The sequence below is a fragment of the Triticum aestivum genome, chromosome 4D, assembly GCF_018294505.1.
Source record: "Triticum aestivum cultivar Chinese Spring chromosome 4D, IWGSC CS RefSeq v2.1, whole genome shotgun sequence".
Taxonomy (NCBI): Eukaryota; Viridiplantae; Streptophyta; class Magnoliopsida; order Poales; family Poaceae; genus Triticum; species Triticum aestivum.
The window spans coordinates 31,183,283-31,327,461 of record NC_057805.1 but is presented as its reverse complement, the minus strand read 5'-3'; the positions used below and the strand labels follow the sequence as shown (position 1 = coordinate 31,327,461).

The following is a 144,179-nucleotide window of genomic DNA, read 5'->3' as shown; positions in this document are numbered from 1 at the left end:
TGCACCAAATTAACACACTAGCATTGCTATCGTTGGCCAGGTCAAATAATAGGAAAGCAACATTGATACAACGAATGTTTGGGCAACCAGACCACACCAGCCTACACCAAATTAACACAATATGACACATCTATCATCAGCCAGGTAAGGTAATATGAAAGCAACATTGACACAATGAATGAATGGGCAACCAGAGCAGCATTACAATTCAGTAATGTGCATGATATGAGTTAGTACACTCATGCAGCTCAGTATGCGAAACTACCAGGTAGTTTTCCTTTCAAAAATCAACATTGTCGCCTTTAACATTTTGCTACAACTGAATTTAGATTAGATAAAGGTTGGATTCACACCGATTAACAAAATACATGCTGATGTAAAAATATAGTGATATACAGCAGGTACTTACATCAGCATTGGAGCACAAAGAATGCTCGCAAGATACTTTCCTCGAATACGATCCCAATGGAGGGAATCTTCTATCGTTTAACCTTATTTTCTAAAAGAGAGATGGGTAAGAAACATGTAGAAAATATGATCAGAATGCTATAAAATTTCATGATGCGAGGATACGCACACGCTTCTTAGAATGGAGTTGACATATTTTTGTTGGACTGGAGCAGACTAGTTCTTTGGCCACTGGAATCTGCTTATTATCAGTGGGAGTTGGGTTTCTCTGTGCTGGAGCAGTATCTATGAAAACTGGAGTTGGTTTATTATCTCCTGGTGTTTGGATCTTTTGCCAAGACCTGGTTTGTAACCCTTCAGATTCTAACATAGCCGTCTTCCCCTTGCATGCCTTATATAGAAGAATGGTGCTTCAATTATAAAACATGCTACAGCAAAGATGGAATAGGTACTGAAGAATGGAAAGGCATGACATATTGACATGTATTCCCTCCATCCGGAAATAAATGGATGGGTCTAGGCATATTTTAGTTCTAGATACATCCAGTTTTATCCATTTCTGCGACATGTAATCCGGACGGAGGGAGTATGATGTAAGAGCTTGGGATACGACAGGACAACAATGTAAAAAAACACTACTTGAATGTAAAACTGTATGCTAGCAGAATACATTATAGAAAACACTAAGGCAACATATGCGTGTATGATTGGGAAACTAAGATGGCATTGCAAGAGACCACTAGAACAACACTTCAATGTAAAAAAGAACATGGTATGGTAGACAGATGAAGTACATACTGATGAATAACAACGCATAAGATATTGAGAAGCATGATGTCCAAACTAAGCAGATGGCACTGCGATAGAGTAGAATGACAGTACTTGAATTTGAAAACATGTTATCATTAATGGAATAGGTACTGAAAAACAGGAAAGCATGCCATATTTACATGCATGATCAGCAGGCGAAGCGCAAGGCATTGCAACAGAGTATATGCACTCCAGGACATTATATGCATGTTGTACCCATATCAAGGGCCAAGTTAGAGCAAGGACCTTATGGGGTGAATAGGATTCATCATCTTTCTGCAAGTCTTGTGAAGAACTGCCTTTACATGTTCCATCATATTGGGTATCATTGACGTCAAGTTTGTTGGCCGTTACATTGCTCCGTGAGGTTCTTGTGGATAAATCAGTGTGTGCAATTATATCTGACATGCATGGAAGACAACTAGTAGTTAGATTTATGTAATGAGTGCCTGTAGGAGACGACATAAATAGTAGGACTGGGGTTAACTAGCAGCAACAGGTCTCAAAAACTAAAGGGAGAACACAGATGAAAGCTACAGAATATGTATCGTTTGTACTCGAGATTAACTAGATGGCACACAAAAGTATTAAGGAACAACATAGGTTATACTAGAAGTGGTATAATACTATAATCACCAGCCTGTGGGATAGCATTGGCTGATGGATGATAACTATGGAACAACGTTACCTAAAGAACAAGTCTCTTAGCTGAACTATGGAACAACGTTAACTCCTGAACAAGACCCGTAAGAGATCAGCATGAATATACAGTGAAATGTGATAATCTATTTTCAATGCTTAGATGAATAACAAAGCCATAAATGTTGCACACAAGTAAGATGAGGGTACAACCTATCTGGCCGCCATCCATAGGAGTGAGCATCATGTGCTGACTTGTCGATGGCCCTGCAGTTGTTGTGGCTGTCCATGTCGGGCACGCGCATTCGATGCAGGGAACTGTTGAGTGGGGACTATAGCTCCCTTCTGGTGCATGCTTCCCTTGTTGGAGCAGCTGAGGTGAGTCGGAAGACGGTGTGGCTGAAGATGCAGAAAACGCATAATGTTAAGAACGACACATCTCTCTGATCTGAAGATATACCCTAAGAGGTCAACAACAAGGTACGAGTGTTTTCACACGTCTGTTGACTGAAGACTAAATTGGGGTCACACGATTTTATTTTATTTTGGTACTGTCCGATCTACGCCGGATGGCTTGATGGCCGTCTTGTGCCTCCCGGCTGACACTGTTCGAAATCTTCCCCGAAGAGCCAGCGACCACAGGCAGAGCAGCCTGCCTCCGCCGTCCGTGGCCCCGACCAAAACCCCGCTCCCCGCCCCACCGCACTGCCGTGGTTGCGCCGCCCCCGGGCCAATCCACAAAGAATCGCTGTCATCCAGATCTGGCGGCGGCAGTACCTTCAACCCACGCAACTCTAAGATAGCCATCTAAGCGCTGCTTCCGCGGCGAACTTGCGCCCACGCACCCTTACGTTAGACACCAGCCAACCGGTAACCTAGGAGCTCCGCCAGCTCGAGGGGTGCTGCTTCCCATTGGGAATCGATTGGCCCAGAATAAAAATTTAGACAACTGACGCCTAAATAAAGTGATTTGAGATGAGGGTGCGACCTATCTGGTGGCCCGGTGAAGTAGGCAGCTCCAGCTGCCTAGTCGGTGATGCCGACGTGGTTGCGGTGGCTACCAGCGGCAGGGAAGTAGAGATGTTGCAATGGTCGATGGCTACGGGGAAGCAGCGCCGGGGCTCTGGACGGGTCCAAATTTGGAGCCGCTCCGACACCGTGAACAACGGCGGGGGTGAATCAGCTCCGGTACGGTTCACGCGGCCATCGTTGAGGCAGCTCCGGCAGCATGGAGTAAGAGGCACACGACCCAGTGCACGACGACAAATGGACAGCATCTCCGGGATTAGAGAGGAGGGCGGCTGTGAATTTGGTGCGGTGAGGGCGCCATGGAGGAGGGGCTGAGGTTTTGCGGCTCGGGAGAAGGGAGCTTCCGGGGAGAAGGTGATTTGACGCCCACGAGGTATTAATGGGGAATTGGGAGGGGGAACCATGTCTTACAGACGCATTTGTCTGAAATGTGGGGGGGAGTTACAGTTCTACCCCTGCCTTTAGGCTTCTCGGCTTGCGTATGTGTACTGAGGGTCGGGGATAGTAGAGTAACTTTACTTCTCCCAAATAGTGGGCGCGAGCGATTTCGGGCGAGGAGGGCGTGTTTTGAAATATACTGGGCGCGAGCGATTTCGGGCGAGGAGGGCGTGTTTTGAAATATAGTGGGCGCGAGTGATTTCGGGCAAGGAGGGCGTGTTTTGAAATATAGTGGGCGCGAGCGATTTCGGGCGAGGAGAGCGTGTTTTGAAATAGTGGGCGCGAGCTATTTCGGGCGAGGAGAGGGTGTTTTGCCGACCATGGTTTATTAATTATTCGGCACATGTCATTTCGGCTGAGGAGAAGGCGCGCTTGGATGAAGTTACGAACCTACCCTCGATGTACAACGGGCCAATTGATGTGTGTCCCACATAGGCCGTTAATTTCGCGTCTCCCATTTATTTGCTCGGGCGAATTCCACCGAGCAGAGGGTGTTTAATGGTTCATTCAAATTTTGGGATAACGAGCATCCACGTCTACCTTACCAAGTCGATTCGAATCAAATTTTGAAATATTAGCTTGCCACTTCTTTTTTAGATGGAGAGGTGATGCTCGGGAGTAATGTGTTTTTACATGCTCGTTGCTAGCGATTTACTATATGACAAATAGTTGACCCACTCAAAAACGGGAATCAAACCCAAAATGAAATATCTCGATTCAATGAAATAGCTCGTTCACCAGGTCAAAATAGTGACCTAAATCCAAAATTGAACACCTCAATCGAGTAGCATATTGTACAGTATTATAGTACTCCATGAACATGTTGAGAGTCAATCTAATGAACTTGTTTGATATACGCATATCTCCGTTCATGTGTGGATTGCAGACAACATGTTCTCCAATTTAAATATTTGAATGCAAGTTTATATCCAAACATGGTTTATATCAGTCTTTGATGCATAAAAGGCGACCTCCCCCTCTCCCGGACTCCTGCTCTCTCTCTCTCTCTCTCTCTCTCTCTCTCTCTCTCTCTCTCTCTCTCTCTCTCTCTCGCCGACAATCTTCAATTCCGTCGCACACATCCAACACACAAACCTTGTTGGTCCCTCTCCCTCTCTCTCCGTCTCTCTCTCTCTCTCTCTCTCTCTCTCTTGTGTGTGTGTGTGGGGGGGGGTCTTTCTAGTTCGCATGCATATATACTCCATCTATAGGTCTCTCTCGCACACTATGTATGATTCTCTAGTCCAAGCTAAATATCTTGGGTGCACTCACCGTACGCACACAAATTCCTTGGCTCGTTGCCCGTAACTCTCTCACGCACCACTCTGTCGTCTCGGAGCTCTTCCCTCTCTCTCTCAAACTTTCCATCTACCTGGGTCACACATACACATGCATATCTCACTCGCACTCGATAGACCCATCTAAAACTTTATCTCTCTCCCTCGTTCTCTCTCCATCTCACACGCAGACACACACAATCTCATGCCTAGCCAAGTATGATGGTCTCTCACTCAAATGTAGGCACACGCAGTCCCCCCTATATGTATATGACTAGCTAATCTTAGTATCTGTCACAAACATGTGTATGGTCTATCTCGATTTCTCTCGGGGCATCTTTCTATCTCGCACGCACCTCCCTCGATCTCCCACCCATATAGTCCCCTCACGATCTCGAGGGGATCTCTCTATCACAAACACACCCTCTCTCCCTCCCCATGCGTCCATGTTCTCCATGTGTCCCTCTCGACCTTTGTTCCTTGTTGGCCAGACCTCTATTGGACATGTGCTATAGGGGTGTCTCTCTCCGTTGCAAACAATCACGCACTAGCTATCTTCGTGTATCTCCTCACCTCGCTTTTCTATCTCGGAGATGCATGCGTGATATGTTTGCATAAGAAACGAAAAAACACACACTCTCTCTAATTTATCGTTTGTTGTCGCTTTCTCTTTCACACACACACTCTTTTTGCACACTCACTCATTCTCCTTCACACGCACTTGATCTCTCTCGACTTAGGCACTCTCTTCGGTCCATAGCATATAGATTTATTGAAAAGTCAAACATCACAAAGTTTGACCATGTACGTGGAGAAAAACATTTACATCTAGAACGGCAAACATATACCATTAGATTCATCATGAGATGTAGTTTCGTATGATGTATCTTTGGTATTGTAGATATAAATAACATTTGCGTAAACCTGATCAAAGTTTCCAAAGTTCGACTTCTAAAAAATTTACATGCACTGCATTATCGAGCGGATGGAATATCTCTTTCCCCCTCTCAGCTATCTGACGCACCACTCAGCCTTATCGGGGCTCCTCTATCTCTCTCAAACTTTATATCTCCCTGGTTCACACATACACATGTCTCGCTCGCGCTACATATAGACCCATCCAACACTCTCCGCCCTTGTTCTCTCTCTATGTGACACGCACCCCCCTAAGTACCATAATCCCTCACTCCATCATAGGCGCACGCACTCCCCCCTAAGTATGATTATCTCTCACTAGCCATCAGGAACACACGTATTGTCTCCTTCCATCCATACGTCTATCTCGATATATCTCGGGGTATCTTCTATCGTGCACACACCTTGTCACTCGATCTCCCACCCATGTAGTCCCATCACGATCTCCAGGGGATCTCTCTATGACAAACATACACTCTCTCCTCCCCATGTCTGCATTTTCTCCGTACGTCTCTCTCGACCTCTCTCCCTTGTTTGTCAGACCCCTCTTGGCCACGTGCTAGGGGTCTTTCTCTCTCGGTTGCAAACAACCACACACTATCTCCTCACCTTGCTTCCGTTGTCGAAGATGCATGTGTGATATGTTTGCATAAGACACACACGCCTTTTCTCTACTTTTATCGTGTGTTGTCCATGTCTCTTTCACACACGCACACACACTTTTTTCACTCACTCTTTCTATTTCACACACTCTCTCTCTCTCTAGTTAGGGACTCTCTCACGTCCATAAGCATATGGATGTTTTGAAAAGTCAAACCTCAGAAAAGTTTGACCAGGTATATGTGGAGAAAAACATTTACATCTGGAACGATCATTAGATTCATCACAACATGTACTTACTTCATACTATCATTTATCTTTGGTATTGTAGATATAAGTAATTTCTTTATAAACTTGGTCAAAGTTTCAAAAGTTTGACTTTAAAAAAATGTTGGCACTACATTATCGAACGGAGGGAGTAGCTCTTTCTCTCTCTCTCTGCTATCTCTCACGGGCCTCCCCTCTCACTCGAACTCTCTATACCGACGGATTATACGCTCACTGTGTCAGCGTATAGCTCCGTATATTGTTTAGTTGACCGGTCAACCAGTCCACATGCTGCCTTGTCAGCTCGTGTTCTCTATCTTCGTGTGCTGGCCCATGTGGCAGTGGGTGAAAATAAGTAAACTAGAGGCCCATCTGACACGCGGTGAAGTAAACAAAGTTGAAACCACTCGGGGTAGCACCCCGCACGCTAGTAAATTGAGGGCGCATTGAGGACACACTTCTTCCGCGTGAAGGACGCACTCGCGCACAATTCACCACTGCGCGGCGGCATGCACAGAAGGACGCACTCGCGCACACCCAGCAGGCCAGCACACAACACAGACCAGCACACGTGTACACCGGCGTCGCCGCCGGTTGAGATGGACGGCGAGGCAGCCAACAAGCGGAGGCGGCTCGAGCCAAAACCGCATCCGGCGAGCCTGGACTTCATCAGCAGCCTCCCCGACGACATGCTGCTTGTCATCATCGGCCTCCTCCCCACCAAATCTGCCGTGCGGACCGCCCTGCTCTCCCGGCGGTGGCGCCCCCTCTGGCGCCGCGTCCCCCTCAACCTCACCGTCGACAGCTGCCTCTGCGACGGGGATTGCAAACGCATGGCCGCAGTCTCCAAGATCCTTTCATCGCACCCTGGGCCAGCCAGACGCCTTGACATCCGCATGTTCAATACCAACTGCAATGTCCAAGCCAAGTTCGACGAGTGGTTATTATCCCCCGCCCTAGATCAGCTCGAGGAGCTCAGCTTTGAAGCTGGACGATGTCGCTCGCTGTCGCCGTCCGCGCTCCGCCTCACACCAACGTTGCGTCGCACCAGCTTCAGCTCCTGCTATCTTCCCCAGATTAATGTCGCGCCCGCCCTTCTTCTCCCTCAACTCAAGCAGCTCGACCTCTTCGACGTTGACATCTCTAAGCAGGCTATGGAGCACCTGCTCCGCAGCTGTATTGCGCTCGAGTACCTTTGTCTTGAGCAGATCCACGAGTTCATTAGCCACCACATCACCTCGACGAATCTCCGACGGATTTTTGTGTCTTGCTGGCCCCGCAACAAGACAACAATTGGGAAGAGATCACTCCAGCTGTTCCACGTTATGGTCATTGAGAATGTGCCTTTCCTTGAGAGATTGCTTGTATCTGGTCTAGAAGGTCCAACAAAAATCAGGGTCATTGACGCGCCGAAATTGACAGCGTTGGTGTACTCGTCTGCCAAATTCTCCGAACTCTTTATTGGATCCGTAATCGTTCAGGTACAACACTCATCTTCTTCTCCGTCTTCTTGAAATTCATATTTTTAAATTTCTTCTTGATGTATTTACGACCGTCTTCCAGAAAATGATTCCCACAAGCTTGACCCAGTCTATGCGCACAGTGAAGATCTTGGCAATAAAATCTATCGGCCCCAATCTGGATCAAGTTGTTGGATTCCTTACATGCTTTCCGTGCACGGAGAAGCTACTCATCGAGGTGAAACTTCTTTCCTATTAGTAAACGGTAATCACAACGTAGCTCAATTTTTTCGTAATTTTCCCAAATTACGATGACAAGTGTAGTGTTCAAAACTGCATCTACGCACTGCACCGAAAGAAATGTTTTTAGTATTTTTTCTCACGTGATCACCTGCATCGTTTTTTGTTGTACTACTATAGTAGCCTAGGCTAGTCATAGTGGAAAGTAACTTAGACTAGTAACTCTATGGTTACCCTAAGAGCAAGTACTACCTCCGTCCTGGTTTACTCTTCCTATTTTGTAGTATCAAAATTTGACCATAGATTTAACTGACAAAATGTTAATGCATGTCACTAAAAATTATATCGTTGGATTCGTATTTGAACATAATTTCAAATGGTATAATTTTTGGTGACATGCATTGGCATTTTCTTAGGTAAATCTATGGTCAAAATTTTACACTAAATACGAGGTAGTACAAAAGTGGGCTATAACGGCCCTCCACTATGTAGGCCAAAACACGTGCCAAATTCACTTGTGATGCATTTGGCATCGATGCCCCTCCATTGCTCACCTGGTGCCCCAATCTGGATCACCTACTTTGCTCCGGTGCCAAATTAACTCACGCAATGAAAAAACACTTGCGTGGGAGAGAGAGAGGACTGAGGCAATAAAAAACACTTGTTTGGGAGAGTGAGAGGCTGGTGTAGTTGGTTTGATTGATTTGTTTATACATGTGGGTCTGTGTGCACAGCGGTGCCAACTCTCTCACATCGCGAGAGCGGTGCCAAAATCTTTTGATTTGACATCGATGCGTATTATGTGGCATACTTTTGAGAAATATGGCATCGGCCACATAGTGGAAGGCAACAAATGCCCAAGCTCTTCACGTGCTCCTAGGTAAATGAGAGGAAAGAGAAAGAGAGAGAGAGAGAGTGAAAAAATATCACTAGCCAGCCAACCCTATCGTATGAGCGAATGATATTGGTACCTCTTGATGACACGGCAATCTTATACAGCCAGCTGCTCTAATATGTTCTCTTCTTTTGCAGATAAAAAAAGACCCGAAAGTGAAAAATGTGCTGCACTATAACAATCTCATCGAATGCCTTGATCTCCATCTTACAGAAATTGATTTGATCGACTACCGAGGCAGCACATCTGAGATTAAATTGGCCAGGTTCTTTGTTCTGGAGGCAAGTGTGCTCAAGGTAATGAGGTTTGGCGTTCTCTGGCGCAACAATGAATGGCGTGCTGATCACCGCAAGCGTCTAAGCCTAAATGACAAAGTCTCCGCAGAAGCTGAATTTGTTTTTGAAACATCAAGTGGCCAGAGACTCGAAAATTTATTTGCCCATTAGTGACTTGTCAGGGCGGTGGATTTTAGTTTGTACGATAATGCTGCATCCACCTAAAGTAACGAAAGTTCTTACGTAAACTTCCTAGATTCCCTCTTCGTAGGTGCAGCATTACTCCTAACATTTGTAATATCAGTTTGAAACTTGTAATATTGCCGTGTCCTATTCCTGCGTTTTCAAAATCCTGCGAATCAAAGAGGTCCTGAGTTGGTGATGATGTTGTGCCTGCCATCTTTCACCAATAGCCGTCGGATCTAGATCTGACGCATACAAACCAAACTTCTCCAGTTTTGCAAAAAGATGCCCGCACTTGTTCCCTATTTACAAACTACTCCTTGTCTCTCACAATCAGCCTTATCTCCTCGCCACCACATCTAGAAGGCCATGGAAAAATCTGGCGCGATGGCCGCTGCCGGCGCCGTCCACCCCCCATCTTGGTGTTCCGTGCAATGCACGGGCATCTACGCACGGGAAATTATGTCGAACACGGCTAGTTGTAAGCAGGCTAGCTCTACAGCCATGATGATAGTGACTGCAGACGGTGAGGCTGACTATGTTATGCCAAACACGGCGCCTATACTCAGGTGTCATCTCCGGCGCAGGGTCTTGTCACTTCACTGCGACGAGCAACACGTAATAATTTGACAAAGGGTAGTACAGTGCTACTACATTGGTAGTACTAACTAGTACTAGCACCACCATCTAGATTTAGTAGTACTACCACGTCCATCTGGATTTAGTATTTGACTAGCCTAGCAATATCTAGTAATGCATGTCACAAAAAACAAAAAATGTACTACTCCCTCTGTAAATAAATACACGGTGTATTGTTTTATTCCTTCCGGTAGATGGCTCAAATCTGAAGTCTCATCAATCAGACTACTATTGTACTCACCGAGCGCTCAGCTTTGTAAGCTACCAACAAAAAATTGCAATCAAAGACTACTATTGTACTCCCTCCGTACTGGTGCATTAGTCACGTTACGAAAACCAAATATTAATCCCAAAACTTTTAGGCACGGTGCATTAACTACCCACCTCGTTCCCTGTTTTTTGCCAAGAAAAAAGAAATCACCCAATACGAGACGTGGGTGCGTATGCATCCAATGACTTGAGACTACTCCCTCCGTCTAGGTGTATGACTAGCCACAATGAAGAGTAACATACACTAGTAACATACACATATCTCTAAACTATGTTACTACCTTTCATAGTGGGTAGTAACATGTAAAGCCTCATTTATTATGTTATAGACTCATATTGCATTGGGACATGTGATGTTACAGTAACTAGCTAAGTTACTCAAACTACCTCTCTCATCATTAACTCATTGCCACATAAGCAAATTTGTTGAGTTGGACTCAATGTTACTGCTAAAGTTACTCCCACTGTGGCTAGTCTAAGTCATCTTAGAGCAAGTGAAAAAGAGGAGTGGGCTCTCATGCAAGAGCCGCTATATATAGATTCCTAGGCCGATATACAATAAATATGAAGAAAGAGAGAGAGAGAGAAGATGAGAAAAAGTAGTACTCTTATAGCTAGCCTTATAGCTAACCTTATTTTATGAGTGGCTACAAGTGATGGCTCTATATGACATGGCAACATCATATTGCCAGCAGCTGGCTATACTATTAACCATGCTCTTTTTGCTAATTAATAGGATTACATGCAATGAACTAACCACTGCATGTCATGTTTGGTAGTCTCAAGTCATTGAAAGCATGCACGGCCCGCATCTCTCATTGGTTGATATGTCACGAAATAAGAAATGAGGAGGGGAGTTAATGTACCGTGCCTAAGTGTTTTGGGACGGAGGGGGACGCAGCTTCATTGACTTACTGCACCTGCGTTTGGGTGAATGACACGTGGGCCCAACAGGTGGCTGGCCCACCTGTCATACAGCCAAAGGCGGGTGCAGTAGAGGGCCGAGGAGTAGATGGCCAACACACACGTGAATGCAACGCAGTCTGCCCATATAAAGGTTCCCCGCCAGTCCAATCTACGAAATCCTACGCACCTACACACCCTAACAAAGGGCAAGAGTGATCACTCCAATCGCAAGATCAGTTGACTAGAAGCTAGACCCATGGAGGCGATGAGCGCGAGCATCAGCCGGCTGTGCCAGATGGTCCACGACGCCGGCCTGCGGCCCGGCACCGAGGAATTGTTGGGGAACGTAGCAGAAATTCAAAATTTTCTATGCATCACCAAGATCAATCTATGGAGTAATCTAGCAACGAGGGGAAGGGGAGTGAATCTACATACCCTTGTAGATCGCGATGCGGAAGCGTTGCAAGAACGCGGATGAGGGAGTCGTACTCGTAGCGATTCAGATCGCGGTTGATTCCGATCTAAGCACCGAAAGTACGGTGCCTCCGCGTTCAACACACGTACAGCCCGGTGACGTCTCCCACGCCTTGATCCAGCAAGGAGAGAGGGAGAGGTTGGGGAAGACTCCATCCAGCAGCAGCACGACGGCGTGGTGGTGATGGAGGAGCGTGGCAATCCCGCAGGGCTTCGCCAAGCACCGCGGGAGAGGAGGAGGAGGGAGAGGGGTAGGGCAGCACCAAAAGGAGACTTTCTCGTGTCTGTATGGCAGCCCAAACCTCAAGTATATATAGGGGGAAGAGGGCTGCGCCCCCCTTAGGGTTTCCACCCCCAAGAGGAGGCGGCCAGCCCTAGATCCCATCAAGGGGGGCGGCCAAGGGGAGGAGAGGGGGAGGCGCCCCACTAGATGGGCCCTAAGGCCCATCTGGACCTAGGGTTTGCCCCCTCCCACTCTCCCATGCGCCTTGGGCCTTGGTGGGGGGGCGCACCAGCCCACCTGGGGCTGGTCCCCTCCCACACTTGGCCCACGCAGCCTTCTGGGGCTGGTGGCCCCACTTGGTGGACCCCCGGGACCCTCCCGGTGGTCCCGGTGCATTACCGATTTCACCCGAAACTTTTCCGGTGACCAAAACAGGACTTCCCATATATAAATCTTTACCTCCGGACCATTCCGGAACTCCTCGTGACGTCCGGGATCTCATCCGGGACTCCGAACAACATTCGGTAACCACGTACATACTTTCCCTATAACCCTAGCGTCATCGAACCTTAAGCGTGTAGACCCTACGGGTTCGGGAACCATGCAGACATGACCGAGACGTTCTCCGGTCAATAACCAACAGCGGGATCTGGATACCCATGTTGGCTCCCACATGTTCCACGATGATCTCATCGGATGAACCACGATGCCGGGGATTCAATCAATCCCGTATTCAATTCCCTTTGTCTAACGGTATGTTACTTGCCCGAGATTCGATCGTCGGTATCCCTATACCTTGTTCAATCTCGTTACCGGCAAGTCTCTTTACTCGTTCCGTAACTCACATCATCCCGTGATCAACTCCTTGGTCACACTGTGCACATTATGATGATGTCCTACCGAGTGGGCCCAGAGATACCTCTCCGTTTACACGGAGTGACAAATCCCAGTCTCGATTCGTGCCAACCCAACAGACACTTTCGGAGATACCCGTAGTGCACCTTTATAGCCACCCAGTTACGTTGTGACGTTTGGTACACCCAAAGCATTCCTACGGTATCCGGGAGTTGCACAATCTCATGGTCTAAGGAAGTGATACTTGACATTAGAAAAGCTCTGAGCAAACGAACTACACGATCTTGTGCTAGGCTTAGGATTGGGTCTTGTCCATCAAATCATTCTCCTAATGATGTGATCCCGTTATCAACGACATCCAATGTCCATGGTCAGGAAACCGTAACCATCTTTTGATCAACGAGCTAGTCTCCTAGAGGCTTACTAGGGACATGGTGTTGTCTATGTATCCACACATGTATCTGAGTTTCCTATCAATACAATTCTAGCATGGATAATAAACGATTATCATGAACAAGGAAATATAATAATAACCTATTTATTATTGCCTCTAGGGCATATTTCCAACAGTCTCCCACTTGCACTAGAGTCAATAATCTAGTTCACATGACCATGTGATTAACACTGACAGGTCACATCACCATGTGACCAAACACCCAAGAGTTTACTAGAGTCAACAATCTAGTTCACATCTCTATGTGATTAACACTCAATGAGTTCTGGTTTGATCATGTTATGCTTGTGAGAGAGGTTATTAGTCAACGGGTCTGAACCTTTCAGATCCGTGTGTGCTTTATGAATATCTATGTCATCTTGTGGATGCTACCACGCGCTATTTGGAGCCATTTCAAATAATTGCTCTACTATACGAATCCGGTTTACTACTCAGAGTCATCCGGATTAGTGTCAAAGTTCGCATCGACGTAACCCTTTACGACGAACTCCTTTCCACCTCCATAATCGAGAAAATTCCTTAATCCACTAGGTACTAAGGATAAGTTCGACCGCTGTCATGAGATCCTTTCCCGGATCACCATTGTACCCTCTTGACCAACTCATGGCAAGGCACACTACATGTGCGGTACACAGCATAGCATACTGTAGAGCCTACGTCTGAAGCATAGGGGACGACCTTCGTCCTTTCTCTTTCTTCTGCTGTGGTCAGGTCTTGAGTCTCACTCAATACTCACACCTTGTAACACAGCCAAGAACTCCTTCTTCGCTGATCTATTTTGAACTCTTTCAAAATCATGTCAAGGTGTGCTGTCTTTTGAAAGTATCATCAGGCGTCTTGATCTATCTCTATGGATCTTGATGCCCAATATGTAAGTAGCTTTATCCAGGTCTTCCTTTGAAAAACTCCTTTCAAACAACCCTTTATGCTTTCCAGAAATTTTACATCATTTCGGATCAACAATATGTCATTCACATATACTTATCAGAAATGTTGTAGCGCTCCCACTCACTTTATTGTAAATACAAGTTTCTAACAAACTTTGTATAAACCCAAAAACTTTGATCACCCCATCAAAGCGTATATTCTGACTCCGAGATGCTTGCTCTAATCCATGGAAGGATCGCTGGAGCTAGCATACCTTTTAGCATCCTTAGGATCGACAAAACCTTTCTGATTGTATCACATACAACCTTTCCTTACGAAAACTGGTAAGGAAACTTGTTTTGACATCCATCTGCCAGATTTCATAAATGTAGCTAATGCTAACATGATTCCGACGGACCTAAGCATTGCTACGGATGAGAAAAACTCATCGTAGTCAACTCCTTGAACTTGTGAAAATACTCTTTGCCACAAGTCGAGCTTCATAGACGGCAACATTACCGTCCATGTCCGTATTCTTCTTAAAGATCCATTTACCTCAACAGCCTTACGACCATCAAGTAGTGCTCTCAAAGTCTATACTTTGTTTTCATACATGGATCCTCTCGGATTTTATGGCTTCTAACCATTTGTCGGAATATGGGCCCACCATCGCTTCTCCATAGCTCGTAGGTTCAGTATTGTCCAACAACATGATATCTCAGACAGGATCACGTACCACTCCGAAGTAGCACGCATCCTCGTCGTCCTACGAGGTTTGGTGGTGACTTGATCTGAAGTTTCATGATCACTATCATAAGCTTCCACTTCAACTGGTGTAGGTGCCACAGGAACAACTTCCTGTGCCCTGCTACACACTAGTTGAAGTGACGGTTGAATAACCTTATCAAGTCTCCACCATCCTCCCACTCAATTCTTTCGAGAGAAACTTTTCCTCGAGAAAGGACTCGTTTCTAGAAGCAATTACTTTTGCTTCCAGATCTGAAATAGGAGGTATACCCAACTGTTTTGGGTTTTCTATGAAGATGCATTTATCCGCTTTGGGTTCGAGCTTATCAGCCTGAAACTTTTTCTCATAAGCATCGCAGCCCCAAACTTTTAAGAAACGACAACTTAGGTGTCTCTAAACGGTGTCGTCTCAACGGAATTGCGTGGTGCCCCTTTTAAAGTGAATGCGGGTGTCTCTAATGCCTAACCCATAAACGATAGTGGTAATTTGATAAGAAACATCACGGTATGCACCATATCCAATAGGGTGCAGTCATGATGTTCGGACACACCATCACACTATGGTGTTCCAGGCGGTATTAATTGTGAAACACTTTCCACAATGTCTTAATTGTGTGCCAAACTCGTAACTCAGATATCTCTATGATCATATCATAGACATTTTATCCTCTTGTCACGACGATCTTCAACTTCACTCTGAAATTACTTGAACCTTCCAATAATTCAGACTTGTGTTTCATCAAGTAAATATTCTCAGCATCTACTCAAATCATCTGTGAAGTAAGAACATAATGATATCCACTGCATGCCTCAGCACTCATTGGACTGCATACATCAAAATGTATTACTTCCAATAAGTTGCTCTCTTGTTCCATCTTACTGAAAACGAGGCTTTTCAGTCATCTTGCCCATGTGGTATGATTTGCATGTCTCAAGTGATTCAAAATCAAGTGAGTCCAAACGATCCATCTGCATGGAGTTTCTTCATGCATATATACCAATAGACATGGTTCGCATGTCTCAATCTTTTCAAAAACGAGCGAGTCCAAAGATCCATCTACATGGAGCTTCTTCATGCGTTTTATACCAATATGACTCAAGTTGCAGTGCCACAAGTATGTGGTACTATCATTACTATTTTACATCTTTTGGCACGAACATGTGTATCACTACAATCGAGATTTATTTTAGGTGCAAGACCATTGAAAGTATTATTCAAATAAGCAGAGTAACCATTATTCTCCTTAAATGAATAACCGTATTGCGATAAACATAATCCAATCATGCTCAACGCAAACACCAAATCTCGATGGTAGAGGGAGCATGCGACGCTTGATCACATCAACCTTGGAAACATTTCCAACACATATCGTCATCTCACCTTTAGCTAGTCTCCATTTATTCCACAGCTTTTATTTCGAGTTACTAACACTTAGCAACCGAACCAGTATCTAATACCCTGGTGCTACTAGGAGTACTAGTAAAGTACACATTCATCTAACGTATATCCAATATACTTCTGTCGACCTTGCCTGCCTTCTCATCTACCAAGTATCTAGGGTAGTACTGCTTCAGTGACCGTTCCTCTTATTACAGAAGCACTTAGTCTCGGGTTTGGGTTCAACCTTGGGATTCTTCACTAGAGCAGCAAACGACTTGTTGTTTCATGAAGTATCCCTTTTTCCCTTGCCCTTCTTAAACTAGTGGTTTTATTAACCATCAACAATTGATGCTCCTTCTTGATTTCTACTTTCGCGGTGTCAAACATCGCGAGTTGCTCAAGGATCATCATCTATCCTTGATATGTTATAGTTCATCACGAAGCTCTAATAGCTTGGTGGCAGTGACTATGGAGAACCATCACTATCTCATCTGGAAGATAAACTCCCACTCGATTCAAGCGATTGTGGCACTCAGACAATCTGAGCACATGCTCAACGATTGAGCTTTTCTCCCTTAGTCTTCAGGCTTAAGAAACTTGTCAGAGGTCTCATACCTCTTGACGTGGGCACTAGTCTGAAATCCCAATTTCAGTCTTCGGAACATCTCATATGTTCTGCGACGTTTCAAAACGTCTTTGGTGCCACAATTCTAAACCGTTAGCATTACGCACTGAACTATCACGTAGTTATCAAAACGTGTATGTCAGATGTTCCGCAACATCTACAGACGACGCTGAGGTTCAGCACACCGAGCGGTGCATTAAGGACATAAGCCTTCTGTGCAGCAATGAGGACAATCCTCAGTTTACGGACCCAGTCCGCATAATTGCTACTACCAACTTTCAACTAAATTTTTCTCTAGGAACATATCTAAACCAGTAGAACTTAAAGCGCAAGCTATGACATAATTTGCAAATACCTTTTTGACTATGTTCATGATAATGAAGTTCATCTGATTATGAACTCCCACTCAGATAGACATCCCTCTAGTCATCTAAGTGAAACATGATCCGAGTTCAACTAGGCCGTGTCCGATCATCACGTGAGACGGACTAGTCAAGATCGGTGAACATCTCCATGTTGATCGTATCTTCTATACGACTCATGCTCGACCTTTCGGTCCTCCGTGTTCCGAGGCCATGTCTGTACATGCTAGGCTCGTCAAGTCAACCTAAGTGTATTGCGTGTGTGCCGAGGCCATGTCTGTACATGCTAGGCTCGTCAACACCCGTTGTATTCGAACGTAAGAATCTATCACACCCGATCATCACGTGGTGCTTCGAAACGACGAACCTTCGCAACGGTGCACAGTTAGGGTGAACACTTTCTTGAAATTATTATAAGGGATCATCCTACTTGCTACCGTCGTTCTAAGCAAATAAGATGCAAAAACATGATAAACATCACATGCAATCAAATAGTGACATGATATGGCCAATATCATTATGCTCCTTTGATCTCCATCTTCGGGGCACCATGATCATCTTTGTCACCGGCATGACACCATGATCTCCATCATTGTGTCTTCTTGAAGTTGTCATGCCAATGGTTACTTCTACTTCTATGGCTAACGCGCTTAGCAATAAAGTAAAGTAACTTACATGGCGTTATTCAATGACACGCAGGTCATACAAAATAATAAAGACAACTCCTATGGCTCCTGCCGGTTGTCATTCTCATCGACATGCAAGTCGTGATTCTTATTACAAGAATATGATCAATCTCATACATCACATATATCATTCATCACATCTTCTGGCCATATCACATCACAAGGCACATGCTGCAAAAACAAGTTAGACGTCCTCTAATTGTTGTTGCAAGTTTTTACGTGGTTTGTAGGTTTCTAGCAAGAACGTTTCTTACCTACGTATGACCACAACGTGATTTGCCAATTTCCATTTACCCTTCATAAGGACCCTTTTCATCGAATCCGTTCCGACTAAAGTGGGAGAGACAGACACCCGCTAGCCACCTTATGCAACTAGTGCATGTCAGTCGGTGGAACCTGTCTCACGTAAGCGTACGTGTAAGGTCGGTCCGGGCCGCTTCATCCCACAATGCCGCCGAAACAAGATAAGACTAGTAGCGGCAAGAAGAATTCACAACATCGACGCCCACAACTACTTTGTGTTCTACTCGTGCATAGAAACTACGCATAGACCTAGCTCATGATGCCACTGTTGGGGAACGTAGCAGAAATTCAAAATTTTCTACGCATCACCAAGATCAATCTATGGAGTAATCTAGCAACGAGGGGAAGGGGAGTGAATCTACATACCCTTGTAGATCACGATGCGGAAGCGTTGCAAGAACGCGGATGAGGGAGTCGTACTCGTAGCGATTCAGATCGCGGTTGATTCCGATCTAAGCACCGAAAGTACGGTGCCTCCGCGTTCAACACACGTACAGCCCGGTGACGTCTCCCACGCCTTGATCCAGCAAGGAGAGAGGGAGAGGTTGGGGAAGACTCCATCCAGCAGCAGCACGACGGCATGGTGGTGATGGAGGAGCGTGGCAATCCCGCAGGGCTTCGCCAAGCACCGCGGGAGAGGAGGAGGAGGGAGAGGGGTAGGGCAGCACCAAAAGGAGACTTTCTCGTGTCTGTATGGCAGCCCAAACCTCAAGTATATATAGGGGGGAAGAGGGCTGCGCCCCCCTTAGGGTTTCCACCCCCAAGAGGAGGCGGCCAGCCCTAGATCCCATCAAGGGGGGCGGCCAAGGGGAGGAGAGGGGGAGGCGCCCCACTAGATGGGCCCTAAGGCCCATCTGGACCTAGGGTTTGCCCCCTCCCACTCTCCCATGCGCCTTGGGCCTTGGTGGGGGGGCGCACCAGCCCACCTGGGGCTGGTCCCCTCCCACACTTGGCCCACGCAGCCTTCTGGGGCTGGTGGCCCCACTTGGTGGACCCCCGGGACCCTCCCGGTGGTCCCGGTGCATTACCGATTTCACCCGAAACTTTTCCGGTGACCAAAACAGGACTTCCCATATATAAATCTTTACCTCCGGACCATTCCGGAACTCCTCGTGACGTCCGGGATCTCATCCGGGACTCCGAACAACATTCGGTAACCACGTACATACTTTCCCTATAACCCTAGCGTCATCGAACCTTAAGCGTGTAGACCCTACGGGTTCGGGAACCATGCAGACATGACCGAGACGTTCTCCGGTCAATAACCAACAGCGGGATCTGGATACCCATGTTGGCTCCCACATGTTCCACGATGATCTCATCGGATGAACCACGATGCCGGGGATTCAATCAATCCCGTATTCAATTCCCTTTGTCTAACGGTATGTTACTTGCCCGAGATTCGATCGTCGGTATCCCTATACCTTGTTCAATCTCGTTACCGGCAAGTCTCTTTACTCGTTCCGTAACTCACATCATCCCGTGATCAACTCCTTGGTCACACTGTGCACATTATGATGATGTCCTACCGAGTGGGCCCAGAGATACCTCTCCGTTTACACGGAGTGACAAATCCCAGTCTCGATTCGTGCCAACCCAACAGACACTTTCGGAGATACCCGTAGTGCACCTTTATAGCCACCCAGTTACGTTGTGACGTTTGGTACACCCAAAGCATTCCTACGGTATCCGGGAGTTGCACAATCTCATGGTCTAAGGAAGTGATACTTGACATTAGAAAAGCTCTGAGCAAACGAACTACACGATCTTGTGCTAGGCTTAGGATTGGGTCTTGTCCATCAAATCATTCTCCTAATGATGTGATCCCGTTATCAACGACATCCAATGTCCATGGTCAGGAAACCATAACCATCTTTTGATCAACGAGCTAGTCTCCTAGAGGCTTACTAGGGACATGGTGTTGTCTATGTATCCACACATGTATCTGAGTTTCCTATCAATACAATTCTAGCATGGATAATAAACGATTATCATGAACAAGGAAATATAATAATAACCTATTTATTATTGCCTCTAGGGCATATTTCCAACAGGAATGTCTCCAGGTCACGCTTGAGGCCGCCAGGGCGAGAGGCCACGTGGACGACAGCTTCGTCTCCTTTTTCGACAAGGTCCTCGTCGGCTTCCTCGACAAGTTCACCGTCGTCAAGAAGCTCGCGAATGACCTTGACGTACGCCTCCAGCCCACGCGCCCAGGCTCTGCGATGCCCGCCACCCTCAACGGCCTCTATGGTGACAACCTCTTTGACACACTGGTGGCCCTGCGACTGCCCGCCGTCGCGCTGGAGAATGTCCACCTCGAGGTCGCGCTCGCCACGCAGTGCCTGGCACAGCAAGACACCGTCGACATAATCACCCACGTCTACGCGCAAATCGTCCACAAGGACTACTACGTGCCAGAGGAGGACGATAGGTCGCTGGCCTTCTTAACCCGTAGGGCAACCTCGGACGGCATTGTTCAGAAGCACGTTGAGCTCGGCGCCAACGCCGCTGCTCCTCACACGTCGGTTTGTGACCCGGCGCACTAGGGCGTGAGGATGTCGTTGATGAATCCGTATGTATCTTTATCTTTTGTCAAATCCATGTAGTAGTATATGGTACTACAAGTAATTATCTTACCTTTTGCATCACCTTCATAATTTTCGTACGTACTCCATGCATGAACCATGCCAGAACCAAACTTCTCATTACTCTAGGGAAAATCGTTATTTCTATCTATCGGTCGCGCCATGGAGCAGAACCAAATTTTACAAGTTACAAGTTCAAAAGGAAAAGCCTGCCGTGTTCGTGTCGCACCCCCACAAGGTTGGTCTAGCACGCCGCTAAGGGGGGGGGTGTGCTGTGTTGCATTTTCACTTACAAGTGGGACCGCAGTTGAGCAAACCGACTATCGGCAAACCGCCACCCCTCCCACTATGCGATGGCTGAGAAAACAGGAGGGAGAAGAGATGGCTGTAGCACGGACTCCAAGAAAGTTGGTGTCGGATGGGACTCGTGTGGGTGGCGTGTGTCGTACTGCTAGACGTGAATGCTAGTTATGGCCCATGCCACCCCACTATATCGAGCCTATATCGAGGTGCTAGTTACGTAGAACAAATTTCCTAGAGTCTGTGCTCAACCCTCCTCTATCTCTCTTCTCAGCCAGCCAGCAGACGCGCGGAGCACATCGTTTGTTTGCTCACATGCGGTCCCACATGTCAGTGAAAACGCAAGAGGACCCACTGAACCTGCACATCTTTCACCTCGACGTGCTGGTGATGAAAAACAAATCCAATAAAGATCTTTGGTGGCCGCTTTTGGAGTTACTCAAGAGTAGTAAGATTCTACTTACAGTTTAACCCAAGATGCACATCACGTGGCTTCAACTACCACTCCATTTTCTTGTATGACACGACCTGGATGCTGGATGTCCCACGTGTGGGCAAAAGGAGGAAGAACTCGACCAAATCTTCTCCACATTTAGACCGGAGGAGTAGGAAACACGGCAAGCCCTGTGCCTACATCATACTACGTACAAGCCCACCTCACGCAGTCACGCTATCACCATATTTCTCGGCCTCCGTGCGACACCTAACTATTGGTTGGCTCTATGTGATGTGGCAACTTCATACTACTACGGATGCTGGCTATACTACTACAACACTAACACTCCAAGAAGTGAGTCGAAAACCATTTATAAATTGAGTTTATGACATGCATACGCAAATGTACCATTCATTACGTACAACAAGTCATACCCACACAACGACAACGAGGATACATGTTGGATTATAGATTAGTTCCAACAAAACATTCTAGTAAATAAAAAAGTTTTCATCACACAACAAATAACAACCAATGAAATGAACTTCAGCTCAACCACTCCTCGGCGTTGGAAACACTTGCTTTGAACCAGAAGAGTTTGTCTCGGAAGGGCCAGCTACTGTCAATCTCGAGACCAACGCAGGACTGATCATCCAGGCTGAAGCGGCCTATTTGATGACCCATATTGTGATAGACACGATAGGGAAGCATAGCAATGTCCGAGGTATAGATACAATTCCTTCTCATAAATGGTAGTAACGTTGTGTCAACAGCAGCTGGACCACCTTTCACCATGATTGGATAGTTTTGTCCAAGGAAGAGCGAGTTTCCTCCAAGAGTATCAATACTAAACCAGGGAGGAGGTGTTGGCGCTAGCACAGTAGTATCCATCCCGAATACCCTGCAACGGATGTTGGAATAGGTCCGGAGAGTGCAACCATGGGCGACAACACCTGCTTCCTTAGTCACATCAGCGGTGCCTGTATACAAACAAGAAGAGGTGATCCATCAGAATAAGTTGCCAGGCGCCACTGAGTATATGGGTCCTCATGCTCGTGATCATCATCGTCATCATCTCCCCCTTGGTTATAAAAAATTTCAAGTATAGGTGGTGGAATGTTCACAGGACCTTGGAAAGACAAGAAGGTTAATTAGTAAAGGGAAACTAGCTAACCCGCATGCATGTGGATGAAACAATTATAATTACAGTGGAAGACAAATGTACCGAAAGCATAAGGATTCCATGCAAAAATATAGCCACGAGTGGTGGTAGCAAACACAAGACCCTCGCATTGAATTGCATCACAATACTCATCCTTGTATAGAAACTGATTTTTGAGCAATATCCATCCAGTCGAACTATGAAGGAAGGCAACAAGCTTGTCGAAGATAGCAACAACTACATATTCCATTAAATCCCAAGAGTGGTCGGGAACTTGACAAATTGCTATCTTCTGTAGACGACAGTCACCATGACCGTAGTTGAAAGTACGGTCATAACCGGTGTGCTCAACCTCTGGGCAGTCTGAGATTTTTGGAAGTGGAACCCGGTGACGAGTGTACACATTCACAAGTCCCCACTCGCAGTTGGACCCAACATAAACAACCCAATCTCCATTTGCGCCTGGCCAAGTTACCCTCAAGCGATGGCATCTTAACATCACACGTATCATTATAAAGCGGCACCAACTTGTACAAGGCGAGGCCTCCGTCGTCCGCGCGCCAGTGAGTAGGGTCACTGTGAAGAAGATATGGGAGATCAAACCACTCATGGACCCTTGGGTTCCTTGTAATGATGTTATTAGTTGTGTCGGGTGGTAGGTGCGACATATGCCAACGGGTGGCTTATCATTGTGGGAGCCAGTAAGACATCGCCGGTGCCTGGAAACGGGATAAGGCGAAGACATGCACACGCCGGCGAATCTTACCCAGGTTTGGGGCTCTCCGTGGAGATAACACCCCTAATCCTACTATGCGGGGTCTTAGCATGATCACTAGATCAACACAAGTGGCTACAAGTGGCTCCTTGAGCTGTTTGGCTAGAGGAAGAAGAAGGGCAAGGCTAGATCTCCTCTTCTCTCTATGTGGTGTCTAAAACTCTAAGAGATCAACCCTTTGCATGGGTGCCCTGGGGGGTTTATATAGGCCTACCCCCAGGGGTACAATGGTAATCCGGCTGGATGCGGGTCCAGGCCGCTAGTGTCTGTATCCGCCGGCTTCTCCGCCGGCCGCTGGGGCTGCCGACTGGTGGGTCCCGCTGGCTGCCGGCCTCTTGGCCGACAGGCCGGCCCCACCGCCTGGGGGTCTTGTTGGCGGCTGGTTACTGTAGCCTCGCCCCTGATGACGAGGGCTTTGCCGAGGTAAGCATGGCTACAGTGCCGCCGCCTGGCGGGCTCTCACTGTAACCTTACATTGTCTTGTCTCCTTAGTGATGCACATACTTCGAGGGAGGGAGGTAGCCGGCTATCGGGAGCCGGCTACGCCCCAGGCCGACTAGGGGAGGCTTGGCCGTCTTCGAGCATCTCTCTGGCTGAAGGGGCCCGCCGCCCGTGGGCCATACTGACAGTCCGTCGTGGGTGGCGTCATGGTCAACATGGCAACAGTGCCGCGCCGGATGGAGGATGGCCGACCCGTACGGCGCACTGCGGCCATGCGTGCTTCGGGATTTGGGGGTGGCAGGTTGTACTGTAGCCACGCCCCGTCTCGTCACAGTTATGTTGGTGCAACCCTTGAGGGTGCAATCTTGGCCGCTTGCCGGGAGCCGGTCTTCTTGCAGCCGGCTTCTGGGAGTCGGTCCTCTTGTGGCCGGCTTCTTGAAGTCAGTCCTCTTGTGGCTCTCTTCAGGGGGGTTTTTAGGGACGGGTCGTCTTCCAATAGTCGGTCCGTGAGATAGCCGGCCAGGGGAAGGTGGCCCTGTGTTTTGGGTGCTTGAAGGCTCGATCGGCCCGATAATTTTCAAAGAGCCAGGGGAGTCGGTTAGGCTACCCGTGGCCATTTACTCCGACAAGTTGAGTCGAGAATGGTCTTGAACGAACCTGCCATGCTAGCCGAGGTGATGACGTCGCACCGATCAATGAGTTCCTCCACCACGTCATCATTCAGATCGGGGCAAGAATAACGGGGTCGTTTCCGGCCTGTTTCCTCCATGGAGAAGACGATCGAAAAATGGCAGAAGGAAGCGTGAAGGCAAATGGAGGAGGGAGGAAGAGCATGCGACAACAGTTCCAAATCGAGAGGGAAAGGCGAAGAGTCGGTGGACGGTTGCCACGGTACACGAAGAGGTGCCCCAGCCTACATAGAAGTCCGTTCGTAAATTGTACAAAAGGACTCGCCGTCGTCTCACTCACATGTGGGAACGGGACCACATGTCAACGAAGAGGGTAGTGGGGAGCGGACGGTTGCCAAAGAGGTCACACACTGACGACAAGGCCGTCCTGTCAGACCTAGCGCCCGCGCGGGATGGCTTCCGTCCCCCACACGAACGAAGCCACTTCGCACCCCAACACGGTTGGTCCGCCACGCCGCTAGGCCAACTCCAGCGCGTGCAGCTCGGATGCGCGCTCGCTCGGCCCCCTTTCCCTCAATGCCCCGGAGCTACCCAACCACGGCTACGTGTTTTGCGCACCCGGCAGCAGGATTTGGAGCGGATCCGGTCGGGCTTGAGCTCGCCGGCTGTGGGAGGCCGCGCCACGCCATGGACTGGCTGGGCACCAGGCCGGATGGCCCCGGCAAGGCTGCAAGGCCGCATGCAGGTACTAACTCCTCCTCTAGCCACTCGGATCTACACCGTCGGCGGTCCGCCGGCTGATACATGAATGGCGGTCGGCCGGGCTCGGTGCTGGCCCAAAAGCTCGTCGGCGCACCGTTGCCACTCATTACGTGCGATGACTGCCCAAAGAAGGTCTTGCGTCGCGTGCCTACAACGCCGGAACATCCCGGATGGGTGTTCATCAAGTGCTCAACTGATGGGTATGTGCTACTTTAGCTTCAGTTGTGCTCTCGGATTAGACTAGTTGTGCTAACTTAAAATTTTATCGTGTAGAATGGATGCAAGTTTTGGTATTGGGAAGAAGAGTACATCGATGAGCGCAATTTAGTAGATGTTCTAGCACTTTTAGCTAGCATAGAGGCTAGAGATGAGACTAGTGCACTTGTTGATAGAATAGAGGCTAGACATGAGACTAGATGTGAGGAAGCAATGTCTACTTCTTTACACTCGAAGAAGAAAGAAGCATGCAAGATCGAGCCTCCGCAGATCAACAATGAATGCATCGAGAAGGCACTAATCCAACTTACAGGAGCAGTTATGGAAGTTGGATATCTTCTAAAATTTATTCTTGTGGTTCTTGTTTTCTTTGGTCTTGCTTTTCTAGTCAAATTTTGGTGATGTATTTCTACGTAATGATGAAAAAAATATGTGTTTGCAAAGAAAAATGTACGCGGTCGGGATGCGTCTGCGCATTGGGCGCATGGCCACCGCATCCGAGAAATGGCCCGGACACGACCCCATTGCCCTACCCAAACGGACAGAATCCGGGCAAAACAGAGGTCCGTTTGGGGTCGTGCGTTGGAGTTGGCCTTACAAGTGGGACCACGGTTGAGGAAACCGACTATCGACAAACCCCCACCTCCCCCGCCGCGCGATGGCTGAGTTAGAAAAACGACGAGGTTGAAGAGACAGCTGTAGCACGGACTCCAAGAAATATGGTGTCAGATGGAAGTCGTGCTGGTGGCGTGTGCCGTACTCCTGGACGTGAATGCTTGTTCTGGCCCATGCCACCCTACTATATATCGAGGATTCGAGGTGCTGGTTACGTACAATGAACACATTAACATATGGCCCACCTCACACTGTGGCCAAATTTCCTGGAGTTTGTGCTAGGTTAAAAAGTGTTCTTTGTGAGGGTGGGTGGCTGGTCTCAAGTCTAAAACTTGTTGTATTACATATACATAGACGTAGAGATAGTGCAGCAGTTTTGAAAGTTTGAACCTAAACATCAGAATGCTATTTCTACTGGACTCATCTGAGGACCTAGGATGATGGGATTCGTAGCTACAGTAAAAACACCCGCCCTACGCGCGAAGCATGTGAAGCTCGTACAAATAGTAGTAGTACTATTGTTGATTGGACTCATCCGATAACCTGTTGCAATGCACGTACAATTATGTATTCGGAAAATATTTTTTTGCCTCGTCGCAGCACCCACTCAGAGAAGCGACTCGAAAGCCATTCATAAATTTAGTAAGTTTATCACAGGCATATCATTTTATTACATACAACTGGTTATGAACCCACAACGACAACGATGATACATTCTAGTAAATACTAAAGTTTTCATCACACAACAAATAACAAGCAATGAAATGAACTTCAGCTCAACCAATCCTCGGTGTTGGAAATGCTTGCTTTGAACCAGAAGTGATTCTCTGGAAAGGGGCAGCTACTGTCAATCTCGAGACCAATGCAGGACTGATCATCCAGGCTGAAGCGGCCTATGTCAGGACGGATATTGTGATAGCCACGGTAGGGAACCATAGCAATGTCCGAGGTATAGATATAGTTGCTTCTCATAAATGGTAGTAACGTGGTGTCAACAGCAGTTGGATTGCCTTTCACCATGATTGGATAGTTTTGTCCAAGGAAGAGCGAGTTTCCTCCAAGAGTATCAATACTAAACCAGGGAGAAGGTGTTGGCGCTAGCATAGTAGTATCCATCCCGAATACCCTGCAACGGATGTTGGAATAGGTCTGGAGAGTGCGGCCATGGGAGACAACACCTGCTTCCTTAGTAACATCAGCAGAGCCCTGTATACAGACAAGAAGAGGTGATCCATCGGAATAAGTTGACAGGCGCCACTGAGTATATGGGTCCCCATGCTCTTGATCATCATCATCGTCATCTCCTCCTTGGTTATAAATTTTTTCAAGTATAGGTGGTGGAATGTTCACAGGACCTTGGAAAGACAAGAAGGTTAATTAGTAAAGGGAAACTAGCTAACCCGCATGCATGTGGATGAAACAATTATAATTACGGTGGAAGACAAACGTATCGAAAGCATAAGGATTCCATGCAAAAACAGTGCCACGAGTGGTGGCAGCAAACACAAGACCCTCGTGTTGAATTGCATCACAGTACTCATCCGTGTATAGAAACTGATTTTTGAGCAATATCCATTGATTCGAACCATGAAGGACGGCAACAAGCTTGTCAAAGATAGTGACAACACAAGCATTCCTATAACCCCAAGAGCGGTCGGGAACTCGGCAAATTGCTATCTTCTATAGACGATAGTCACCATGACCGTAGCTGAATGTACGTAGAATACCGGTGTGCTCAACCTCTGGGCAGTCTGAGATTTTTGGAAGTGGAACCTTGTGACGAGTGTACACATTCACAAGTTCCCACTCGTAGTTGTACCCAATATAAACAACCCAATCTCCATTTGCGCCTGCCCAAGCCTTACCCTCAAGCGATGGCATCTTAACATCACACGTATCATTATCAAGCGGCATCAACTTGCACAAGGTGAGGCCTCCGTCGTCCACGCGCCAGTGAGCAGGGTCATAGCGAAGAAGATAGGGGAGATCAAACCGCTCCTGGACCCTTGGGTTCCTTGTAATGATGTTATTAGTTGAGTCGAGAATGGTCTTGAACGAAACTGCCATGCTAGTCGAGGTGATGACGTCGCATCGGTCAATGAGTTCCTCCACCACGTCATCATTCAGATCGGGGCAAGAATAACGGGGTCGTTTCTGGCCTGTTCCCTCCATGGAGAAGACGATTGAACAATGGTAGAAGGAAGGGTGAAGGGAAATGGAGGAGGGAGGAAGAGCGTGCGACGGCAGTTCCAAATCGAGAGGGAAAGGCGAAGAGTCGGTGGACGATTGCCACGGTACACGAAGAGCCGCCCCGGCCTACATAGACGTCCGTTCGTAAATTGTACAAAAGGACTCGCCATCGTCTCACTGACATGTGGGAATGGGACCACATGTCAATGAAACATGGTGTGTAATTTCTCGTGCTGGCCGCGTTGGCCCGAGGTGCCGCATTAGTTATCGACCTTTATTTTTTTAATGGCGTGCCGTTCAGTTTTGAAGCACGACTAACTGGTACTGTATGCAGAGAAAATATAAACTACTCTACCACTACTCCACCTCTAGTATTAGTAGTATAAAAAAGATATATAGGCCGGAGCTTCAGCGCTTTCTTGCTAAGGACTGCCCACTTGTTTCTCACACTATCACCCTCTCTCCAGATCAAAAAAAGACGACCTCTCTCTCCCTCCTCACCGGTGGTCACAGATCCGCCGGGGAAGAAAAGGACGTGCAGCGTTGACGCACTCGTACGTCATCGGCGAGCGAGGTCACGCACTGACGACAAGGCCGTCCTCTCAGACCTAGAGCCCGGGCGGGATGGCCTTCGTCCCCAAGCTCACTGTCGTAGTGTGTGCGGAGGACGACGACCACGAGCGAAGCCACTTCCCGCCGACCCTCAGGTTTGCTACCTCTTTTCGAACCATACCCTTGTTCTATTGCCCCATCTGCCAGGTCGCTGCATGTGGATCTTTTTCCACTCCACCATCTTCCCAATTTGCCATCCTTTGCTCTGCTGGTCACGCAGACGAAAACCTTAACTTGCACTATTAAAGGAAACCCTACTTCATGTAGACTAATCCATGTCTGGGTTGAATAAGGAAAGGAAGGGAGACTATACTGTCCAAGAGACTAGGCATCGAACCCGCATCTAGGTTGAAAAGGGGGAAATCAGTAGCTAAAGAGAACAAAAATGGGACGTAATCCACATATGCTGCCTGGATATATGTTGCTCTGGGAAACCATACCTCCCTCACCACTCTATGCGTCCGTGGAGGTACATCGTACTGGTTCGCCCACTGTCCGAATGGGCCTCCCATGCCCTTATTGCCACTTTTTTGCTGTTAGTATAACGCCAGCGGTCAAATCAAGCAATGCGACTGCTAAAGTGATGCCACATTTAACTAATGCCGCACTCACTCTAATGCCACTGATAAATTTAAGCAATGTCATTTAATGTCACTGGATTATTTCAGGGTTAGCTGTTGATTGTGGATGTATTAAAGATTTTTTAGCTAAGGCATTCTAATGTTGTTGAACAACCAGTATATCAACGATGAATCTGGTTACTACCTTTAGATTTTTGCGCTGTTAATGCTTATAGATTACATACCTCACTTTCATGAGATAACTCAAATTTTTTTTGTACAGTGTCAAGAGTGGGCACCTCCTCCTCCGGCTGTTCTCTTGATTCGTTCGATCAAGTTTTTATGTTTGATCGATTATCAAGATTGGGATAGCAATTTTTCGGTCTCCTCAAGTTCGAAATCATATTTACCTTTAAGGTACATGATTTGCAATTTTTTATACTATCATTAGTTAATAATGCTAGTTATCTTCAGACATTTGTATTTGGTTTAATGCTCTTGCACAGCTAGTATACCAATGCTGAAACTTGTTACCTTTACATTTTGTATTGTTAATTCTTATAGAAATCTTCTAGTGCAAGAGCTTATGGAAATCTGTTCAGTAAAACCATTGTACTGTGCCCTGTAATAAAATAACTACTCTACTGTTGCACTAGCCACTGGATTAGTGTATATTTGTACTATTCGAATGGTGTTGCATTAGCGTATGGACATATATAAAGTGTGGCAAGCTTTCCCAGATATGTGCTCAAGAAAACTACTACCTATTTTTCTAAATACTAGACGTTTGGGTACTTTAAATTGAACTGCGAAAACGTCTTATATTAAGGAACAGAGGGTGTAGAGTTCACTCAAATTATCCCGGTAAAGCTAGTCACACCTTTGTTAAAATTAATGTTCATTATGTTATCGGAGGAGGTCTGTATGTTTGTCTCTAATGCCTGTCGACTACATACCTGACATCATGATGTAATGTTAAGTCATTTCCTTTTGTACAGTGTCACTGAATTGTCAAGGCGGTGATGGCATTTTATTTTAGTTGAACTGCACAAAATATGCTTAAAAGAAGAGGAAAGGTCAGGAATGGCTCAATTTTTCAGAAAAAACTATGTATGCCTTCCTGACATCAGCCGCTGTTGCCTTATTTATTCCTTCAAACAGGTGGTTAGAAACAGTCTTGCTACCTTTTCCCATTAAGAAATTGGAATGCTTATATTTGTGAGTCTATGCTTCAACTAGTGCCACTTTTATAGTAATCACACTTTCAATATCTATGCAAACAGGGATGCTCGATTTTAGTGGAACTGCACAAAAAGTCCAAATGGTTCAACATTAGGAGCATGTTTTCTTCCAAACCTTTATATCCAATTGGTGGCACTATGAGCTGTTCATTACGAAGGTACATGGTTTGCTACTATCTTGCTACTCTTTTTGTACTGTCATTAGATAGTAATACTAGTGGTTTGCATGTGAATTTATTGGCAGGGTGGACCTACATTGGAGGTGCAGGACATGATTCAATGATTGGATGCTCAATTTCGGTTGTATCGATTTCACCTCTTCCATCACTGCGAACATGGATATCCTTGGTCTGATGAAGAATAGGCGCTATATTTCTGCTCTGAACCAGCAAATCAATTCAGTATGAAATTGTCCAGGGCAAAACATGACTGTATCAAATTGTCCAGTGCAAAACATGACAGATGCTAAGCGGAAGAGACGTGTTTAAACCGAAAATACAAGGTGGGGTATATGTTTACTAGCTGCTTGATATTTGTGCAGACAGAGATGTCTTCCCGTTGCTATTTGGCAAACAAGCAAAGTGACCGCAATTTTGGTTGAACTGCACAAGAGAATAGTATAGTCACTGCATGCAGTGCCATTTGAAAATGGACACAGAAAGATTGGATAGTCACTTCATGGACTGCAGAAAAGTAGTACTGTGCTGTTTATTGGCCAACACTAGGTGCTTCATTGCTTTGGTCTGATTATACAATGGGCATCATTTTGCCTAAGTTAAAGTTTGTATTCCGAAAATAGTCTCGTCGTGTGATCGATAGAAGACCAAATCATATTGCAGTGGATGTTCCTCCATCATGTGTGGTTCATTCTCATGGTTCCAGCTGTTGGTGAAACTAGTTACGTTTGCAAGAGGAATTGTAGACTTCACAAAAAAATTTGTCTTCCACTCTGTACTGAATGTTGGCCAAGAGAAGCATCCATGTTAGTAGGAAGAACAAATGTTTTTTCTAGATCTTTGCTTTTGGAGCTACATATTTGTATATGATCTGTGAATCATTGAGATGCATTAACATGTTGATCTTATGTATGGGAATCGTACTAGTTATTTTTGAATCTACAAATGTGAACATATTACAATGCCAGGCCTGTGAGTCTCGTGTGAACATGTTGAACGGATCGACTCTTACTGTTGTGCATAGCATGATCCTTATTTCTGTGTTCTCAGTGTTTACAAGTTACTAACAGTTCCTTATTTCTGTTTGCTCAGTGTTTACAAGTTATTGATCGATCACTAGCTAGCCTACTAATGCGCTCCTGGCAGTTTTAGTTGCGACGCAAGATTCGAAGTGGCAGTTTTTTGAATAAAAATGCCTACCTCTGAAGAAACTGACAAGCTGCTCTGAAGAAAATGCCATGCAAATATGAAGAAACTGCCAACAAAAACATTCGCAAATGCCCTATCTCCCAGCGAACGTTCATCGGCTAATGCGATCGTACACGTACACCATCCGACCTACTCGATCCTACACGTACACTATCCGACCTACTCGATCCTACACGAATAAATAGCGGATCACGCACGTACTACCTCCTTTCCGGTTTGCAGGGCTCAATTCAAAAAATGACCTACTCAATCATACATGAATAAATAGCAAATCACGCACGTACTACCTCATTTCCAGTTTGCAGGGCTTAATTCAAAAATCTCACCAACCAAGGTAGATGATGAGTGGTGGAATCATTTTTAACAAGGAGGGAGTACCTCATGTGGATGATTCGAGTGCACTTGTTTGACCGTCATGCAGGCGTGCGACCCACCACGGACGGGATGCACCACTGACTGGACGGGACGTCACAGTCATAATTTCAGTTTTTCTAGTTTTCCACTTCAAGCTGGCGCGCTAAGCCATGCCTGGTTACGCATTGAATTCTGATGACCGCGATGACCATTGTGTTTCCCGCGACACGCTGGTTCGCCTACCTTCTGCCTATAATTACAGTTTCCTAGGCTTCTCCGGTGGCACCATCACCCAACTAGCCCTATCCTCATAAGCCCCCACCGGCCCGACGTCGCTCGCCACTTATCCTCGCTCTTGCCACGTCCGCCATGCCCCTGCCCGTCCGCGAAAGGCGACGTCGGAGGTGGTCACCGCCGGAACTAGTCTTCGGTTTTTCACTGGAAGGCAGACGGAGGGAGGAGGCATTCTATCGGTCTTTAGATGGCAATGCGGAGTATGAGGAGTTGTTGGAGCGCGACCGCTTGGCGGAGGAGCAGCCTATCGCCGATTTGTGCCGCCAGCGGGACATGGAGCAGCAGCGCACCGACGCTCTGAGCCGCGAGCAGAGCGCCCGCAACTGGGCCGACTACGTGGAGGCCGGCGCCCGGCAAATAGCCCTGGAGGCTGTCGGGCACGCACGCGTTCGTAATGCCGAATTTTACTACAAGCTCGTCAAGTGGGTTTCCCGCTTAGAAGCCGAAGCTTCGGTGGACTACGCCGGCATGAAAAGGGCCAACGTGCGCGAGCAACGCGCCCTATCGCACCTCTGGCAAGTTCGAGGCGAGGCGGAGGACGCCGGTGCCGGTGTTTAGCGTGTACTGCAGATGGCAGCCGGTATCGTCTAGTTAGCTAAGAGTAAGTTAGTACTTGTACACTACTAGAGTATTAGTGGGAGTAGATAGTTAACTTGGCTATGATGGTTGTCAATGTGGAAGTTCAGTACTCTATATCTGGATCAGACCTGTTACTTTGCTCTGAATGTTGAACTTTCCGTTTGAACGTATGGAATGGGCTGTTATTTTTTTAAATGGGTTGTATTTGTCCGCCACGGGTTTAGAGGCTGACTTGTGGGCCTACCAGGTTGACGCGTACACAATCAGGAGATGATTGTACATGGAGAGGATGACAGCAGGGACCCACCAAGGTCATGGCAGTACGCAAGCAAGCAGGGACCCACCAAGGTCATGGATTTCTGACATCTGTGTCCCATGCCATTGTCAACGTAGTCAATAAACGAGAGAATTGCACAACGAGCGGCTGACACCAGGGGCCCAGTAGCTCGCCCAGTTATTTTTGTTTTGGGTTAATTTGATAAATACCACTCCAAATTTGGTGATTCCGAGAAATGCCACTGCAGTTTCCAAACTTTGAAAAATGCCATTTCATGCCATTTCCTGTGGCATTTTTCGAAGTCTGGAGTGTCGTTTTTCAAAGTTTGCAAAAATTGCAGTGGCGTTTTTCAAAGTTTGCAAAAATTGCAGTGGCATTTTTCAAAGTTTGGAAATTGCAGTGGCATTTTTCAAAGTTTGGAAATTGCAGTGGCATTTTTATGAATCGCCGTAATTGGAGTGGCATTTATCTAATTTGTTTTTGAGATGGAAGCAGGGTGTCAACTGGGCTGTGCGGGGCACTCTCTCTTGTCTAGACAGCCTTTTCTTTTATGTTTACCACAGACCAGCCCAGTAGTTTTTTTCTTTCTTTCTGAAAATGGCTAGCCCAGTTTTTTTGTGATTTGTCAAGTAAGTCGCTTTGTCAGGCCTGTTGGGCTGCAAATCTTTCAAGACGAGGAGAGCTTCATTCGGCTGGCCGAGAAAATGGCCTATCAGCAATGAGAAATGGGTTGTACATTTATAAAACACATCAAACCGGCAATTAGTTTCAAATTTCTTTTTTTTTTCATTTCGATATTTTAAATTGCATTGATTTTTATGCGTGGACAATTTGTTAGATTTTATGTTGATATACATTTATTTTTAAAATATGTTTTAATATGACTCGAAATTTCGAGACTAAAAACAGTTCGGACCGCACCGAAATATGTAAAATTTCGTATAATTTTTTAACCGTGGCCACAATATGGGTTGTAATGCTAACAAATAGAATATGTGCTCAAAAAAACCTTAAGAATTGGCAAATGGGTTGTAAATTACTAGAAATAATGGCAGATGGGTGTATGCTGTTTTCCACAGATTTGAGGCTTTCCTAAAAAAAAGGTTGACGCACAAGCAGTGACTATTGGATGTCCATCCAACGGCCTCGTGTTTCTTCAATCTCTGCTCTTCCTGCTCCAGCCGCTCAAACAAGCGCCGACAGGACTTCCAGCTGACAGCTCGGACCCACCAGCTATATCTTCGCACGCAAGGAAGTGATTCCTTATTACGCACACAAAAATGAATACCCCCTGCTAGCTGGGACCCAGCATAGTGGGAGCCTGACCTGTAGGCCTACTAAGTTGACGGGGACGGAGGGCTTTGTCAAGTTAGTCAATATGAAATATTTTAGCTCCAGTGACCGTACGATGTCCATCCAATGGCCGTAGTGCTTCTTCAACCTCTGGTCTTCTTGCTCCAGCCGCCCAAAGCAGCGTCGGTCGTGCCGCCTGCTCCTGCCTCTCGTGGCCGGCTGTGCTGCCGCGGAGGCCTCACTGCCCCCACTACTCCCACCGTTGGCCAGGCCCTACGGCGACGGCAGCCTCACACCGCAGCCAAACCAGTGATCCCTCATACTCCTCTCCGCATGGGTATCCACTGCGCGTCTTCCCCGGCTCCGCATTGTCCCCTTCCTAGGCCTCGCCGTCGTCCACCGCCTTGGTGCTCTCGGAACGGCGTGGTCAACATGGTCAAGGAACAACATCCATCCGACGTGGGCTGTACGTGGAGAGGCTGACATCTGGGTCCATGGCCGCACACAAGGAAATGCTTCCTTATTACGCGCAAAACAATGATTCCTCCACCTGAGACCAGGGACCCACCGGACGGGACACCGTATTTCACAAAAAAAACGTTTACCCCTGACAGCTGGGACCCACCAGCTACATCTTCGCACGCAAGAAAGTGCGTCCATATTACGAGCAAAAAAATGATTCGCCCCCTGACTGCTAGGACCCACCAGCTATATCTTCACACGCAAGGAAGTGCCTAACAGTAAGGACCCACCTGGTCGAAGTGTACGTAGCGTTGTCATTCTGGTCGCAAATGTGTACGTACATACGATCGGTCTGTGTGCAGGCTGCAGCGATGAACCTTGGTCGTGCAAGGAAGGGCATGTGTCGTAGTAGAGGCGTGCACGTGTCGTAGTAGAGGCGCGCACGTAGCATGTACACGTACGTACAGCGGCCAGGGTGCAAGAAAGAAAATACAGCCACGTACGTACATACGGGCGGGGTCTTGAACGCCTACTCGCGCATACGTACGGCCAGGGCTCGTGTACATGGCTGGGTCAGAACGGAAAAATTGCTTCGTCGTCGTGTTCATGGGGAGGCAACGGAATGCGTCGTGTTCATAGGGAGGCAACAGAACGTGTGCTGTTCATCGGGAGCCAACCAGCTTGGACGGAACAGCCGATGGAAACGAGGGCTGGTGTACCGCAGAATGGAGGAAACGGCCTTGTGTTCGACCGGCCACGGTCGTAACGGGATCCTGTTCATCGAGAGGGGTCTGGCATACCGCAAAACGGTCGAAACAGACTTCTGTTGGACCTCCTACGGTTGAAACGGGGTCCTGTTGACCGGAAGGGGTGTGGCGTACCGCAAAATGGAGGAAACGGACTTGTGTTGGAGCGCTACGGTCGAAACGGGGGTCCTGTTCATCGGGAGGGGTGTGGCGTGCCGCAAAACGGGACTCCACGGGATACTATTCATCTCCACTATCGACCTCCTCCAGCCTCCACGGACTACTGTTCATCCACCTTCGACCTCCTCCAGCCTCCACCTGCGACTGTTCATCCACGGGCTCCTGTTCATCCAGCCTCCACCGCTCCTCCACCAGCTACTGTTCAACCAGCCCTCTCCATGGGGTCCTGTTCAACCACCCCTCCATGGGCTACTGTTCATCCAGCCCTCCACCGGCTACTGTTCAACCAGCTCTCCACGGGGTCCTGTTCATCCAGCCCTCCATGTGGTCCTATTCATCCACCCCCAACCGGCTCGATCGATCGGGGTCCTGTTCTTCCAGCGGCAACACCATGGGGTCCTGTTCATCCAACCCCCCACCGGGAACTGTTCATCCAGACCCCCAACAACGCTCACTGTTCATCCAGAGGCAGCATCGATCGACTTCAGTTAGTAGCAGTAGCGAAGGAATCACTCGGGTTCAGTTAACAGCAAGGGATCGATCGGTCGCTCGGGTTCAGTAACGCATAGCCTGCAGTGCAATCGCTCGGGTTCAGTTAGAGCCCAACGCCTCGCTCGGGTTAAGTTAGAGCCCAACGCCTCGCACACACACGCGTACGTACGAGAGAAACGTGCATCGCTCGGCCCTCGACCACCCACCGTAACTGGGAACTCCCCGATAGTTTCCTTGCCCTCACTTCTACCACGGTTTTTTCCGTCATGGACGACCCAAAGAATGTCATGCAACTGCGCCTCCGGCCCGCCCAGGACGAAAAGCCCATTTACTATCATGATTTTTTGTCATAGAACTAGGACCCCACCAAATCTATGATGATACCGGGTTTTGTCACAATTATCGTCGTAGAAGTGTCATAAGTATGACAGAAAAATTTTCATTCGGCCCAAAATGTCACGGATGTGCCTTTTTTTTTGTAGTGAGAGCAGAAAGTGATTGGTTGAAACGTAGATCTAGATCTGCTCTCTCTTTTCCCTCAAGAACTAGCAAGAATCATTGGAGGGATTGAGAGATAGCAAGCTCGAAGAAGGTCAACAATGGGGAAAGAACACGAGCTCAAGTTATTGGATGCACTGGGAAGAATACCCCCTTTTATAAGAGGGGGAAATCCAACCGTTATGCACTGAGTCTGCGCACAAGTGGTAGTACCGCTCGGGCGATCGGTACTTCCGCTGGCACGGTAGTTTCAGCCGTAATGTGCAACTGAGGAACTCAAGGAGGCGGTAGTGCCACCGGAGTGGTACTACCGCTCCCACCAGCGGTACTACCGATAGGTGTTGCATGTACAGGTGAAACCGCAGTAGTAGAGTAGGGCAGCACGGTACTACTGCACGGAGCGATACTGCCGCCCACTACTGCTGCGCTCTACTTCCGCGCAGAGGTAAGACAAGTCCGGAACCCCAAAAACAAGCGATAGTGCCCGCGTCACTGGAACCGCGGAAGTACTGCAAAAGTGGTACTACCGCTGCCCAGGGCGGTACTACCGCTAGAGAGCATCAAAAAGGCCTAAGCAAAGAAAATGGAAGCAGGAAAACCTGAACTACCATAACTTCTACAAATGAGCTCTGAATTGAGCAACTCAAGCTTGTTGGATAGATGATGACAAATATTATCCAAATAGCGTCGTCTTCCGTTCTAGACTCCGAGAGCACTTTCGTATTTTGGTCGGCATTTCTTCATACGAACTCCGATTTTGACGTTCTTGGGCTTGTTGGAATGCTAGAGAAAAGCCTGATGCGTTTATGGTGTTGTATAGTCAGTTCAGACACTTTAATAAATGTCAAATCATCAAATACTCAATAGGGCCTTCATCTGGTGCCTGGAACTTCTTCAGTTTGACTCCCAACTTGGTTCTTTTCATGTGCCAAGTACATGAATATGCCAATACACCTACAAAGACAACAAAACAAAACTAAACTAAATAAAAATAAACTTTGTGCAACAAACTTGGTAAGATGAGTAAATACCAAAACTATGCATTGGGGACATGTATAAGTGCTAGATGGATATGTTATGGGGGTTTTTTTTGCTCTAGAATATACTCTAACAAGTATGCATAAAATCTACTCATCAATTTCCCCAAGCTTATACCTTGCTCGTTCTCGAGCAAGATGGTTGATAAACCAAAGTTATCCATCTTGCTGATCAATACGATTGCTGCCCGTGGGCGTATCCTTGTCTTCTCTGCAAGCTATAAGCAAGATGGATCATATTTGAACAAGGTAGCACATGCTCAGCTAGGTAACATATATACATTTTGATACAATCCACGAGAGCTTCAATAAAAATTTCTATGCTCCTTGTCAAATTTTAATCTAGCATGAAAACAAATACTTGGATCCTCTTACTTAATAAATTGTTTATTCATGTTTGTTGTTTTTATTTTTAAACAAACTTGAACACAGAGAGTTGTCAAAAAGTCAAGATATTGAGTTTCTCATCACCTCCCACTAACATTCTCAAGTCAAGGCCCTCAGGCACTTACTTCAATCATTGTTTGCTGGAACTTTGTTGCCGGGTGATGAGATCATGCCAAAGAAATGATCATGCACAAGGTTTCGCAGTGGCTGAATTTTGGGTACTATGGACCAATATGTTGTCTTTTTCAAGCTCTTGTGATTAGTACCCTTTGTTTACCACATACACCCCATTTCAAGAGAAAGCTTAATAATATTTGATGTAGTGTTGCCACTACGTAGGGTAACAAACTCATAGCCGAATCCAAGCCGAAACTCTAGTGGATCATTCATTGGCCAGCAAAGTTCTCAGCATTGCATCAAGAAAGGTGACGAAACCACATTTACACACGTACACGTGCATAAAGTAGCAAGGCCATAGCACCAGCGAGAAGCTGAAGCGCCATGTAAAAATGCAAACACAGATTTTTGGCATAATCTCATTCACCTTTCAATCAAGTTCCACTGGACAATTTAATCCATAAGGGCTATTGAGTCTATTATATCAAACACCATGGGGTTAAGCTACTCCATAACTCTTTCTTTTAAAACAATTCTAACAAATGTCAAACTTTTATTCAACCATCATCATTGTCCCTTTTGTAAAGGTAGAGATCATGACAATGTCTTTCATAGGATCACAAGATTGTTCTCAAGCTAAACAAAAACTTGAACAAAGTGCATAAAAACATAAACTTGGCAATATGGGGCCTAACTTGAGCAAGTGATTCCCATATTCAAATACAGAGCAGTCATACTTAAGCAATCATGTCAAACAGCGGGACACATGATTGCATAGTATCTATCAGATGAAGATCAATGCACAAAACTCTACACATGCAAAAATAACTTCCCTAAGCTTAGAAATTTGTAAGAACTATCTCAAGAAAATTATGAAACGAAGAGAGAAAGTGTAGTTTATTAAAGGAGAGTATGGAAAGTGGTTACCTCCCCAAGCTTAGATTTAAGCAAGGGTAATAAAACTTTTACCGTCGAAGTGCAAATGACCTCTCCCTTAATGGGCATGGACCTACACTTCGTCAAACGTTCATTTGATATGGCCCGGTGGAACCGAGCACTTGTAGTTGAATTTTTTGTAGAATTGAAGTGACTGAGTGGCTTGTGTGGGTTTGCATATGGTTGACACCATACCGTACATGTCACCACACTAGGTCCAAACCTCTGCGAAAATAACACACAAGATAAAAAGAACGCGGTTCGGTATACGAACGTGGTTCGTATACCCAACCGGGCAAAAGAAATAAAAGAAACATGATGAAATACAAAGAATCATTGGTTCTGAGGCTTCAAAGGTAAATAATAAACATTGAAGTGCAAACGGGTGGTTAAAATATAACCCACTGACCTCGGCTTGAAGAAATAAATAAATTGGCATTTTCTTGCCTTGGTACGAGCGCACGTATGACCGCTTGCGGTCATATGGTCCGTCGTCTTTCGCTCTATCGTAGTACACAATGTTGACACCCAGACGTACGAGCGCGCGTACGAGCGCTTGCGTTCGTATGAAACACCATCTTGCGCTCTGGATCTCGGGTCGCTTCTGCCCAAGAGTAATACGAGCGCTGATACGAACGCACCCGCTTGTATGGAACACCGTCGTTAGCTCTGTTGCCTCTGGACATTTTTGTTGGCTCCTCCCCCGCTCGATACGACCGCACATACAACTGTGGGCGGTCGTATAAAACACTATCTTTTCCTCTGATTCGTCTGGAACTTCGTTTTCTTCGAAAATTTATGTGGGGTTAGTTTCATCACTTGTACTAGACAAATATTAAGAAGATCCAACAGTGCAACAACACCACATAAAAAATTGAGCAGACGAAAAATTTCACCTAATGAAGACTTAAACCAAACCAACTTTAATACCAATTCATGCATAGTGCCAATGCAAAAATATGAATGTAAACTAAACTCAAAAGACACAAAACTAATAAAAGACTTCTACTTACATCCGGATTGCCTCCCGACGGCGTTTTCTTTACGGCCATATAGCTAGGCTTTGATGCTCCATTTATTTTCTTCAACCAAGTGTGAGAGCACCTCATAGCAAATTTGGTCGAAGATGTACCCGCTTGCGGTGCATCAGCATTATGTAAATGAACAAGTCTTCGCTCTCGAGCCAAAGTTGATGTACCGTATGGGATAAGCATCTATCCTTGATTTTCTGTAGCAAGAGGGTTAGAGGATTATATTTAGGGATTTTTACATCTGTGCCCCTAGTTCCTTAGCCATACTCATTCATCCCCATGCTCTTAGCTTTTGCTCACTTTTCCCCGCTCCCTTGTTTGAAACCCTCATAAATGGTCACAACGGAGGATGCCGTCGGGTCAAATCATTGACCTTTAACTCTGACGAGTGGGGCTGCACTGGACTCTGTCGCTCGTTGGACCTGACGAGTAGGGTCGTATTGAGACACGTCAGATGAGCTTGTCTGAGGGATCCCCTCGTCTGAACCTCGAGCACTACAGCACCACGCCGCTCTACCCCCTATGTCGCCGTCGTGCAGCCTCCGCCGCCGTTGTGCCCTCCAACCACTAACCCCATTTCGCATCCGCCTCCATCATGCCCTCCACCAGATCTACCCCCACATCCCCCTCGGGATTAAGCAGCGATGTCGGGGGAGCATGTTCTCAAGCCCATCGGCCGTGGAGAGGATTGGCTCAAATCGGCGGCGTATATTCATAGATTACACCCGGGTAAGCATCATTCCCCCTCTAACTGATTTGCTGATTCATAAATTCGGCTCTATTTGATAGCTAGTCGCGTGAATCGATCAAATTTTGCTGAATTGTTCCCGGCCTAACTGTAACTTTTCCTTATTTGAATCGAATAGGATTGATCATGTGCTTGCTTTCCGGCTGTTGGTTAGGATGGAAGTTGGTGTGTTGCGCGATAGAAAACCGCATATGATTACTGGATTTTTCTATCCAAAGGTGGTAGAAACAAGTATGTCATTCAAAGATTTGTTCGCGGCGCTCCAAAATTCTTCATATGGGTGGAGCCCTGCCGATGCTGTTGAACTAAAAAAATTTAGCAGTACCGAGCAAAAATTTCTCCCACTAACTTGCGATGAGCATCTTGGATTGCTCTTTACTTTCAATGTTGAAAGACGCTTCGGTAAAATCCTTACTTAGGTTCTTTAGCCATGCAATGAACGTCACAAGGGGAAGGTTGTTTAGAAATCTTATGTCTGTGCTAATAGCGAGCGCCCCGGCACTCCTTGTAGGTCAAAACCAAGCAAAGCTAGTGGTTCTGAAAGTTACAATATGTCTGTTGCCGCTTCTTGTGCCGCTTCTCCTGTCGCTGCTACAGCCGATGTAGAGCAAGATGCAGAGCCAGACGAAGATGTGCCTCGAAATGATGATGAGGATGAGAATATGTTCCCTGATCTTGTAGATACTGTAAGTAAACAAGCAATGGAAGATGAATATCAGGAGGAACCTATCAGCCGTGCTAGATTTGATGACACTGACGATGAAGAGAGGCAGGAGAATATCGACAGCCTAGTTTTAGATGAATATGATGGTGAGGACATGCCAAAAATTGAGTGGAACAGGGAAGATCCTCAGTTAGCTTTCGTCACCATATTCCAGTCGATGGTGGACCATCGTAATGCAGTGACTACATATTGCATTCTCAGTGAAAATACATATGTGATTGATAGGAGTGAGCCAACAAGGTTCACTGTTCATTGCCCATATGATAGGTGTAGATGGAGAAAGTTCATTCAAGTTTGTGTATTTGAGTTTATACTGATTCATTTTATTTTCATATCATTGTGTAATGTTTTCTAACAATATCCCTATTTTGTTTGGGTCCCATTTTGTTTCAGATAAAAAAGAACCCACACCAGCACACTTGTCCACCTGGAGGGGGAGGAGGGAAGGCTAAAACAAAGCTAGCAAAGACTAGGTGGGTGGCAGATGCAATTTTGGATTGGTTGAGAGAAACACCAACACTTGGTCCAATAGCAGTCCATGGGAAGCTATTTGAGAAGTATAAGATTGATATACCTTACATGAGGGTTTTCTATGCTAAGGAAATGGCTCTTTATAGGATTAATGGTCCTTGGAATGAGAGCTTTCAATTGCGCTACACATTTAAATCTGAAGTGGAAGCTGCTAGTCCAGGGAGTGTTGTAGAGATTAATAAGCATACAGTTACATACAAAATAAAAGGGAAGTTGTTTCAGAAGGAGTGCTTTAGGAGGGCTTTTGTTTGTTTCAAGGCTTGTTGGCAGGGGTTTCTTGATGGTTGCAGGCCCTATTTGGCTGTTGATGCAACTGCTTTGAATGGAAGGTGGAGAGGACAACTAGTGGCAGCTTCTGCAGTTGATGGACACAACTGGCTATTCCCAGTTGCATTTGGTGTGGTGGAGGCAGAGTCTGACGAAAGATGGGTCTGGTTTCTGCAGCAGTTGCGCAACCTTATATGTACACCCCCAGGTTTAGCTATACACACAGATGCTTGCAAGGGTTTGGAGAGTGTAGTGGAAATTGTATTCCCTAGAGTGGAGCATAGGGAATGTATGCAACACCTAGCGCAAAATTTCAAAAACAAATTCAAAGGTAAAGTTTATGATGAGAAGTTATGACCAGCATCATACACATGCAGTGCGAGGAAGCATGAGCATCATTTGAGATTATTGTATGCTCACAATCCTCTGGTGAAGGAGTACCTAGATGCACATCAAGGAAAGTTGTGGCCAAGAAGAAAATTCAATGAAATCTGCAAAGTAGACTATATGACCAGTAACCTGGCAGAGTGTTTCAATGCAAAGATCAAGTCATTGAAAGGGCTTCTGATATGGCAAATATTTGATAATATTCGGCAGAAGATCATGATAAAGATGGATCTTCGCAAAAGAATTGTAGAAACAGAATATGTTGGCCATCTTATGCTCCCATCTCTTATTACGTCATTGCATGCCAAGGCAAGAGGACTGAACATGAAATGCATTTGAGCGACGACACACGAGGCTGAGGTAACATATACTGACAGTAAAAACAGGGAATGGAGATATCCGGTTAACCTAGCAACTAGGAAATGCAGTTGTAGGCAATGGCAGCTCCGTGGGAAGCCATGCATACATGCCCTACATCGGATGACTGTTATAGGTGGTGAAGATGGTGAAGTTGATCAATACATCTCTGACTATTTTTCTGTTGCCAAATTCAGGGCTGCTTATGCTTCTAATGCGCCTACACTCTTTAGAAAACACCAATGGAACATAGTAGATCTAGGGTTCAAACTACATTCTCCTGTACTGACCAAACCACCAGGACAAGGAAGAACAGGATCAGAAGAGGTGAAGAGGGTCGTGTAAAAAGACAGCGTAAGTGCAAAAAATGTGGAACCCTAGGGCACATTGCTAGGCTATGTACCAATACAGTGGATGCTTCATTTGGAGAAGAGGAACAATGGGCAACAACAAATGCAGAGGAGAATGCAGCATTAGAGCAGATTGAAGCTAATACAGAGGAGAATGAAGCAGCAAAGCAGATTGCAGCTAATTTAGAGGAGAATGAAGTCACTGAATTAGCACTGCCATCAGCTTGGTATCTGTGCAACAACCTTCCCCCTTTTGTGCATTTATTCTATTTTTATCGATGGCTTATAATCTTTTTTCAGTTTGACCCAGCTCTCGGAAAATTAGAGGAACAGGAGAGAAAAGGCCAAGAGAGAAAGAATTAGAATATGAAGCCATGGCTTACGAAGGTTTTGAACCCCGTCAACTGGCCAGTGCAAGTTCTGCGTCAGCACCTCGACAGCCACCACCCGAAGTGAAGATCAGAAGGAAGAAGACAAAGGTGGATATCCCACCTAGGGAAACCAGGAGCAAGGCTGTGAAGCCATCTCGGAACAAAAGGAGTAAGGCAAAGATGTGAACTTCGAACGTTGAATGCAAGTTGTAAACTTTGAACTTTAAGGATTTGTACAACTGTGAAAACTTGTAAGGTTTAATAAAGCTATTCGTACTTTGATGTGAAATTTGTGGCAGAATTTGAATTTTAGGAAAAATTTCAATTTGAACTAACACTTGAACTCTGATCTGTGGTGTGATGTTGCAATGTTTGTTCAACTACGGTAAACGTTAGGTGATCAATCTGATCTCCTTTGCGTGGTAAAACTTATAGTCATGGGAAATATGCTCCAAATGTGCTCCGAAGCTAGGGTAAACTGCCCCATTTGTAATCAAGTATTTTTTGGACCTACTCTAAATGAGCCAAATATTTTTTATTAACACCTATTCAATCTATATAGTGTAGTATTTATTGGATTAATCTTCATATTTTTACAGTTTTTGAAAATAATGTGATTTAATAGACGAAAAAGGAAAACTAAGTTCAGATCCTTCTTATTCACTTTGAAATGAAGCTTTGGTGATTTTTTTAATTTTTCAAAAAACCTACCTCCTTTCCTTGAACTCTTTGTAACGTTGTACGTGATATCTCATATTTGTGAAGGTTTCTTCATGAAAATGTCCATAGAACAAGTTTATGAATTTTTTGGTAACATGTCACATAAGAAAACATTGTGCACAGGTTTTATGTTTCTTCAATTTTTTTTAAATTAATGGTGCTCATTTAACCACGATCGCGCCAACTAGGTTTTTTTAAATGGACGTAGACCAAGTTTAGTATTTTTCCTCGTTAGTGTGTCTTATAAAACGACGATTCGCGAAGGTTCCATATTTTTTGGATTTTTTTAAATTAGTTATGCATAGTTGAATATTGGTCAAACACTAGATAACCCCGTTGACCAACTCAAAACCCCTCTAAACCCTGCGGGGTTTCGCCTAACCCTAGCTCCGAACGTCAGTCGTCCGATCATTCCCTAGCGCCAAGCGACAGCCCTCAGATATGGTCTTCTAGAAGGAATTCTGAGGCCAGGCTGCATGCAGGCTTGGCGCCGTTGGATCACAAGGATGGCTCCGCATGTTGGATCGTTGGGCGATCCGCGAGAGGCGATCCATGAGACATTGGTTTTGCTCGCCCACCATCGCCTCCCCTGTCTTCTTCTTCTTCTACGATGACCAGAGGAGCCACTCATCTGCTTCTTCTTCTCCCGCGACTAGATATGTCGAGCTCCACTTCAGCCTCCTGCCCCTCGTGGCCCCAGTATGATCCAGTGCCCATGGAGTGATGCCCTGACTGCCCACGCACCGCGCCACTGAAAAGGTTGACTTCAAGGGAGGACAAGAATGGCAAATTTGGGCGCGAGTTCGTGAAATGCGAGAGCAAGCCAGAGGGGCAGGTTAGATCTCATGATTTTTCTTTGACCCTTTCTTTTTCTCTTTGCTTCTAATTCTTTTTCATTGGATGTGAGATTTAGGGTTCATGATTTTGTTTCAGATCGTGAAGAAATGCACACATTTTGAATGGATGGATGACTACATTCAGAGGCTTCAAGGGGAGGGCTTGCTTCAATTCAATGGGGCCACAACCCGGGAGGTCAATCTGCCGTCAGCCACTCAGAATTTGGTCTCTGAAAGTGTTGCTCCGACAATTGAGGACGAGGATCTGAAGAGGGAATTAAAGAAGATGAACAAGAACTTGAGGCAGATGATTCAGTTGAACAAGCACGCGAATCTTATAGCTTTAGGATTTTATTTTTGTATAGTTGCTGTAGGATTTGCTTACTTGCTGGTCATCACTCGTTAGAGATGTTATTTGTGTCGTGTCATGTGCTCTACGATTTGCTTTAGGGTTTGTGGATCATGTGCTCTCTGTGTTGCTTAATTTGTGGATCATGTGCTCTCTGTGTTGCTTAAACTATGTCTCTATCTCCATCTCTAAATCTCTATAGGTGTTAGTTTTTGACACTTTCAGTTTCGTCAGACAACACCGAGGGCAAGAGAAACACTTTCAGATTCGTCAAAACAACCCGAGGGCAAGAGAAAAAAACGTAGTTATTGGTCCCAAAATGAAACCAAGCTTTGGTTGGGCCGTCGCATTGGGTTGACTGTCGAAGGCCCACAAAGATTTAAGAGGCCTAGAAAAATAGTGCATGCGTTGGCTCTGTTTTTCCTCTGTTTTTTTGCTTGATTGTTTCGATTGCATCTACAGAGATTGAGTGCATGTTGGTTACATTACAAGAATAGGTTACATCATTTGAAATTACACAACAATAGATATTGCCACCAAGAAGTCAACAATTAGCGTTTTGTTTCATGCAATATGGCCACCAACAAGTAAACAATGGGCAACCCTTCAAAAATTATATTCATCCTGCCAAATGGCCACAAACTATTCAAAAATTAGCGTCCTTTTGTTCATACAATATAGGTATCCTACAATATATATGGGCACCAACAATTAAAAAAATTCAGCTTCTTTTTCTTCTTTTCAACATCAACATGGCTCATCTTTCCAGCTTTAATTTCCTTTTTGACACCTCAACTAGTCCATTGTCCGCCCGTGCCTAAACTTGGAACCAATAAAACCTATAATATAAGGGCCAAAATTAATTTCATCATACCAAATGGCCACAAACTATTCAAAAATTAGCTTGTTTTCGTTCATACAATATACGGAATCGGGCCACCAACAATTCAAAAAAATAGCTTTTCTCCTTCTTCTTTTCAACATCAACATGGCTCATTTTTCTAGCTTTAATTTCCTTTTTGACACTTCAACTAGTCCATTAGCTGCGCGTGCCAAAACTTGACCCTAAAATATAAGGGCCAAAATACAAATATTACACAACATGAATATAACAAGACGAATGAGCTACCCTCCAACCATTTTTACAAGGCTAACCCCAAAACTTGTTGGGTTTTTATTGAGGGATACCCTTTCATTGATTGATTTAGCAGAAGGGATCGGCTACGGCACCATATCCATCTAGCGATATCTCACGTCAAATAAGGGTACAACCAACGACATATAAAAGTAGCAAGCACAACACAGATAACCAATGACATATCAAATAAGGATAGCAAGCATAACATAGTTCTTAGGGTTCCCAACATGATATAACACGACAGAGATAAAAAGTTCACGATACAACCAACGACATAATTAAGATAGAAATATATAAAAGATACAAATCCCTAAAACTGTGACGCCCGGATAACTAACTTACAGTAACCCTCTACTAATGATGCCACGTCACCTCGATTACTGTTGCTAATCTCGCGTTAGTTCGAAACCGATTCAAATTCAAATCCAAAATCAAGCTAATAATAAAAGTTTTCAAATATTAAAACTAAAATGTTCAAAGTGTAGCAAGTAAATCATAGATGGTTATGGTAGTGAATCCAAATTTTTATAAAATGTTTAGGTGCACTAAATAATAGAAACATTAGCTGAAACAATAATTTAAACGTCTCTTAAATGGTTAAATTATTGAAAACTACTTTTTATAACTATAAGAATAATTGTGGCAGTGATATAATTACTAGTGCTAATTAGGTGCTAACTATATGTTTTACATAACAAGAACAACTTAAAGGATTAAACAAACAGAAAAGGAAATTGAAAATTAAAGAAAAGACAAAACAGTAAACAAAAACTAATAATTGAAAGTGCCAAAACCCACCCTCTCCCTGGGCCTCTCGGCCCACCTGGGAGCCAGCCGGCCCACCCCAATGCCCCTAGCCTATATGGCCTATTTCCCCTGCACCCGACCGAAACCCTAAGCCACTACCTCCACGCACTCCCCCCCACCACTCGCTCTCTCCCCCCACTCCCCCGATCTAGATCGGGATCGGGCCGACCACGCCCTGCGCCCCATCCCGTTCACCTGCCGCGCCGAAGCCCCACCACCGTCGCCGCGCCCGTGCCCGGGGATCCGCCGCCTATCGTCGTCCTCGCGCCACCGCCCACAGAAGCTCCTGCCATGGCCGCACCTGCCTGGTCCTCCGCATCCGTGCCGCGCCAAGCCGCCTCTTTGCTGGAGAAGGACGGATCCCGGAGGCCCCGTCGCGGATCCGGCCTCCCTCGCCTCGCTCACCTTGCCGGAGTCGCCTCGTCTTCCTCTTCGCCGTCGACTGCGTCCCCGTCACCCACCTCGAGCACCGCTGCCCCGTGCCCGGCAACCCCCCTCCCGTGAGCGCCTCATCCATCCATCCCCGTCTCCTTGCTCATGCTCCCCTACGCTCCGGCCACCCTTGCATGGACCTCGCCCCGTAAGCGCGCGCGCAGCCTAGCCGCGTCCCCGCCTCGCTTGGCGCCCGGCAACATGCGCCCGCGGCCGCAACCGGCTGCGCCGCCGCGGTCGCCTTGCCGCTGACCTCGTGTCGCCGCTACTTCCGCCCGGCCACCCTGCCGCCCCCCGCTCCGGCCCACTTCGCAGCGCCCAACGCGTTGGCCCCCTATCGCGCTCGGCGCGGCCCCCCTCCCCGCGCGCGACCCTCGGCCTCTGCCGGCCGCACCCCGGTGGCCTCGCCCCATCGGGCACGCGCCCGTTCGGGCTGGCGCCCGCACGCCCCACGCCCGCTATGGCCCCTAGGGCCAATGACATGTGGGGCCCAGCCCCCAGAACGTTTTTAATAAAAAAGAATTTAGAAAACAAATAACAATTAATTAATTGGTTAAATAATTAATTAACTTAATTATATCTCTTAGCTTAACCTAATCACCTAATTAAAATAGCTATTTCTGTTTAGTTAAACTAAGTCAATGACAGACGGGACCCGCATGTCAGTTTGACCCAGTCAACGCCTTGTTGACTGCTGACATCATGCCGACATCATGAGGACGTCAGCATACACTATTCTGGATAATGTTGATTTAAAATAATTAAATAAATCCTAAAAATGATTTAAATCTTTAAAAATTAATATAAAATAATCCGTAGCTCGGATGAAAATACTTTGTACATGAAAGTTGCTCAGAACGACGAGACGAATCCAGATACGCAACCCGTTCGTCCGCCACACATCCCTAGCATAGCGAACACATAACTTTCCCCCTCCGGTTCATCTGTCCGAAAACGCGAAACACAGGGAATACTTTCCCGGATGTTTCCCCCCTTTGCTGGTATCACCTCCTACCGCGTTAGGGCACACCTAGCACTGCGCATTGTCATGTCATGCACCGCCATGCTTATGTTTGCATTGTATTCATTGTTTCTTCCCCCTCTTCTCTCCGGTAGACTACGAGATTGACGCCGCTGCTGGTGCCCTGATCGACTACGGTGTTGACGACCCCTCCTTGCCAAAGCAACCCGGCAAGCCCCCCTGATAACCAGATATCACCTATTCCTTCTCTCTTCTGCTTGCATTAGAGTAGTGTAGCATGTTACTGCTTTCGGTTAATCCTATTCTGCTGCATAGCCTGTCATTGTTGCTATAGTTGTTACCCATACCTGCAATCCTAAATGCTTAGTATAGGATGTTAGCATTCCATCAGTGGCCCTACACTCTTGTCCGTCTGCCATGCTATACTACTGGGCCGTGATCACTTCGGGAGGTGATCACGGGCATATGCTATATACTTTATACTGTTACATTACTTATGATACTGTTCGGAGATGGGGGCTGAAGGGGCAGGTGCCTCCATCCCGATAGAGGTGGGCCTGGGTTCCCGACGGCCCCCGACTGTTACTTTGTGGTGGAGCGACAGGGCAGGTTGAGACCACCTAGGAGAGAGGTGGGCCTGGCCCTGGTCGGCGTCCGCGGTTACTTCAAAACAACATGCTTAATGAGATCTTGGTATTTGATCTGAGTTGGGTCGTTGACCTTATACGCACTAACCGCCACGTGGTACAAGATATGGGCAACCGGCGTCATGGTATCAGCCGAAGCTCTTTTTGACGTCAGCGACTGAGCGGTGCACGCTGGATTGGACCGTAAGTCTGCGCTTGTATTAAGGGGGCTAGGTCTGCTTCCGGCCGCGTTTGCAAGGTGCAGGTGTGCAATGGGCGATGGGCCCAGACCCCTGTGCGCTTAGGATTTAGATCGGCATGCTGACCTCTCTGTTGAGCCTAGGTGGGGCTGCGACGTGTTGATCTCCCGAGGCCAGACGTGACACAGGAAAGTGTGCCCGGCCAAAGGGATCGAGCGTGTCGGGTAATGTGGTGCACCCCTGCAGGGAAGTTGATCTATTCGAATAGCCGTGTCCACGATAACAGGCGACCCGGAGTTGTACCTTGACCTTATGACAACTAGAACCGGATACTTAATAAAACACACCCTTCCAAGTGCCAGATATAACTCGGTGATTGCTCTCTCATAGGTCGACGAGGAGAGGATCATTGGGTTAGGATTATGCTATGCGATGATACTTGGTGAACTTACCATCTACTCTCTTCTACATGCTGCAAGATGGAGGCTGCCAGAAGCTTAGTCTTCGACAGGACTAGCTATCCCCCTCTTATTCTGGCATTCTGCAGTTCAGTCCACCGATATTGCCCATTTACATAGATACCCATGCATATGTAGTGTAGATCCTTGCATGTGAGTACTTTGGATGAGTACTCACGGTTGCTTTCTCCCCATTTCCCCCCTTTCCTTTCTTCTCGGTTGTCGCAACCAGATGTCCAGGAGCCAGACGCCACCGTCGACAACGACTTCTACTACACCGCGGGTGCCTACTACTACGCGTAGGATGCCGACGACGCCTAGGAGTAGTTTAGGAGGATCCTAGGCAGGAGGCCTGCGCCTCTTTCGATCGGTATCCCAGTTTGTGCTAGCCTTCTTAAGGCAAACTTGTTTAACTTATGTCTGTACTCAGATATTGTTGCTTCCGCTGACTCATCTATGATCGAGCACTTGTATTCGAGCCCTCGAGGCCCCTGGCTTGTATTATGATGCTTGTATGACTTATTTTATTTTAGAGTTGTTTTGTGATATCTTCCCGTGAGTTCCTGATCTTGATCGTACACGTTTGCGTGTATGATTAGTATACGATTGAATCGGGGGCGTCACAAGTTGGTATCAGAGCCGACTGCCTGTAGGAATCCCCCTTCCACACTCCTTGGCCGAAGTCGAGTCTAGACATTGCAAAACTTTTACTAACATGGTTGTGCGGCTTACGGCCCCACGTCGCCATCGGGTGGTATTAGGATCTTTTACTCCTCGTCGATACTCTGGGATTCTGATCTCTCTACAATTCGGGGTAACTGATTTTCTAAAATCTAACTTTAGGTTCTCGAAAACACTTTCCCCCGGAGAGCCCCTTTAGTCCAGATGATCGCCGGCTGCCCCAGAAGATTTCGAAGTTACTCTCCGATACTCTTTCGAGACTTTGTGCCCGTCGTTTTTGCAATTTCCTGCCACCGATATATCCCTATGGATAAACACATGCACTCGTCGTCCATACCTTCATTCCAAGATGCTCTTGATATCACTAGATACCACGGAATATTTTCCAATATCTCGAGAATCCTTTGTGCTATTGTTAGCTCTTTTCAGTGTGAATACCCCTGCAAATAATTCTTCACACTTATCGAGGATTCGTTCATCCACAGTTGATCATGTGTTTCACAAAATTCTTTGAAATGTTATCCGATCTTTTGAGAATCCTCTGCAGCCTATGGCTCTTGAAATTCTTGTCTGCCTGCATTATGGTTAATTCCAAATGCCTAGCATTATTTATTGACATCCTTTGTCATCATTTTGAGACCGTCGATTCAATATGATGCAGATGCTCGCAATCATCAGTCGCAATTGGAATTCCCCCTTCCGACTCAGACGTCATTTTTGAACATGAGCTGGTTCTCGACCAATCAATTGCCGTCGGTTGTACCCATAAGTCTATTCAGCTTATCCATCCTTAATAAGAGTGTTGGCTTCTGATCCCTTGATTTGAAAATCATAATTCCTTTGCAGATGAGCTCTGAATTAGTCAGTTGTTTCTATAATCCAATGCCTTCGCATTGTTTCTTCTTCTAGTTGAGTACCGATGCTCACATCAGATCTCTTGTGGACCATCAACTCCTTTATTGGATTTTATCCGACAACGTCCTTCATATTCAATAACTTTGTGAGTCCTTCCCCTTATACATAATGCCTTTGGCAAATTGTATCCTCTGCTTTGTCGACCATGCTCTACATCCGAGCTTGAGTTATTTACCCCTGAAGATGATGGTATACGTTCCTAAGATGCCTTGATGGGTTGAGCCTATGCCTTCCCTAATCAGTGTGAACCCGAAAGTTTCCAAGGTTCATACTCCTCTGGTAATTCACCAGGTAGATCTTCGCACTCAAATCATTTTAGTAGAGCAGTGAATGGAAGGTTATGCATTGAGGAACTGGGAGTCGACCTTGAACCTTTGTGTTCATGCCCATGGACACGATGTAGATCCTATCATGGAAGCTTCTTGTAATAATAACTATTTCCTTGATATAATATCATTTGGTATCTGTGAATTGATCCTTTGCAAACGTGGTTCCGACCATATTTTCTCCTTGATTCCATTTCTTGGACAAGTTAAATCACTTGTCTTCTACAGGTCAATACGCCTGCCCAACCTCTATTATGATCTACCTTTGAGTATTACCCCTGGTATCTCGAGGATATCTTGCCATTGCACTACATCTTATAAACTTTGATGAAGTACTACCTTACCTTGTCTTTGTCACTTCATGGGTTCTGGGTTGTTTGTCGACCGAGAACACCGATAAGTGAATCGATTCCGCACTCCGATTCAATAACTCTTAAGTAATGTTCGTTGCTTACGAGTTTAATAATCCTTCAAGTCATTCCTAGCCTGACCGGCTATACCATTATCGTGCCAAATTTTAACTGTGCTACCTGGTCCTTCTTCCCAGAGCACAAATTTTCGACGATGAGCTAAGCTTACGTCGATCTTCCTTGTCATATCAGATCGCCTTGAACAACAAGCCTGATTTCAAGTTTGTGTCCTACCCATGGTTCCAATAACCTTCTGCTTCATCATTCCTTTGACTTGATGTCATCGCTGATTGATTACATCTTCATGAAATCTCTCGACAAATGTGTCGTGATCATCATCAACCTTATGAGCTCTTCCAGGATATCAATTGAGTTCATGATGAGAAATACCATTCTTGCCCTCGATGATCTGTGTTATCATCGACCACTTTATTGCCTTCCCACCAACACAAGCTTGTTCGTGTTTCGTGTTATACCTTGAGTTCCTTGCTATCCAGCAATTGTTCTTCTTTACCTTGGAACATTAACATCTCTTTTGTCCTCAATGTTGTGAGAATTTCACCACCTCTTAAGAATTCTTGGTATGGTGATACTTCTCACCATCGCCATTCTTTCTTGGGTCCTTGTGTTGATTCCAACCGGTATAGCAACAAGTGAGCGGTGCTGTTTGGATTCTGCCCGTCTAGCAACCCTATTGCTTTGAAGTTAATGGTCGGCCGTTCATTCTTAGACTATTGATTATTGAATCACCATTCCGACGTTGGTCGTGCAACCCAGGCCATATTTCGGGCGCACCTTTCAACCAATGTTTAATTGTGTATGTTTTCGTCGAGCATACATCATTATACCATTTGATCTGACAAATGTTATCTCCTTGTTCACATAGTTGTGGAAATCCATATTTTGTTAATCTCGATGAATTGTCGCTGATTCCATCATCCACTTCCTCATCCTCTCGTTGGTTTACTGATGAACTCTTGTTTCGGAACTCGCTTCCATAGTTCATTTCCCGAGAATCTTACAATGTCATCTCGTCAAATTGTGCCGCACCTTTTCTTCTTAGGCATCCTAAGTTTGAGGTATCGTGACACGAATCAGATCTGAATCTCGGTCAGATATGATGGTTGGAACATATTTCCAAGAGTTATAATCTTGGTCTTTATATGACTCGGTAAGGTTATGTCATGCCTAGCACACCTGGTTGGAGGACCTATTGTAAGACTTATTCTACAAGTTGTTCCTGATGGATCCTTCATGTATCCTAAGTCTGACTTTTGCTTGAAGACCATGTCAATGCTGTCTCGAAGCATGTACGTGGTACTCCTATCATCAATAAGGACATTTGAGGCTCAGTGCTAATTTTTCTTTATAATTTATTCAAACACTGTTGTATGGGTAATGTCAAGAAATTCCTCTCCCTTTACCTAAAGGGTTTTCTACTTCTATCTTGTCATGGATATCATGATCTGTTTGTCCTTGGGGAAGGATATACCCCTGAATTATGTGTTTAAATACATTTTCCTTTCCATTGTTCTGTTTCATTTGATAATCATATTATCCTTTCCATTGTTTGGTTTAACCTTTCTTGAGGTCTATATGATCTAAGCAGTAATATTCTCCTGCTTATGTAAACACCTCGGTGTAAAATTCTGTCAGTAAGACCCTGTTACTTTTGTTGATGACATTCCGGTAACCACCGATGGACGAGAACTTTGCCTACTGGTCCGCCTCATTTCAACGAGTAGGAAAATGGTTCTCTTCGTCCCTTGCCCTTGGTACCAACGATGCTGCCAACATAACTGACCGGTTATTCTCTGACATGCCTTGCTTACATGATCGTGCAAGACGTCACCCCTCTTCCTACTTTTTACCCACATGGTGGGCCCATAACCCATAGTTCCACAGGATCGAAACCTGACTCTTCTGTACACCCCCTGTTCGCAAGGTTGTTCCTCGCGCATGGCCTCGTATGTAATTCATGGACCACCTTCCCAGTGATCTATTCTGGTATCAGACACAATACTTATTCTCGTTGCTCTGTACCCCTTTCATACTCTGTTTCAGGCAACGAATGATTGCCTGCCCGCTCGAAACTTCCCAGGATACCTCCTTACTTTGCTCTCGATATTTCCTTAAGTTTCAATTCGAGAGTTACTTTTCGCCACCTTCCTCGATGTTGTCGACCATATAGTCAACCTTGCATAGGTCCGTTCTCCCGGAATACGCACCCTTTTTCTCTCATAAGTACGATGGAGTTCTCGAAGAAAGGATGCCGACTTCATCATGATGAACTGAAGCATAGAAATGAAGACATCATTGTAACGGATCGACCTCTTCAAGAAGAGCAGCTAAGACCGACAACACTCGCTAGAATTTCGTAGCCAGAACGTCCCCACCTTACGCCTCTTAAATCTTGGTACGAGATTTCTTGTAGTGGAGGAGAATTGTGAAGCCCGGATAACTAAGCTACAGTAACCCTCTACTAATGATGCCACGTCACCTCGATTACTGTTGCTAATCTCGCGTTAGTTCGAAACCGATTCAAATTCAAATCCAAAATCAAGCTAATAATAAAAGTTTTCAAATATTAAAACTAAAATGTTCAAAGTGTAGCAAGTAAATCATAGATGGTTGTGGTGGTGAATCCAAATTTTTATAAAATGTTTAGGTGCACTAATTAATAGAAACATTAGCTGAAATAATTATTTAAATGTCTCTCAAATGGTTAAATTATTGAAAACTACTTTTTTATAACTACAAGAATAATTGTGGCAGTGGTATAATTACTAGTACTAATTAGGTGCTAACTATATGTTTTACAGAACAAGAACAACTTAAAGGATTAAACAAACAGAAAAGGAAATTGAAAATTAAAGAAAAGACAAAACAGTAAACAAAAACTAATAACTGAAAGTGCCAAAACCCACCCTCTCCCTGGGCCTCTCGGCCCACCTGGCAGCCAGCCGGCCCACCCCAATGCCCCTGGCCTATATGGCCTATTTCCCCCGCACCCGACCGAAACCCTAACCCACTACCACCACGCACCCCCACTCGCTCTCCCCCCCACTCCCCTGATCCAGATCGGGATCGGGGCGACCACGCCCTGCGCCCCATCCCGTTCACCTGCCGCGCCGAAGCCCCACCACCGCCGCTGTGCCCGCACCCGGGGATCCGCCACCTGTCGTCGTCCTCGCGGCACCACCCGCAGAAGCTCCTGCCATGGCCGCACCTGCCTGGTCCTCCGCGTCCGTGCCGCGCCAAGCCGCCTCTTCGCCAGAGAAGGACGGATCCCGGAGGCCCCGTCGCGGATCCGGCCTCCCTCGCCTCGCTCCCATCGCCGGAGTCGCCTCGTCTTCCTCTTCGTCGTCGACCGCGTCCCCGTCACCCACCTCGAGCATCGCTGCCCCGTGCCCTACAGCCCCCCCCCCCGTGGGCGCCCCATCCATCCCGTCCCCTTGCTCGTGCTCCCCTGTGCTCCGGCCGCCCTTGCATGGACCTCGCCCCGTAAGCGCACACGCAGCCTAGCCGCGTCCCCGCCTCGCTCGGTGCCCGGCAACATGCGCCCGCGGCCGCGCCCGGCTGCGCCCCCGCGCTCGCCTTGCCGCTGACCTCGTGTCGCCGCTGCTCCGCCCGGCCACCGCGCCCCCTGCTCCGCAGCGCCCAACGCGTCGGCCCCCTGTCGCACTCGCCGCGGCCCCCCTCCCCGCGCCGCGCCGCACCGGGGCCTCGCCCCGGCTCCGCGCAGCTTCTGCTGCGCCGCCAAGACGCGCCCGCGCACGAAGAACGTTGCCCCGCCGCGCGCGACCCGCGTCCTCTGCCGGCCGCCCCGCTGCATCCTGCAGCCTGCGCCTGCTACCGCACCCTGGTGGCCTCGCCCCATCGGGCACCCGCCCGTTCGGGTTGGCGCCCGCACGCCCCACGCCCGCTATGGCCCCTAGAGCCAATGACATGTGGGGCCCAGCCCCCAGAACATTTTTAATAAAAAAATAATTTAGAAAACAAATAATAATTAATTAATTATTTGGTTAAATAATTAAATTATTATTTTCAATTTGGTATGTTATACATAGATCATCATTGCATATCATATTTTATTTGCATTTTGATAAAATCCTCAATAAATCCTAAGCAACTCAAGGACCCTCGGAGAGAGTTGGGGATTTTCTCGAATTTTCATATTTGATTTTCATCAAATAATAAGACGAGGATTTTGGTTTTAATTATTTTCTCTCCGGAAAAATATTTCATTAAACAAAATAAATGAGAGGAGAAAATATGACTTCTCCAAAACAATTGAAATACTGGAGGTAAAATGTTAAAATCATTTATTGGAATTTATTTGGATTTTATTTGCAATTTTTATTGCATTAATAATATTGCATATTTTCAAAATATTTATTTTGTGTTAAAAAAATGTTCACCCTATTCTAGATTTTCTAACTAGACGGGGAAATTTTATTTTATATTTTTCGGATTTTTATTTATTTTTCTGTGAATTATTTTCCGCGGAACTTATTAAAAAAAAGGACGCGCGCCCCCGCTGGGCCGAGCCCAGGCCGCTGGCCCACCTGCGCCCTCTCCTCTCCCCGCACGACGCCGCCGTCACCGTGTCCATGGAGGACACGGGAAGCCCCGCCGCCGCACCTTGCCCCCTCCCCCAAGCTGCTGCCCCCTTCCTATTTATACCCCCCTCTCTCTCCTCTCATCAAGTCGCCTCGCCGCCGCCGCCCGCACTCGCCTCGCCGCCGTCGCCGGAAGCCCGAGCCGCCGCCGCCGCGTTCGTCGCCGGAGCCGCCGCCCCTCGCCGCCCCTCGCGCCCCCCCGAGCCCGCACCTCGCCGCCCTCGCCGCCCGGAGCCCCGCCAGGAGCCCTCGCCGGAGCCGCCCGATGAGGTACTGCCTCGCTGCCCCCGTTCGTCGTTGCCGGTTTTTGTTAAAAAAAACCCTTCGTTTAAAAAAAAACCTAGATCGGTTTTTTTCGGTTTTATTATTTTGCGAGCGTTCGTCGGTTTTTCTCTCTTAACGAACGTCTGTTCTTTAACCGTTCATCCGTTTTTCTTTTTCGTCGGATTTTCCGCTATTTTTTTCTCAGATTCGATTTCTGATCGAATCTTCGTTTCTGTTTAACTTCTCGCTCGTTTATCGGAATCAGGCGATTCAAGCGCCTAGAGTTTCGTCTCGAAATTCTCTTTCCGTTTAACTTACTCAAACAAGTTTTTGCTACAGTAAAATTTGACCTAGATCCAGATTAGTAAACGAAGCTATTTTCTTTCGCCGTTTGACTTTCGTTGCTTCTTTCGAGTTGATTCTTTTTGCAAACCGGAGTTCTTAAGTTGAACTTTCTGGTTGGATCTTTCATTCGAGTTTTACCTGTGCATTACATGAGTACTGATTGTATGCTTGTTTGTTTGAGATAGAGTACCCGGAGTGTGCCGCTTGTTACTTCGAATCGCTGGGTTTTGCGGATCATCAGCAAGGCAAGTAACACTTTGATCATATTCCTTCCATACCCAGTTTTTATTGCATTAGATCTGTTTTCCTCTAAAACTTGCATGATTAGGATCTAATTAAATTGTGGGTTTTGGGAAGTAGATGTGGTAGTACCTATTGCCCTGTTTATTATCAAACCCTTGGGAGTTACTTCTACGTTTGCTATTATTATTGCCATGCTATGCTCGTAGACGTGGATTGGGTTTGAGAGATTTTCATGACAGATGTGAGATTGTTAATTAATGGTTTACTTAAGGTGGCAACTAAAACTCACATCTGGGTGGATTGAGGTACCTGGGTATTCCAGGATTGCCTGTTTTTCTTTTGGACCGCCACCCAGGTTCAAAGGGATCATAAGATTTTTCATGCTAGAAACTTCCGTGTGCAGCCGCAAGCTATTATGGGCTCTAGCATAGTTGACTAAGTTGTGTGAACTCTTACAGTGGTAGACTAGCAGATGTAGGGGAAAGTAGGTGTAACTGTCTACCCATACGTAAGGTGCAAACACTTCTGAAAGACTGTGTCTCGGTCATCCGTTTCTCAAACATCATGTAGTGCGAGAATCAAGCGGAGGCGATCGAGTCTTGTGGGGAAAAGTGCACAAACCTCTGCAGAGTGTACAAACTAATCATGGTTAGTCGTGTCCCCGGTTATGGACAACTTGAGTATCTAGTACTTGGATTATCATGTGAATCTCACCACTATGTTACTTCTAATTAATTTTGTTGGGTTATTGATGACATTTAATTGGGATTGAGATGCTGTCAACCATCTCAATGTTTCACATCATCCATGATAGTTAAATAAAATTTATTCCTTTGAAGTAGGATAAAATTGGCTTTTCGCAAAACTGTAACCATAGAGCTTTCCACCAGCCATATATGCATGTAGTATAGCATTGTCATTGTTCATTACTCTCTATGTGTTACATTGCCAGCATATCCTATGTGCTGACCCGTTTTTGGGCTGCAACGTTTCATGTTGCAGACTTTTCAGACGACGAGTAAGGTGCCTTAGGTCGTGGTCTTATACTCAGTGATGCTGCTGGAGTTGATGGACTCACTTATCTTCCAAGTCTTCCGCTGTTATCGTTATTAGATGGCCTTAAGCCATGTTTATCATACTTACTCTCTTTGGAGATATTCGATGTAATAAGTGTGTGATTGCTACTCTGTTATAAATCCTCCATTTGTACTGTGCGTGTCAGCATTACTGATCCAGGGATGACACTGGTGCACAGCAGCACAGACCATTTGAGGTCTGGTCGCTACAAATTAATTAATTATTTGTTTAAATAATTAATTAACTTAATTAGATATGTTAGCTTAACCTAATCACCTAATTAAACAAGCTAATTCTGTTTAGTTCAAGTAAGTCAATGACAGACGGGACCCGCACGTCAGTTTCACCCAGTCAACGCCTTGTTGACTGCGGACGTCATGCCAACATCATGATGACGTCAGCATACACTATTCTGGATAATGTTGATTTAAAATAATTAAATAAATCCTAAATTGATTTAAATCTTTAAAAATTAATATAAAAGAATTCGTAGCTCGGATGAAAATACTTTGTACATGAAAGTTGCTCAGAACGATGAGATGAATCCGGATACGCAGCCCGTTCGTTCGCCACACATCCCTAGCATAGCAAACACGCAACTTTCCCCCTCCGGTTCATCTGTCCGAAAACGCGGAACACCGGGAATACTTTCCCGGATGTTTCTCCCCTTTGCCGGTATCACCTCCTACCGCGTTAGGGCACACCTAGCACCGCGCATTGTAATGTCATGCACCGCCATGCTTATGTTTGCATTGTATTCATTGTTTCTTCCCCCTCTTCTCTCCGGTAGACTACGAGATTGACGCCACTGCTGGTGCCCTGATCGACTACGGTGTTGACGACCCCTCCTTGCCAAAGCAACCAGGCAAGCCCCCCTTGATCACCAGATATCGCCTATTCCTTCTCCCTACTGCTTGCATTAGAGTAGTGTAGCATGTTACTGCTTTCGGTTAATCCTATTCTGCTGCATAGCCTGTCATTGTTGCTACAGTTGTTACCCTTACCTGCAATCCTAAATGCTTAGTATAGGATGTTAGTATTCCATCAGTGGCCCTACACTCTTGTCCGTCTGCCATGCTATACTACTGGGCCGTGATCACTTCGGGAGGTGATCACGGGCATATGCTATATACTTTATACTGTTACATTACTTATGATACTGTTCGGAGATGGGGGCTGAAGGGGCAGGTGGCTCCATCCCGGTAGAGGTGGGCCTGGGTTCCCGACGGCCCCCGACTGTTACTTTGTGGCTGAGCGACAGGGCAGGTTGCGACCATCTAGGAGAGAGGTGGGCCTGGCCCTGGTCAGCGTCCACGCTTAACAAGATCTTGGCATTTGATCTGAGTTGGGTCGTTGACCTTATATGCACTAACTGCCACGTGGGACAAGATATGGGCAACCGGCGTCGTGGTATCAGCCCAAGCTCTTTTTGACGTCAGCGACTGAGTGGCGCACGCCGGATTGGACCATAAGCCTGCGCTTGTACTAAGGGGCTAGGTCTGCTTCCGGCCGCGTTCGCAACGTGCAGGTGTGCAATGGGCGATGGGCCCAGACCCCTACACACTTAGGATTTAGACCGGCGTGCTGACCTCTCTGTTGAGCCTAGGTGGGGCTGCGACGTGTTGATCTCCCGAGGCCAGACATGACCCAGGAAAGTGTGCCCGGCCAGAGGGATCGAGCGTGTCGGGTAATGTGGTGCACCCCTGCAGGGAAGTTGATCTATTCGAATAGTCGTGTCCACGATAATAGGCGACCCGGAGTTGTACCTTGACCTTATGACAACTAGAACCGGATACTTAATAAAACACACCCTTCCAAGTGCCAGATATAACCCGGTGATTGCTCTCTCACAGGTCGATGAGGAGAGGATCGTTGGGTTAGGATTATGCTATGCGATGATACTTGGTGAACTTACCATCTACTCTCTTCTACATGCTGCAAGATGGAGGCTGCCAGAAGCGTAGTCTTCGACAGGACTAGCTATCCCCCTCTTATTCTGGCATTCTGCAGTTTAGTCCACCGATATTGCCCATTTACACAGATACCCATGCATATGTAGTGTAGATCCTTGCTTGCAAGTACTTTGGATGAGTACTCACGGTTGCTTTCTCCCCCTTTTCCCCCTTTCCTTTCTTCCCGGTTGTTGCAACCAGATGCTGGACCCCAGGAGCCAGACGGCACCGTCGACAACGACTTGTACTACACCGCGGGTGCCTACTACTACGTGCAGGCTGGCGATGACGCCTAGGAGTAGTTTAGGAGGATCCCAGGCAGGAGGCATGCGCCTCTTTCGATCGGTATCCCAGTTTGTGCTAGCCTTCTTAAGGCAAACTTGTTTAACTTAGGTCTGTACTCAGATATTGTTGCTTCCGCTGACTCGTCTATGATCGAGCACTTGTATTCGAGCCCTCGAGGCCCCTGGCTTGTATTATGATGCTTGTATGACTTATTTTATTTTAGAGTTGTTTTGTGATATCTTCCCGTGAGTTCCTGATCTTGATCGTACACGTTTGCGTGTATGATTAGTGTATGATTGAATCGGGGGCGTCACAAAAACCCTAGGGCAAGACAAGTGTCACGAGACCGGGCTTTCACCACCATCTTCAGTGCGCCTCCTCTTCACTGCTCCTCCTCCATGCCGTCCTCGCCGAGGTAGTAGGGGAGGCTGTGCATACCGTTGCGGGTGGGGAAGATGTTGTTGAAGTCGGTGAAGATGTTGTAGGTGGTGAATGTGATGAACTCGCACCCACACCAAAACACCTTGCCGAGGAGGTAGTACACATCAAATCTGATGGTGAAGTTGACGATGAGCCCTATCGGCGGAGTGCTGGAACTTGGACGCACTTCCTCTAGTTGGAACATCATCGGCGAGCCCGCCGGGAGGTGGGCGAAGCCCGCACAGAGGAACCACTGGGCAAACTCCTTTGCACCCCTCCAGCGTGAGAACGCCCACACGCGGAGCGCCGTCTCCATGACGACACCGGCGGGATACCGCCTCTCCGGCACGGTCGGTGGGAGCTCGAAGGTTGTAATGCATCCTTGCCTTGCTTTGAGAATGCTCTGGGTTTGGGTGAAGAATAGAAGGGGCGGCGCAAATGGATGTGTGGAGAATAGGTGGAGGGGTGGGTGGTTTAAATAGGGAAAGGGGAAATGAAGGGGAGTGGCACCGGCCGCGCTTTGGATTTGCTACGTTCGGACGAGCCGCGTCGATCGATATGCCACTTTAATTGCCAATAGGTTTTAATTGCCACGTTGAATAGATGCGAGTGGATCGAAAAGTCTGAAACAATGCTCTACATCGAGGAGACAAGTGTGCGAGATGAGATGAACCAGCGGCAGCGACCGTCCCCCATGGCGGCTCGCGTGCGGAAAGAGGTGGGTCGGCGCATAGTGGCGGCGGGCATCGGCGCATGTAGGCAGGCTAGCTACGTGCGTGCATAGCAAGCTAGCTGAACATATCGTGCATGCATAGCAGGCTTCTATCGTTGCGGCGCGCGCAGGGCCCAATAGTCTAACCACGGCCCAACGGGCGAACAGCGGCACCGTCCGACGCGGCCCCAATTGTCAGGTCCAACGGGCGACACACTCCAGCGCTGCCCCACTCGTCAGAGTTAACGGTCAAAGCACTAACCCGACGGCATCCACCGTTTGTGACCATTTCTGAGGGTTTCAGACAAGAGAGTGGGGAAAAGTGAGCAAATGTTAAGGGCGTGGGGATGATTGAGTATGGCTAAGGAACCAGGGGCACAGATGTCAAAATCCCTTATATTTAAACTTCAAAATTTTACCTTGGGTATTGTTGTGGGAAAACACTTCATAAAAAATAAGGAACAACCACAAAAGAAAAGAAAATGAATAGGGAGAGATGGGTGCAAGAGCAACTAATTGAGGGGAACCCCTTGCGAGAGCTTCTCAAGGGTCACTTTTGGTGGGTTGACAGCGCACCACTTGGCGCGCTCTCAGCTGTCGCCATGTTCGCGTTTTGGGCCCTTCCTCAGGTTTTTATTTTTCTGTAAGCGTTTTCGGGATTCAGATTTTTTTAGCTTTTCGGTTTTTGCATGATTTTCTCAAGATTTTGTAGAAAACAATTTGAAAACATGCGTGAAAAAATGTCTGTTTTTCTTCTACGAGAGGGACATATTTGCTTCTCGTGAAGGCGCAGATTTGAGTCGCGAGAGACATACTTGTGCCTCTAGGAAAAGGAAAATATGCATGTTTTTCTTCCACGAGAGGCAAATGTTTGCTTCTTACCGAGGCACGGATTTGCTTCCGCGCGAGGCACAACTGTGCCTCTCAAAGAAGGAAATAATGCATTTTTTTCCTTTCACGAGAGGCACAAATTTTCTTCTTGTGGAGGTGCCTCTTAGAAAGGGAAAAACATGTTATCATTATTTTTACTTCGACGAGAGGCACAAATTTTCTTTTCGTGGAGGTGCCTCTCAAAAAGGAAAAAACGCGTTATATTTTTTTTTTGCTTCCACGAGAGGCATAAGTTTGCTTCTTGTGAAGGCACACTTCCGCGAGAACACTAAATAGAGAAAAAAAACGCGTTTCCACGAGAGGCATAAATTTGCTTCTGTGAGAAGCACTGCTCCTCTCGGAAAGGGGAGAAAATTAAAAAAAATTGGCTATGATATTTTCTGTCATTTTTTTGAAAACAAGTTTGTCAAATTTCTCAAATATATTAAGATAGGATCTATTTCGAAGATCTCAAGATGAGAAATCCAGCAGTGAAAAAGGTTCGGAATTTGAACACACGGTTTAAGAGATGAAACATTTAAAAAATAGAATCTACAAAAAAATGGAGAACTCCCAGGCTGCCACTTCTCAGCCCCTGCGAGAGTGGGAGTGTCCTTTCCAAGGGGTACCCCTTAACTAGTGATTTCAGATGGGCACCTACTCAAGTGGGGACCTCCTATTTGGCGACCTGCGCACCACAGAGAGGAAACGCGCACCCCCTCCTCTTGCCGCACGTGTCTTTTGGGCCGGCCCATGTCCGGGGCTGGACACCACAGTTTTCTCATTTCGTTTTTTTCTTTTCAATAATTTGGAATTTGAAAACAAATCTAAAATTGAAAAAGAACTGTTTGAAAAACCATAAAATCTCCGTGAACTTTTAAATTATTCATGATTTTCAAAAATGTTCGAGAAAACATAAAAAGTTCACAAATTCAAAAAATGGTAGTGATTTTTAAACACATGTTAACATATTCAAAACATGTTCATGATTTCGAAAATATATTCAAAAATAAAAAATGTATATTAAATCATTTTTGGGAAAATAAAAAATATTCACGAATTAAAACAATGTTCATGGATTTTAGAAAACAGGAAAATCCTACAAATGTTCACGAATTTCAGGAATTATTCCAAAATTTCAAAAGAAGTTCTTTGATTGAAAATGTTTGCAGATTCAAAATATGGTCATGAATTTCGAAAAATGATTTTACTAAATATTTTTTTGAACTTCCACAAAAAATTCATAAATATCAATATAAAAAGATTGAAATAATTGAAATACTTTTGAGAAATTGAAAAATATTAATCGGTTCAAAAAATAACCCCTATTTCAAAGAAATGTTCAGGATCACAAAAAAATGTTCATGATTTCAAAACAAGTTAACGATTTCAACAAATGCGCACGACTTTGAAAAATGTTCGCAAATTGAAAAACAAAAATAGAAAAAATAAAGGAAAACGAAGAAGAAGAAGAAGAATCAAACATGAAAAAACAAAAAGAAAATGAAAGACTAAAAATGTAAAATAAAAATTAAAACAAAAAACAAAAAAGGGATAAAGATAAAGGATTTAAAAACGAGAAAAAAATCCCTGCTCAAAGAAGGTTCTAGAAACTTTCCAAAACACAAGGAAAAAACATACCGGCCTGGCCCATATGCTTTGGACATGGCTATTCGGTGCTACGCCCGAGCGAGATGTAGATGCTGGGCCGAGCGGCTCCGACCCGGATGAACAGTATATATTTAATAAGATACGAGATTTTTTTGAGGCGAATAATATACGAGAAATTGAATATAGTATTTTTAATATAACATTTAAATTCAAACAGTTCTGAAAAGATTCACATAAAACCAAAATAATATTTAGAGCTTAGATAAGGCATTTTCAAACCAAATATGAAGTAAAATACATATAAAACCAAAATAATTTTTGCTTTATATTTAGCGTGCTAAAAATACCAAAAATGTTTTTGAATTCCAAATAATATTCAAATCATTTACCAATTGTTTTGAATCAAAGAAGTTATATTATCTTCCCTCATTTGTTCTATTTGAAATTGGATATTATTTGAATATTTCAAAATTCAATTAAATTTAAATGCATCCAATATACAAATGGGATTTCGGGAAAGTCATTTTATTCCCTCTTTGTTAATATTAAACTAAACATTCAAACATTTTCAAATTATACTCAAAATCAAATAAGATCATAACAAAACAATCAAAATAATTTAATTATTTAATATTCCAGAACTTATTTTGAATGTTACCTCTGTGTTCAAACTTAATGTCCAGATGGGGCAGAGGGATTCTATGGACGAGCTAGCTATAAGATGCAGTGGGTATCTCGATCTAATAATATTATGGGCATACTGCCTATGTAGAATTAACACATTCATATGTTTGGCATGAGCATGATGTATTTCATTATGTACCTTTGCACATATTATGTTACTTACCACACTTTTATGCTTTGGAGAGTTACACTGGTGAATCTATGAACCCCCAGTCCAATTTTAGCATAAGAATCACATTTCAACAATTGTACATGTTATTTTATATCCAAATTTGTTTTATATAAACTAAAAGAGGGACACAATGAAAATACTTCCTGAGTTCTTCGCGATGCTTAAGGCCACGGAGGTATAAATCAAGAAGGAACATCAAGTTTTGATGGTTAAAAAGACCACTAGTTTCAAGAAAGGCAAGGGAAAGAAAGTGAACTTCAAGAAGAATGGTAAAGCAGTTACCTCTCCCGTGAAGAAACCCAAGGCTGGACCCAAACCTGAGACTGAGTGCTTGTACTGCAAAGGGAATGGTCACTGGAAGCGGAAATGCCCCAAGTACTTGGTAGATAAGAAGGCTGGCAACGTCAACAAAGGTATATTTGATATACATGTTATTAATGTGTATCTTACTAGTGCTCGTAGTAGCGCCTGGGTATTTGATACTAATTCGGTTGCTCATATTTGTAACTCGAAACAGGAGCTGCGGAATAAACGAAGACTGACTAAGGACGAGGTAATGATGCGCGTCAGAAATGGTTCAAAGGTTGATGTGATCGCCTTCGGCACGCTACCTCTACATCTACCTTCGGGATTAGTTTTAAACCAAAATAATAATTATTTGGTGACTGCGTTGAGCATGAACACTATATCTGGATCTTGTTTATTGCGAGACGGTTATTCATTTAAGTCAGAAAATAATGGTTGTTCTATTTATATGAGTAATAACTTTTATGGTCATGCACCCCTTGTGAATGGTTTATTCTTGTTGAGTTTCGATCGTAGTGATACACATATTCATAATATTAATGCCAAAAGAAGCAAAATTAATAATCATGGTACCACATATTTGTGGCACTGCCGCTTAGATCATATTGATGTAAAGCGCAAGAAGAAACTCCATGCTGATGGACTTTTCGAATCTCTTGATTATGAATCATTTGAGACATGTGAACCATGCCTCATGGGCACGATGACTAAAACTCTGTTCTCTTGTACAATGGAGTGAGCTAGTGACTTATTGGAAATAATACATACTGATGTATGCGGTCTGATGAGTGTTGAAGCACGCGGTGGATATCATTATTTTCTTACCTTCACAGATGATTTGAGTAGATATGGGTATATTTACTTAATGAAACACAAGTCTAAAACATTTGAAAAGTTCAAGGAATTTCAGAGTGAATTGGAAAATCATCGTAACAAGAAAATAAAGTTTCTACGATCTGATCGTGGAGGTGAATATTTGAGTTACGAGTTTGGTATGCATTTAAGACAATATGGAATTGTTTCACAGCTCACGCCACCTGGAACACCACAGCGTAATGGTGTGTCCGAATGTCTTAATCGTACTCTATTGGATATGGTGCATTCTATGATGTCTCTTACCAATTTTCCACTTTCATTTTGGGTTTATGCATTAGAGACAGCCGCGTTCACTTTAAATAGGGCACCGTCTAAATCCGTTGAGACGACAACGTATGAGTTGTGGTTTGGCAAGAAACCTAAGCTGTCGTTTCTTAAAGTTTGGGGATGCGACGCTTATGTCAAGATGTTTCAGCCTGATAAGCTCGAACCCAAAGCGGAGAAGTGCGTATTCATAGGATACCCTAAAGAAACCATTGGGTATACCTTCCACCACAGATCCGAGGGCAAGATCTTTGTTGCCAAGAACGGGTCCTTTCTAGAGAAGGAGTTTCTCTCGAAAGAAGTGAGTGGGAGGAAAGTAGAACTTGATGAGGTAATCGTACTTTCTCTCGAATTAAGCACATCACAGAAAGAAGTTCCCATGATGCCTACACCAAATGAAGAGGAAGCTAATGATGAGACTACAAAAAAAAGACACATCCGTGACATTTTGGGCCGAACGAAAAAATTATCTGTCATACATATGACACTTCTATGACGATAATTGTGACAAAACCCGGTATCATCATAGATGTGGTGGGCTCCTACTTCTATGACAAAAAATCATGACAGAAAATGGGCTTTTCGTCCTGGGCGGGCCGGAGACGCAGCTGCATGACATTCTTTGGGCCGTCCATGACGAAAAAAACCGTGGTAGAAGCGAGGGCGAGGAAAATTTCGGGGAGTTCCCGGTTACGGTGGGAGGTCGGGGGCCGAGTCATGCGCGTTTCTCTCGTACACGTACGCGCGTGTGTGCGAGGCGTTGGATCTAACTGAACCCGAGCGAGGCGTTGGGCTCTAACTGAACCCGAGCGATTGCACTGCAGGCTACGCGTTACTGAACCCGAGCGATTGATCGAGGGCTGTTAACTGAACCCGATCGAGCGATTCCTTCGCTACTGCTGCTAACTGAAGCTAATCGATGCTGCCTCTGGGATGAACAATGAGCATTGCGGGGGGGTTTGGATGAACAGTGAGCGGTGGCGTTGCCTCTGGATGAACAGGACCCCGTGGTGTGGTGGAGGGCTGGATGAACAGTAGACGGTGGAGGGGTGCCCGTGGAGGGGTGGTTGAACAGGACCCCGTGGTGTGGAGGGCTGGATGAAAAGTAGACGGTGGAGGGGTGCCCGTGGAGGGGTGGTTGAACAGGACCCCGTGGTGTGGAGGGCTGGATGAACAGTAGACGGTGGAGGGGTGCCCGTGGAGGGGTGGTTGAACAGTAGCCCGTGGAGTAGCGCGCGGTGGAGGCTGGATGAACAGGAGCCCGTGGAGGCTGGAGGAGGTCGACGGTAGCCCCTGGAGGCTGGAGGAGGTCAACGGTGGAGATGAACAGTATCCCGTGGAGTCCCGTTTTGCGGTACGCCACACCCCTCCCGATGAACAGGACCCCCGTTTCGACCGTAGGAGGTCCGTTTCGTCCGTTTTGCGGTACACCACACCCCTCCCGATCAACAGGACCCTCGTTTCGACCGTAGGACGTCCGTTTCCTCCATTTTGCGGTATGCCACACCCCTCCCGATCAACAGGACCCCCGTTTCGACCGTAGGAGGTTCGTTTCCTCCGTTTTGCGGTACGCCACACCCCTCCCGATCAACAGGACCCCGTTCCGAACGTAGGAGGTCCGTTTCCTCCGTTGTGCGGTACGCCAGGCCTCGTTTCCATCGTCTGTTCCGTCCAAGCCCTCCCGATGAACACGACCACGCATTCCGTTCCGACCCAGCCGGTTGGCTCCCACGCGTTCCGTTGCCTCCCCATGAACACGACACATTCCGTTGCCTCCCCATGAACACGATGACGACGCTATTTCTCCGTTCCGACCCAGCCATGTCAACGAGCCCTCGCCGTACGTATGCGCGAGTAGGCGTTCGAGACCCCGCCCGTATGTACACATACGTGGCCGTATTTTCTTTCTTGCACCCTGGCCGCTGTACGTACGTGTACATGCTACGTGCGCGCCTCTACTATGACACGTGTGCGCCTCTACATCCACCAGTATATATGTACGTACACGTTCGCGACCAGAATGACAACGCTACGTACGCTTCGACCAGGTGGGTCCCGACTATCAGGCACTTCCTTGCGTGCGAAGATGTAGCTGGTGGGTCCCAGCAGTCAGGGGGGCAAATCATTTTGTTTTTTTTTTGCCCAAACGCACTTCCTTGCGTGCGAAGGTGTAGCTGGTGGGTCCCAGCAGTCAGGGGGAAACGTTTTTTTCGCGAAATACGGTGGCCCGTCTGGTGGGTCCCTGCTGTCAGGTGGAGGAATAATTATTTTGCGCATAATAAGGAGGCACTTCCTTGCTGCGGCCCTGGACCCAGCTCTCAGCGTCTCCACGCACAGTACTCTTCTGATGGAAGTCGGTCGTTGACCACATTGACCACGCGCGCCGAGAGCACCACGGCGGTGGACGACGGCGAGGCCTAGGAAGGGGACGACACGGAGGCAGGGAAGACTCGGCAGTTGTTTCCCACGCGGAGGGGGGTACGACTGTACGAGGGTTTACTGGTTCGTCTGCCGTCGCCGGAGAATAACAGTAGGTGTGGGTGAGTAGAGGGATGGCTAGGCCAGCGATGGGAGTACGGTGGGGCGGTGAGGCCTGCGCGGCAACACAGCCGGCCGCGGGGAGGAGGGAGCATGCAGTCCCGCCGGTGCTTGTTTGAGCGGCTGGAGCAGGAAGAGCAGAGATTGAAGAAGCACGACGGCCGTTGGATGGACATCCAACAGTCAGTGCTTGTGCGTCAACCTTTTTTTAGGAAAGCCTCAAATCTGTGGAAAACAACATAGAACCCATCTGCCATTATTTCTAATAATTTACAGCCCATTTGCTAATTCTTAAGGTTTTTTTGGAGCCCATATTCTTTTTGTTAGCATACAGCCCATATTGTGGCCACGGTTAAAAAATTATACGAAATTTTGCATATTTCGGTGCGGTCCGAACTGTTTTTAATACCAAAATTTCGAGTCACATTCAAACTGATTTTAAAAATAAATGTATATCAATATAAAATCCAAGAAATTCTCCACGCATAAAAATTAATGTAATTTAAAATCTTGAAATGAAAAAAAAGATATTTGAAACTAATTGCCGGTTTGATGTGTTTTAAAAATGTACAGCCCATTTCTCATTACTGATGGGCCATTTTCTCAGCCAGCCGAATGAAAGCTCTCCTCGTCTTGAAAGATTTGCAGCCCAACAGGCCTGATAAAGCGACTTACTTGGCAAATCACAAAAAAACCGGGCTGTGGCCATGGACCCAGCTGTCAGCCTCTCCACGTATAGTACTCTTCCGATGGAAGTCCTTCCTTGACCACGTTGACCACGCCACGCGGAGAGCACCACGGTGGTGGACGACGGCGAGGCCTAGGAAGGGGACGACGCGGAGCCGGGGAAGACGCGGCAGTGGAAGCCCGCGCGCAGAGGAGTACGAGGGTTCACTGGTTCGGCTGCGGTGTGAGGCTGCCGTCGCCGCAGGGCCTGGCCAGCGGTGGGAATAGTAGGGGGCGGTGAGGCCTCTACGGCAGCACCGCCGGCCACGGGAGACAGGAGCATGCGGCACGACCGGCGCTGCTTTGGGCGGCTGGAGCAAGAAGACCAGAGGTTGAAGAAGCACTACGGCCGTTGGATGGACATCATACGGTCACTGGAGCTAGAATCGTTCATATTGACTAAGTTGACAAAGCCCTTCGTCCCCGTCAACTTAGTAGGCCCACAAGTCAGCCTCCCACCAAGGTGGGTCCCAGCTAGCCGGGGGAGTATTCATTTTTTTGTGCGTAATAAGGAGGCACTTCCGGTGGGTCCAAGCTGACAGCGGGGCGAAGGTTTTTTTCACGAAATACGGTGGCCCGTCCGGTGGGTCCCACCAGTCAGGGGGAAACGATTTTTTCACAACATACTGGTGGCCCGTCCGGTGGGTCCCCGCTGTCAGGTGGAGGAATAATTATTTTGCGCGTAATAAGGAGGCACTTCCTTGCGGCCGCCGTGGACCCAGCTGTCAGCCTCTCCACGTACTGTACTCTTCCGATGGAAGTCGATCGTTGACCACGTTGACCACGCCGCGCCGAGAGCACCAGGGCGGTGGACGACGGCGAGGCCTAGGAAGGGGACAGCGCGGAGCCGGGGAAGACGCAGCAGTGGAAGCCCGCGCAGAGAGGAGTACGAGGGTTCACTGGTTCGGGTGCAGTGTGAGGCTGCCGTCGCCGCAGAATAAGAGGGGGTGTCGGTGAGTGGAGGGATGGCCTGACCAGCGGTGGGAGTAGTATGGGGGCGGTGAGGCCTCCGCGGCAGCACAGCCGGCCACGGGAGGCCGGAGCAGGCGGCACGACCGGCGCTGCTTTGGGCGGCTGGACCAAGAAGACTAGAGGTTGAAGAAGCACTACAGACGTTGGATGGACATCGTACGGTCACTGAAGCTAGAATCGTTTATATTGACTAAGTTGAGAAAGCCCTTGGTACGCTCCAACTTAGTAGGCCCACAGGCCAGCCTCTGAAATGGTGCGCCCCAGATGTCAGGGGGAGGAATCATTTTTTGGGCGGCCGAAGCTAAGAATATCCGAGATTGAAGAAGAAGCACGACATCCGTTGGATAGACATCCAACGGCCACTGCTGCTAGAACCGTGAGTTGACTACAATAAGTTGACAAAGCCTTGCATACGCGTCAACTTATTTTTTTTAGGGGACGCGTCACTTAGTAGGCCCACAAGTGTGTGGCAGAGAACTTATAGCCCATTCGCGTTTTGTAAGAATGTACATTCCATTTTTGAATTCTAATGGAATTTACAAGAGCGCATTTATAGTTTGTTAAAAGTACATCCCATTTTCTAGCTAGGACAACGATTAATAATTTCAACCAATCGTTGAAGACAGAATTCAATAAAATTTCCCACATTTTGATGGGATCCGAAATATTTTTATCCCGAAATTTCTAGTCAGATTAAATATAAATTTGTATTACGTAAAAATCCAACGAAACATTGCGCGTGCAACAATGAAAATTTAAGATTTTCAAAATCCATAAATAATATTTTATAAACTAATTTCGTGTTTGGTGCATTTTTTTATAGTTACTGCCCAGTTTTTATAATTACATCCCATTTATTATTTTTTAAAGCCCATTTTCCTGTTAAGCCTAATGCATCCCTCCTAGGAAAGATTTGCAGCCCAGCGGGGCGGAGAATAACAAGTTGACCTTGCCTGGGTATTCCTCAAAAATACGTATAGCTGGGCTAGCCATTTTCATCTTGAAAAAATTAGTATCTGGGCTGGATATCTGGCCTGGGCTAGACGGGCCACAGCCCGCCCAGTTAATACCCTGCTCTCCTCTGAACAACAACGAAATCATCGCCAAGAAAAACTCTGCAGTGCTCACGCCTCAAAAACACAAATTCTACTCGAGCTGCTTGGTCCCAGCTGTCGGCCGCACCTTGTGCAATTCTCTCGTTTATATTGACTACATAGGTTGACAATGGTGTGGGACCGTGATGTCAGGAAACCAGGAGAAAGCAAAAAAAATATAGTTGTACATAATAAGGAGGCACTTGCGTACGTATGGCTATGGCCCTAGTGGGTCCCTAGTGTCATCCAGTCAAAATAAAGTCATCTCCTGAATCCTCATGTTCGTTGACGATGTTAAGAATGTCGGCGCCACGGCGAGCGCAACAACTCGAAGGACAACGGAGAGGGTCTCGCGGGCCCTACGGATGGTCTGATACAGCGCCCGCTGCTCATTTAGGAAGCCAGGATCATTGGACACCTATGAGCACCTTCGAGAAACTGAGACGGCATGAAACGGTAAGGCCGCGTTTGGGAGCTCTGGTTTTTTTCAAAGCTGTATTAACATACAAGTGTAATTTACTCATCATCGGAAACAACGCGTAAAATACAGGCGTAATGAAACCGAGGGCCCGAGGTCCGTAAGTAAAACCAGCGGGTTACGCGTGTAATTTGAGAGACCAGTGTATATTTTACGAGCACTGCTATGTGGACGACATTACCAGACGATACATGCAGGACGTGCGTATCATGCCATCCATGGGCAAGGCTGAAACAACAGCTAACGGCTGGATTAGCAATCGTCCGAGTGTCGTTCAGCGTTTTTATCGTGTGTGAAGCACTTCCGATATTTTACTAGTCGAAATCGACCAACCAAGCGCCTTCGCCCGAGACCATCTGCTTTAATTTACAAGCGTCAGTTTTACAAGCGGTTTTGGTTGGAAAACGGCGATCCAATCACGACCTAATATCATGAGTTGGTCGGAAGATCATATGGTTTCACGTCTAACCTACCCGACTTGTCGTATAGGCTATGAATGAAACATCAGACGATGAACTTCTTAAGCACGGAAACAACAGAAGAGGATGATCTTCTTAACAAGCAAATCACTGGCATTAGATCGACATGCAAAACAATACGAAGCATTATTCTCAGGAGGCACGGTGAACAGCTCGTGATGCCGCATGCCACAACATTCCAAGCTCAACTTTGCAATCAAACACAAGGCCTGGCATTACATAGACAATATTCAGAACAAACTCTTAACACAAGAATATCTCAGCAGAGTAACTATTTACTTCTAAACTGAACACATGAATAGGAAAAAACACTCGACGCTGCTCACAGCAAGGGCATCCCACTCAAAAATATCAAATGCATGTTTTTTAGCCAACATCAATGAGCAAATTTTGACAAGGTTTTCCAATTCCAATATATTAAACTAACATCTTCTTGCTAACATCAATGATTAAACTTTGACAAGCCTTTCCCATTCAAAATATGTAATGCCTATGATCGTGGAGTCCTGTCATAGCTTCTTGTACTTGTTTGGGCACTTTTTGCCCAGGGCACTCCACGTGTTGTTAAATTGCCAATGGTCTCTGCAGACTAGTCATGTCACCGGTGTCTAATAATACTCTGTAAAGCTGCTCGGTCATTCCTTCTGTAATGTAGCGCAAACAGTGACTGCTTCTTTCTGCAAAGTGGAACGACCAACTGGACCCAGTAATGCAGCAGTTTGCCTTGGACACATTGGCTCCTTTTGTGCAGTTCAACTAAAATCGAAGTCGGAATGAAACCGAGCTTTAATTTTGATATCCCTGTAAGCAACAATAGGTATAAGGGAAACAATTACTGAGAAATAACGGTTGATGACTTGTACTCCCAGAAGAAAAGCATCAACTGATCTACTTTATCTTAATGGGAAACAAAGCAGGAGAGTAGCAATTCTCCATCAGTGTGATTCATTCATATTGACTGAGACATTATCTTAACAATGCCTTGTTTCAATATGTATAAAGAACGACAAAGCCGAAAAGTACCATTCCTAAAACAATGCAACTGATTCATTTTAACAGAGACATTATCTTAACAATACCTTGGTTAAACATGTAGAAAGAACTACAAAGCAGGATAGTACCATTCCTAACAAGTGTTGCAGTTTTGAACTAAGATTCAGTAGTTAATTAATTCTGAGAGTGGCATTGCTTAATTTTACCAGCGGCATTAGATTAACGAAAAGCATAAATAGTTCCAGGGGAGAGTGGGCGCAACAACAGTATGTGCTTCCATCTACTTATAAAGGGGGTGATGCAGAGTTTGTTGTACCAAAGCAACAAGCATCATGTCTGGGTTGGTCCCATTTTTGTTCACTACTTAATGGGAAAAGACAGCAATACAATAGCTTCAATTCAACATTTATTTAAAACAGTACCAATACAAGTAGCACAACATCTCAAAGCACACTGCACAATCATGTGGATGAAGGCCTGTACTGACCTTTCATGAGACCGACAAAGGTAAAATACGAACCTCGATCTCCTTTTGTGCAGTTCCACCAAAATTAAGCAAAGTCACCGGTGTGACATTCAAGTTGAACTGCACAAAACACTCTTAAAACATAAGTGTTTCGAGTAGCGAAGCAAAATGTCGCAATAGCAACAAGTTGAATCGATAGCCCTGTTTTAACAGAGGCAAAAAAGGAAAAAATTACTTGCCGATAAAGGAGGATGAAACAAACGGTGACAGAAAGAAGCATCTAACTTATCTTGGATGGAAAACAAAGTAGGACAGTAGCATTTCTAAAACGGTTGCATTGATTCATATTAACAGCGACTTCTCTTGAAACAACATTCGTTAAAAATGTAATTTACTTTTAACAGTGGCATTGCTTCAATTTTCCGGCGGCATTCTTAGATTAACAACAGCAAAATAGCTGTATGGGACATGCCAGCACCATGTGCGTCCACACGTATAAATGGGTGATGCAGAGTATGTATCCAAGCAGCATATATGCGCTGGTCCCATATTTGTTCTCTTTGAACCTTCTTCCTATGTGAGGGTAGCAAATCTAGTCCTCCACAAACTACCCGACCCCCCAGTTTATTTCCCTTTTCAACAAAGAGATCGGTTCCTTACAGATGTGTGTACTGGGTTACCCCCCTTTTCCCTTTTCGACCTACAAAGCGGCTGGATAGCCAGTCTATACTACTTTCCACCCCTGCTTTCCTCATTGAACCATGTCCTAGATTCTTGCTCCAGCCCACCGCACCCTTCTTTCCTCTTTGAACCAAGACCTAGATTCGACTATAGATCGAAAAAGATCCACATGCAGCTAGAGCAACGACGGTTTCAAAGAAACTTATACCTTAGGGTCGTCGGGATGTGGCAAGGCGTGCGGCGGGAGGCCGGATCTGCCCACACTACGTACGGCAGTGAGGAAGAAGGGGTCGGTGGCCCTCCCGCACAGGCGCTGGGTGAAAGAGTGAACGCTGCACCTCCTCCCCTTCCCGGTGCGACGGGATACGGACGCCTCCTTCACCAGCTGTGAGGGGGGAGAGAGAGACAAGAGGCCAACGCGGTCTTGTTTAAGATCTGGTGAAGAGAGGGTGAGAGACTGTGAATATAGCAAACCCTAGCAAATGAACGCTAAGCCTCCAGCGTGTAACATATATGTAGTGCGGCGAGCATCTGGAGAGTGCAAACCCTAGCGAACAAGCGCTGAGGCTCCCACTTATATATATACTACTGTAGTACGGACTGAGCTCCGGTGCCTTCACTGCACCTGCTTTTGGCTGTATGATAGGTGAGCCAGCCACATTTTGGGCCCACCTGTCATAAATCCAAAGGCAGGTGCACTAAGTCAATGAAGCTGCGTCCATATAGTACTCTCGTGTATATGACTAATATATAGTGGAGTGGTTTTCTTATTCTCTCCATAACAATCGTTTTAAATTGTGTAAGTACGAAACGAAACTCTTTATTTATAGTACAGTGAAGAAAACTAGTACAGTGAAGAAAACTAGTACTACTTCCGATGAACTAATAATCCACGCCCACGCGTCCTGGTCGCACTTCCTGTCCTTCACGTGTGGTACACTACCCTCCCTTAAGTGAACAACCACACATGCGCCAAATTATCATAAACGTGTGAGAGTGTGTACAAATAAAGAATTTTAATTTCAATTATCGGAAAGGTTTGAGAGTATTACAAAGTTTGACTTCAGTCAAATCTAATATGTGGAGTAAATAAAAATTGAGGGCTACTACGTCCATCCGGGTTTTTAGTCCACACCATTTTTTAAATCAAAGTTAATAGCTGGACAAATAAAATTACAGGGGAGCTGGAGACAAAGTTGTGAGAAGGCTTAGAAATCAATACAAAACTTATGCTCTTAGTACCAACGCCGATCCTTCTTCGAGGAAACATTTGGTTCATAGCCAATTGTGTGATAAAATTGCACCAACGTGAAAGACGACTGCGTCTCCAACGCAAGCAAGGTGAACTGACGAAGGATATCATCTTTGTGCGTAACAAGCAAAGAGCACTGATGGAAGACAGGTTGTTTTTCATTGAAAATCGATCAGCTTCACCAGCCGACGCAACCATGAGGCGCAACCATGAGCATCGATAGGTCATCGTGGTGATGCATCATCCATTTGGCATCAAGTTTGGGTGAGGCACCTATGAAGTTCGACAAATCCTCACTGTGGTCTGTTCCTTCTCAGTAATCAAGCTCGAGGAAGGAAGAACCACGTGGCAGAGGACAGTGAGGCGGAACAACAATGGCCATCCAATTTTGTGCAGTTCCACTAAAATTGAGGAGGACATGCCCCGGTATGGAGACACGCATCGCTGTTTCCAAAAATATAAAAAAGGGTTAGCAACGACATCTCAATTGTCAATAAGAATTAATGAAAAGTACACCAACAAACAGAAGCATCATAATTATCTTGATGGGAACTAAACCAGGATACCCGAGAAAAAAGCATTTCTTCATTTAACCAGTGATAGTACTACCACCATATCGACAATGACCGCGCAACCACCATGTACTTTTTGTCGAAACAACATGTATACCTCCACCGAGGCATAAATCAGGACAACTTTTCGAGTGGCATTTACTCTATAATAGTACTAGTAGGTGATGTTGCCAGCCGACGAACCCTAGATACTATGCATGGGGAGCTGGGGAGTAGTCCCATAGAAGAAAACCCGCACGCAGCGACCTGGGGAGCTGGACTGTACAAGAAGTTATACCTCAGGTGGGCGAGATGACGTTTAGGCGGGCGGGCGGCATCTGCCCACACGACGGAAGCGAACAAGGGCGCGGAGGATCTTCGTTCGCGCCAGCGCCGGCTCCGAGAGGAGGGTGCGCATCGGCTTCCTCCGTCGCCGACGGCGACAACGTCAACGCTGCGGACGGGATTCGGTCGGATCTGTGACCACCGGTGAGGAGAGAGATAGAGTGGACACTGTCATCTTGTTTTGATATGGAGAGAGTGAGAGAGCGAGACGCGAGAAACTCTATCAAACAAGAGGCTATAATGGAGTAAAAAAATCTCTCCATAGCAGTGGTTTTAAATAGAATACGGGCGTTCCCGGAAAAAAGAAACGAAAACTGGCGGACAATTTTTCTAACGTACCAAGAAAGAAAACTCGATCAAAAACACGCCACCACTTCCAGGTCGCGAGAGTCGTCGCGCACACACACATAGACATAGACATGCATATCCGCGTTTACGTAAAATTCCATTTCCATCTCCATCTCCAATCATATTTGTCCAACTGGCACATTATTTACGTTGTTAATTATATACACAGCAATATTAACGTACATCATCTCTTGTTTGCGCACGTCCGGACCACTGCCACGGCCGGTCCTGACCAACCCAAACCCTCTTCATCACCCGCGCGTGCTTCCCGCCCGAAACGGTCAGTGCCGCATTCATGCCCGGCCAGAGCGGACGCGACCTCTCAGTGGCGCCGGCATTGAAGCGGCGCGCCGGCCGAGAGAGCGTCGCCCGCGCCGCTTCCGGGTGCACGCGGCTGCTCCGCGTTCAAAGGTCGCAATAGCCGGCTACAACATGCATGTAAAAAGTTCTTGGGAGTCCGTGCTACAGCTAGCTGTCCTCCCCCAACTCGTCAATCTCTTCCAGTAGTGCTAGTACTCCATGGCGCGATCCATCGACAAGCAGGCGGGAAAGTTATCGTATACTCGGTTTGCGGTGAGTGGCATGCCGAGCGACCGTGTGGGGTCGAGCCGTGGAGGAGGGTGAGACACGAACACGACAGACGTGATTTAAACGTTGGTTTTGCTCGATGGCGCGATCCAACGAAACGAAACGTTGGTTTCTCTCCGTTTCCATTTTTTCTCTGGAAAAACGGAAACTTTCCACTCCATTTTCATTCCTATTCCAAGGTTGCCCCGTTACAACATTCCATCAAATACAAAGGAAAACTAACACGCATGCTGATGCATCTCAATGATTCACAGATCATAGCCAATATTTACTTCACAACTAAAGAAAAAAGTTGTGAGAGCGTGTACGAAAGAAAAACTACTGATGGGGTCACTACGACTTAAACCCTAAACCCTAAACATGATTTAATTTCCTGGCCAGGTAGAACCTGTCGAAGGAAAGACGGCTGGCACCCTCAGATCATACGATGCTTTTGTGCAGTTCCACTAAAATCGACCTGAGCATCCCTGATGGCAAAGATATTGAAGAAGTGTGATTAGAATAATAGTACTGGCACTAGTTCATGAGACATAAACTCATCACAAGTAGAAGCCGGTAGAAGTAGAGAAAGATCGACATGGAGATGGAGCTACGGCAGTGGAGCAAGCCGGCTCCAAAAGGAAGATGGACTACCTGGGACGTCGGGCTGTAGCTAGAAGGGCGGTTGGGACGCGGCATCGGCCCATACCGCGGTGACCCCCGATTGGGACGCACCGACTGTGGGTTTTCTCCCTCGCCGATGTCGACCGCGTCTACGCAGAACATTGTTCCCTTCCCCCAGCTGCGGGATCAGGCCCGTCGTTCTATGCTTGTGAAGAGAGCAACCTAAGCAAGCAGGCTTGTAGCTTAGGCTCCTGCTAGTGTATATATAGTGGTTTTCTTTTTCTCTCCATATCAACCATTTTATATTGCGTACGTGTCATTCAAGAGTGAAATGATGGTTGCTTCTTCCGACTAACTTACTGTGTGATTTGACTGCTCCTTAGTGGCCCCTACACGTACTCCCCCTACGTGTATGCAACAGTCACACGTACACATGGACGCAAAAACGCGCGCGACGCCCTAATGCATGCATGTCCGAGCACACGACGGAACACACACGGTCACGCTCAAGTGCTCAACCTACACGTGCATGCACACACATACTCAGTCAGGGTGAGCTAGTGACCGTATAAACACCGGAAAATATATATATTGAGCGCAATGAGCGTATTATGAAGTTCACTGACCGTATTTTTACAAATATACAGTGACAGACAGTGTATTTATCTCATTTCAAATTAAGCCAATATTAACCGGAGAGGAGGCAGTATGGACTAGCATTACTTTGCTGTGTCCCGTCAACTTGCCGAACAAGGAGAAGGTTGCAGGACGGGAGAAGCTTGCGCGCGGTGGCTCGCAGGACAAGGAGAAACTTTTGACTAATGCAAGCTCTCCCTCGCTCAGGCGGTGGACGTGCAACAGTTAATTCGGTGTCAGATTGCCAGAAGCATACACTATAATACTAGTGCTATTATTGTTCGACTTCCCAAATAGGCGAACAGCCAAGCGCAAAGTAAACAGGTCAGCAAACCTTGCGGCGCATCTTCGTGCGAACCGTGCGGCGCATCTTCGTGCGAACCGTGCTTGCTGCACTTTGAATGTGGCCGAGAGCTGGCTTGATGAAACACCTCGCTTCCTACTTCTTTTTTTGCGGGGTACCTCGCTTCCTAGTGACCAGTGTCTTGGCTGATCGTCCTAAGAATGCTTATGAATAAAGCTCTCTCATTTACCCGCAAAAAAGATTAAGCCATATTAACCAGAAAGGAGGGAGTATGGACTAGCACTACTTTTTGGTGTGTCCCGTCAACTCGCAGAACGAGGAGAAGCTTGCAGGACAAGGTGAAGCTCGCTTACGCCTTTTGACTAATGCAACCTACCCTCGATGGACATGCATCAGTCCATTCGGTGTCGGATTGTCAGAGGCATACACTGTAGTACCCAACATGCGGAGGACCATCATTGTTCGACTTCACGAAGAGGCGAAGAGTCAAGCGCAGTAGTACGAGTAGTACTACTACTAGAACCGCATGGTGGAGCGTTTGTACTCTTATTTTTTTTATCTCTGATAAAGTACACATTTATTCCGGAGAAGGGCGGAAAACGGCAGCCCAACATGTAATGAATGGTATCGATCAACCAACCATGCTCGAATATATCTTGGCCTCCGTGCGAGCCCGTCTGTGTGTTCTCGCTCCTCGTCTCTCTCAAGGAACGGCGGGTCGGCTCTTTGCCGTCAATTGAGATCGGTTTGCTCACACTCCTGTCCGACATGTCAGTGATATGCCAAGAGGAGGTGCGTTGACCGACTGGCCATACGCGTACTTGGTTTTGCACCTTCATACTACTCCTCCCTTCGTCACAGTTTACAGGGCGCGCTTCATTATGATGCATTTCTCTCAATGCATTTCCACCACCAGAGAGACTTTAGACGCGTTTGGTTTAATGCTCAATTAATTAGGGCGTGGTAACCGCAATCAAGTCCACAATTTTCTCTCCATGTACTGTACTACTACGGAGTGGAGTAAGTGCATGCATGTGTGTACCCGGGGTGGAAGCACTGCATGCATGTGTGTACGCATTATTCCCTCTAGTAATAGACGCCGTGCTATAACTACCAATGCTATTTTTCAGGCCGATCGCTAGTCGCCTTGGTCCCACAGATTTTTTTTCTTTTTTCTGAAGCGCGCTGTATAAACAGTGACGGATGGAGTAGTATGAGCGGATTCAAAGAAGAGCGTATTGATGGTTGCTTCTTCAGAGCAACTTACAGTGGGAAAGGTGGGGCTTATGATTTGACTGCTCATTACTCACTATTAATGCGGCGCAACGACCGGGCTGAGTCTCCCATGCGGTTGTGCACTACCCCCTCGGTTCTTAAATATACTCCGGAGTATTTGTCTTTCTAGAGATTTCAACGAGTGACTACTCAAATATTTGTCTTTTTAGAGATTTCAAATGGACTGGCACATACGGATGTATATAGACATATTTTAGAGTGTAGATTCACTCATTTTGCTCCGTATGTAGTCACTTGTTGAAATCTCTAGAAAGACGAATAGAATATTTAGGAACGGAGGGAGTACACATACGAAGCAAAATGAGTGAATCTACACTCTAAAATATGCCCGTTTGAAATTTGTAAAAAGACAAATATTTAGGAACGAAGGAGTATAATTTTGTGCATGGCACATGGACCCGGATGATGAAGAGGCTTCTGGCAATGCTATCAAGCTTCCATCATTTGTTTACATAATTGACGTACTATACAAATAATTTTCCAGCGACATGAAATTGTACAATGGTGTGAGCTTTCAGCTTTTGTTTCGCGTGTCTTGCCATCGATGCTCTTTCGGAAACAATAAAAAACTAACTTCCTTGCTAATGCATGTCAATTATTAGCAGATCAGAGCTAATAATTACATCACAACTGAAGACAGAGTTGTGAGAAGGTGTTAAATTAAAATTGATCCATGCTTTCATTGGCAGCAACGTCCCCCCAGCTCTGTCTAAATCAACAAGGCATGTTGGGAAAAAAGTAGCTGTCTGGAGCATGCAACATTCCGATCATTTTGTGCAGTTCCACTAAAATAGAGCTGAGCGTCCCTGTTCCAAAGATATTAAGTGTGATTACGATAATAGAGGACTGCTGATGAAACAATAAACACACAAATAGAAGCCGGTCACCTTTGCAGTCTCTCTTAAGACTAACTAGTTGGAGAAGATTAGGCTCGGAGTTGGATGAGGAGGATAGAGCAAAACCAATCTCCCTTTGTGCAGTCGCACTGAAATGTAGAGACGTTGCCCGTGTGACATTTTAGTACAACTGCACAAAACACTCTTAAGAAAAAAGTGATTTGTGCAGTTCACCAAAAGGTCGCAATAGCAACGAGTAGAAAGGAAACAATTACTGGCCAATAACAGTTGATGACACATGCGACGACAAAAAAGAAGCATATTCCTTGTCCTAAGGGAAGATAACAACACGGTTGTGTTTGTCTAAAACGGTGTGAGGACGAGAATGCAATATGGAAAGTACGCCGGACGAGCTACGTTTTGGGCAAAGAACTATGGAAGATCCACATGCAGCGACGTGGGAAGACGGGCAGTGGAGCAAGGCCGGAGGGGATACCTGGAGGTCGTCGGGATGTAACTAGGTGAGCGGCGGCGGGCGGAATCTGCGAGCAGGTGGCGTAGGCCCTGCCGCGCCGGAGCTTGGTCAGAGAGAACGGCGTGTACCGCAGATCGGGACGTGCTGCCTCGGCGCCGTCAAACGGAGAAACGATGCACTTCCTCCCTTTCCCCCGGCGGACGGGATGCGGCCGGATCAGTGACCAACGGTGAGAGAGAGAGAGAGGCCACCGCACTCCCTTTCCCCCGGCGGACGGGATGCGGCCGGATCAGTGACCAACGGTGAGAGAGAGAGAGAGGCCACCGCACTCCCTTTCCCCCGGCGGACGGGATGCGGCCGGATCAGTGACCAACGGTGAGAGAGAGAGAGGCCACCGCAGCCTTGTGTGAGATACTCTGAAGAGCGACAAACCAGGCAGGCAGGCTCCATTGTATATAGTGAGCGGACTACCTTTTTCTCCATAAAAATCGTTTTATATTCTGTGTACGTGCCATTGAGCGCTATAACTTTATTTAAAAATAACGCGGCAACGCGTCAAGTCGAACTTTGTTTCGTGCACGCGTGGTACACGACCTCCCTAGGTAAACAACCGCTACAGGCGTTCAAATTAGCACGTGGGCTGCCATTTCGTAAAGAAATGAGCTCCACCGTGTACCCGCGCGGGTGTGGCTGGGCACGAAGCGTGAGTACGTGCACGGTGCACCTATTCTCTTCTTGTATACGTACACCACCTACGTGGGGTTGTGTGAGAGAGATACAAACCTAGAGAGATATAGTGTGTGGGTTCTTGAGAGTTTTTTGGGGGGGGGGTCAATCAAAAAATGTAACATATGCAATGTGTGTGAAATAGAGTCCTGGATATAACATATATATAGAGGGGGCGATCCACGAGAAGAGAGTGGAGGTATCATCGGCTTGAGGTGTCCATAGAATCGAAGAGAGGGATGATGTGTGTGTGTGTGCGCGCGCGATCGATAAAGAGTGCCATCGAATTTGTGTGTGCCCACGTCAAAGATATAGAGTGGCTGGCCTACTGGAACGTGAGATGGGACATGTGCAGTTTGTCTCTGTGGCATGGATACCTACCTGCAGCGCTCGACTATCGGTGTGTGGTGGGGGAAGAGGGAGGCCCAATTAACTATAGAGGTACAATGGCTGGTATATGTGTGGAGGAGGAGAGAGGCCTACCTCATGTATTAAGGAGATCGATCTGCCTCATGTATTAAGGGAGATCGATCGGCATCCATGCATATGTGCAGGAGAGGAATAAGGTTGGGAGAGAGACAGAGCTAGAGTGTTGGAGGGGGTGGTAGTGGAGTTGCTTCTAACAAATGGTGGGATAGGCTTGCTAGACAAACGGAGGGCACGCCCGCAATATCAATAAGAGAGGAGATGGCTGCTTGTTGTCTGTGCACGTGCGTGTGAGAGACGGGTCAGGAGGCATGCACGAATGATGAGGGGGGACGATGTGGCTGTGGTAAGCAGACGTAACTACATAGGAAGATCAATCGCCCTTTGTTAGAGAAAGGAGAGACATAACTTGTGAGGTACGTCGATCGATGGGGGGGTAGTTAAAGTCGATCTAGGTATATGTTGGGAGATCGATCGGTATACATGCATGTGTGTGTTAGAAGCAAATGAGGCACGAGGAGAAGGATAGAGAGAGAGGGATGCATGTAGGAGGTGGTACGAGAGGCATACTATATCGAGGGGGAGGAGTGTGCGAGTACGAGAACGATGAAAAGAGTGGTGGGAGTGAGGCATGGACGGTGACAAGAGAAGAGGGGAAGCTTGTGTTTGTGCTAGGCACACCTGGCTAGAGAGGCATATCGATCGATGTGTGCCGTAAAGAAGGAGCTGGGGGCCTACACACACCGTGGGTGAACGACCTAAAGTGAAAAGACGAATTTGCGCGATGGAGCTAGAGAATGCTGAGGGAGGGTGAGAGGGATGCGGGCGTGTGCATGCACAAGAGAAAGTTAGCGCTAGCTACAAAGATAAGAGGGTTGTGTGGGTGTAAAAGACGAATAGAGATCATATATACTTCATTATAAAAAGCGAATTCGGATATTTGAAGAATTTATCATAGTGTTTCAAACCGACGCATGTGTGAATATATATAACGGTGATACACATGGTGTGGTTATGAACATGTTATACTACATTTAATATATTTTATCTCTACTCTTATAAAAAACGGAGTTGTTGATGATGGTGTGCCTGCCATCCTGCATTATAGGCCGTCCGATTTATATCTGGCGGATAGCAAGGAAACTATGATGGTTGAAGTTGGCAACAATCATGATTGTAGATTCTTATTGAAATAGAGAAACGAATTCAAATTTAGTTCGAATTGCAGCGGTAGTATAGACATTTGGAATGCACTAAAATGTTGGTATGAGTAGGTTACATGCATTATACAGCAAGCGAAAAAATTTAATCGGACATAACATGGATTCATACTCCCTCCTTCCATCTATATAGGGCGTAATGAGATTTTTAAGACCGCCTTTGACTATTGACAAGATTAATAGTACATGACATGCACAATGTGAAAATTATATCATTGAAAGAACCTTTCACAGACGAATTTAACGGTGTGCTTTGTGTAAGTTGCATGTCATATATCATTGCTCTAATATTTGGTCAAAGTTAGCATCGAAAAACGCATTAGGCCCTATATAGATGGAAGGAGGGAGTAGCTTTGAATAGCATTTGTATAGTAAAACGGGGCAAGACTCTCTCTTTGTGTGGTGTGAATAGTTTTATTTTTTTCGTTTTCTTTTTGGTTGAGGGAAGTGCGAATTGATTTGGTACGTACAAGTACAATATTACTACACGTTAGGCTTGTCCCTAAAATTCAACCCGCGTCTTGTTATATCCCGAAAATTCAGATATCGTGCTCCCAAAACTGGCGCCTTCACAACCCGCGCCTTGCTATCCCGAAATTACAACGCGCGCGAAAACTCCCTCCAGCTGCCAAATCCCGACACGCGAAATCCCCCTTCTAACCCTGAGCCGAAAGGGCCGCTAGTTCAAATCGGTGGGGGGTACTTTTGTAACACACCCTACATTTTGGACAAGCGCGTCCCTAAGTCATGCTTCACCCCCTCCCATCGCCCCCTTTTCGCCATTCGAAATCCCAGGCCGCCATAACCTCTCCGCTCCAGCCGCGAAACCCCACCCTCCTCCGTCCGCCACGTCACCGCTGCCCAGCCGGAGCCTCTTCCCCGACGACGTCGTCCACCGCAACAGCTCGACGTCCCTCGTCCACCTCCCCGGATGAGGATCCGTCGTCCATCTCGCCGTCCCGCCGGTTCAGCCGCCCCGTCCTCCACCTCCAAGGAGCTGCTCCGACGATCGCCTCGTCTATCGCGGCTGCTCCATCCCCACAGCGCCGCCTTAACCTGCTCCACCGGAACCGCAGCATCCTCACCGACTCCTCGGACGAAGCCGAGGCCTACTCGGCGCCACCAAAGAGGTTGTACACTCATCGCATCGCACCTTCTCCTTAACTCGACCTCCCGGCGCCGACGGTGCTCCATCCCGCACCCCCATGGAGCGGCTACCTTGAAGCCGGCGCCGCGGGCGACATCTCCACGGCGGCTCTCCCCCAGTGCGAGGCCCCTTCGGCGGCGGCGTCCATACCAGCCGGATCTGCTGCTGCTGCTCCGGCTCTCGCTCGCTCGCTCGCGCTGCTGCTGCTGCTCCGGCTCTCGCTCGATCGCTCGCTCGCCCAGCTGCTGCTGCTGCTCTCCCCCTCGCTCGTGCTGCTGCTCTGCTCCGATTAAGCCACACTTCAGTCGACTGAATCGACTTTTGGGTCAGTCGATTTTCAGGGGTTGGGGGGGCTCGCCGGAGTTAAGGAAGAACCACCCGCAGCGGGGACGGGGGCTCGCCGGAGAGGTACCCCACTATCTATCTTAGGGTTCAGGGTGGGGGCGGGGGGCCTAGAGGGCTGGCCGGGGCGGCGGTGGTAAGTTGTTTCGGGGCGGCGAGGCGGCGCTGGGGGGTGCAGGTTAAAGATGAACTACAGGCCCTCCCTAAACTACATGTCAAGTGCCTCTCTGCTACCATTGCGTTCAGTTTCGACAGTAGCATTCAGATTCCACAGTAAATTTCAGTTTCGACAGTTAAGTTCAGAGTCAACAGTTTTTACCTCATCTGTTGTAGTCAGGTGGTTTTTGGTGATGTTAATTTTACATCCATTTTACATCATCTATTGGAGATGCTATTAGAATCCCACTTGAGATTGACGATGTCTGTCTTGTGCTGCTTCAGCCTTGACGTCTTACGGCTCACCGGAGCTGCTCCAACGACAGAACGATCCATCACAACAGAGCAGTGCCCTGGACGCCGTCTACAGATTCCTCAGATCTCCCTCCACACCTCCGACAGCCACCTCTGCCTCAACTGCTTCAGCGACCAACCCAATGATGCTGAGGTCGACACGGCTACGGCAAAGAGGTTGTACACTTGTTGCATCACTTATTACTATACATTCACGTCGATCCATTAGGGCTATTTTGGTTCAACGGAAAAACGTCGATCCACTGGTTGTTACCATCACTCTAAATTTCTGCATGCTCTCCTTACATAATCTCACCATATTTTTTTCGTATGCATGTCAGATATTGTACACAGTCATGCTGAACATGTAGAGAAAAAGAGAAGAGTTTTGCGCGGCAATACAATGTCATGCAGACATCGCTCCATGGTGGGTTCAATGGCAAACCCTCCCCACCCCTCTCCAGATTGTAATCCAGAGGAAGATATCTGTTCTGAGGCGGATTCAGACGCCGCTGACCACTCCTATTTACCCCCCAAGGTGTTTGCTCTACCTTGGCATGATGATGTTAGTCATATCATGCATATGTTGCCTTGCAGTGCCTACTTTTGACATCATATATGTCATCTGCTTAGTTTAGACATGTTCTGTAATGCCACCTGTTTAGTTTCTATATCATATATGGGAATTATGCAGTCTCATGTCTTTTAGCCAGCCATAATATATGTGAAATGTGCAATGCCATCCTGTTTAACCAGGCATCATATATTTGAATGATATCTTGCCCATCCTTTTCTTCATTACATTTCCATTTGTCGACAATGTTTGTACATTAAACTACTCTTCCTGTGAATCAGCCATTTGGGTGGGAGATGGAAAAATCTGGAGTGAAAACAAGGCCTTCAGAGCAGACAGTGCTACCTGTCGAAGCAGATCTCTTGTTGGGTCCCGATAGCTCCTCAGAGATGGATTCAGAGACAGATGACCAGTCCTATTCCCCCACTGAGGTGTATGCTCTAACTTGGCACGGTTATACTGCTCATATCATGCATACGGTGTCTTGCATTGCATAGTTTAGACATCATATACACAATATTCAACACCATGTTCTTAGTTCAGACATCATATCGAATGCCCTCTGTTTAGCATATAAATCACATATGTGAATTAAATGATGCGATCCTGATTACTTAGATAACATGTAGGTGAATTATGTCATGCGATCCTGTTTAGTTATTCATCATATCTTTGAATTATGTTATGCTATGCTATCCAGTTTAGATAGACATCATATATGTGAAATTATGTCATGCTATCCGTTTTAGTTAAACAATATACATGTCAACTATTTCATGCCCTCTTTTTTCCACACTATCTATTGCATCTGTCTCTCATACAATGTCTGTACATTCAACTATGTTTCCTGTTTATCAGCCATTTGAATTGGAGCGGGTGATGCCAGTATCTAGCGGACTAAAAACACGGTCTTCAAATAAAACAGTGCTACCTCTTGGTGGAGATAGCACCCCGGTTGTACATGCACAAGAACCAGCCCTACCACACATAACCCAAACTCTCGCAGATTGTACCCCTACTGCGATGGACAGAGAACCAGCTTCACCCAATCTAACCCCAACCCCAGCCGATAGTAACCCAGTTCCTGTTGACACAGCACCATCTCCACCACAGAGCTCCCAAACAAGAGCAGTTAGTAAGGCAGCTCCAGTGCCCAAAGGGCCAGTACTATCACGGCGAACCCCAACTCCACCAGTTAGTACGCCTATTCCTGTGGAGGAAGCACAACCAGCTAGTCGTAGTTTAGCATCTATCGCATTTGATGTTGTTAAATCGTATGTGCGTATCTTCCCATCTTGGAAATATTATACTGAAGATGAAGGAAAATGCCAGTTGCAGGTGTTTGTCCAGGAGTTATGTGTAAGTAATGTTATTCATGGCAATTACTTTGCTTCGTCCCATACATCCTACCTCCATGATGGTTATAATACAGCAAATTTTCCCATTTTTCTCTATAGAGAAGGACCGATTTGGAAACTCAGGATGAGGTAACCTGTGCTAATACCTCTGCTATCTTCAAGAATGCTTGGTGGCAGTATCGGAATTACCTGAAGAAAACGTACTTCACCGGCAAAGAAACTCATCAAATTCCCTTACGTTCTCCTGAGACACATTTACTGGACGATGACTGGGAACGCCTTGTTCTGTACTGGTCCCGAACCAAGAATGTGGTAAGGTCTATGAGCTCATTTTCTATTTTTTAGTATTATATTCTTGCGTCTTACTGTACTCTGTTCATGTAGAACAAGTGCCTAAACCTGAAGAACAACTGTTCTAATTTAAGATTCCATTGCTATCATAGTTCAAAAAAGCGCTAGGCGTTAATTGTGCGTTTTGCCACCGCCTTGCGCTTTACTGACCAAAGCGCATGCTTATGCGCAGTTATGCACAGATTATGCGTAGTTATGCGCAATGCGTTTTGCCAACGCCTAGAGCCTAGGCGCGCTTAAGCGCTCGCTTAGGCGCGCCTTTTTTAACTATGATTGCTTTGCTCTTGTATCACTGTATTTACTCATACAAACTTATTTTTAAATTGAAGGATCCAATCGAAACTCCAATGGCACAGCAGGTATGTTCACGCATGTTTCTTTAACAGGTTTGCTCTTATCAATAGCTCTGTTGATTTCAATTTCAATTGTGTATACAGTTGACTTTCATATCATGCACATTACTAGCATCACAACAGAGCCAATAGTGTTGTTGTACATGTAGACCCGTGGTACCCATCTGAAATCTTGTTGTGCCGTGTAGTTTCCCACGCTTTGTATTCTTTCACTGCTGCTTTGTCTTGAACTGATATGATTTGAACCGTGTCTCTATTTTGATTTGGCAAGACAATGCAGTGACCATAGGACATAGATATATGTTTGTTTGATGCTTTTATTATGTACTAGTACTTGGCAATAGAAGACTTGGTAGTTTAATCCTGTCCACCTTACTAATGAACTGGTTCACCGAAATGAGTTTCATATACTAGTACATGCTAAACTTGTTATGTGTCTGCTTGTTTCTTCTTTTAGAATGCTGACAGAATATTGGGGAAGAGTGCCTTATTAAGCAATGGTAAAGGAAGTAATGCAGATAAGGTTCAGGATAGTGACACATCCTTGTTGGTCTCCAACAAAGCTGATAAAACAGCTAAGGAAGACTATCTTGAAGACAGCGAGACAACCCCAAAGTCCTGTCTTGGTTTAGTGTTCGAGTTACTGGCCACTACCGCTTGCACAAGCTATTCAAACTCACTGTCTGAATCAGTTCGGTTTCTTGAGTCTCAACTACAAGCTGAAAGACATCGATCAGCTGTGCTGCGACAAGAAGCGGAAGGACTGCGGAAGTCCCTGGAGCATTCAGATGCATACTTTCTGGTGCAACAGCAAGCGTTGGAGGATTTTAGCGCCAAACAGGACAAAGCTAATCAGCTTGCTAAGCTTATTGCCAGCATGGTGGATACCCAGGATAACGTTTCTTGAGCTCTTCTGAAGTTGTTTCAGTTATGCTCTTGTTTTGCTGCCGCGTTTATTTGCACTGGTGGCCAATTTTGACGGCCAGTGTATGTAATGTGCTGCTTTGTTCCCTATATTTGCACTGGTGGCGAACTTTGATGCCCAGTGGATGTAATATGTGTAATAGCGGTAATAGGCTAGCGTTAATTGCTTGCTTATTTATTTCCTTATTGTCTTGTTTAGTTGTTTGCTTGTAGTCACTGCAGTTCTTTTTCTGTTTTTTTCTAGTGGCCACAATAGCCTATTTTTGGTAACTAGGCCAAAATAATCGTGGCAACACACGGACTGTTGTAACCATGGGCCTCCTGCAGGCCGTATGATCCATGGGCCTTCGTCCGGCCGTAGGATCCATCGGCCTTCTATACGGGCCTTAGGGTCCATGGGCCTTCTACGGGCCGTAGGGTCCATGGGCCTTCTACGGGCCGTACGATCCATGGGCCTTCTACGGGCCGTACTATCCATGGGCCTCATACGGGCCGTAGGATCCATGGGCCTTCTACGGGGCGTATCATCATTTCGCCAATCATGGGCCGTACTATTCGTGGACCATAACGGGCCGTTAATAGGCCGTATTTGATAACTCTATGAAAACAGCCCAACGGGTTTTTTTGACATGAAAACGGCCCAACGTATTAACGGTCCGCAAACGGGCCGACTGTAACGACGGGCTGAATTTGGCCCACAAGCAGAAAATGACAGTAACGGGCCGTATGTAACCGAATGCTGCAAATGAGCCCAAGAATCAATGGGCCCTGAGAAGGCCGAAAGATAACTTGGGCTGGAAACGGCCCAATGGAATAACGGGCCGTTAATGGGTATAAAGTGATACACTGTTCATTACGGGCCAGTTTCACCACGGGCCGTTAATGGGCCAAGAGTTACAAAGGTCCTCATATGGGCCGAAAGAAGTCATGGGCCACACATGGGCCGGAAGTTAAAACGGGCTGAATCATATTGGACGGCCCAGATGACGCTACTGGGCCTAATTCGGATAGGGCGTAACGGGCCCTGGGTTAGCGGGCTGTAAATGGGCTATATGCGAACAGGCCGTTAACAGGCTTTCCGTGGGCCGGCCCGCCACCTTTTGACCAAGTCAAACGGGCCGGCCTTTTCACAGGAATGGGCCTCTGTTGGGCCGTGCCACGTGTCGCCGTATCATAGGCGCCTTCGGTCCAATGAGCGGATGACATCTGTCCCAACGGTGAGCCGACACGTGTTTCCTCCAGCCAATGATGATTTTACACGTGGAAAATCCCCATTGGTCGGGGCTGTTAACGGGTTATCGGATCCAAAACCCGACCCGATAGCTTAACGGCGTTCCGTTACGGTGGATGCCACGTGTCGGTCACCCTTGACGAAAGCACTTCTGTGACGCGCGATTTATCGTCATGGAAGTGGACACTTCCGTGATGATAATTTTGGTAATGTCATGGAACACTTCTACGACAGCACAGGTATGACTATCTTGATTCTGTCATAAATTTGTCATGGATGTACATGCATGACAAAAAACGCGACCTACTGTGACAAACACGTATCATCACGGAAGTGTATTTTTTTGTAGTGTGATGATCATTAAACTTCGGATCAAGTTACTACTGAACTTCATAGGTCGACCAGGGTACGTTCTGCACCAGAGTGGTATGGTAATCTAGTCTTGGAAGTCATGTTATTAGACAATGGCGAACCTACGAACTATGAAGAAGCGATGATGCGCCCAGATTCCAATAAATGGCTTGAGGCCATGAAATCCGAGATAGGATCCATGTATGAGAACAAAGTATGGAGTTTGGTGGACTTGCCTGTTGATCGGCAAGCTATTGAGAATAAATGGATATTTAAGAAGAAGACAGACGCTGATGGTAATGTCACCATCTATAAAGCTCGACTTGTCGCAAAAGGTTTCTGACAAGTTCAAGGGGTTGACTACGATAAGACTTTCTCACCCGTAGCGATGCTTAATTGTGTTAGAATTACATTAGCTATTTCCGCATTTTATGTTTATGAGATCTGGCAAATGGACGTCAAAACGGCATTCCTTAACGGGTTTCTTATGGAAGAGTTGTATATGATGCAACCAGAAGGTTTTGTCGATCGTAAGGATGCTAACAAAGTATGCAAGCTCCAGCGATCCATCTATGGACTGGTGCATGCATCTTGGAGTTGGAATATACGCTTTGATGAGGTGATCAAAGCTTATGGTGTTATACAAACTTGCAGAGAAGCTTGTATTTACAAGAAAGTGAGTGGGAGCTCTATAGCATTTTCGATAAGTATATGTGGATGACATATTGTTGATTGGAAATGATGTAGAATTTCTAGAAAGCATAAAGGGTTGTTTGAAAGGAGTTATTCAAAGGAAGACCTGGGTAAAGCTGCTTACATATTGGGCATGAAGATCTATAGAGACAGATCAAGACACCTGATAAGACTTTCACATAGCACATACCTTGAAAAAGATTTTGAAGGAGTTCAAATGGACCAGTCAAAGGAGTCCTTTCCTATATTGTAAGGTGTGAAGTTGAGTAAGACTCAAAGCTCGACCACGGCAGAAGAAAGAGAAAGGATGAAGGTCATCTCCTATGCCTGATCCATAGGATGTATAATGTATGTCATGCTGTGTATCAGACCTGATGTGTGCCTTGCCATAAGTCTGGCAAGGGGGTACAAGAGTGATCCAGGAGTAAATCACTGGACAACGGTCAAAAATATCATTATGTACCTAAAGAGGACTAAGGAAATGTTCCTCGGTTATGGAGGTGATAAAGAGTTCGTCGTAAAGGTTTACGTCGATACAAGCTTTCACACCGATCCAGATGACCCTGAGTCGCAAACCGGACACGTATAGTGGAGCAGTCATTTGGAATAGCTCCAAGTGGGGCATGGTAGCAGCATCTATAGTATGACATAGAGATTTGCACAGTACACACGGATCTGAATGTTGCATACCTGTTGACTAAAACCTTTCTCACAAGCAAAACATGATCAAACCCCAGAACTGATTGAGTGTTAAACATGAAGATGGGAACTAATTATTGACTCTAGTGCAAGTGGGAGACTGTTGGAAATATGCCCTAGAGACAATAATAAAATATTTATTATCATATTTCCCGTTATTGACCGGAAATTTAAATACATGTGTGAATACATGACTATACCATGCCCCTAGTAAGTGATGACCCACAAGTATAGGGTATCTATCGTAGTCGTTTCGATAAGTAAGAGTGTCGAACCCAACGAGGATCAGAAGGAAATGATAAGCGGTTTTCAGCAAGGTATTCTCTGCAAGCACTGAAATTATAGGTAACAGATAGTTTTGTGATAAGATAATTGGTAACGAGCAACAAGAAACAAAAGTAAATAAAGTGCCGCAAGGTGGCCTAATCCTTTTTGTAGAAAAGGACAAGCCTGGACAAACTCTTATATAGAGAAAAGCGCTCCCGAGGACACATGGGAATTATCGTCAAGCTAGTTTTCATCACATTCATATGATTCGCGTTCGGTACTTTGATAATTTGATATGTGGGTGGACCAGTGCTTGGGTGTTGTCCTTACTTGGACAAGCATCCCACTTATGATTAACCTCTATTGCAAGCATCCGCAACTACAACAAAAGTATTAAGGTAAACCTAACCATAGCATGAAACATATGGATCCAAATCAGCCCCTTACGAAGCAACGCATAAACTAGGGTTTAAGCTTCTGTCACTCTAGCAACCCATCATCTACTTATTACTTCCCAATGCCTTCCTCTAGGCCTAAATAATGGTGAAGTGTTATGTAGTCGACGTTCGCATAACACCACTAGAGGAGAGACAACATACATCTCATCAAAATATCAAACGAATACCAAATTCACATGACTACTAATAGCAAGACTTCTCCCATGTCCTCAGGAACAAACGTAACTACTCACAAAGCATATTCATGTTCATAATCAGAGGGGTATTAATATGCACAAAGGATCTGAACATATGATCTTCCACCAAATAAACCAACTAGCATCAACTACAAGGAGTAATCAACACTACTAGCAACCTACAGGTACCAATCACGGACTTAGAGACAAGAATTGGATACAAGAGATGAACTAGGGTTTGAGAGGAGATGGTGCTGGTGAAGATGTTGATGGAGATTGCCCTCTCCTGATGAGAGGAGCGTTGGTGATGACGATGGCGATGATTTCCCCCTCCCGGAGGGAAGTGTCCCTCGGCAGAACAGCTCTGCCGGAGCCCTAGATTGGTTCCGCCAAGGTTCCGCCTCGTGGCGGCGGAGTCTCGTCCTGAAAACTTGCTTACGATTTTTTTTCGGACGAAAGACTTCATATAGCAGAAGATGGGGACCTGAGGGCAAACAGGGGGCCCACGATGCAGGGGGCACGCCCAGGGGGTAGGGCGCGCCCCCCATCCTTGTGTACAGGTGAAGGCCCCCCTGACGTGGATTCTTCTTCCAGTATTTTTTATTATTTCCAAAAATAACTTTCGTGGAGTTTCAGGACATTTGGAGTTGTGCAGAATAGGTCTCTAATATTTGCTCTTTTTCCAGCTCAGAATTCCAGCTGCCGGCATTCTCCCTCCTTATGTAAACCTTGTAAAATAAGAGAGAATAGGCATAAGTATTGTGACATAATGTGTAATAAAAGCCCATAATGCAATAAATATCGATATAAAAGCATGATGCAAAATGGACGTATCAACTCCCCCAAGCTTAGACCTCGTTTGTCCTCAAGCGGATGCCGATAACGATAAATATGTCCACATGTTTAGAGATAGAGGTGTCGATAAAATAAAATACGGACATGAGGGCATCATGATCATTCTCATAACAGCAACATATATGGATATTGTCATATGATTTCTTATGCTCAAGTAATAATCCATTCACAATGCAAAGTATGAATCAGAAACTTTATTGAGAACTAACAAACTATAATCTTAGTCATTGAAGCAATTGCAATTTATCATAACATCAGAAAGAGTCTATATCAGAGCTTTCTAGCAAGTCCACATACTCAACTATCATTTAGTCTTTCATAATTGCTAACACTCACGCAATACTTGTGGTTACGGAGTTTTAATCGGACACAGAGAAAGATGGGGGCTTATAGTTTCGCCTCCCAACCTTTTACCTCAAGGGTAATGTCAACAATAATAGTTAATGCTAACCCACATCCAATTAGATATATCTATCAGGATCTTTCCAACATCATGTGCTTGCCAAAGGATAAAATTTAAAAAGGAAAGTTGAAGATCACCATGACTCTTGCATTAGGTAGAAGATAATAATAGATAGGCCCTTCGCAGAGGGAAGCAGAGGTTGCCATGCGCTTTCAAGGTTGGATGCACAAAATCTTAATGCGAAAGAACGTCACTTTATATTGCCACTTGTGATATGAACCTTTATTATGCAGTTCATCGCTTTTATTTCTTCCACATCACAAGATCGTATAAAGTTTATTTCCTCCACACCAATCAATCATACATATTTAGAGAGCAATTTTTATTGCTTGCACCGATGACAACTTACTTGAAGGATCTTACTCAATCCACAGGTAGGTATGGTGGACTCTCATGGCAAAACTGGTTTAAGGGTTTTTGGAAGCACAAGTAGTATCTCTACTTGGTGCAAAGAATTTGGCTAGCATGAGGGCGAAAGGCAAGCTCAACATGTTGGATGATCCATGACAATATACTTTATCTCAGATATAAGAAAACATAACCCATTACGTTGTCTTCCTTGTCCAACATCAACTCTTTAGCATGTCATATTTTAATGAGTGCTCCCAATCATAAAAGATGTCCAAGATAGTATATTTATATGTGAAACCTCTCTTTCTTTATTACTTCCTATTAATTGCAACGATGACCAAAGCTATGTTTGTCAACTCTCAACAATTTTTAATCATCATACTCTTTCTATGTGAAGTCATTACTCTCCATAAGATCAATATGATCTCTTTGTTTCTTTTTATTCTTTTCTTTTTCTTTTATTCCCTCAGGATCAAAGTTAGATAATCAAGCCCTTGACTCAACACTAGTCTTTATTATATATCTTACGGACTCGATTACATAGAGAGATCATAAAGCAAAACTTAAAACTAGATCATACCAAAACTTTTATTCTACTAGATCAAGATACTACTACATAGGATCGAACTAAGAAAAACAGTAAAGATAGGAGATGTGGTTGTGATAGGATACCGGGGCACCTCCCCCAAGTTTGGCAGTTGCCAAGGGGAGTGCCCATACCCATATGATTATGTCTCCTTCGTTGAAGAAGAAGATGATGGTTTAGTTGATGGTGTAGTCTTCTTCCTTAATTTGCACTTGAGGACAGAATTTTGATCCCTCAAGTCATCAATCTCCTCCCCCAGGCTTAATATCTTTTTGCATAATTCCTGCTTGTTTTCCTGCAAGAGACGAAAAGGGATAAACTCGATCTTAAATTTCTTTGCTCTATCAGGGAGGATTGACTTTTTGAACTCCACATGCATGTCCCCATGTTGAGGTAATGGGACTTCATCTTCATCTGTGCTCGTCTCCTCCTTTCTCTTGGGCTCATGGTCCCCTTCTTCTTCCGTAGTCCAACCACAATGCTCCACATCCCCATAGACCTTAGGATCTGCAAGGTAATCAGCCACATAGCTTTCTCCTTCCGAATCCTGTGACGACATGTTGCTCTAATCTGCAGGAGGACAGCTCGAAACAAAGACAAGAGATATTTGCGTGATACGGAGGTCAAAACCTTTGGGGGATTATATAATGAATTTTTACCGACCAAAATATGTAACGTGCAAGAAAACAGAGTCCGGAGAGCGCACGAGGTGCCCACGAGGCAGGGGGCGCGCCCAGTAGGGTAGGGCGCGCCCTCCACCCTCGTGGAGCCCTCGTGTCCTTCCTGAACTGCTTCTTATTTTTCTATTTTTCTAAATATTCCAAAATGGAGAAAAATTGCCATTAGAGCTGTTTTGGAGTCGGTTTACTTACCGTACCACATACCTATTCCTTTTCGGAGTCTGAAACATTCCAGAAAGTTTCCCTTATGTATTCCTCCGGGGTTACGGTTTCAATAACATTAGTTTCAACATTTATAGGATTACCTGAGATATAATGTTTGATTCTTTGACCGTTCACCACCTTAGGGTTTGTGCCTTCGAAGTTGTTGATTTTTATGGCACCGGAATGATAGACCTCCTCAATAACGTAAGGGCCTTCCCATTTAGAGAGAAGTTTTCCTGCAACAAATCTTAAACGAGAGTTGTATAGCAATACATAATAACCCACATTAAACTCACGCTTTTGTATTCTTTTGTCATGCCATCTTTTAACTTTTTCTTTAAACAACTTGGCATTTTCGTAGGCTTGGGTTCTCCATTCATCAAGTGAGCTAATGTCAAATAACCTCTTCTCACCAGCAAGTTTGAAATCATAATTGAGCTCTTTAGTAGCCCAATAAGCCTTATGTTCTAGTTCGAGAGGTAAGTGACATGCTTTTCCATAAACCATTTTATACGGAGACATACCCATAGGATTTTTATATGCGGTTCTGTAGGCCCATAATGCATCATCAAGTTTCTTGGACCAATTCTTTCTAGATCTATTAACAGTCTTTTGCAAAATTAATTTGAGTTCTCTATTACTCAATTCTACTTGACCACTAGACTGTGGGTGATAAGGAGATGCAATTCTATGATTAACATCATATTTAGCAAGCATTTTACGAAAAGCACCATCAATAAAATGTGAACCACCATCAGTCATTAAATATCTAGGGACTCCAAACCTCGGGAAAATAACTTCTTTAAGCATTTTAATAGATGTGTTATGATGAGCACTACTAGCTGGAATAGCTTCTACCCACTTGGTAACGTAATCAACAGCAACTAAAATATGTGTGTATCCATTAGAGGCAGGAAAAGGTCCCATATAATCAAAGCCCCAAACATCAAATGGTTCAATAACAAGTGAATAATTCATAGGCATTTCTTGACGTCTACTAATATCACCAATTCTTTGACATTCATCACAAGACAAGACAAACTTACGGGCATCCTTGAAGAGAGTAGGTGTCATGGTTTTGTCACGGCAGATGTCCTAGAGAAAGGACTTAGTCGTGGAGCCACCGCTACGGGTTAACTTAAAGGGGTTAAAGCGGACAAGGGACGCAAGAGAGTTTTATACTAGTTCGGCCCCTTACGATGAAGGTAAAAGCCAACGTCTAGTTGTGATGGAATTGCTGGGGTTTTGATGACCAGGGAGCGAATACACTTTGCCTGAGTCTCGAGTTGTTGTCTGTTGTCCTTGAACCACCGCCGGGTCATCCCCTTATATACATGGGTTGACGCCCGTCGGTTTACAGAATCCCGAGGCCGGCTCATAATCGTGTTTGGCTCGGTCTCTGTTACTTCTATCTTACAACACAAGTTTACATATCAATGTCGGTTTATGTCTACAGGCCTTAAACCGGCTTTGGGCCCTGGGCCTTCATAAAGCGTCACCGTCTGTCTTCATGGACTTCAGATACGGATGAACTACTTATGGGGTTAACCCGGCCTCTCCTGGCCGGTTTACGCCCAGTGGTAATATCCCCAACATTAGGCCCCAGATTGATTTGAATTGGTTCATGTCAATCCTCAATACTTAAGAAAATTTCTTCTTCAACATCTTCACATAATCTTGTAAACCGCCGTGACCTCATCTTCTACGATCATGGTAAACCGCCGTGACGTCACCTGTTATTTAAAACTGTGTATAATCCACCTTCATTAATGAGCCTCCGACAATCGAGGCGACAGCTCCGCCTCATATCCAAAATTTAGGCTCCTCGATTTTCGCGCCTGATGCTTATCTTTCTGCCCTTATAAATAGAGCCAGGGGGTCTTTCCATTCCCCCCCCATATCTCTTCACCTCATCTTCTTCCTTGCATTGCCCATCCTTTGGAGCTCCGCCGCCACCGTCGACCTTCGTTCTTCCTCCGCGACGGCCGCTGCATCAACCTGATCGGACCAGAAAAACGCGGCAATCCTCCGCTGCTTCCTCAGCACCAGTACGTTCCTCCTTTCTTACTCCAGATCGACCATTAGGGTTCGTCGTTCTTCGTAGTTCTTCTAATTTCTTCGAAGTTCTTGAATCTGTTTGTTTCTCTTTAGCAGTACCAATGGCTAGTTTAGATCTGCTTTTTCCAAAGCCTTTGTACTTTAAACTCCTGCTTCCTTGTTAGAACATCTGCCTTGTATAAAACTCATCTCAACTTGGTGAACCTTTAACACGCTGGAAATTAGGTTAGAATATATTTTGTTTTTCCAACGCGCGGTAGATCTGAAATTACCATGGCAAGATGTGAAACTTGTTTCTTCCTTTACTTATATGCTTTTAATACCATATTGGGTGGTTTAACTTCATATACAAAATGATGACCCAGTAGATACCATTAGTCCCCTGTTGAACCACCAATGCATTCATCATTGTACTGTTTTCGTTGTTAGACTCCGTTTTACGAATAACCAATTCCAGTTTAAGAATCTGCTCACATCCTTATATCGATGTATAGTTGTCCATTGTAAATCTTAAACCAGCAATAATCATGTTTCAGATCTTTCATTGCCATGGCCAAGCAAATCTATGAATGCAATTGGGCTCCTTCTCGAGTAACCGAAGAACAGTTAAACAATCTTGTTAAAACGGGCGCTTTAGCCAAGAAAGATGTCATCCACTGGAGGGTCCCTGGCCCGGAAAATCCTCCTACACCCAAGGACGGAGAGGTAGTCATGTTTGTTGACCATCTGAGTCGAGGTTTTAGCCCTCCCGGTTCAAAAATTTTCCGAGATGTACTAGCCAATTTTCAGCTGCGCCCTCAAGACATCGGTCCCAATTCTGTGACCAACATTTGCCACTTCCAAGTCTTCTGTGAGGTTTATCTGCAAGAGGAACATACAGTCGAACTGTTTAGGGATTTCTTTCACTTAAACCGTCGCACAGAGTTCTCGGATGGACCCAATACGGAATTGGGCGGAATGGCGGTTCAGAAAAGGAAGGAAGTCACCTTCCCTCATCCCAAACTCCACAGTCACCCCAAAGAGTGGAACTAGACTTGGTTTTATTGCATGGATACATCTCCACCTGATGAAAACCCCCTATCGGGTTACCGCCCTGAACGCCTTAGCAACACACATCCTTTTCCTTAGAGGTTGACGGCAAAAGAAAGGGCCAACTATGCTCCCCATTTATCAAAGCTTAGAGCCTTCATGGCGAACGGTTTGACAGGAGTTGATCTTGCTCGTTGCTGGATAAGCTGGAGTATTCTGCCCTTAAGTCGGCGCTCCGGTTTGATGTGTGAGTATACGGGGAGTTTGAAGGATGCTCAGCGGCACATTGACATTCAGCTTACAGATGCAGAAGTCACTGAGGCTGTAAAGAAAATGCTGAACGAACCGGAGGCCATCTGTGCCCAAACCGGACTACTCCCTTTCTGCGCTTTCAACAAACCGCCAGCTGTAAGAATCATATAATCTTTTTATCTGAAGTTGCTTTTGTCCAAATATTCTCTGAAAGTGTGATTATTTTCTGACAGGGTGATGATCCATTCTGGAACAAGAAACCACCACAAGACAAACCGGTCAAGCCGCAAGATAAACCGGTCAAGCCAGTTCGTCCAAAGACCAAGGTTATCAAAAAACCTGCCAAGGAAAGGACCACTGCATCCTCTAAGCTACCAGCTGATGACGATGTGGGTAATCCAGAATTAGAGGTAGAACTTGACTCTCTTGGTTCATTTTTCGTACATCTCATTGACAATGATTATTATCAGGACGACGCTGAAGGCAGTCATGCTGATGACGTAGAGGTAACCATTCTTTCCTCCGATTCAGATCCTCTGCCAACATCAAAATCCGTCAAGCAAACCAGAAAGTAAAATTTTCTCACCCCCTTTGAAAGGATCGATATAGTTGCTAGAGGGGGGGTGAATAGGCAACTAACAATTTTTAGCTTTTCTTTACCAATTTAAACTTTGCATGAAAGTAGGTTGTCTAGATATGCAACTAAGTGAGCAACCTATATGATGGAATGACAACTAGCACACAAGCAAGCAAGGGAGTTAACACAAGTAAGCTTGCGAAAGTAAAGAGTCGAGATAACCAAGAGTGGAGCCGGTGAAGACGAGGATGTGTTACCGAAGTTCCTTCCTTTTGAGTGGAAGTACGTCTCCGTTGGAGCGGTGTGGAGGCACAATGCTCCCCAAGAAGCCACTAGGGCCACCGTATTCTCCTCACGCCCTCACACAATGCGAGATGCCGTGATTCCACTATTGGTGCCCTTGAAGGCGGCGACCGGACCTTTACAAACAAGGTTGGGGCAATCTCCACAACTTAATTGGAGGCTCCCAACGACACCACAAAGCTTCACCACAATGGACTACTGCTCCGCGGTGACCTCAACCGTCTAGGGTGCTCAAACACCCAAGAGTAACAAGATCTGCTAGGGATAAGTGTGGGGAATCAAATGTCTCTTGGTGGAAGTGTAGATCGGGGCCTTCTCAACCAATCCCGAGCAAATCAACAAGTTTGATTGGCTAGGGAGAGAGGTCGGGAGAAAATGGAGCTTGGAGCAACAATGGAGATTTTGGGGGAAGAGGTAGGTCAACTTTGGGGAAGAAGACCTCCTTATATAGTGGGGGGAACAATCCAACCGTTACCCCCTCAACAGCCCCGCAGAGGGCGGTACTACCGCAGGAGGCAGCGGTACTACCGCAGAACACAGCGGTACTACCGCTCCCCCGGGCGGTACTATCGTGGAGTCTTGAGGGCAGGAGAGTGACAGACCCAAGCGGTACTGCCGCGGTGGTAGGGCGGTACTACCGCTCATGAGCGGTACTCCCGCCCTACTGCCGCTGCAAAGTACCGCACTATCCGACACAAAAAATGACCCCTCGAGTCGACGCGGTAGGGGACTGGTACCGTAGCGGTACTACTGCTGAGGACCCACCGACGGTACTACCACTGCGGAGTGGTACTGCCGCCTGTGACCCCTAAGCGGTACTACCGCTGGGTACCGCGGTACTACCGCTAGGACCAGATTCAGCCCAAAGAGAGAGGAAAGATATCTCCAATGAATCGGAAAGGCTCAGAGGGTGTAAAGAGGATGTGTACTTGTTGATTCCACCCTAGCCTTACCAAAGCAGACCCCCTCTTGATAGTACGGTGACTCCTACGAAACTAATCCACCAAAAGAAGCGAAAGAGCTACACCGTCTTGAATGACACTCCGAGGGGAAAGAAATCGTCTCGTGCCAAATGATGAATCTCTCAAATGCTCAAAGCACACGATTAGTCCGCAAACATGTTGTCATCAATCACCAAAACTACATCTAGAGAGATATGCCTTAACACCCTTGCTTACTTGGACCCAAACTTTCTTTTGAAGACGCAGCAGCACGAGGCTTGCCGCACAACCCGGCACAGCGGCCAGGTAGTTACCTCCGCCGGTTTACCGAACAGTCCAGTTCGGAAACGCCAATCAGAGGTCTCTTATCCCATTGATACTTCATGCCCCAAAGCAGGTTGTTTCCGCCAACCTCTTAACCCGTCTGATTCAAATTATCAGGGTACTTCTCACTCATCTTCTGGCGAGTCGTCAGCCACAAAACTTCCACCCCTCAAAATGGTTCTTGGGTGAGCTATACACTTGTTGTTATCCTTGATGTTGCTATTTTGATATACTGTACTGATCCTCATGTTTATTTTTCTCAGCGCCAAGCCCAGACCCAGCAAGAAAGCTCGGTTGAATAACCCGGCTGATGAAGACGTGGTTGTTGAACCGGAGAAAACTCCAGATCCTGAAGAGACCAACATTGCTGCCATACTGAATGACCCACCGCCTCAAGATCATGACTTCGTTGCTGAGCAGGCAGAAGTTGACACCACAAGCCATGCCGACTAGCCAACCAGCCCTTTCCGAATTGACAATAAACCGGCAAGTCCAGTTAAAAATACTGACAAACCGCCAACCCCAGTAACGGCTGCTGTTGACAAAGATGATGACATTATGATTACTGGCACTGGCCATACCGCTCCAGGCAATCCTGTCGCTTTGTCAAAGCATACTGCCAAAGATGAGCTCTCTACAATTGGCAAAGGCAAATGGAACGCCGATTTTTCAAATTATGCCCATCTGAATGCTCAAGACCTTCACTCTGGCTTCCTGAACCGTCTATACACCAGTCGTGACTATGAAGCCGGTTTGGTAAATATGATGAAGGAGCGCTATGAGGTAACTTCATAAGTGTTTCTCTCTTATATTTAATTGCAGCTTATCAACTTCAGTAGCCCCCAAGTGACGGTTTAAGATACCAATTTAAACTGGGACTTAGTAACAATTTCATGTTTGCAACAATGCATCTTAACTTCACTGATGTAGCCCCCAAGGGCCGGTTTAACTTTATAAAGATGAACCGGGACTTTGTGGAAGAATTCCCATATCAGCATTTTATGAGAAAATACACATTAGCCCCCAAGTGCCAAGCTTAATACTTGTATTGTGCTTGGGACTTGTAAAAATTTCTGATAAAGAGAAAATATGCATTAGCCCCCAAGTACTAAGGGCATAACTTGTTATGTACTTGGTACTTCAAATATTTACTGTCAACTTATTATATATCTGTCTCTTTATAGGCTGAACTGAGCAAGAAGGAAAGCCAAACTGCTGATCTGCAAGAGAACCTCAAATCCCAGCAAGCTGAAACCTCCAAAGCGAAGGAAGAATTGATCAGCGCTCTAGGCGCTATGGAGAAACTGAAAGAGGGCTTCCACAAAGAGCGGGCGGATTGGGAGACTGAAAAATCCGCTTTGATAAAAAGGGCTGAAAAAGCAGAAGCCGCTCTTAAACCGGTGGTTGATGAACTGACCGGCGTAAAGCGGCAGATTCATGCCATGACTGCTGTTGTGTTCGGTAAAACATCTTTTCCTTAATACTTTCAACATATCTCTCCCGTGTGTTGTCGGTTTACTAATGTGTACAATGGTGCAGGAACTTGCATTAGCCATCTGGGCTCTGATGTACAGAAGAAGTTGAAAGCTGCCTACACTCTGATAGAGCAGCTGTATACCGGTGCGCAGCGGATCATCTATACTGCTTCACATAATAATCCTCCTCCCACTTTGATCAAGGATACCTTAGAAAGGTTATCTATGCTTCCTGCCCGGGTAGACGAGCTAAAAAAGTCTGCCGCTAGAACGGGCGCTTTGGCCGCACTAACCCGGGCAAAAGCGTGGCTACCTGACTTTGATCCAGCGGAGGCGGCCCAAGGCTATCCCAGTTTAAAGGAAGACAGAACAGAATTTGGCAATGATGATCTCTGAATCATAAACCGGGAAGTACGCCCATTGGCTTGTCAACTGGTTGAAGAGGCAGATCTTTCATACTATCAGGCGAGTTATGATGATAAGAACAGACGGGTTGCGGCACCAATTCCAGAAGCGCAAAATCTTATCCCACCAATCCGTAAGCACACTTATGCCCCTGACATTGAACCGTCCACGCTGATAAGCGATGAAGCAGTATTCCAAGCCCTAACTGGGATCGACTGGGCAACTGTTGATTTCCGGCCACTTGGTAGAGAGGAGGGAGTTGAACCTGTGCGAGATGATCCGCAGCCGTCAGGCCAAGCTGGTGACCAACCATGAACCGGAGGCCGGTTTAGTCTTCTACATGCTGCAACATGTATTTGAGAAAATAATTATCCTTTTGGGCACTGAAACGCCTTGTAATATGCTAGTTAAAATACTTGGTCTGGTATGCCTTCGTGCATATTTATCTGCGACTAATGCTTGCTTAATCCGACATGCTTAAGATATGATATTCATAATCCATAGCCTTTTATTCAAGCTGTTCCTGCAGATAAGAAGCTTAAAGCGCCCTGGCGGTTTACCCTCGGGCGGGTCATGATACCCAAATATATATATGATCAAGGTCTGTAACCAAGGTTGTAAAAGATACCCAAATATGGAAATATATAATACCTGCGACCTTTAGGCTTGATGTTGGCTGGCCAACTTTGTAGTGAGGGCCATAACCCTACTCTGGAGGATAAGTAACTCCTGATATATGATGCCGGTTTACAATAAAACCGTTCCGGGCTGTGAGAAACACCGGTTTATTTCATACTGGTGCCTTTGAGTCAAAACCAGACCGGGCTGATAGTCTCCGGATTATAATTTGATCGTGTACTAACAACTTGTAGTTGACAGCCTAACCGGGTTGATAAACACCGGTTGTAAAAACATCACAAATCTTATGAAACAAAGAAAACTTAGCAAAAGGCAAATAAAAACCGTTGTAGTCGAGGCTTTTCACGGGCTGCCAGGCCCCAAATTCGAGGCTTTTCATGGGTTGCCAGGCCACTGAGTTAAACAATTTTTGCAAAGCCTTTTAAGATGGTCCTCAATCCTTAACCAATCATCGTTTTAACTTGACAAGTTCAGGGTCTTCATTTTAGAGTAACTTGTCAAAGTTCGAAGGGTCATACCAGGTTTACCTGGACGGAGTGACTTACTTAAATAGGCAGGTTAACCCGGGGTTTTAGGTGTATACACCAGGCTTCCAAGCCATGGCTTGATAGCCTGTTACAAGTGTAGATTCTTAGTTCATTTCGATAGCAAAGAATCCCCAAGCAACATTGTGAGCTGTGCTCAGTGGGTGCCTATGTTTGAGTTGTTGTTTTACAACACTCTCTTTGGCCCCGGATTGATGTGGCTTTGAGCCGATCAAGAGGTGTGACTGTGGTTCAGATACGACCAAGCCCCCAAGTGATGCTGTGGCATTGCGCCGATCAAGAGGTGTAGCTATGGTTCGGATACGACCAAGCCCCCAAGTGATATTGTGGCATTGCGCCGATCAAGAGGTGTAGCTATGGTTCGGATACGACCAAGCCCCCAAGTGATGCTGTGGCATTGCACCGATCAAGAGGTGTAGCTATGGTTCGGATACGACCAAGCCCCCAAGTGATGTAATATAAAGCTTTGAGAAGCTAAATCAAGGGGTAAACCGGACGCCGCTTTGTAAGCTCCATGTAACCACACATGATGTAAGAAAAACAATAGATACCCCGCTTTAGCTGAGGTTTCGGTTTGTTATATTGATCATAATATATACAATGTCATAGTATGTACATAAGCAGAGCCTATAGCTCAAGTATGGTAGGGCCGAAGATGAGCAATATTCCAAGGCCGGTTGGTCTCCTCCTCCGATTTACGTGAGTCTTTGCGCTCTCGAACATCGATTAGGTAGTATGACCCGTTGTGCGGATTCTTGCTGACCACAAAGGGTCCTTCCCAAGGGGGGGATAGCTTATGCATATCCGTTTGATCCTGGATGAGCCGAAGCACCAAATCACCTTCTTGAAAGGTTCTGGTTCTAACCCGGCGGCTATGATAATGACGCAGATCTTGCTGATAAATCACCGAACGGGCTGCCGCCATGTCACGTTCCTCATCTAACAGGTCAAGAGCTTCCTGCCGTGCCTTCTCGTTGTCAGCTTCAACATATGCCGCTACACGAGGCGAGTCATGACGGATGTCACTAGGAAGAACTGCTTCCGCTCCATAAACCATGAAAAATGGTGTGTATCCTGTCGATCTGTTGGGTGTGGTATTGATGCTCCACAACACAGAAGGTAACTCCTCAACCCAACAACCCGGCGTCCGTTGCAAAGGAACCATAAGCCGGGGTTTGATGCCTCTCAAGATCTCTTGATTGGCCCTCTCCGCTTGACCATTAGACTGTGGGTGAGCCACTGATGACACGTCAAGCCGGATGTGCTCACGTTGACAGAACTCCTTCATGGCACCTTTTGACAGATTGGTACCATTGTCTGTTATAATGCTGTGTGGAAAGCCGAAACCGGAAGATCACCTTTTTGATGAATTGAACCGCCGTGGCTGCGTCACACTTACTAACTGGCTCTGCCTCCACCCACTTCGTGAACTTATCAACCGCCACCAAAAGGTGGGTCTTCTTGTCCTTGGACCTCTTGAAAGGCCCAACCATATCCAGCCCCCAAGTTGCAAACGGCCAGGTGATTGGAATCATCCTCAATTCTTGAGCCGGTACATGAGCGCGCCTTGAGAATTTCTGACAGCCATCACATCTTTTGACCAAGTCCTCGGCATCAGCATGAGCTGTCAACCAATAGAAACCGTGACGAAACGCCTTGGCCACCAAAGATTTTGAACCGGCGTGGTGACCACAATCTCCTTCGTGGATCTCACGCAAAATTTCACGGCCTTCCTCAGGAGACACACAGCGTTGAAACGCCCCTGTCACACTGCAATGATGTAACTCTCCATTGATAATAGTCATGGACTTGGACCGCCGGATTATCTGCCTGGCCAAAGTTTCATCCTCTGGTAACTCGCCCCGGTTCATATACGCCAGATATGGAACCGTCCAATCCGGGATAACATGAAGAGCCGCCACCAACTGAGCCTCCGGATCAGGAACAGCCAAATCCTCTTCACCAGGGAGCTTGACGGACGGATTATGCAAAACATCCAGGAAGACATTAGGTGGAACCGGTTTACGTTGGGAACCCAGGCGGCTTAAAGCGTCCGCCGCTTCATTCTTCCGCCGGTCCACATGATCCACCTGATAACCTTTAAAGTGACCTGCAACAATATCCACCTCACGACGATATGCTGCCATTAGTGGGTCCTTGGAATCCCAAGTGCCGGACACTTGTTGAGCCACCAGATCCGAGTCACCGAAGCACTTAACTCGGCTTAGGTTCATCTCCTTAGCCATCCGAAGACCATGGAGTAAAGCCTCATATTCAGCTGCATTGTTAGTGCAAGGGAACATTAAACGGAGAACATAACAAAACTTATCACCTCGTGGGGAAGTTAATACGACTCCAGCCCCCGAGCCCTCCAATTGCCTGGACCCATCAAAATGAATAGTCCAATAAGTATGATCCGGCTTCTCCTCTGGCGCTTGTAATTCTGTCCAATCATTGATGAAATCCACAAGTGCCTGAGATTTGATCGCCGTTCGGGGTATGTATTTCAACCCGTGAGGCCCGAGCTCTATAGCCCACTTAGCAATCCGGCCAGTTGCTTCCCTGTTCTGGATTATATCTCCCAACGGAGCAGAGCTGACCACCGTGATGGGATGACCTTGGAAATACTGCTTAAGCTTCCGGCTTGCCATAAAAACCCCATACACCAATTTTTGCCAATGCGGGTACCTCTGCTTGGACTCAATAAGTACCTCACTGATATAGTAGACCGGCCGTTGAACCGGATATTCCTTTCCTGCCTCCTTGCGCTCCACCACAATAGCCACACTAACAGCCCGAGCATTAGCTGCCACATATAGCAACAATGGTTCTTTGTCCACTGGAGCAGCGAGAATCGGCGGATTAGCCAGCTGCCGCTTTAAGTCCTCAAATGCTTCATTAGCGGCGTCACTCCAGACGAAGTTATCCGTTTTCTTCAGCATCTGATATAAAGGGATGGCCTTCTCGCCAAGGCGACTGACAAACCGGCTCAACGCGGCAATCCGGCCTGCCAGGCGTTGAACATCATTGATACACTTCGGTTTAGCCAAGGAGGTGATGGCTTTGATCTTTTCCGGATTAGCTTCAATGCCCCTGTTAGACACCAAAAAGCCCAAGAGCTTGCCTGCAGGTACACCAAAGACACACTTGGCCGGATTAAGCATCATTTTGTAAACCCGCAGGTTATCGAAGGTTTCCTTCAAGTCATCAATCAATGTCTCCTTCTTCCTTGATTTTACCACAATATCATCCACATAGGCGTGAACATTGCGGCCGATCTGTTTATGAAGACAATTCTGCACACACCGTTGATAAGTCGCCTGGGCACTCTTGAGCCCAAAGGGCATGGACACATAGCAGAAGGCTCCAAAGGGAGTTATGAAGGCTGTCTTCTCCTGGTCCTTAACTGCCATTTTGATCTGATGATAACCAGAATATGCATCCAAAAAGCTTAAACGCTCGCAACCCGCCGTAGCATCAATAATTTGATCAATACGGGGAAGGGCAAAAGGATCTGCTGGACAAGCTTTGTTGAGATCTGTGTAGTCCACACACATACGCCAAGTGCCATTCTTCTTGAGGACCAGCACCGGATTAGCCAACCACTCAGGATGGAATACTTCAACGATAAATCCAGCCGCCAAGAGTCTGGCTACTTCTTCTCCAATAGCCTTGCGTCTTTCTTCATTGAACCGGCGGAGAAACTGCTTGACCGGTTTATACTTTGGATCAATATTGAGAGTGTGCTCAGCGAGTTCTCTCGGTACACCTGGCATGTCAGAAGGCTTCCACGCAAAGATGTCCCGATTCTCACGGATGAACTCGATGAGCGCGCTTTCCTATTTCGGATCCAAGTTAGCGCTGATGCTAAATTGCTTGGACGAATCGCCGGGCACGAAGTCAACAAGCTTAGTCTCATCAGCCGATTTGAATTTTAGGGCCGGATCATGCTCTGTAGTTGGTTTCTTTAATGAAGTCATATCTGCCGGATCAACATTGTCTTTGTAAAACTTCAACTCTTCTGTTGCACAAACCGACTCTGCATAAGCCGCATCACCTTCTTCACACTCCAGAGCGATCTTGCGGCTTCCATGCACGGTTATAGTTCCCTTGTGACCCGGCATCTTGAGCTGCAGATAGACATAACAAGGTCGTGCCATAAACTTAGCATAAGCTGGCCGTCCAAACAGGGCATGATACGGGCTTTTGATTTTCACCACTTCAAAGGTCAAAGTTTCTGATCTTGAGTCATGCTCATCTCCAAAAGCCACCTCCAGAGCTATCTTACCAACAGGATATGCCGATTTACCAGGCACCACACCATGGAACACCGTATTGGACGGTTTAAGATTTTTATCTGTTAACCCCATGCGACGGAAAGTTTCATAATAAAGGATATTGATACTACTCCCTCCATCCATGAGTACCTTAGTGAACTTATAACCTCCCACCTGAGGTGCCACCACCAGAGCCAGATGACCCGGATTGTCAACCCGGGGTGGATGATCTTCTCTACTCCACACAATCGGCTGCTCGGACCAGCGCAAATAACGGGGCACCGCCGGTTCAACGGCATTCACCGCCCTTTTATGAAGCTTCTGATCGCGCTTGTCCAAGCTAGTGGTGAAGACATGATACTGTCCGCTATTCAACTGCTTCGGGTTGCTCTGGTAACCCGACTGCTGCTGCTGCTGATTGCCCTGATGATTATAGCCACCTTGGTTACCCTGATTACTTTGATTGTTATGTCCACCCTGATTACCGTGGAAGCCTGAACCGGAATTTCCTCCACCATAACCCGGCCCATGAGACCCGGGGCCCGAACCGCCTCCTGGTCCATGATCATACCGGAAAGAATCAGAATTTTTGAACTCTTGCATGATGTAACAATCTTTCCAGAGGTGCGTGGACGGGATCTCCTTCGTCCCATGCTTTGGACAGGGCTGGTTCAACAGATAAGACAAACGGTCCGGATTAGGACTTGGCCCTCCACCGCGCTGGGGCGGTTTACCCTTACGCCTCTGGCCCTTGTCATGTGTATTAGTATTAGCCACAAAGTCTAAACCGTGGTCCGCCTTACGCTTGCCGCCGTTTCCATGACCCGCCGGGTTGTGGTGCTGCCCCTTGGCGTTGCCGCTCTTTTTTCCCTTCCCTGTCTTATCATCGTCAGACTCGGGATCCTTGGTACTATCAGAGTCGGCATACTTCACCAGTGCAGCCATGAGGGTTCCCATGTCATTACAATGACGTTTGAGCCGTCCCAACTTCAACTTCAGGGGTTCAAACCGGCAATTGCCTTCCAATGTTAAAACTGCGGTGTCAGCGTTGATGCGGTCCGATGAATGCAAAATCTCCGAAACCCGGCGCACCCAATGGGTTGTTGACTCTCCTTCCTCCTGGACACAGGCAGCTAAGTCCACAATTGACATGGGCTGCTTGCATGTATCCTTGAAATTCTGAATAAACCGGGCTCTCAACTCGGCCCATGACCTGATAGAATTAGCCGGTAAGCTCTTTAGCCAAGTGCGGGCCGTCCCTTCTAGCATCATGGTGAAGTATTTCGCACATGCCGCATCATCCACATCCAGCATCTCCATGGCCATCTCATAGCTTTCGACCCATGTTTCAGGGGATAAATCGGCGGTGTAATTCGGCACCTTGCGCGGGCCCTTGAAATCCTTGGGCAGGCGCACATTGCGCAACGCCGGGACGAGACACGGCACTCCCAAAGAACTAGAGGTAACTCCTGGTTCCACCGATGTGGTTGGACGAACCGGAGTAAGCTGACGGGCTTCATGCTGCGCCGCTAACTCGGCCTCTCTGCGTGCCCGAGCCCGGTCCACCACCTCCTGAGCATCACCAGCACCACCCGCCGGGTTATTGCCACGGGGCGGATCACGGTTCCGCGCATTGCTTGACACTGCCGGTTCATCCATACGCCTGCTGTAACTCCGGCTTGGACGGGGAGTGGAATGAATCCGATCGCGACTATATGAATAAGCCTCCTGTTGAACCAAGGCTGTCTGAAGAAGCTCCTTAACCCGACGCGTCTCGACCGCCGCCGGAGAATCGCCTTCGATCGGGATGGCCGCCAGCCGTGAAGCGGCAGCGACAATGTTGTCCATCGGGTTAGAGTAATGACCCGGCGGCGTGGGGACATGCGGTGTTACAATGTTGTTCTGACGAGGCGGATCCACCAAACGTGGCTGAACCGGCGCCCCTGCTCCAGGTGCCTCCGCCCGGTTTACCACCGGCGGATTACTGGTCCCTGCTCCTGGGGTGTTAAAGAGATTTCTAGCTTCATAAACCGGCGGCAGGCGAGATCTGTACCTCCTCTTCAGGACTTCGTTCGACACACTCTGATCCAGCATAATCCGGTAAGCTTGTGCATCCAAAGCGGCCCGCTCCACGGCCATCCTGGTATCCTCAGCTGCTAAGTCGGCTTTGGCCTGGGTGATCTGATCTTTCACTTTCGCGATTTCCGCATTGTGTGCATCCTGATCCGCCGGGTTAACCTCCGCCATCAGCGTTGCCAACGCGTCAAACAAATCAGATAGAACCTGAGCTGGCGGTCGCACAGGGCCTCCTGCCCCGGCCGCTGTTGCCGCTGTCGATCCGGAAATCATCGCCGCTGCGGTCGAAGAGTGGAGCGCCAGTTGTGTACCGGCCATGAAGATCACAACCCGGTTTGGCAGATCAAAGGGGTCCGGAATACTGTCGCCATCGGAACAGCCCCCAATCCGGCCATCTTGTAACTGATATAACGACTCGGTCTCTCCGGTCGATGACTCGTCGCCGGAATAAACGACGGTCTCACCACCAGATTCCGATCTATCCTCAGATTCCCCTCCATGGATAACTCCCACGAAGGCACGCTTCATGACAGGCTTGACCCGGGCAGATCTCGCACGCTGAGCCGTTTCGACGAGGTCGGTGCAGATGTCCGGCTCAGGGCCCGGTTCGCCGATCTTGCCAATGAAAACGTGTATGCCACCAAAGGGGACCCGTACCCGTACTCGATTGAGCCGGCCTCGGGACCCCGGCCTGCATCATCGATGTAGAGCTTGCCGCGACGACTCTTGGTCATCCGGCCCATAGCGTAACCCTTGAGTCCTTCGAAGTTACCCTCCAAGAACTTGAAACCAGTGAGCGATAGCCCCACGGTGGGCGCCAACTGTCGTGGTTTTGTCACGGCAGATGTCCTAGAGAAAGGACTTAGTCATGGAGCCATCGCTACGGGTTAACTTAAAGGGGTTAAAGCGGACAAGGGACGCAAGAGAGTTTTATACTAGTTCGGCCCCTTACGATGAAGGTAAAAGCCTACGTCTAGTTGTGATGGAATTGCTGGGGTTTCGATGACCAGGGAGCGAATACGCTTTGCCTGAGTCTTGAGTTGTTGTCTGTTGTCCTTGAACCGCCGCCGGGTCGTCCCCTTATATACATGGGTTGACGCCCATCGGTTTACAGAATCCCGAGGCCGGCTCATAATCGTGACCGGCTCGGTCTCTGCTACTTCTATCTTACAACACAAGTTTACATATCAATGCCGGTTTATGTCTACAGGCCTTAAACCGGCTTTGGGCCCTGGGCCTTCATAAAGCGTCACCGTCTATCTTCATGGACTTCAGATACGGATGAACTACTTATGGGGTTAATCCAGCCTCTCCTAGCCGGTTTACGCCCAGTGGTAATATCCCCAACAGTAGGCCAATAAAAACTGGATTGCAATACCTTATGTGTAGTTCTATCTCCAGCGTGGTGTCCTCCATAAGCCTCGGAGTGACACTTGCATAAGATATGTTCCTGTTCATGCTCAGGTACACAACGTCTAATAACACCATCTACTCCTTCTTTATAAAGATGTGGGTCATCCCAAAAGTAATGTCTCAAATCATAGAAAAACTTTTTCTTTTGTTGGTATGTGAAACTAGGTGGTATGAATTTAGCAACGATGTAATTAGCATAATCAGCATACCATGGAGCAGTACGAGAAGCATTTATGACATTTAATTGCTCATCAGGAAAGCTATCATCAATAGGTAGTGGGTCATCAAGAACATTTTCCAACCTAGACAAGTTGTCTGCAACGGGGTTCCCAGCTCCCTTTCTATCAATAATATGCAAATCAAATTCTTGTAACAAGAGAACCCATCTAATAATTCTAGGTTTAGGATCTTTCTTTTCCATAAGATATTTAATAGCAGCATGATCAGTGTGAATAGTTACTTTAGAATCAACAATATAAGGTCTGAACTTATCACAAGCAAATACAACTGCTAAGAATTCTTTTTCAGTAGTAGCATAATTTCTTTGAGAATTGTCTAGAGTTTTGCTAGCATATTGGATAACATTTAATTTCTTATCAACTCTTTGCCCTAGAACAGCACCTACAACATAATCACTAGCATCACACATAATTTCAAAAGGTAAATTCCAATCAGGTGGCTGAACAATAGGTGCAGAGATCAATGCTTTCTTAAGTATTTCAAATGCTTCTACACAATCATCATCAAAGACAAATGGTATATCTTTTTGTAATAAATTAGTCAGAGGCCGAGAAATTTTTGAGAAGTCCTTAATGAACCTCCTATAAAAACCGGCATGACCAAGGAAACTTCTTATACCTTTGATGTCCTTGGGACATGGCATCTTTTCAATAGCATCAACCTTGGCTTTATCAACTTCAATACCTCTTTCAGAAACTTTATGCCCCAAGACAATACCTTCATTAACCATAAAGTGGCACTTCTCCCAATTCAAGACAAGGTTAGTTTCTTCACATCTCTGCAAAACTCGATCAAGGTTGCTCAAGCAATCATCAAAAGAGGATCCATAGACGGAGAAATCGTCCATGAAAACCTCACAAATCTTTTCACAAAGTCAGAGAATATAGCCATCATGCATCTTTGAAAGGTAGCAGGTGCATTACATAAACCAAAAGGCATACGTCTATAAGCAAAAGTACCGAAAGGGCAAGTAAAAGTGGTCTTTGATTGATCATCGGCTGACACAGGTATTTGAGAGAAACCAGAATAACCATCTAGAAAGCAAAAATGTGTATGTTTGGATAATCTTTCTAGCATTTGATCGATAAAAGGTAAGGGGTAATGATCCTTTTAGTAGCTTATTTAATTTGCGGAAATCAATTACCATCCTATAACCTGTAATAATTCTTTGCGGGATCAATTCATCTTTATCATTAGGAACGACAGTAATACCTCCTTCTTAGGGACACAATGGACATGACTTACCCACTGACTATCAGCAACAGGATAAATTATACCTGCCTCAAGGAAGCTTTAGTATTTCCTTTCTTACCACTTCTTTCATCTTAGGATTCAGCCGTCATTGATGATCACGAACTGGTTTGGCATCTTCTCCAAATTTATTTTATGTTGACATAGAGTGGGACTAATGCCCTTAAGATCATCAAGAGTATATCCAATAGCAACGCGGTGCTTCTTCAGAGTTTTCAATAATCTCTCTTCTTCATGCTCTGAAAGGTTAGCACTAATAATAACAGGATATATCTTTTTCTCATCAAGATAAGCATATTTAAGAGTATCAGGTAACGGTTTAAGCTCAAACACGGGATCACCCTTGGGTGGAGGAGGATCCCCTAGGATTTCAACAGGCAAATTGTGTTTCAGGATAGGTTCCTGTTTAAAGAATACTTCATCAATTTCCCTTCTTTCATTCATAAACATATCATTTTCATGGTCTAGCAAATATTGTTCTAAAGGATCACTAGGAGGTAGGGCAACAGAAGCAAGACCAATAATTTCATCCTTACTGGGAAATTCCTCTTCACGGTGTTGTCTACTAAATTTAGAGAAATTAAACTCATGAGACATATCACCCAACCAATAGTAACAACATCCTTTTCGCAGTCTATCCTAGCATTAACAGTGTTCAAGAAGGGTCTACCAAATATAATGGGACAAAAGCTATCTTGTGGGGAACCAAGAACAAGAAAATCAGCAGGATATTTAGTTTTCCCACACAAGACTTCAACATCTCTAACAATTCCAATTGGTGATATAGTATCTCTATTGGCAAGTTTAATTGTGACATCAATTTCTTCTAACTCAGTAGGTGCAATATCATGCATAATTTCTTTGTATAAGTCATGAGGTATAGCACTAGCACTAGCACCCATATCACATAAGCCATGATAACAATGATCTCCTATTTTAACAGAAATAACAGGCATGCCTACCACAGGTCTATGTTTATCTTTAGCACAAGGTTTAGCAATTATAGCAGTTTCATCACGGAAATGAATAACATGCCCATCAATATTATCAGACAAGAGATCTTTAACAATAGCAATATTAGGTTCAACTTTAATTTGCTCAGGAGGTGTATAAGTTCTAATATTGCTTTTACGGACCACAGTTGAAGCTTTAGCATGATCCTTTATTCTAACAGGGAAAGGTGGATTCTCAACATAAGCAGTAGAAGCAATAGGATCATTATAAGTGATAGTCTTTTCTTCAACTTTAATAGGTGCAGCTACTTTTACTTCTATGGGAAGATGATATTTAAACCACTTCTCCTTAGGGAGATCAACATAAGTAGCAAAAGATTCACAGAAAGAAGCTACTATCTCAGGGTCAAGTCCATATTTAGTGCTAAATTTACGGAAAACATCGGTATCCATAAAAGATTTAACACAATCAAACTTAGGTGTCATACCTGACTCCTTACCTTCGTCGAGATCCCAATCTTCAGAGTTGCATTTAATTCTATCCAATAAATCCCATTTGAATTCAATAGTCTTCATCATAAGAGAGCCAGCACAAGAAGTATCGAGCATGGTGCGATTGTTATCAGAAAGCCGAGCATAAAATTTTTGAATAATCATTTCTCTTGAGAGCTCATGATTGGGGCATGAATATAACATTGATTTAAGCCTCCCCCAAGCTTGAGCGATGCTTTCTCCTTCGCGAGGCCAAAATATATATATATATATATATATATATATATATATATATATATATAAAATTGCGATCACGATGAACAAGATGCATAGGATGAAATTCCAATTTCAATCGTTTGTAGTTCCATGATCCCGTATCATCACATAGCCTATACCATGTCAATGCATCTCCCTTCAAAGATAAAGGGAAGACCTTCTTCTTAATAACATCACCGGGTATACCTGCAAGCTTAAATAATCCACAAACTTCATCCACATATATTAGGTGCTCATCAGGATGCATTGTTCCATCTCCTGCATAAGGATTAGCTAGCAGTTTTTCTAACATACCCGAAGGAATCTCAAAGTAGACATTTTCATTTTCAGTAGGTTCAGTAGGTTGAGGAGCAACTCTTTGCTCTACTGGTCGGGGTGAAGATACCCCGAACAAGCCCCTCAGAGGATTACTTTCCATAGTAACAAGTGACAGTAAATTTCAGCACACTATATAAATTTTTCCTTACCAAATTCCACCTACCAAAGGCGCTTCACTCCCCGGCAACGGCGCCAGAAAAGAGTCTTGATGACCCACAAGTATAGGGGATCTATCGTAGTCCTTTCGATAAGTAAGAGTGTCGAACCCAACGAGGAGCAGAAGGAAATGATAAGCGGTTTTCAGCAAGGTATTCTCTGCAAGCACTGAAATTATAGGTAACAGATAGTTTTGTGATAAGATAATTGGTAACGAGCAACAAGTAACAAAAGTAAATAAAGTGCAGCAAGGTGGCCCAATCCTTTTTGTAGCAAAGGACAAGCCTGGACAAACTCTTATATAGAGAAAAGCGCTCCCGAGGACACATGGGAATTATCGTCAAGCTAGTTTTCATCACGTTCATATGATTCGCGTTCGGTACTTTGATAATTTGATATGTGGGTGGACCGGTGCTTGGGTGCTGTCCTTACTTGAACAAGCATCCCACTTATGATTAACCTCTATTGCAAGCATCCGCAACTACAACAAAATATTAAGGTAAACCTAACCATAGCATGAAACATATGGATCCAAATCAGCCCCTTACGAAGCAACGCATAAACTAGGGTTTAAGCTTCTGTCACTCTAGCAACCCATCATCTACTTATTACTTCCCAATGCCTTCCTCTAGGCCCAAATAATGGTGAAGTGTCATGTAGTCGACGTTCACATAACACCACTAGAGGAGAGACAACATACATCTCATCAAAATATCGAACGAATACCAAATTCACATGACTACTAATAGCAAGACTTCTCCCATGTCCTCAGGAACAAACGTAACTACTCACAAAGCATATTCATGTTCATAATCAGAGGGGTATTAATATGCATAAAGGATCTGAACATATGATCTTCCACCAAATAAACCAACTAGCATCAACTACAAGGAGTAATCAACACTACTAGCAACCTACAGGTACCAATCCCGGACTTAGAGACAAGAATTGGATACAAGAGATGAACTAGGGTTTGAGAGGAGATGGTGCTGGTGAAGATGTTGATGGAGATTGCCCTCTCCCGATGAGAGGAGCGTTAGTGATGACGATGGCGATGATTTCCCCCTCCCGGAGGGAAGTGTCCCCGGCAGAACAGCTCTGCCGGAGCCCTAGATTGGTTCTGCCAAGGTTCCGCCTCGTGGCGGCGGAGTCTCGTCCCGAAAGCTTGCTTATGATTTTTCTTTGGACGAAAGACTTCATATAGCAGAAGATGGGCACCGGAGGGCCAACAGGGGGCCCACGAGGCAGGGGGCGCGCCCAGGGGGGTAGGGGGCGCCCCCACCCTCGTGGACAAGTGGAGGCCCCCTGACGTGGATTCTTCTTCCAGTATTTTTTATTATTTCCAAAAATAACTTTCGTGGAGTTTCAGGACTTTTGGAGTTGTGCAGAATAGGTCTCTAATATTTGCTCCTTTTCCAGCCCAGAATTCCAGCTGCCGGCATTCTCCCTCCTTATGTAAACCTTGTAAAATAAGAGAGAATAGGCATAAGTATTGTGACATAATGTGTAATAAGAGCCCATAATGCAATAAATATCGATATAAAAGCATGATGCAAAATGGACGTATCAGTAAGCCTCTACTAGACTAGCTTGTTGATCAAAGATGGTTAAGGTTTCCTAACGAGAGACATGAGTTGTCATTTGATAACGGGATCACATCATTAGGAGAATGATGTGATGGACTAGACCCAACCATAAGCTTAGCATCAAATCGTTTAAGTTATTTGCTATAGCTTTCTTCATGTCAAGTATCTGTTCCTTCGACCATGATATCATGCAACTCCCGGATACCGGAGGAATACCTTGTGTGCTATCAAACGTCACTTCGTAACTGGGTGATCATAAAGGTTCTCTATAGGTATCTCCGAAGGTATCTATTTGGTTGGCATGGATCAAGACTAGGATTTGTCACTCCGTATGACAGAGAGATATCTCTGGGCCCTCTCGGTAATACAACATCTTAAAGATCTCACAAGCAATGTGTTTAATGAGTTAGTCATGGGATCTTGTATTATGGAACGAGTAAAGAGACTTGCCAGTAACGAGATTGAACTAGGTATGGAGATACCGACGATTGAATCTCGGGCAAGTAACATATCGCCGGACAAAGGGAATTGCATACGGGATTAACCAAATCCTTGACATCGTGGTTCAACCGATAAAAGATCTTCGTGGAATATATAGGAATCAATATGGGCATCCAGGTCCTGCTATTGGTTATTGACTGGAGAGGTGTCTCAGTTATGACTACATGGTTCCCGAACCCGCATAGTCACACGCTTAACGTTCGTTGACGTTAGAGTAGTATTGGGATATTTGATGATTGGTAACCGAATGTTGTTCGAAGTCCCGGATGAGATCCCGGACATCACGAGGAGTCTTGCAATGGTCGAGAGGTAAAAAATTATATATGGGAAGTCATATTTTAGGTTCAGGAAAAAGGTGCATTTTTCGGTATTGAACCGTGAAGTTTCTAGAAGGTTCCGGAGGATTCCGGAAGTCCACAAGTGGGTCCACCATGACCCAAGGGCTGGCATGGGCTGAGGGAAGGCACCCTGGCTTTATTGGTCTAGGCACGCCAAGTCCTCAAAAGCCCATGTGGCTAGGGAAGGGAAAAAAGGGCAGTCCTAGTAGGAATAGCATTGGACTTGGAGTCCAAGTCCTCCCGCCCTTGGCTGCACCCTAGGGCTTGGAGGGGCTGTTCCCCACGCCCCTCCACCTATATATAGAGGGGAGGGGCGCCCCAATAGAAAACACCAAGCCCTTGGCGCCCCTCTCTCTCCCGTTACCCCGTAGTTCCTCCGTCCTCATTCAAGTAGCGCTTGGCGAAGCCCTGCTGAACTAGCTCCACCACCACCATCACCACCACGCCGTCGTGCTGGTTATGATCCCATATACTTCTCCGCCTTCTCTTGCTGGATCAAGGAGGAGGAGACGTCATCGAGCCGCACGTGTGCTAAGCCCAGAGGTGCCGTCCGTTCGGCACTAGATCGGTTGGATCGTGATTGGATCGCGAAGAGTACAACGACATCAACCACGTTATATACGCTTCCGCTTTCGGTCTACGAGGGTACGTAGACACATCCGCCCCTCTCGTTGCTATGCTTCTCCTAGATAGATCTTGGGTGTTCGTACGATTTTTTTTTATTTTCATGCTTCATTCCCCATCATAAATATGTCCGGACCACACCGTCCAGACGGTTATGGTCGATTTGAGGGTCCGCTTTGGAGATGCCCTTATTGCTAAAGAAACCTAATAATTATAAGAATGAGTCCAAAATTTATAGATACAATGTACATAAACCTAAGTTATGGCATGAATATAGTAATTTAGAGGGTGATATATAGTACATTGTATTTCTAGTTATTTTATGTACTACCTCCATTCTATAATGTAGTGCACCCACGCTTTTCGTGATTTAACTTTGACCATAAATTTAACCAACATGGGCGACTGCGGCGGGAGCATGACAGATATCTTTGAATTCATATTGAGAAGAAGTTTTCAAATGTATAATTTTTTAGTAAAATGATTTATGTATTATTGGTCTAATTTATGGTCAAAGTTGAATCTTAAAAAGTGCGAGCGCACTATATTATGGAATGAAGGGAGTAAAGCATTATGTTGTATATACATAAGAACAAAGAAATATATTTGTAAGTTCGTTGGTCCAAAGCTTACGACCGCTTCGTAAGTTTATTGGGATGAACTTAAAGGTCCCAAAATGTCGAACACCAAATTTGTATTGTTTTAACACTAGCTCTACGTTCACATATCCAAAAAAAGTAAATGACAAAAGATTTTTTATGCTGGAACTGCTGTCCATAAGCAGTGGCGAATCTAGGATGAAAATGAAGGGCAGGCTCAACTTTGGTACAAGGGCTGGAACCGGGAAGCAACGGGCTAGACACTAGACATTGGGCTGAGATGGGCTAGGAACTAGTAGTAATTTTTTTCAATTTCAAAGGGCAGGCTTGATCCTGTTGAAGCATGTGCGGTAGAATCACCACTATCCACAAGGGCATACCCATTGACGACATCTATGAGCTCCCATATAAAATCATAGGCTTCTTTCGACAACTGAACCTCATATCCTATTTGTACATCCAATATTTTTTGAAAATCATGTAGTGCTTCTTCCTATCTTCTTCAGTGGTATAAGGTGACCCCATGAATTGTAACCCAGAAGTATGCTCGACCCCCGCGCCACCCTCCTCTGGCGACTCGGGGAGAACCCTAGCCGCACCGCTAACAGCCACCTCCGCTGCCTTCCCTCGCATCGCTGCCATTAGAGGGCTGGCCGGCGAAGCCAAGCCAGACCCCATGAAGGTGTCGGCGGGGTGGATCTGTCCCCTCTCGTGCTACTTGTCCACCCCTCGCCAGGACGACACCCACCTGATGACCCGCAAGTATAGGGGATCAATCGTTGTCCTTTCGATAAGTAAGAGTCTCGAACCCAACGAGGAGTGGAAGGAAATGACAAGCGGTTTTCAGCAAGGTATTCTTTGCAAGTACTAAAAATAGTGGTAACAAATACACTACTAGGAAAAGGGCTATAGATGAAATGGCCACTAATGGTGCACCAGACATGTGGTGCGCCACTACTATATAGCAGTGGCGCACCATGTGCTGGTGCGCCATTAGTGTGAAAGACACTAATGGCGCACCAGACACACGGTGCGCCACTAGTAACATTTTTTTTCCAAACATACTAATGGCGCACCAGGGCACAGTGCGCCATTACTAGTTCTAACTAGTAATGGCGCACCAGCCACATAGTGCGCCACTACTATATTTTTTATTTTTTGCAAAACTACTAATGGCGCACCAGGGTATAGTGCGCCATTACTAGTTTAAACTAGTAATGGCGCACTCTGCCCTGGTGCGCCATTAGTGTATATTTTTTTTATTTTTTTGCAAAACTACTAATGGCGCACCACCAGCAGGTGCGCCATTAGTAACCAGGGTTACTAATGGCGCATTTGTAGGTGGTGCGCCATTAGTAACCTGGGACCAGCTAGATATTTTGGACAGCCACACCTACCCACTCACTTTCCCCACTTCATTCTCTCCACCTCCTCCTCCAAGCTTGTCTCGGCTGCCTCCTCCTCCTCACCTCATTTGCACCATAGATTCATCCAAATTAAGTGGTTAAATTACCTTTTTTTGATAGGTAAGTAAGGGGGAAGCTATCTTTATGTTGTTCTCCCTCAACAACGTGCACATGCACTTTTTATGGCCTAGCTAGATCTATGTATGTTTGTGGTGTTGCATATGTTGTGGTGTTGCATATATGTTTGTGTTTGCAGGTACCGGTATTTGAAATGCGATAGTTGCCAATATTTTGCCGGAATGTTGATTCATTTCCGTTTCGGCGAGAATTTTGGCACTATGCATTCTTTTTGGTCCTATTTTTAGGGAAAGTCATGCCAAATTTTTTCTTGGTTCTAAAATATCGTTTTGCTCTACCCCGCAGGCGACCATGGTCCGCACGATGACCGAAGGCATCGTGAATAGGTTTTTGAGCTCCGCGAAGGCCGAGATGCTTCAAAAGAACGAGACGGAGATAAGATGTCCGTGTCGAAGATGCAAGCTGAAGAGCCTTATTGCGGACCCGGATTCCGGGCAGGTGCGGGACCACCTGCTCTTGCGTGGTTTCATGGATGGCTATCGGTGGCAAGGTGATGAAGATGACTATGAAGTCGTCCATGGGGGCCGGGCAAGAAATGAGGAAGGGCAGCAAGACAACCACCGCGGCTCGGGCGGGCGAGAAGACGAAGAATCTCCAGGACATGATCACGACGGTGATGCTGTACACAGTCATCATGTAGAAGATGCCGGACATGATGATGAGGAAGATGCCGGAGCAGACGAAGGGCATGATCATGAAGATGAAGATGCCGGCGGAGCAGACGACGATGGACCATCGATGGGCTGGGTGCAGGACCCTCATATTCAAGAGCTGCTTCTCAAGCAGACGGATAACGCAAGAGCTGCCGCCCGAGAGAAAGCCAAGCTGGATCAACTGGAGATAGACGCGGTTACTCCATTGTATGAAGGATGCAGGCCCGAGGATACCCGCCTGAAAGTAACGCTCATGGCTCTGGAGATGAAGGTAAAACACAAAATGACCGACGCATGCTTCGACGAGAACATGTCATTCTGGCACGAACGTCTTCCCAAGGGGAACAAGTGCCCGACCAGTTTCGAGGAGGCGAAGAAAATCGTGTGTCCTCTGGATTTACCGCACGTGAAATACCATGTGTGCATGAACAATTGCATCATTTATCGGGACGAGCACGCGGAGTCTACCATATGTCCGGTGTGCGGCGTCACTCGATACAAGAAGAGGAAGAAAGCTCCTCGAAAAGTGGTGTGGTACTTTCCGATCACTCCTCGTCTGCAGCGGTATTTCGCGGACCCTAAGGTAGCAAAGCTCTTGCGTTGGCACGCGGATAGGGAGGAGAAGAAGCGAGAAGATGACGCAAATGATCCAGAGATAAATAAAAAAGACAAGATGCTGAGTCACCCTAAGGATGGGAGCCAGTGGCAAGCGTTGAACTTCGAACACCCAGAATTTGGGAACGATCCAAGGAACATCGTGCTGGGCGCGAGCACCGATGGAGTCAATCCGTTTGGCAGCCAGAGAAGCACACATAGCACCTGGCCTGTGTTTGTGTGGATGTACAACCTTCCCCCCTGGTTGTGCATGAAGAGGAAGTACATTCACATGAGTATGCTAATTGAAGGGCCGAAACAACCAGGGAACGACATCAATCTGTATCTGGGGCTGCTGAAAGAGGAGCTAGACACGCTGTGGAAAACGCCAGCCAATACGTGGGACGCCGCAGAGAAAGAATATTTCCCTATGAGAGCCGCACTGCTCACGACGGTGCACGACTATCTCGGTTACGGATATCTCGCGGGGCAGGTGGTCCACGGATTTTCTGGATGCGTCAGGTGCATGGATGACACAACGTATCGCCAGCTAGATAGAGATCCCGGGTCTTCGAAAACCGTGTTCATGGGACATCGAAGGTGGCTTCGCGACGATGACCCATGGAGAAAACGCAAGGATCTGTTCGATGGTGAAACCGAACCCCGAAGACGCCCGCGTACGAGGAGCGGCGAGGAAATAGACGAGCTGTTGAAAAATTGGAAAGATTGCCCACTGCCGGGAAAGAAGCAAAAGGCGCCAGAGCCGGGAAAGAAGCGAAAGGCGCAAGAGCCGCTGCTGAAGGTATGGAAAACGAGGTCTGTTTTCTGGGACTTGCCGTACTGGAAGATCCACCGTGTGCCTCACAGCCTTGATGTCATGCATATCACGAAGAACGTGTGCGAGAGTCTGCTTGGTACCCTGCTCAACATGCCAGAGAGGACCAAAGATGGGCCGAAAGCAAGGGCAGACTTGAAATCAATGGGCATCAGGGAGGAGCTTCACGCTAATGATGATGATGATGAGGCGAAGCAGGACACGGAAAGTCGTCGCAAAGGCAAAAAGGCCAAGAAGACCGGAAATGACTTCCCTCCCACGTGCTTCACTCTAAGTCAGGAGGAGATCGATCAGTTTTTCACCTGCCTCATAGGAGTAAAACTTCCTTACGGTTACGCGGGGAAGATAAGCAGATACCTAGACTCAGCGAAGCAGAAGTTCAGCGGGATGAAGTCTCATGACTGTCACGTGCTGATGACGCAGATACTTCCAGTTGCAATCCGTGGGATCATGGACGCGCACGTCCGTGAAACGCTATTTGGCCTATGCAACTTTTTCGACGTCATCTCTCGGAAGTCGGTTGGCGTGAGGCAACTCAGAAGGCTACAGGAAGAGATCGTGGTGATACTTTGCGAGCTTGAGATGTACTTCCCGCCCGCATTCTTCGACGTTATGGTGCATCTGCTGGTCCATATCGTGGAGGATATCATCCAACTCGGGCCGACGTTCCTCCACAGCATGATGCCGTTCGAAAGGATGAATGGTGTCATCAAAGGATACGTTCGCAACATGTCACGTCCAGAGGGAAGCATAGCCAGGGGCTTTCTGACCGAAGAGTGCATCTCCTACTGCACGAATTATCTAGGCATCGAGAACCCCGTTGGTCTGCCCGTCAACAGGCACCTCGGCAGGCTCGCTGGATGGGGTCACCGTGAGGGTCGCCGCGAAATGCATGTCGACTTCGAGGGTCGACTCGCCGACTTTGAAAGAGCAAACCTAGTCGCGCTACAACACATAGACGTGGTCGATCCTTGGGTGGTAGAGCACAAAACCTTTATTGAGAAGACGTACAATGACCGAGGCCAACAGAGGACGGACGGAGATATAATCAAAGAGCACAACTCATGTTCACGCGTTGGTTCAAGCAGAAGCTTTTGTCGTACCCTTTACATGAGGATTCTTCCGCGGAAGAACAACTCATATTCGCCTTGTCACAGGGCGCCGAGCACAACCTGATGACGTATGAGGCGTACGATATCAACGGCTACACATTCTACACCGAGGGAAAGGACATGAAGAGCGATGGTTGTCAGAACTCCGGGGTAACGATGGAATCCTACACCGGTAACGACAAGGACAGATACTACGGAAGGATCGAGGAGATCTGGGAGCTGAGCTACGCTGGAGAGAAGGTCCCGATGTTCCTGTCTGATGGGCCAAGAGCGTCCTAAAAGAAGACCGGTATTTCACCACCATGGTTATACCCGAAGCCAAATCCAAGACCGCGGGCGCAAACGTCACCGCGAAAAATGAGCCATGGGTACTGGCTTCCCAAGTGGACCAATGCTTCTTCATTACCGACCCGTCAAAGCCCAGTCGTGTTGTCGTGAGGAGAGGCAAAAGGAAGATCATCGGAATGGATGGAGTTGCCAATGAGCAAGACTTCGACAAGTACGGCGACCCGAAGATGGAACATGACAACGACGATGAAGTACCAGCATACACCACAAGAAGAAGCAGGACCACCCTACCTAAAGGACGTCCGTTCAAGAGAAGAACTCCATTTACGAAAAATAAGGGCAAGAAGATTGTGAACAGATAGCTAGCTAAGATCGATTGTATTTAAATTGTAGCCTTCATTTCTCGATTGTATTTCATGGGCACTTTTTGAACTCATGAATATTTTTAAAAATAGCCATCTCGATCTCGATCCCCCCCCCCCCGCACCCTCCCCCGCTCCACCGCCGTCGACGACCCACCGCACCCTCCCCCGCTCCACCGCCGCCGCGACCCCCCGCACCCTCCCCGGCCCGCTCCACCGCCGCCGAGCACCCCCCGCACCCTCCCCGGCCCGCTCCACCGCCGCCGAGCACCCCCCGCACCCTCCCCCGCTCCACGCCGCCGACGACCCCCCGCACCCTCCCCAGTAATGTTTTACCAATTCACAAATGAATGCAACTAAAAATCCAAAAAAACAAATTTGATTATATTTTCAAATAACAAATTTGATGATATTTTCAAATAACAAATTTGATGATATTTTTTCATATTCATAAATATTTTCAAATAACAAATTTGATGATATTTTTAAAAAATTATTACTGTTTTTATAAAAAAATATTACTGTTTCATATTCATTTTCATTTTCTAAAAAATTATTAGATGCAACAAAAAATAATAATAATAATAAATTACTTATGGCGCACCACTGGCTGGTGCGCCATTGCTGTGCAAAAAAAGGTTACTTATGGCGCACCGCTGGGTGGTGCGCCATTGCTATCTAAAAAAAGATTTCTAATGGCGCACCGCTCGGGGGTGCGCCATTGCTATCAAAAAAACATACTAATGGCGCACCCCTAGGAGGTGCGCCATTGCTAACCCTCCCCCCATCCACTTGCTCCCCTCTCCCTCTGGCCTCTCTCCTCCCTCGCCAGACAGCCACGCGCCCTCCCCCGACCCACTGCGCCGCCTCCTCGATGCGCCGCCTCTCGACGTCGGTGTTCTCCTACGGCAGCCTGCCGTTCTCCCACAGGTGATTCCTCCCCTCTCCTCCCCTCCCCCCTCCCCCTAGGTTTTCTTGCCTCCTCCCACCATGGCTACCTCCGGCGAGCACGACGCTGCACCGACGCCGACCTAGCTCCCGGGCTCCGCCGCCCCCACCCACCCCCTTCCTCGCCTTCGCCGCACCCACCCACCCCCTCCCTCACCTTCGCTTCCCCTCGCCCTCTCCCCCAGAGCCCAGAAAGCCTCGCCGCTGTCGCCCCGTCTCCTCCCACCTGCCGCCAGACCGTAGCCGCCGCCGCAGCCATCCAAGATTGTGCACTGCATTGCAAGATGAGATGGTAGACTCATAGTGCTCTGTGATTGTGCACTGCATTGCTAATCCAGTTGATGGTCAATTTTCCGGGCTGTTTGGTCTGCTAGATGGATGTGTTTAGTGCTCGGTGAAACATTTTGTGCGTGTGCTGAGCATGATATAGTATGGATGTTGATCCTTAATTGTTAGTTTAGTCTATAGATTTGATGGTTGTATTATGATGATGATGATGTATCAAGTGACTGAATTTGGTCTTGGGCTGGTAGGAAACCTTATAATCCTCCTAGGGCTTGTTACTCTTGTTATGTGAAATATGTTTCTTCTGCATTTTGTGAGCTTTCTTGGGCTGTTTTGCAACCGTGGTTTAAATTATCGAGTATTTTTGAGTTAATAAATTATGGAGTTAGGAAGGAGCTCCTCTCTTGATGAGGGGATGTGCTTAGCAGTTAGTTCAGTTAAATTGACTAGTGCCAAATATAATCTCAGATTTGGAGAAAAACTCATCAAGGTTTAGTTTCTACAGTATCTTCAGTTAGTTCAGTTTCGTCAGTTAGTTCAACTCTGGTAGTGCTATTTCTCCAGCAAATAAATTTGCATCTCTGATGCACCCATTTGATAAAGTCAGCTCTGATGCAGTAGGATTAGATTTTGTAGGATTCATTTAATTTTGTAGGATTCATTTTACAGTAGTGCTATTTTGTAGGATTCATTTAATTTTGTAGGATTCATTTTACAGTAGGATTGGATTTTGTAGGATTCATTTAATTTTGTAGATTCAACTCTGGTAGTGCTATTTCTACAGTATCTCTGATGCACCCAGTATGGCCTTTAATTTTGTAGGATTCATTTTATCGTGGCTTAACTGCTGAAGAATCTGCAAGTGCTCAGGACTACAACTTCGATCATTCTGGTATTTCACTTTTCATGTTGATTGGAAGTATGCTACCTTTGTTAGTGATCAGAGAACGAGTTGTCTATTGTTTCGTGTGTATTTGATGAAATCTCTGATGATGTGTCGTGTCTCCAGGTCTGGAGACCAACCAGGACAAGAGCAAGTGCCAGCAGCAGTTTGACAACTACAAGGAGTGCAAGAAGAGAGAGGTTCACCTTTGTTTCCCTTACCATGTTGTTGTCATCAGCAATCTGAATGAAAGTTGTCTTTCAGATCTCCATTTTGTGCCTTTGTGATTCATTTTCTTGTTTTGTAAATCTGAAATATCAATGAGTGGTTTCTTTGCTTCATCCATACTGTTGGTAAGAAAATCTCAGAATTTAAGCCTAAATGCCCAACCAAATCTCCAGTTTGCTCCATCTAATGTCATACTGTACTTTGCTTACTCCCTGTCATGCTAATGACACAATCTAGTATACTTTGATGGAGTGGACTGATACACTTGTTTGACAACTACTACAAACTGAACTTTCTGAAATTCGCTGCATTGTTGTCTGCTGACTGTCACTGGCTTCTCAACATAGAGGCAATCCATGTCTTGGTGTTATCCTGAACCATTGCATTTGCTGTATTTCATCACCAGTGTTCATTATTCATTGGTGGCCTGGTCAGTAACAGTTCTGGGCAGCTTCTTTCTGTTGATAATACTTGCTTGGTGTGTTTCTACTGAGATTATCACAAATATGTGATGCTGCTGCTACTTGTGATCTTCTGAAATGACCCTTTTCTCCTGAAATGTTGATTAATTTCCGTTTCGGTTGAGAATGGGGCACTCCTAGGTCAAGAAAATTAGCAAAGGTCATGCCCAATTTTCTTGACCTAGAAGGTGCCCGATTCTCAACCGAAACAAAAAAATCACGCTTTAGTGGTTGGATTAGTTTAGTATTTTTTCACACACTCAGACACCCTTGCTTGCCATGTGTGTGAGAGAGATAGTGAGAGGAGACAAGAAGAAGGGGGTTAGGAAGATGCTGCCTGCTCATCAAAGCTAACCATCTCCCCCTTTTCACCCCTTTTCCTTTGTCTTTTGTGGGTTGCAAGGAAGCTACTGTCTTAGCTAGCTTAGCTTGTGCACGAATCCACTGCCACTGCCCTGATTAAATTATCTTAGACCTTGAGAACGTGGACTTGGACCTTAGCAACAACACACTAACAGGTTCCATCCCAAAACACCTAGGCAATATCACAAACATCTCTCAATTGTTCCTTGACAATAACCAACTTTTTGGCGACATTCCTCGAGAATTAGGTTATTTGGTCAACTTAGAGATCTTGTTCCTTGACAATAACCAACTTTTTGACCAAACTTTTTTCCTATTTAGAGCGAAACATGGCCCACAACGATGAGGCCGGCGGTTCGGGCAAGCAATTCTGGGAGCTGTCCCAGGAGATGGAGGAAGAACCTCACCGCTATGAGGACGCCGCGGAAGACACCGATCCTGACTACACAACCCCTAGTGGCGTCGGGGATGACACCACTGATGGTGCCGCCGAGGATGCCACCACTGATGATGGCGGCGCACGCACAGATGGCAGCCAACCGAAGAGGCAACGGAAGGACCGGCGCCCGAGCGTGCTCGGCACCGTCAAGGAGGAATTTACTGAAGTGAACTCCGACGGGCATCCAACGGCGCCCAAAGAATTAGTCAAGGGGTACTCGGTTCAGCTCGGGTGCATTCTCCGGAGCACCGTCTCGATCAACACCGAGAACCTAAGGCATAAGGACCGAGGGAATTTGCGCAGCCTCCTCTTCACGAAGCTGCACGAACGATACAAGTTCCCCGCTGACTTTGCAAACACACGCCTCTCAGGGAATAAAGTGAACAGTGCCGCCCTCACGAGGATGAGCACGGCCCTGTCTACTTGGAGAAGCACGGTGAAGGCAATGATTGAAAAAGGTGATAGTTATGAGAAGATCAAGGCGAAATATCCTTTGATCAGCGAAGATGACTACAAGGAGTTCAAGATCAAGTGCGAGAGCAGCGCAACCTCCGAATCAAGTCAGTGGGGGAAAGAAATGCGGCAGTTGAACTTAGGGGTCCACCAACTCGGTCCCGGCGGTTACAGAGTGGCGGAGCCTATATGGGACAAGGAGGACGCGGAGCGTGCCGAGCAAGGCCTACCGCCCCGCTTCGAGAAATACCGTGACAAGCAGACCAGGAACTTTGTCAGGGCCCGGTACAAGGAGGACCCGGTAACAAAGGAGCTTACCACGGATCCGAAGACCAGGGCGCTTGAGCTTGTTCTGGTAAGGAATACACCCCCGCGTAATTAGCTCCATATGGTTGCATTCTAATTAATGAAGCCAAATTTCTAAATGGTTCACATTCCTTCCGCAGGAGGCTGAAAGCAGTAGCGCGGGGTCGTCTCAGAGCTCCCCTTTCGACACCCCTTTAAATAGGGCGTTGAACGTAATGAAAAACAAGGATAAGCTCAGTAAGCCGTCGTCAGCTGGTCGTGTGGCCGGCAAAGGCTTGTCCACAAAATGGTCGTCATACTATACCGCTGGTGGGCGAAAGGAGAAAAAGACCAGCTCGGAAAGCCAGTCGCGCGAGGTTCAAGAACTCAAGGCACAAGTGGCGCGGATTCCGGAGATTGTCCAAGAGCAAGTGCAACAACAACTGGGAACGACGCTCACCGCCATGGTGCCTACCTGATTCAGGGGCTGACGACGTGGATTGCGGGCGGCCAACAGGGGCCTCCCCCGGTTCCCAGCTTCACGGCCAGCAACTCGCACAACGCGCAGGCGGCGCCATTGGTGTCTCCGGCGGAGGCGGTATTCGTGTCTCCGGCGCCGGCACGGGCATTGGAGCTTAATGCACCCGGGTGTACGCCGGCCGGCACCTCGCCAGCAAGCGGCCCCTCCGTCAGTTGCACGCCCGCCGTTGGCGGTGCCTCGACATTAGCCCAGCTCGACGGCATCACGGTAACTAAGCCTCTCGGCCGTTGACTTCATCTCCTTGCCTTTGACTGGGCATCCCTGACGCCCTACATGTTTTCGCAGGGCGCCGCCGACGTTCCTTGCACTCTCCTGCACTTCGTGGGCGGCGAGTTGGTCGATGTCGCCAAGGGCAGAATCGTTCAACCGGGCAACCGCGTGTTCCACGGTAATCCGATGCCACCCACCTTGTATAGGGTTGAACTGGTTCGGGTGCTGCCAGGCTGCGACGAGTTGTTACCTCCGATTCGACCCGCTGGGGCCGACGAAGATGATGTGATGACCCTCAGCGCCTGCGTAAGCTGGCCCCTGCTTTGGCCGAAGAGCCAGATTCGTTTGGGGGCGGGGGACACCACCCCACAGACAAGACCGCCAGTCGTGCCAGCGCCAAGCCATGGCAAGAACGCCGCAACGCTACCGGACATGCCGGACATCCCTATGGCACAGGATCCGGACATGCATATGGCACAGGATCCGGACGACGACGACAACGACGACGGTACATTTACCAACGTCGATAAGTACTTTGCCGAACATGGGTACGGTGACGAGTTCTGCGGGCCTCCTTCTCAAGAACCCAACCCTGAAAAAGACGACCGCGATCTAGCTGGTACGGCGGAGAAACCCAATTGCAACAGGCGTCGTCTGGCGTTCAGTTCTCAGGAGACGCCTCCAGCTGCCGCCTTCACCGAGCCTCAGATAGCTGAGGTGCGAAATATTATCAGCCCCAACACGCTCAAGAAGGCGGTCTGTGAGCAGAACTCGATCCCATTACAGCAGATCAAGAAGAAGGGACGGAAACGAAAGACTAACAAGGGCGCCGGTGCGAGCCAGCCGGCACCGAGTACGATCCGTGCTCAGGACGGGCCACCTTCACCTAAGGATATCTCGAGGAGGGTGCATGTGGCGGGTAGGGCGATGCTACCGACAAATATGCTCAATGCTGCAACCGGTGCTATGCGGAGTCTGCATGACAGTGTTCTTTCTTTGGAGAAGCGGCGTCTCAGAGAGAATGATGTGGCATACCCGGTTTTCGTGGCCAAGGTGCCAGAGGGCAAGGGCTTTGTGGATAGCGCCGTCGGGGGTACGATCGTCCTGCGGTTTGATGACATCTTTGCTATGTTTAACCTTCATCCGCTGCACTACACCTTCGTTCGGCTGTTTTCGCTGAGTATGGAGATGCGGATCATTAGAGACAAGACCCCGGACATTGTGATAGTCGACCCCTTCTACATGCGTGCCAAGATCTTGGGCAGCGCTGGGGACCGGCAAGTCGCGAGTTCACACCTCGAAGGCGTCATTCTGGCAAACCCAGATAAGGATAACTTCCTCGTGCCTTACTTTCCCGAGTAAGTCATCCCCTAACCGCCCCGTAACATATGATTTCTTAGATTTCGATCGTTCTTTTTTTCTAACATTCCGTGTTCTGTGCAGTGACACACATTGCACACTCATCCTCTTAAGCCCGAAATATTCCATGGCCACATATTTCGACCCGGACCGTGACTCCAAGATAGACTACACAAATATCAAGAAAGTTCTTGATGATGCTCTCCCCGGCTACGCCGCATCTGGAGGCACCTTTAAGAGGCCAGCTCGTAGGTACGGCAGGCACGTGTTCACCCACAATACGACGTTCCCCTGCGTCAAGCAGCCGCCTGGCGGTCAGAAGGATGCCTACTACGCCCTCCATCACATGCGGGCGATCGTACGGGACCATAATCACCTTCTGCTACCAAATAATCTCAAAGATTGGGCCGCAAGCTTGGCGGCAATCCAGGACGCGGACATCCGACAAGAATTCTTTCGCATCCAGTCGGAGTTTGCAGAAATCATCCATCAAGATGTCCTTCGTACCTCGGGGCAGTTCTACCTCAGATATAAACCGTCCAACAGTGAGATAGACACAACGCTACAAATGCAGGCTGACAACGCCCGCGACTTCATGACCATCACGAAAGACGGCGGCTTCATCCACGCTCCGGTCCCATGAGTCGAGTCGAAAGTAGTGATGCTATGTGTAGTTCTGAAACATCGATTAGCTCATGTTGTAATTAAACTTTAATGAACTTGTATGTCTCTTTGGTTTGGACAGTCGTTCAACTTAGATGTAATCGATGCTATTTATTAGTAGGACCATGAATCGTGCTATTAATGTCTTGCTTTTCTCTTCCGATCCTTTTGTTGCATACTTATATATTGCTTATGTATTGTCTGTTGTTTGGCTAGTGCATAGAGATGCCGTCGTATGTCGTGTACAAGGGTAAGGTTCCCGGAGTCTACGACGACTGGGAGGAGTGTCGGAGACAGGTTCACCGTTTCAGCGGTAACAGTTACAAAGGGTACACCACTAGGGCGGAGGCGGAATCTAGATACGCGCGCTATCTAGCGGGAGAGAGGAGGGAGCGTTGGAGGAACCGGATGAAGACCAGTTTCATCGCGATGATGCTCATCGTGATGACCGCAGCTCTCTTCTATGTGATGGTAGTTTAGATGATCGATATCGACTTGTAATGTGAAGACAAACTCGCTACTCGCGGTCTCGAGACTTGTAATGTTCTATCTTTGTTCGGTCTTTTGAATTCGGAGACTAATATGATGAATTGTATTCGGAGACTAATCTTCTATTGTATTCGATGAATCTGCTGTTGCTGTGTGGTGCTGTCTATATTCTGTCCAATAATATATTTTGTAACCTGTGCAAATATCAGAAAAGAAAAAAAATCCCTAATATTCATACTAATGGCGCATCACCCAACGTGCGCCATTAGTATGCCAAAGGATACTAATGGCGCATCACCCCACAGTGCGCCATTAGTATGGCAAAGCACATATGTAAATATCGCCCCCTGGGAGGCACACTAATGGCGCATGTTGGTCTATACTAATGGCGCACGGCGTGATGCGTCATTAGTATACCAGATACTAATGGCGCACCAGTGGTGCGCCATTAGTATTTAATACTAGTGGCGTGGTACTAGTGGCGCACCAGTTGTGCGCCATTAGTAGGCAAAACTGGTGCGCCACTAGTAGGCCTTTTCCTAGTAGTGATAGTTTGATAGTAAGGCAATTCGTAACAAGTAATAAGTAGCAATAGTAACAAACGTGCAGCAAGGTGGCCCAATCCTTTTTATAGCAACGGACAAGCCGTAACGGTCTCTTATAATAAGCAAAGCGTTCTCGAGGACACATGTGAATTCATCTAGTTACTTTCATCATGTTTATTTGATTCGCATTCGCTACTTTGATAAATTGATATGTGGGTGGACTGATGCTTGGGTGTTGTTCTTACTTGAACAAGCCTCCCACTTATGATTACCCCCTCTCGCAAGCATCCGCAACTACGAAAAAAGAATTAAGATAAATCTAACCATAACATGAAACATATGGATCCAAATCAACCCCTTACGGAATAACACATAAACTAGGGTTTAAGATTGTGTCACTCTAGCAACCCATCATCTACTTATTACTCCACAATGCCTTACCTTAGGCCCAAGTATGGTGAAGTGTCATGTAGTCGACGTTCACATGACACCACTAAAGGAAGCAACAACATACATATCATCAAAATATCGAACGAATACCAAATTCAGATGATTACTTATAACAAGACTTCTCCCATGTCCTCAAGAACAAAAGTAACTACTCACAAATCATATTCATGTTCAAGATCAAAGGGATACTGAATATCATTAAGGATCTGAACATATAATCTTCCATCAAATAAACCAACTAGCATCAACTACAAGATGTAATCAACACTACTAGCAACCCACAGGTATCAACCTGAGGTTTTGAGACAAAGATTGAATACAAGAGATGAACTAGGGTTTGAGATGAGCTCGTGCTGATGAAGATTGGTACCCCCATGAGGAGAGGATCATTGGTGATGTCGATGGCTTTGATTTCCCCCTCCAGGAGGGAAGTATTCCTGGCGGAATCGCTCCGCGGAGAGCAAAAATGCTCTTGCCCAGGTTCCGCCTTGAGACGGCGGCGCTTCGTCCCGAAAGTCTTCTCTTTATTTTTTTTCTAGGTCAAAACCCTTCGTATAGCAGAAGATGGGGCCCGGAGGCCAGCTATGGGCCTCACAAGGCATCGGGGCGCGCCCAGGGGGTGGCCGCGCCCTATTTCCTTGTGGGCAATTGGTGGCCCCCTATAGTACTTTTTGTTCCATTATTTTATATATATTCCATAAAAATTCTCCGTGAAATTTCAGGTCATTTGGAGCTCTGTAGAATCGGTGTCTCTAATGTAGCTTTTCCAGGTCCAAAATTCTAGCTGCCGGCAATCTCCCTCTTCATGTAAATCTTGCAAATTAAGAGAGAAAAGACATTAGAATGGATCACAAAGTATTATAATGATCAAAAGTATTATAAATATCAGTAGGAAAACATGATGCAAAATGGACGTATCACCCCCCCCCCCCCCGGCACGGCTGCTGCTTCATGCTAGTCCAGTGGGGCTGCAGGTGTGCCCTGGCCGTGCTGAGTGTCCAGTTCCAATCTCTCCTTGCCGGCCTTCCGCGCCCCCGTGCGGCTCAGGCTTACTACGCCTCCCCTGTCCCCGAGCTCCATCCATGGCCCTCGCGGGCACCACCACCCCTAGTTGTTGTCCCCGCTTTTGCCATTCCGGTGGTCGATGCGTCATGCCTTGGCCGCGGCCATGGGCAGCCATCCCTGCAGCTCTCGCCTCCTACCGGTTGTGAGGCCTAGTCTGCCATAGTTGGGGGCGGGACCTGCGCCGGGTTGTAGGGTGCACGCGGCGTGCCTCGGGCTAGTGCCCCCTTTTGGTGGCCCTTCCACCCCCTCAATTCAAGGTGAAGGCTCTTGCGCGGCAGTGTTGAGGCTTCATTGGTTGCGACGGGCGCGGGTCACCTTGCATTGAGTCCTTGCTGGCGCTGCTTCGACCCTGGCGGCCTCGAACCCGCGTTTTTTGGTGTCCAGGGCTTGACGGCTTTCTCTGCATAGAGGCTTCGGCCTCAGCGACTAGTGACCGCGTCCCCTCCAGTTCACCTGCTCGCCAATCTCCCGGCGGCTATGGCCACGACAGCTCGGATCTGCGTCCTGATGACCCACAAGTATAGGGGATCTATCCTAGTCCTTTCGATAAGTAAGAATTTCAAACCCAACTAGGAGCAGAAGGAAATGACAAGCGATTTTCAGCAAGGTATTCTCTACAAGCATTAAAATTATCAAAAAGAGATATTTTTGTGATAAGATAATTCGTAACGGGTAACAAGTAAAAAAAGTAACTAAGGTGCAGAAAGGTGGCCCAATCCTTTTTGTAGCAAAGGACAAGCCTGGACAAACTCTTATATAATGCAAAGCGCTCCCGAGGACACATGGGAATTACTGTCAAGTTAGTTTTCATCATGCTCATATGATTCACATTCGTTACTTTGATAATTTGATATGTGGGTGGACCGGTACTTGGGTGTTGTCCTTACTTGGACAAGCCTCCCACTTATGATTAACCCCTCTCGCAAGCATCCGCAACTACGAAAGAAGAATTAAGATAAATCTAACCATAGCTTGAAACATATGGATCCAAATCAGCCCCTTACGAAGCAACACATAAACTAGGGTTTAAGCTTCTGTCACTCTAGCAACCCATCATCTACTTATTACTTCCCAATGCCTTCCCCTAGGCCCAGATCATGGTGAAGTGTCATGTAGTCAACGTTCACATAACACCACTAGAGGAGAGACAACATACATCTCATCAAAATATCGAACGAATACCAAATTCACATGATTACTTATAACAAGACTACTCCCATGTCCCCAGGAACAAATGTAACTACTCACAAAGCATATTCATGTTCATAATCAGAGGAGTATTAATTATCATTAAGGATCTGAACATATGATCTTCCACCGAATAAACCAACTAGCATCAACTACAAGGAGTAATCAACACTACTAGCAACCCACAGGTACCAATCTGAGGTTTTGAGACAAATATCGGATACAAGAGATGAACTAGGGTTTGAGAGGAGATGGTGCTGGTGAAGATGTTGATGGAGATTGACCCCCTCTCGATGAGAGGATCGTTGGTGATGATGATGGCTTCGATTTCCCCCTCCGGGAGGGAGGTTTCCCCGACAGAACAGCTCCGCCGGAGCCCTAGATTGCTTCTGCCCAAGTTCCGCCTCGAGACGGCGACGCTTCGTCTCAAAAGCTTCCTCTTGATTTTTTCCAGGTCAAAACACATTATATAGCTGAAGATGGACACCGGAGGCCTGCCAGAGGGCCCACAAGGCAGGGGGCGCGCCCAGGGGGTAGGGCGCGCCCCCCAGCATTGTGCTTCCTGGTGGGGCCCCTCTGGTACTTTCTCCGCCCAATATTGTTTATTAACTCCAAAATAATTCTCCGTAAAGTTTCAGGACTTTTGGAGTTGTGCAGAATAGGTCTCTCAGCTTTGCTCCTTTTCCAATCCAGATTTCCAGCTCCCGGCATTCTCGCTCTTCATGTAAACCTTGTAAAATAAGAGATAAAAGGCATAAGTATTGTGCTATATATAATGTGTAATAACAGCCCATAATACGATAAATATCAACATAAAAGCATGATGCAAAATGGACGTATCACGTCCCTCCAGTCCTAGCTTGCTGGCGTTGCCGGTTGATGTCGCCTCCCCATACGATAGTCTTTGCTTCGCTGCTGACCCTACCGTGTATACCTTAAAGCCTCCTCGTTTTGCCAAATCCGATGCTCGTAAGTCCGTAGGCGGTGCCACCCTCTGGCAGTAGGAACATACCAACCAATCCCCTTCTAAATTGGTGCTTCCAGCCAACGTTGGCTTCCTCATATAAGATTCCATACCTGGTGGCTACGGGATTGCTCAGCCTCGGGCCAGGGAGAAATCCCTGCTCGTCATGCTGGTGCTAGCAGCGGTGGCGCCCGCGGGTGTCATTTTTCCTTATTGGAGGCGCTGACATCGCCTTCAGCTGCACCCCTCTTCAAGCTCAGACGAGACCCTAGGTCCAGCTTGTAGGACCGGATGGCGATGATGTCTCGGTGTCTTCTTCCTTCTTGAAGGCACTATCTTGATTGCTCGTGGTGTCATCAGTGTTGGCTTTGGCGATGTTGGGACTTGTAGCTGGTTCTGCATTGTCGCTCTTGGTCCAGGCTTCGGGCACCATGTTCAGCATGTCTGCATTCGTGTCATGTGTTGTACCCTTCGTTGTACTCTTTCTATTCCTTCTGTCAATGAAAGGCCATGTAAGCTTTACGTATTCGTGAAAAAATCTTCTTCAATTAGGTCCTACTTTGTAGCTCATATGCTGAATCGCATACTTGAGAATTATTAAGCCAAGACGCACCCGACGAGTCCTTTTACACAGTGTGGTTTCTGCCTAAGCGAATTACACATATTTTGATCTCGGTGGAGCTATATTTCAAAAGCTTTGTATCATCTAAGGCTAGGTATCAGAGCTAAATCCAGTACATCTGTATCCTTGCTAGATGACTTGGCACGATGGTAACAGGGGCAAGATTTACCCATGTTCGGACCCTTGCGGAGAAGATAATACCCTATGTCTTGCTTGTGTATATTACGGTTGGGTGTGTATAAGTACATGTAAAATACCAAGAGATTTTAATATGTCTATCTACGAGCCCGACCTCCAGCTTATATTGCATACCGGGAGTCCTAGAGTGAAGGTAGTCAATTTTGAATTTGATTCACGATTTTAACTGGATCAAGGATTTCTCAAGTTAATCGGCAGCAACCATCCTAAAAATATATTAGTCATGTGCATCCTCTCATCACCTAGAAAAAAGAAGCATCAACACGTGACACTATAGCACTCATATAATACAAAACCACATGAGGCCACCGGTACAAGAAACTTTCGCACATAATTATGAGTTGACTAGTAGATAACCGAGAATCACACTGTCAAGAATCCCACCAAAACACCACATTATTAAATAAAACACCATTTCCCCCACACGGCAAACCAAATAACAGACAAAAAAAAATGAAATCCCAACAACACTGATGGCGCAATGCAGCGTGGCCAACCCTTCTAGTCCTTGACTCTAAAGAATAAAAGTTCTCGTTCTTCTTAACTCTAAAGGATAAAAGTTCTCGTTCTTCTTAACTCTAAAGGATAAAAGTTCTCGTTCTTCTTAACTCTAAAGGATAAAAGTTCAAGACCAACTCTAGAGTGCCCGTTATCTATTATATAAGCATTATAGTCCGTCCAATAGGAAATAGATGATGTTTTAAATGTCGTCACATTTTCTTATATTTATTTGTGACAATTACTTTTCGTACGTTTTATTAACTGGTAATTATGAATTTTTATATTAGGAACGTAATTTTCATTACAAATCCAATGGTATTTAGCGGTAACACTATTTTTGGTGTAGCTAAAAATCATTCAACAAAAGATAAAACTCTCAACATAAGTATTTTAAAATAAAATGTTATACAATTTTAAACCACTAAAGATGTTGCCCGCGCACTTACGTGGGCCCGTTTGCTAGTTTCTAAGAACAACAACTACAATGAAATGTTTTGAAATTAGGTAAAGTTGTCATTCCAAATGACTTGTCCTTGTCAAATGTAATGCTTATCATTTGTTGTCCGCATGGCGAAATTGTGTTTTTTATGATGTTGATGTGGCTTGCTTGATGGGATACAAAAATATACAATAAAAAAATTGAATATGTTAATGGTGGAGACAATGCATATTTCATATTTGCGAATTGTATTGTTTTCCTTTTGCCTTGTTTATTTCATATGGTTTTGATGTTTCTCTGCTAACTGCGATATACCAATTTCTTGGTCGATCCTATTGACCATTTCATTTAATCGCCGCGATTCGTGTAATTAAAAGAAAATATATACGAGATCTTTGTGTAATAATTAGATAGTGGCTATGAACGCCGACAGCTACTATGTGAAAGGATCCTGCATGCTTCTAGATGCTGCTATAAAGGTCATTAATATGTATATACGAAAAAATATAGGTCAAAATGTATTACTTGACTCCTCCAGCATCTAGAAGCATGCATGCATGATCCTTTCACATATCTTTCACTTACGAAGCAGCTTCGCTGCACGTCGATCTGTCGACAAGAAGTCAAGAACGTGTTCGCTAGCTACACGTATCGGGCAGCAACTGGTAACCACGGGGAAACTCGAAATCTCGGCGCCACCAGAATTGGTACGTTGTCGTCAGAGATGATGTGAGCAAGCCATACAGACCTTCTAGTATTAAGCTGCTCTGCGCCTCTGCTTCATCACCAAGTCCAAGTGCATACTTCCTAGTACTCCAGCACAGCAAGTGCAAGTTCCTAGTACCAAATAGCAGCAATGGCGCCAGCGCAGCAAGTGCAAGTTCCAGTGCAAGCCTCGCCACCCGCGATTCTCAGCGTCCTCGAGACCACTCTCGTAGCGCCCTCGCCGAGCGCCGGTGCCGCCCCGCTGGAGTCCTCCCTCCCGCTCACCTTCTTCGACGTCCTCTGGCTCAACTCCCCGCCCGTCGAGCGTGTTTTCTTCTACCGCCTCGCCGCCGACGCCGACGTCCCCGCCATCCTCTCCAACCTCAGGACCTCGCTGCCCCAGGCTCTCCACGCCTACTACCCGCTCGCCGGCCGCCTCCGCCTCACGCCTGGGACGGCTGACCGCTACGAGATCTACTACCAGCCGGGCGACGGCGTCACCTTCACCGTCGCCGAGTACCGCGACGATGTTGACATCGACGAGCTCGTGGTTGACAAGCCGAGGGAGGTCTGCAAGATCGGGCCGCTCGCACCGCCTCTTCCCAAGGGGGGCCCGGTGCTCGCGCTGCAGGCCACCGTGCTCCAGCGTGGCCTCGCCATTGGCGTGGCCGTGCACCACGCTGCCTGCGACGGCGCCATCTCCACGCGCTTCCTGCACACCTGGGCGGCGGCCGGCACCGGCGTCGTCGCTCCGTCACCTCCTGTCATCGACAGAACTCTCATAAAGGACGCCACGGGTCTCTACGACGTCTTCGTCAAAGCCATGCCGTCGGCCGACGAGATGGAGCACGTCAAGGAGTTGGACGACAAGCTCCTCGCCACCTTCACACTGTCCAAACAAGACATACAGCGTGTCAAGGACGTGGTAGCCAGCGAAGCGGCGCGGCGAGGCGCGCCGCCGCCGCGATGCTCCTCGCTGGTGGCCACCTTCGGCTTCATGTGGTCCTGCTACCAGCGAGCCAGAGACGATGCAGGAAGCAACGGCGGCGACCGCCCGACGTACCTGGTCTTCCCCGTCGACCACCGCGCGCGGATGAAGCCTCCCGTCCCGGACGAGTACCTCGGCAACTGCGTCGGCGGCGCCATGCACGCCGCGCCCATGGACCAGCTCGCGGAAGCCGGCGCCAGCGGCCTCTTCGTCGCGTGCACGGCGCTAGCTGCGGCGATCGAGGAAGCGGTGCGCGGCATCAGGTCACCCGAGACGATCGCGTTGTGGTTGGACAAGTTTAGGGAGGCTGCCATGGCCGGGATGTGGACTGTCGCCGGGTCGCCGAGGTTCCGCGTGTACGAGGTGGACTTTGGGTTCGGGCGGCCGGCCAAGGTGGAGATCGTGTCCGTGGCGAGAACCGGTGCCATGGCGGTGGCAGAAGGGCGGAGCAGCGCCGGCGGCATCGAGGTGGGCATCTCTCTGCCGGCGGCTGGCATGCAGAGGTTCCAAGAGTGCTTCCGAGATGCCATTGACTCGCTTCATCATCATTAAACAAGTAGTAATTTTTTTTGCTGTGCAATTGTGATAGCTCGTCAGGTGAGATTGATATGTGCACTGGATGTTGAGCAGCAGCTATGTAGCGTCTAGTCGGTTGTGTCCAGATACTGAGATATCACAATGGTCACTGAATCCATCATGCATATGCATATCCATAGCTAGTGATGCTGGCACATTAATTTTCTCGGTAAAAAATTATTGTGGAGGTATATAATCCAAATTTTCTTCCACGAGGAGCTGCAGGGGGGTGACGCCCATGGCAGCGGCAAGTTGCCATGATATGTTTCAGCTATTTTGTCTTCTATCTTTAAAAGTAATTTTTGACCTATTATAAATCGAGAAATTAGGAAACTAGACTTGCCATGAACCATAAACTAAAATTGCCATGATACATGTAATTCCCATGGTCAAAGTACTGGAATTGCCATGGTCAAAATACTATAATTGCCATGATCAATAAACTAAAATTGTCATATGGCAACTTTAGTGTAAACACTATGGCAACTACAGTGTAAACATCATGGCAACTTTTGGCCAATTTTTTTTCTCGTCGAAACATATCAACATGGGATCTAGTTTTGAAGATCTTGTCGGGACGGATTTAATGATGAAAACGAATTTTTAAT

The 144,179-nt window shown here is 46.5% G+C and overlaps 1 protein-coding gene across 1 annotated transcript; it reads left to right on the top strand.

The window, feature by feature from the left end:
• Nucleotides 1-142,039: 142,039 nt before the first annotated feature.
• On the top strand, nt 142,040-143,783 carry LOC123095952 (phenolic glucoside malonyltransferase 2). Its single transcript, XM_044517521.1, has one exon. It carries the CDS (start codon nt 142,159-142,161, stop codon nt 143,545-143,547), a length of 1,389 nt encoding a protein of 462 aa, XP_044373456.1. The 5' UTR covers nt 142,040-142,158; the 3' UTR covers nt 143,548-143,783.
• Nucleotides 143,784-144,179: the final 396 nt, after the last annotated feature.

Bases quoted from the DNA above. Each gene is read 5' to 3' on its own strand.
- LOC123095952 (XM_044517521.1), top strand. From the start codon at position 142,159: ATGGCGCCAGCGCAGCAAGTGCAAGTTCCAGTGCAAGCCTCGCCACCC.